The 121,896-nt window shown below is 41.5% G+C and overlaps 3 protein-coding genes and 1 long non-coding RNA gene across 7 annotated transcripts in view; 1 reads left to right on the top strand and 3 right to left on the bottom strand.

The window, feature by feature from the left end:
- Positions 1–495: 495 nt before the first annotated feature.
- Positions 496–41,473, bottom strand: DAPK2 (death associated protein kinase 2). Of its 4 annotated transcripts, XM_066328791.1 has the most exons (12): positions 41,189–41,453; positions 35,200–35,296; positions 23,415–23,636; positions 17,738–17,876; positions 14,173–14,302; positions 13,015–13,063; positions 12,309–12,335; positions 8,522–8,674; positions 7,096–7,141; positions 2,150–2,239; positions 1,893–1,973; positions 496–1,368 (listed from the first exon to the last, which is right to left on the bottom strand). In XM_066328791.1, exons 2-12 carry the CDS (start codon positions 35,259–35,261, stop codon positions 1,294–1,296), a joined length of 1,074 nt encoding a protein of 357 aa, XP_066184888.1. In that variant the 5' UTR covers positions 35,262–35,296; positions 41,189–41,453; the 3' UTR covers positions 496–1,293. The 4 variants fall into 4 exon arrangements, with proteins under 4 accessions (XP_066184888.1, XP_066184884.1, XP_066184885.1 ...); XM_066328787.1 differs by lacking the exons at positions 496–1,368; positions 1,893–1,973; positions 2,150–2,239 and adding an exon at positions 4,528–6,191 and having other exon boundaries at positions 41,189–41,467; XM_066328788.1 differs by lacking the exons at positions 496–1,368; positions 1,893–1,973; positions 2,150–2,239; positions 41,189–41,453 and adding exons at positions 4,528–6,191; positions 39,236–39,332.
- A 4,089-nt stretch (positions 41,474–45,562) lies between these two features.
- TBC1D2B (TBC1 domain family member 2B) lies at positions 45,563–77,418 on the bottom strand. Its single transcript, XM_066328786.1, is given in 21 exon segments — positions 45,563–49,501; positions 52,006–52,127; positions 52,470–52,655; positions 53,338–53,455; positions 54,552–54,876; positions 54,879–54,924; positions 54,926–54,963; positions 54,966–55,045; positions 56,031–56,224; positions 57,149–57,246; positions 58,372–58,377; positions 58,569–58,633; positions 58,635–58,713; positions 58,716–58,764; positions 58,766–58,969; positions 60,348–60,574; positions 61,511–61,668; positions 64,724–64,871; positions 64,874–64,888; positions 69,619–69,772; positions 77,020–77,418. Coding segments are annotated over 21 exon segments (2,832 nt in total). The 5' UTR covers positions 77,344–77,418; the 3' UTR covers positions 45,563–49,305.
- Positions 77,419–77,452: 34 nt separating this feature from the next.
- LOC136366808 (uncharacterized) lies at positions 77,453–79,610 on the top strand. The gene is made up of 2 exons (XR_010744590.1): positions 77,453–77,724; positions 78,404–79,610. It is a non-coding gene; the product is annotated as an uncharacterized lncRNA (long non-coding RNA).
- Positions 79,611–120,231: 40,621 nt separating this feature from the next.
- CIB2 (calcium and integrin binding family member 2) overlaps positions 120,232–121,896 on the bottom strand; it is an 18,700-nt gene continuing 17,035 nt past the window's right edge. Inside the window, exons 3-5 of the mRNA XM_066328079.1 lie at positions 121,117–121,264; positions 120,792–121,028; positions 120,232–120,242 (exon numbers count right to left, since the gene is read on the bottom strand). Of these exons, the coding sequence (XP_066184176.1) occupies positions 120,232–120,242; positions 120,792–121,028; positions 121,117–121,264 (396 nt within the window). The remainder of the gene's footprint in view (positions 120,243–120,791; positions 121,029–121,116; positions 121,265–121,896) is intronic.

Raw genomic sequence — 121,896 nt, 5'->3', positions numbered from 1 at the left:
TAAAACCTTAGCCTAGAGGTGATAAGCATAAAGCTAAACAAAATCAGTTTCCTCATCCATCTATACTTGTTTCTAATAGACTTACTTTCTGATTTTTAATCCATTAAATGGCAAAATAAATAGGAACTTCTAACAGCAAATACATTAAATGAAAAAAATACCCTAGTCAATGCACATTTTTAGGTACCAATTGAGCAGTACTGGCTTAGAAACTAATACAGTTAAAATTATGCAACTTCCCTGTGCAAAGATGTTACATCAATATCAAAGTGCTTATTTCTTCAATTTTGGATACAACTCCCTGAATAAAAAACAGATGCCTGCAGTCTGGGTTACACGTAAACAGCACCTATACAAATAGGCATTAACAAGTCTCCAATTTTCTGGTAACAAATAATATTGACAACGGTAACAAAGTCTAATAAAGACTATTTCTTCATACGCCTTAGGTTTCTAAATGCCTTTTTTTTTTTTTTTTTTTTTTGTGTGTGTGTGTGTGAGGTATCCTGTCATCATTCCGTGAAAATTTTATATCTGGATGCATGTAAATCACTACAGATTTTTTTTTCACTTTGTCATCCAAAAATTGCCTTGGCCTACCTCAGTGCCATAGTCAGTTGCACTCACACTGACAATGGAGTTCTGCTAATCCTCACCCAGAGGTGTGAGGACAGAGTGTCAGAGAGACAATGGCCAGAGCACAGTTCTTGTTGAATTTCAGAACTATTTACTGCCAGGATCACAAAATCAAGGTAATCTGTGTAATGGCATTGTGATTTTCTCTTCAGTGACAGCAATAACAGAGTACTGCACACAGTTAACAAAACCTGTCAGATATCTGCCATCAAATATTTATGCTATTAACAAATATAAAAATTGCATTTACAAAAATCTTTAAGACTCACTAGCAATTTCCCTGACTGAAATATTAATGCACACAGTCTTAACCATTGTGTGGAAAGTGAATTATTCTACAGTAAAAGACTATCAGTAGAAACCCTACACCCTGAGTGCAGTCAACATCAGAAACAGACTGAAGTATCACTGAAACACTCAACAAATAAAAGCACTCAAACTGGTGCTTGTGCTGTAGCATTTCCGTGGAAATCTTGATTCCCAGCTTTCTAAATGCTCAGTAGGTATTTAAGATCTTAATCCAGTTGTTGGTGTAGTTTGAGAAGCAAGAAGCATCATACCAAGGACTCAGACAAGAAGTCGAAGTCTGCTGCCAGGGCTGCTTGCTTCAACAAGGATGAAAGGTTCCTGTCTCCTGCCCATGGAATTCTCATCCCATTATGATATGCTGCTTCTCCTCTGAAGAGGGGCTTTTCTTTGTGAAAGATCTTCACTGTCACTTTCACAGTTTCTCTGAAATAGAAAGGCCACAGAATCTCTGTTGTGCAAATGAGATACCATCCTCTTAAACATGCTGTTCCATCATTATCAGTATCATCTATTGAGAAGAGCAGAGCTAATAGAGCCCTCACAGTTTCACTCCAGAAGGTCACAGCAATGCCAAGATCTCACACCCTCCATCACAGAGCTGAGCACAAGAGCATTGAGCTCCCCTGTGACTGCTTGGATCTCAGTCAAACCCAATGGTCACTGCCTGTGATCCAGACATCATCTGCAGGCTCCTTGCTTCTCCTTTACACAATAAATGTGCTTAGCCCCTAGGAAGTCTATCAAGTCACTGGGTCTCACTGCACAAGATTCCTGTCACAGTAACAGAACATACAGTAGTATTAAAGACAAAAATGATGCCATGGTCCCATCTGGTTTCCCTCTCCAAGCCACTGCTGTCCTGTTGGGCTGTGCATCCATGTAAGGAGAGCAAAAATGACTACAGAGTAAGACTGGTTCTTCTCTTCCCATGTGAGGAATGTACCTACTGAACTCTCATCTTGTGTCCAGACCTTCTTCACCAGTGAGCGGGAAAAGTGGTTGCACAGTGAAACAATACGGTATGAGAGCTGTGCAGAGAGGAAGGAAAACAAATTTGACCACACATACTCACTGCAGACATATCCAAACACATTTCGTTAATTTACTGTGTATTAAAAATTTACATTCAATCTCTATCTTGCCCTCTGATCCCACCAGGCTTGGGAAGCCACATGTGAGAAGGATTAAAGGCTCACTGTCATACCTTCCATCGCTTTCTAGCGTATTGTCTTTTGAAATTTTCCATGTTAACAACAGATGATTTCCGAACCAAGGCCTGTTGCTTGTCCATGGGCTGGAAGATAAAAGAGCAATTTTATTATTCAGGTCCCTTTGGTGCATAAAATGTGCAAGATACCTCATGTGGAGCTGGCTGGAAGAAAGCTGGGGAAGCTGTGGATTCATTGAGTTAAAAGCAGAAGAAAAATAATTAAATCTACCCCACTCTTGGCCTAGACAGGACCCTTGTGATTGCAAATAAAATCATAAAACTAGAGAGTGCTAAGGCTATGCTTTCACTTGGTAAAGCTACTAAGGTGCTTCTTGTGCACACCTGCCCCATTGCCCCTCTTCTCTGGATTACATCACTGTAAAAAAATGGAACAAATGTAGCTGTTATGTAGTATTAGTGACAAGGATACATGCTATCTGAAAAAACTCCAGCTTTGTCCTTTACCCAGAGCCAGAGTATGAGTGCACAACGTTGACACCCTGGCAATAAAATAATTGCAATATCCAACTATGGAAAAATGGGAACAAAAAAAATATAGATCAGAATTCAGACATGTGCCTAGCATTTTGGATGCCAACCTGGTGTTAAGGAACCGATGTTTCACAAATCCTGACACAGTCCTTCTGAAAATGAAGCACGTTTCAACTGCAAAAGCACATTAAAACTGCAAAAGCACATTAAAATTTGCATAAACCATAAACCAAATCCAACAGATTGAGAGAAAAAAATGATTCAAAACCAGATCAGGCAAGAGTGAAAAGAGAAAGGCCAGGAATCAGCCCTTCAAAGAGCATGGAGTGACAATCATTCCAGCCGTTCTGATCTGCATATGTAGGAGGTGGATAACACAGAAATACTTGTACTGAACTGGACTGGATTGCAACCAGGCCATGCACCTGAAACAGCAAGAGTACCAAAGGAGAATGGAAAACACATCAGTGAGGATTTAAACATCTCTTTCAGCAAAATAATTTAAAATGTTTGAGACAACAAATTCACTTTTCTCATCAAATGCTGTAGGCTTAGCATTTTTGCAGGTATCTCAGCAGCACTTCAAGGAGCCAAGCTACCAGGTGGACCTTCTTCTCATTTAGATGTACATACTATTTGCATTCAACAAAACTGGGAGAGTTAAGCATTCTATATAATTTCCTCATGCTGCAAATAGCCAGCATGGTGTAACAGGCATGCAGAAATCAATTTGAAGTGGAAAAAATGTCACTGGCTAAATATCAGCTGTACAATCATTGTGAAAAATTTCCCAGTGCCCTTTCAGCAGCACAGCCATCACCGACTGTATATAACCCACTTCACTGCAGACTGCTAATAACCACCTCTCCATTTTAAGTACCCTGCAACCCAGTGACCTTGTCATTCCCTCAATCATCAGGATCTCTTCTCAAAGGCAGTGTGTGATTAGCCTCAAGGACCGAGTCATGACATTGCCCTCACCCAAACATGCTCAGGAGCATGGTGGCCTCATTTAATGCTCCTTCTCACCGTGCAAGTGCATTTGTTCATATAGAAAATTTATATGAACAAAAAACATGAGATCATGGCCGAGGGGAGGCAGACTCTTCTTTGAGAGTGTTTTCTGCAAATTTTAACTCTTCACTAGGCTTTCAGTTACATTTTAGGAATTAAAGCTCTCTCCCCCTGAAAATAAAATCCTGTTTTCCAGTTCCCCTGGACAGGGTCTTCCCTTTTAATGGGTCTTCCAGCTCAAAGGAACCTGTAGAAGCATTCTGAAACAATGAAAAATGGACACGTGCAAAATTCTCAATACTATTTGTCACAGTAGAGCCCAGTTCTCCCCAGCCAACACCACCAGCTTGCCAGGGTCACATGCTGGCTATCTACACTACCTTGAAGCTTTTGAAAATTTCACATATTGTGCCAAGAACAATGTCACAGCGAGCACATCCAGTTTCCATCCTCCTTCAATTACAAGGATGGGAGCAACAATATCTCAAGTGAACAATAGTTTTCACAACTCTGAATTTGCATCAACCTCTGCACATCTTTGTGAGGACATGGCAGTAATGGGTCCACTGTACTCTGCACAAATTGAATGAGACCATGCTTTTATCTTTTTATCTCAAAGTAGGAAACATTATTCTTAATCATGTTAAGAACATCAATTTATTTAGGTCATTAACTTCTCTGCAAAAGGAAGAGGGAGGAGGGGCAGTGAAAGATACATGCTAGTATATATATATGTAAAGATTCACTCTAGCTGGACTTGAACTATTATCTCACTGATTCTTGTAGATGCAAAAAATCACCTTGCAGCAAATGCTCACAGAAACTTGGCATCTTTTTCAGTCACTAACCATCAGGGAACAGCTGCATCCAGCATAAATAATTATTTATTGTGTTCAAAAACGAGATTGGTACATCTGTGCATATTAATACAGTATAACCAAATGACTTCTTTGAAACACAAGACAGCAGGACATGATTCAGGGTTGGGTCAACTTTTCTTTTACTTTTTAAAACCTAAGGAAAAAATCTTTATAATAAGAATACTAGTCTCAAATGACACACCATAGATTAAGTTAGTTGTAGCTTTGTAATCTTCACTGTAGAAAACAAACCAGAAGACTATGTTATCACTTACTCCCAAATTGACATTTCCACTGCAAATTACAGTCCAAATGGTGTCTTTTCAATAGGATTGCTTTGGTATAGGACAGGAAACTCAGCTGTTGATTAATCCTTTTGTTTAAAATTCACCTTACCTTTGATGGTAAAAGAGTTCACCCTGCACAACTGGCCTAATATTAATCCTAACATTCCTCATTGGCAGCCATTTCCACAGAGAATTTCCACAGTACTAGCTAAATGTTAAATTACTACACCATTTGCTTTATTTTACAGGACTGATTTAACCTTTGCAAATATTTGTCTCATAAGGTGTATAGAACTGCCTGCAGCAGGGCTACCAAACTCTTTCCTTCAGCTAACCAAAGATGCTATCAGGGGATTTTTATTACTTTCCAGGCACCCAGATTCTAGTAGGTACAGACTGACTTATTCTTTATTCCACATCAATGACCTAGTAATCTCTAGGAACTGTAATACATGATGCAGAGTAAAATATAGGCAATGCAGAATGCTTTGGCATTATATGTGTCCATACCACTGTGATAATCTTGTTCCTGAAAGTTCAGACAGTGAACACAGAAGCAAAAAAAAAACCAAAGAACTTCAACACTACAAACCACTGGGAGATTATGGCTTTGGTCAGCAGTTGTGCAATACATCAGAACTTCTACTTTAATTCTAGGTTTTTCTCTAGAATCTATGCACTGGAATCTTTTTAAACTGAAGTACATTGAAACAAGCAAAAAACCCTGCACTTAAACTGATCTCCATGTTACTGATGGGATTCTGTCACATCAAGATTCAACCCTTCAAGGAATCCTTCACAGCAAGATCTATTTAACAGCTCCATTAGTGATTCATTAATATCTTTGTTGAAAACAGAGTCAAAGTTTCCATTCACACAAGCTTCATTTCCCAGCTGAAAACTGCTCATTAAATCGCGTATCCACTTGAGTTCCTCAGAAAGTTCTTGTCTGAGGGATTCATACTTGCTCCGCAGCTCAGTGTATTTCCCACACACGCCTGCGAGACTGGCGCCAACAGCCTCGATATCATTGTGCAAATGCCTTTTCAGGGATTCCATTTTACGGTATTCATACTTCAGCTGGGACAGCTTGTGCCTCACACTTTCACCCTCTTCTTTATACCAAGCTTCTTTCTCGTTATAAATGGAAAGCAGAGCATCCATGTCCTCCTGCAAGGAACTGTGGGATGCAGCTAAGGTGCTGAAACCCTTCTCCATGTGGGAAATGTCCTCTACAACACGAGCAAAGCGCTCAAAGTTGATGTAGGTGTTGTTGGGGGGCATGCTTGAATGGCACTTTATGGTGTACTCCCTCAAGCGTTTTGTCTTCAGCTGAGTGTTCTCCACCTTCTTGTTTTCCTGGACTTTGGTTTCATCTTTCAGCTGGTGAGTCGTCAAATAGAGGAACCAATATTACTGAATGTTTACAAGACTGCAGCAGTTCAAAAGCTCTACACAAAGCATGCAGCCTGGGCTTCCACAATGCTGGGAGATTCTTTGCTCACAAAGATTTTCCTTCATGCATTTGCTTAAAAGAAACAAACACCAAACACCCAAGCCCAGAACTGAACCTGACAATTGATGTGCATTCATTCCAATGTGATAAGTGCAAACAACACTGCTGCAACTTATTTTCATGCTAATTTTTAGCAATTAACAGTGTTAAAGCTATCAATATTTGTATGAGGAAACCAAACAACCAGAAAACCACTCCAATTAATGTTTTGTGCAATGCAAAGCAAAAACTGAATTTCAAAAATCCTCATTAGTCATGTTGAGACTAGCTAAATGTATTTTCAATAAGAGACTTATACACATAAGCAAGCAACGTTTATGATGAAAAAATATATACAGACATACAAATGTAAGCAAACCAGAACATGGGTTACAGCAGTTCTCCCTTCAGAGAAATTACATTTTCCATACTGATTGCAGTCAACTCTGAATTCAAGAAAGCACTAAAGCCAACACACAGTATATGCCCATGCAAACAGAGAAGAATGGAAAAATGCAACGCTCAGTCCAAGATGGGATACTGTAATGTGCAATAAACACAGAGCTTTGTTACTCGCTTTTTGAAAGTTATGATAATAAAGGGAATAATTTGCAGAAACCCAAGGACTTGGTGAGACCAAACCAATTTCCACTCAGTACATCTCTTTGAGTCACCCAGCATCACAAAGTACTTAGGGGGCAATTTTCCATTTAACACACCAATAAGAGTGAGAATACAATCTCTGCCTTGCTCATAAAAAAAACTAAGATCTTTTTCTTTATTTAGTCTTACCGTTATCCATGGATGAGACAGAGCTTCCTGAATGGTAAGACGCTTCCTAAAAAACAACACAAAAGACCCCCGAAGACTTAAATGAGAAATACTTAGTACACAAGTCCATTGACTCACACTCCTCCCAGGCTTCCTATAAAGCATTTATCAGGATAATTCCAGGACAAACTCAAATTTCAGGGTTATGTTTCTTGCTGAGGCACACCACTTGCATGCCATTTAGTTACTGTTCTAAACTTGAGTAGGTAACTGTCCTTACTCCACACAACTTTCATTCTTATTTCATCAAAATCTACCTGTACTTCTGTGATCCTTCCATAAAAAGTAACACATGATTACTTTGTTTTGTTCATCCGACATGCTTAGAAAATATATTCTTGCTATACACCTTTGATATGATTGTGTCTGAATCAACAGTAATTATAGCAGAGGTAATCAACAGTAATTATACCAAAGCTGTCCTTTGGAACACAGTATTACAGCATTGCAGAAGCTGTTGTTTCCTGAAAGCAACATTTCTGAGAGGAATACTGCAACCAAAGTGGATCAAACCTAACTTCCTTCTGCACTGTAGCAGTCTGGTGAACAGCACGTTAAGAGCACTGAGAATCAAAGAGAAACACAGCATTGCACAAGCACCATGTCTGTACATGGGACAAATACCAACAGCACTGACTTCTCCTTGGAGCTGCTAGACCTGTGCAAAACACTCATCAAACACCTACTCCACCTCACACTGAGGCCTGATGATTTGCAGAAATCTTCACTGAACAGCTCCTTCCTTCTATCTCATAGCTATTTTCTCTCCTAATGAAGCCATTAGAAAGAACCACAATGGTCTGACTTTTCTCCAGGGGAAAGAAGGTTACAGGGAAGGAGATGTTACTTCTGTGGATGCTTTATTAAAGGCAAGAAAAACTGGAAAAAGGAAGACTGTGGTTCCTGTAACCTGGGAACAAAGATCTGCATAGCTGTCACATAAACCCTAGGTGACTGCCACAGATACAGAAACTTAGAACAACTCCCTATCAGCACATATAGTGATTTTTCTGGCATTGCACCACTGGGGGCATATTCTGGGATGATATCACCTCCTTGGAAGTAGTTCATAAGAAACTGAAATAATGGAGTGGTTTTTACCCTGAACTCAAGATTGTGCACACCATTTTCACCCTTTCAGCTACACCCTACTGTGCCAGTTTGACTCAGGTGAGAATTCATTCCTGAACATGGCAATTAGCTGAGGAGATTTAGTTCCTCTCCTCAGGGTTTCTGGGTGCAGTGATTAACTATGGGCACAGCAGCATCATCCTGTCTTGTGCTTGACTGACAATACACACTGCAAGAAAAGCTTTTTCACTTTTAACTCCACATTTCACCAGGTTTCTTTTAGAGACAAATGGGTCTTTCTGAATATTTTCCTTACCGTGTATCTTTCACCAGTAGTTTCTGAATAAAGTCTTTTGCCAGGTCACTAGTATTGCTGAAAAATTCTTCATCAAAATCATAATTCACAGCTGTGATGTTGGCAAGTGTTTCTTGTTTAGTTTCTCCAAGGAAAGGGGATGCACCACTAAGCCTGTGTAAGCCAGAAAGAAGAATCAGTTGGAAAAACAAGCAGCAGAAGTCTCCTAATGAAATTACAGTGACTGTGGAGTATACTCTTAGAACATCTGTGGCTCTTGTGTTGAAGCAGTTCTGCCATGTAGGAAAAAACAGGGCCAGCTTTGGCTCACTACAGCTGTGGTTATGAGCTAGACTTGCACTGAAAGTCTCTAGTGCAGCACTAATGCATGCACACAGATTCTCCTCTCCCGAGTGTCTCATTTAAGTCTTTGCTAATTAAACTAGAAAAAATTTCAGCTGGGGAGAGTCTCTATTCCTGTGAGCCCACAAAGACCACCAGGCTGAAGCTTATATAACCATCAAGAAGATAACATAGTGTTTCTGTAGTTTTTCTTCAAGAAGGAAAAGTTCTGTCCCTACTTCTTTTCTCTCTGCAAAGACGCTGATGAGTTCCCAGCACAGTGGGTTCAACTATGAGACCTTTCTCAGCTGGAAGCAAAATGCAATGTATGATCAGAAGCCAGGCATGTGGCCTTGCTTAGGAGCCAGCTCCAATGGAGAGGCAGGGCCATGCTGCTCAGTAAAAGGAATCCACAAGCAAAAGGGCTTTGGCTGCAATAAAATCCAGCTGTTTCTGAAAAACACAAAATTTCGTTCTCTTTGCACCCTTCTCCAACTGCACGGATATAACGGAGACAGCATCATAATAAAATGCCATTTAGCAATCTTGACTTAAGAAAAGGCTTTCCTCCTGCTTTACCTATCTCTCAGCTGTGACTGTTGACCTTCATCTTTGATGACTCTGCACCTATGCTCCATAAAACTCATGTCAGAACAGAGTCATCCCAGACCCCTCCTGCCCTGCCTTTCCTCCAGGCTCTTCCTCCCACAACACAAAGGGATGCTGACTTGCAAAAGTCTGGTTTATGGGAAATGTTATTTATACCAAGGAGATTAACCTCACTCCTTTTTTATAATCTTCTGGGCTATTATTGTGCTTATCTATCATGTCCAGCTTTGATAACATAGTTTCAGGATGCAGCAGGCTCAAAACAGGACTGCAGCAAACTCCAAGGAACTAAACTGAGGTTTTGAATACTAAACCATTTGCTTGTTTACATGATCCCACTCTCAACAGACTTTTTACTTTGTCTGTATTGCCACCACCAGGTTGACTGGGAATATTAGGGGATAAGCAGAAAGATACATGAGACCACCTGAGCCTTTCAGCCCAATCCCCAGCTACCACATGTGGTTTTATCCACAGAATAAACACTCAAGTGCATGAACTGCTTCTTCACCCCTCTACAATCATACAATACCACCAAAGCATCTGACACAGCAAGAGAGCATGAGTGAGGTCCTCCAGTTGTCTTCAATGCAGTAAATTTAATCCCATAAACAACAGTCAGTCTCAATTCTTAAGAGGTTTTACATACTTCCTCTTAAGCCTTGGTTCCATTTCTGCTGGCTACAAGCAGGCATCTCTTCACAGACCATGGACTTTGCTCCAAAACTGAAGCTTGGAAACCTGCCCTAGAGCCTTGATTTCTTTTCCCTTTCCCCAGATTATGCCATGAAGCAGCTGTAATTCCACCTTCTGGACCTTTGTTGGAAGCCAAAATCAACAGTGCTCTATGCTCTGATTTCTTTTTTTCTCTTTGGAACTCAGTTTTGAAACCTGTGAAATGGGAGGATTCTCAAATCTTAATATCCAATGCAAATGACTTTTGTCATAACCTGACTCAGTGCCTCCAAACATGAACCAGCAGACCTCAGTAATAAAACCCTATCAACTCACTGAATCACTCCAGAGTTACTGACTTGAGGACTTGGATGCATTTTGATCTCTACACCTGATGATGGCATCAATTTGATTGCTGACAAATTTGCTAAAGTAGGTGGTTATCATAGACACATCCCACTTAGAACACTTCTGAGCAAATGGCTTTAAAATTAGGAGGATACGAGTTGAAGGCATGCAAATTTCTAGTCCAAAGCCTATCCTGCAAACTGATCCCTCCCACTATAAAAAGCATGCTCTTTTTTTCTGATCATTTGTAGGGAGACATGTTTTCTACCTTAATGACCACTGCAATCATTAGTAGCCAAGCAGATAAAACAGATCTCCTGTGCTGGAACTGCTGCTCCCTTACTCTGCCCCAGCACAGTATAACAGGAAGACCTGAGAAGGAGCTGGCTCTGTGCATCACAAATCACATGCTAAGTATTACCGCCCGCTTAACCTCAACTTCTAAGTTTTCTCTCATCAAACACGAACGCCCATTTTACAAATTCATAAAGTTTAATGTCCTGGCAAGTACACGTGTGTCAGTGCAGACCAGAGTGCTGATAAAAAACAAGGGTCTAGACAGTATTTTAAATCGCTTTTCCTGAGCTTGGGCTCAATACCCCAAACTTTTCTTTGCGCTGCAGAAAATAAGGGAATTTGCTGCACTGAATCTCATTCTTCAGACCCTACCTCTCTTCTACAGCTTTGGGGGTATAACCCTTGTGCACAAAAATTATTTTCCACACTGAAAAGACAATCCTTCCCCTTCAAGCCTCTGTACTTGTCCTGACCCCTGAGCTGTGTAAGGCAAATCCATCTAATACAAGAGTTCCACCTTCTTCAAGTCTGGCAGCAAGTTATTCCTCTGAGTATCACAAGGAACAGCCAAAGCCAAGGGTGCAACATTCCCAGCAAGCAGTGCCCAGTCCCTACTCCGCAGGAGTCACAGGATTTCAATGGAAGCAGTTAGGGTCAAGGATCACTGACCACTCCTGCAATTCTCATGTCAAGTGAGAGGAAAAGCAAGGAGTGCTGTTCCTCTGTTGCATGCATCCGCAAGCAGTCACACAAGCAGTTTCCCAAATTGTCAAGCTCCATCTTAAAACTCTCAACTGCTTGTCCCCAGATACCCACAGAAACTAATTTCTTTGAGAGCCTGAGTGTAATTCCCTCCTTTTATTTATTCATCACCAGTTGACACACTTCTCTTCTAAAGAGACTCTGCATCTACAAAGTATTCTGTGATCTATTTTCCCTTCATGCTTCCTGACTATAATGATATCCCCAACCAACCTTTGCCTTACTAGCTTTAACAAACCCTTTTTTTTGTCCTGTAAACTGAATTCTCAGTTCCCAGGCTCAACTTCTCTGCTCCTCTTTCAGCTTAAATTCACCTTTTTCAAATGGATTACCTTATTTATGCATAATAATCTAGACTGCTGCCTTGACAAGCAAATAAAAACTTCTCTGTTTCCACCTGAAATAACCTAACTTGTAAATGGAACTGTTACATTTTCTGTTGCTATGCTCTCACACTTGTAGCTCACACTCATTCGAGAAGCAATTAATCCTCTTGGCTTTTCCATCCTCTACCATTTGGAACTGATGAGATCCCATAAAATGCAGAAATGTTCAGTGATGCTGGGAGCATTTGTTTTTCTTCTGCTCAGAATCCCCTTCATTTTTCACTCCTTATTTTAAACTGAAAAGGCTGTGGGATAACCCCTGTTCTTTAGACAAACCCCTGCCCATCCCATGTGTGCAGGTTCCTAAATGACTGAAGGGAAAAACTGTCCTGTACTGGTGCAACAGAGCTTTAGGAACATTTCTAAAGGAGTGAATCTGTTGTACTCACAGTATGTAGGTGATGACTCCTATGCTCCTAAAAAACAAAATACATTAATTGCAGGGCTTCTACATGACCAGTATTCTTCCTAGTGTGCAGAATACACAAAAGTCAATAGTAGCTGCAATTATTAGCTGCAACTAAGAGGCAGGAGAGCCATCGTGGCTTTGGATAACTGCTAACATCTCTTACAGAATGGAGTTTTGGGTAATAATTTTACATATAACATCAAGTAACGTGGATATTTGAAGTCTCTGTGTATTCCTGCTCAGTGGGTGCACATGAAACACAGAGGAGCAGGAGCAGGATGTTTGATTTGGGGTGATCTCTTTTGCCTGCCTTCCCAGCAGGCAACATTAGTACGCAGGTCTACTCTGCATGAAGGGCTCGAATAAATAAAGCTGTCACAAGCTCTGCAGGAACATGTTTCCTTCTCAGAGTGCTCCTCAGTGGCAAACAGTTAACTCTGGAACTGGCATCACTCCAGTTTTTCAAGGTAATTCTGCAAAAATTAAGTATTTATCTTTTAATTTAAAGGAATTTTAATTTAAAAATGGAATGGCAGAACAAAGACTCATTAACTATATTTAAGGTTTGTTTTGTTTTGTTTTTTAATTTGTCATGGTGCAATAGATTCTATTAAGAACAAAATAGGAAAAAGCAACTGTAGACTAACCAGGGAAAATAAGGTACAAACACTTTATAAAAAACTTACCACATGTCTGCAGCTAGTCCAAGTGGTTCGTAGTTTACGATTTCTGGAGCTGTAAGAGATATTTAATCAAACAGCAGCAACTGAGGTAACAAATTTTTACCAGGCTGGAGTAGCAGGCCAAGAAAGGGGGAGAGGGAACAGTTAGTTACAGAATACATTGTTTATAATTTTACAGCCGAAATAGGAGTTCAAGTTCACAGCTGTTCAGAGGAGATTATGTAGAGTAACTTGGAACACAATGCAACTCAAGAATAAGGGTAAAACAGACATTATGTAGTAATTATACTGCAAATTACAACAAATAACAAATTATTTCCCCTCCCAAGAATGCTGCTGCCCCTAAGTATGAGCTTTTGCTTTGCTTTTCAACTGGTGCCATTATGTTAAGTTTGTAAAGGCCAGTCAGAAGGAGCCTTTGAGCAAGAGATTGAAATTACTTCCCAGACTACATTGCTATCCACGTCAAACTATTTATAACAAATTATCTTTATAAGAAACATTTCCTCATTGGAAAACATTCCCATATGAGACTGCATGCAAAAGAAAAGAGCAAGGGTGAAATAAGTTGAAAAAAAGATCTGTGATAGTTGTGTTTAACTGGAATATTAATTAAAGTTCTCTACCCAGTCCCCAAACAAACCCCAAAATAGAAACTAGTAGAAAGGAATAGGATTAACTTAAATACCAAGTGAGAGAGATCAGAATTATGACCAGTGAGGAACAAAAAGAGAGCCACAGGGAAAAATGTAAGAGGAAATGAGAGTACTCAGCAGGTGTACAGTGTGAGGTAGTTTTATTTACAAAGCCATATCAGAGATATCCATGTAATTGTGTACTCATATACCACAAAGCAGAGATCTACCTACCCCAGGCAACAGAAAAAGATTATAATTTGGATACGCAGAGTTTCACAATCTCAGTCCTGAATTTACCTCTCTAAATATTTATTTGGCAGCAGCCAACTCTCACAGGTGTGGCACACCTGGTTTACAGAAAGCACCTTTGCCTATTCCAGAAAAATAATCTAAACCTCTAGATTTAGGTGGCCTTGACAGAAGTAAGATTAAAACTATTTTTATCCCTCAATTTTTAACTTTGACAAGATGTCTCAATTTTCTCTGGAATTTGCAATGTAAGACAAAGGACCAAGTAACTCACCTACGAATTCTGGAGTTCCAAATATGTTTTTAAAATCAACCCCATCTTCTATTTTGTGAGCCAGGCCAAAGTCAATGAGCTTGATGTGCGGAATAGGGTTATTCTTGTCTAGAAGCATAATATTTTCAGGCTAAAAATAACAAAAGATAGACCTATGCTATTAAAATATTAATATCTTGGAAAGTAACAGTTTTCAAGTGCTTTTTTTTTCCTTTGCATATACATCACCATAGAACAAGCAAAACATATCTGTGGTTAACCATTTACAGTTATTTTGATAGAGGTAGCAGGCAGCTGAAGCAGTTCAGGTGTTTGCAGACAGAATGCTACTGCCGGGCCCTGAGTGACAGCTGCACAGCACAATAGTTTTGCTGACAGCATTTTTACTGAGCTCTTCTTGGAATTTACACTTCATAAAATTTGCCCGGTTAACTCTATACTGTATTGTAAACCAATGGAAGATGTTTTGTTAAATACTGAACCTATTCAGGGAAGGAAAAATTAACATCTCTATGAGACTAAATTAACAGCTGCGGCAAGGCCAGGAAAGATCCAGGATTCACCAGCTGAGCAGCCCAGAAAATGCGAAGAGTTGGGATCAGAGGTCGTAGATCATATATGATAGCAAGATATTAAAACAACATACGGCATTCCTCACAGCATTGTAAGAAAAAGCTGAAGTTTGAACTATGAAATCAAAACTAACATGTTTAACCACAGACTTTACTTTTTTACCAGATACAACAGATTCCATAAAGTTCTTTCCTCAACTAAATTTCTTAGCCTTAGCTACTCCCTACCATGGCCCAAATTCACAGATTTCAATTTATCTCCCATGATGAGCTTTAATGCAATAATATGTCATAACTTAATCACAAGTTCAAAGGCAGCCTTGAGAGAATCTGATTCCCTGCTGGCAGCTGCCTGCCCTTTCCACAGCAGAGTCTAACATGGGAGCTGCTCCTGCCAACACATACTCTCAGTCAGAGCTGCACTGGGAAGCAGAACATATGAATAATTTATTCTCATAGCCATTGGACCAAACATGTTTTAGCCTCAGGGTAACAAGTCTGGTTTTCTTCCATGGATCTAGGGCATATATGTTCACCACAGACACATAATGTAAGCTTCTTTACAACAGACTAAACAGACTGAAGTGGAAAAAGTCACTATCACTACCTCTTGGAGGACTGTTTTATTCCTTAAGTGGTATAAACCATTGTAGCTCCACTGCAGCCAATGGAGCCCTGTCAAGTGATAATGATGAACCATACTGTATCTAATCAGATCACTGCTTAAAAATACATGTCTAATTTACCACTTGCCAAACTCCACACCCAGTCCGTTAAAACCCAGGAGAATTATTAAGTGATATACTATTTGACAGTCACTATAGTGGAGGCTGTTAAGCCAGACACTGTTAATACAAACACACTCCCTGGGAGAGAAACCAGACAATAATATAAACATGCCTCCTTAGAAAGAGAGCAGTTAGGCCAGACAGAATATTAACACAACCTCCTAAAGGAGACCCATCCCAAACAGTTCTCTATGTTATGGTGAAGAAATGTGTTAATCAGTGTGGTGGTTTAGCATGGATTGTGCTTGACAGCTTGGCTGACGATTTGACGATTTTGACGTTTCTACGCCTCTGGAAACACAGTCTTAAATCACAGGTTTTCAGGTGACTTTGCCCTTTCCTTTTCCTGTCATCGAGAAGGTAACATCACCTTGTGGGTTGGGCTGGTCCCCCCGGGGCGAGGCCTGCCGTGCCTCAGCAGGGGGCTCTGCCCGTGGGACAGTGGGTGAGGCTGGCCGTGTCCCCTCTGTCCCCTCCCGGCTCCTCCGGTGGGGAGAGGAGGAGTGCAGACCAGCAGTCTGGCCCTGTGCCAGGACCACGGTGGCCGTGCTCTGGGCCTTGGCTGCCAGAGCTGCTGGTCTGAAGGAGGAGAGACTTCTAAGAACTTTTCTCCAGAGCTCCAGGGAGCTGATCCAAGTTGGAGTCGCTTGAGATCTGACCAGGGGTGGAAGAGATTTCATCCATCAGTGTTCCTGAACATGCTCTTTCTCTCCCTTCTTCCCCCCACCACCTGTGGCCTTGAGTCTGCTGAAGAAGAAAAACTCTGAGCAAAGACATTAACTCTTTTCCCTCCTTCGTGGAAGGCAGCGCAATTTAAAATGTAGAGAGACAGCATTGGAAGCAAAGTTAGTGAAAGAACTGAGAAAGACTATTTTGAAGATGGGATGGAGGAAGTGGACATTTCTGACCAGACTCCTCTAGATGTAAATTATGGAAAAATTGACTGTTTTTGTAATATCCTAATGCTGCCTGGGGGAATGCAAGTTCTAGCCAAAGGGTTGTGTGTATTGATATACATGGGCTTTAATTGAGAATTTTGATTAGAATATGTCCCCGGCTCCTAGGAAAGAATAAAGAAGTTTCTATTTCTTTTGAGATAGAAGTGAATTGAGAGATGGAAGAGAATCCCTGTTTTGTACTAGACATGCATTCTTAAATGATACCCCAAACATGTGGAAGCCCATGAACAGCATAGAAAACTGTTATATGGGCGAGACTGCACAGAATCTGCAAAAATTCCAAGTAATTTTTGACTCTGTGAATGCCACTAGATTTTTTTTTTTCTTGTAATGTGTTCTCCATAACCCTCGAGAGGCTCCTCTCCCAAGGTGATGTAAGATCTTGTTTAAATGGTGGCAACTGACTGAAAATCATAGTTTTCTCTCTGTGGTGTGTGGGAAAGTGAACAGTTGGGGGGAGGAAGGGGGAAGATGTTTGAATGTCTTAGCAGGTCTCATTTTTTTTCCCTCTCTTTTTCTTTAGTGTATATTAATAAAATATATCTGTTTTTACTTTTAAGTTGTGCCTGTTTTGCCTTTTTCTCCCAAAGTCCTATCTCCCAGCTGATAAACGAAATTTGACGAATGTCAAACCACAACAATCAGTTATACCCATTGGTTCTTTTTTACTACAGTTGATTTTACCCAAACCGTTTTGGATCCTTCCCCTGATTGGTCCCTTTCCCAGTTCCTCTCCCCACTGGCCAAACTGTGAAACCCCACCCCTAGCTACCCTATATAATCCCACTCTCCTGGAACCATGGGGTTCTTTCCCAGTGGACTTCATGGAATAAAGAAGCTTTCCTGGAGTTCAGAAAGACCCCGTCTCACTTTTACTCCTACATTACCTGGGGTGGCAAATGTGGCTCTGCTGCTCAGGCAGCCTCACAAAGAGCAAATCACTGCACTTGACAGTGCCCCTAAAGGCTGATTACTTTGTACCTAAGGGTGCACAAAGAGCTGAATTCACTCTCCACCTGAGAGTGCCAGTGTCTCAGTCGATCTAGGAATTGACCTGAGGAAGGCCGCAGCACCTCCACCACCGGACCAGACCATGACACACTATCAGTTAAACGATTCTTTACTTATGCTTTCTGATTTCTATCTTGCAATTCTTGCACCATTTTCATTGACCACCTGACATTACTGGTATTAAATATCAAAATAGCAGCTACAGATCAGTTAAAGCTTAAATCAATATCTTTACCTTTAGATCAAAGTGAGCAATTTTCTTAGAGTGAAGGTAATTCACACCATCCAAAATCTGCTTAATGAACCTGGTTGCTTCCTCTTCACTCAAAGACTCCTTCTGTGCCAGGAAGTCAAAAAGTTCTCCTCCAGAAACCCTGCAAAATACACCAAAACACATCCTGTTACTTCCTTCACCATAATCCATGAAGTAAGTATAGGCACAGAAAACTAAAGCAGCAAAGAACTTCAATAGAGTCAGAAAAAGTCTATTTCTGCAGACAATCATGAGTTTTGTGTTCTAGTCCCAAGTGTGCCCAAACTTTCTTTTGACTTCAGCTCTCTTCCCTGTAAATTAAGGACTGGCTTTTCCATTGATGCTGCAAGTATCACAAAGGACCAGAACCAGAGTTACATTGTTTACTGAATCCCCAGACATGCACCTATTTTGAAAGGTCAACTTAACCACTTCAACAGCTATTTTTCAACATTTTCGTTTTGTATGAACAAGTTTTAGGAGGCAACAACTGCTGAAGAATTACTTTTCTTAGCGGTTGCCATCAGAACCTGAGGTAGTAAAATGTGCCAACAGTATCTCTTTTCTTTCCAGAAGAGCCATTAGCCCGTTCTACTAGAGATCCTTGCCTGACATAACTAACAGGAATGGATTTTTTTGGTCCTGAATTTTTTAAGAAGCAAGCAGATTGTAGCAGGCTGGAAGGTACCAAAACCAGTTTTCCCAAATCAAGGAAGTGCTCTAAGTTACTATGAGTTTTCACATCAAAACTGAAATTCATTCCACCCTTATTAGTATATATATTAGTATAAACTTTATTTTCATTTCTGCACCTTCTGCTGAGAGTCCCAGTGCTATTTTTCTGTTTATCTGAAACAAGATGACCTAAATATTGAATTAGGCATTGTTTGCAGCTATTATTCATTATTATGTTTACTTTTATTGTTGCGAGTTCACAGTCATTCATATTGTTTTATTCTCATTCAGATTCACTTTTGGGGGCACCCACAAAACAGTTGTTACTCCTGGTGCACCACCACCTGCACTCAGAGTGCAAGCAAAGGACCTGAGAGACACTACAGTCATTTTGAAAAACAAGCTCTTGGCCCTGTTGCTCAGTGAACTGCCTGTCAAAGCATTGGCAGGTGTCCTGGTTTAGGTTCAAATTTGGGAGGAAACCTCTGAATGGGGTTCCTCTGGGGAGCAAACCCAAACGGCCCCACCCCCAGCAGGTCCAGGGAAAAAAAATTTCCTCAGAGAAAAGTGGAAAAAACTATTTATTTAACAAACAAAATGCCCACGGGCATGAGGGATGGGAAAATTAAACAACAAAACCTCTCACTGCTCCAAAGAGGGGTGGCAAACTGAGGAGGCTCTTGCCAGAAGTTAGTTTCAGTCTTTCTGGTGCTGGAAAATGCCGAAGTCCAGGCCCTTGGTGGGCCATGGATGCCAGATCCCAGAGACTTCTCTGAGTTTTCAGTCCAGAGCAGACTTAAACAGTACTGAGAAAAACAGTCCAGGAAGCTTCTTTGCCTCAGCTAGCTAACTAACTAAAAAGAAAAAAAAAAAAAAAACCTCTCTGAAGTATCTGATGAACACACCGTTCCCAGGAAGAAAAAAAAAGGGATGTGGAGGAGTGAACACTTTTCAAAAACAAACTGTGTGCGTCTTTTTCCCTGCTCACCCTCAGAATCACTCTTAAAGGTACAGAACACAACCTACAGCACACACAGAACAGACGATTGGGGATACAGAGGCATCATAGTCACCCCAGGACAGCAGGTCTAAATGCTTTGAGTTCCTCAGGTGCTGTGAGTCACAAACAAGTCAGATCACACTGGGTGCTCCAGAGGTCTTTGGGGAATCGCTCCTCTGACCCGGCTCCTACACAACACTGGTGGTGACAACATGGTGATTCCTTACTCTGCCTCTTTCACAGGAAGCTACTGTCAACAGCTACAAAACCTGCAAGGACAAGTGTGCTGCAAGCAAGGACAGCATGTCAAAAGCCACAAAGACATTTCTGTCTTAGCTTCCCCTCCTCTTCCTGTGGGTGACACTGCACGTTGTTGTTCCAGAGACTTACAGTGGGCATAGTGACTTGCCCAGTGATCACTGGGTATTTTTTTCACACCTCTCACATAGTCAGAAACTTTTCTAAGCCATGTCAGGCAAGACTCTTCACCTGGGCAGAAGTCATTTGATGCTTTAATTGTTACAACTAAATGGCCGGCAAACATAGGCTTATATGACCCAGAAATATGTTGCAACTGCTGCCATTTGCCATTTGGCTGCCATTTTCTCCTTCCTATTAATCTCAGATATTCAACCTGAGAGACTATTACTTAAACTCTTGATTTTCTTTTCTAGGTGATACCTACCAAGGGTCTCAGCATTGCCACCAAGCCTCCTAGACAGCTTTTGTTGTACCCTGTACAACAGAGAACACTGTCTACTTTCCATATTGTAGTAGGCTTAGAGGCCTCGGTTCAAGAGTGCAACAATTACTACAGACTACTGTGACAAACCAGTACAGAAACCTGTAAAAGAAACCTGGAGTCTCAGTGAAATCTGTGTATAATGATCAGGCAAGTCCCATTTATTTAATGATTTCTATTCAGAGTGCACTTAAGCAATCACCCCTGGCAGACACTCCATCCGGTCATCAGGAAGCCAGCTGGACCAGGGAATGTTCTTTTGTTTTTCTAGAATGTAGGCATACTGTTCTCTCTTCCTCTTTTACCCTGCGAAATCTCCTTGGTGATTGTTTCTTAAGCTGGACTCTTTAATCTCCCTGCAGCCAGATGACAGCCCAGCTCCAGTCCTGCAGAAGCAGGCTCCACTTCAGGAGAGCTCCCAGGCTGAGCCACTTTGGCAGAGCCCTTCTGCTCTGGGTGTTTGAGGATACCTTCCTGCTTGGAGGAGACTGTCAACTCCTTTCAGAGCAGCCTCCTTTGCTACACAAGTAAGGTCAGAAAATCGTTTATCTGCCCAGACTGGAGCTACTTAATTCCCATTCTCTCTTGCTGACTCAATAGTGGGCACTTAAACCATCTGGGTCAGCTGCTCAGGCCACACCAGAGAGTTTGCCCCAGTGGCAACCTCACCAACATTCTGGACAACCAGCTATGCCCAAGGCATGACTGGAGAAACTGCAGCCTGCAAGAATGAGGATCACAGGATATTTGCCTGAGAGCTCCTTGATGTATTTTTCCACTTCTCTTTAGTTCACACTAACCTTGAATGAGGCTAGGGAGGGGGCTTTCCAAGCTACAGAATACAACATAAAATACAACACAAAAGTAAAGGAAACAAAAACAAAAAAGATTCAGAGAGCTCAAAGTCTTTCTGCTACTTTATCAACAAAAGACTCCCTTCTACAATAACCACATAAGCATTTCATTTTCTGAAGATCAGAGATGAGCATACATGAAAAACACTTTATTAATCTCCAGTCTCTTGAGGTATAGCCTAAAACATTGGCCTGAGCTGCAGAGATCTTAAAAGAGTAATCTAAAGGAAAATTCAGTAGAAGAGATATGATGATTTCTCATTAACAAAGACTCAGGCTTTAAAACCAGGCTTCAGCAAACTGTACCTAGAGAGTGGTAAGCAGTTTATTGGAAGATCATTCTTATCCAAGTTATACACCTGAATTCAGAGAAACCCTCAAGCAGAAGAGATTTAGCAATCACAAAAGCCAGCCATTATGCAATCCCAGAAAAAAAAGACTTCAAGTACTAATTCCTTTGCAGTAAAACACTCATAACTGCATCAAGTTATATTTGAACATCCAGGGAGGTTTGTTTTCTACATCATCACCTGCAAATGCTCGTTTCTCAACTGTTACAGAACTCCTTCCTCTGGTTCCATCTCTTTCCCTTTTACCATGTCAACCTGGAAGCAAGCAAATGATACCTTTACTTTTCCTTTGACGTCAAAAGACAAACAACACCACTGCCTTACTTTTTGGACAGAGCTGTTTTGTGTACACAACCTTGACACTTTATCTGTAGAGGAGACACTGGTGTATCAATCCAACCTGCCTCCACGCTGCTTCTGCTTGGGAAAGCAAGCTCCAAGCAGGGCACAGGACACAGGAAACAACAACCCCACAGAAAGCTGTGGGGAGCAAGTCCCTGGACAATGCGCAGAAGGAAAGAGAAGCTAGGTACCTGCCAAACTGCACTTCGCAGCAATGGACCTGGCACTGCTCTTGAACAGGAGAACCAGTACCTGTGGAACTGACCCCTCTGAAAAGAGGAGATGGTTTTGCCAGCACTGTGAGTATGAGAGAGGGTCAACATTTCAGATTAATCCTCTTTTAAAACCCAGGGCACGTTCTTTATTTACCCAGCAATGCTAGGGCCATTCTCTTGAAACTGATGTTCACTGTAGATTACCATAGGATTGGCTGGCCAGCTGCTTTAACACTTACTTTGATAAACAGTAGGGAATGTGAGACTCTGAGAGCAGGGTGTCAGAGAGGAAGAGATGGTCTATTTACAGAGAGAATTTAATTATCTTTATTAGCAATTATCATCATCGTCAATTTTTGTACAGCATCTTAATGCAGAGGCCTTAAGTAGGTGAAAATTCTGCTGCATGCAGACTTTTACAAACTGCAATATATTACAGCCTGACAAAAGGACACACAAAATGTTTCAGGCCACATGAGGACAGGAAAAAGCAGAAGGTAATGAAACCTGAGGTTGCTTTAATCTCAAAGTAGTCACCAGTGAGAAAGAGCAAGCTCCTTCCCCATCTTGCAGAGTCTGGCTACAGGGACCAACATTTGGCTATGGACATATACTTCAAAGTTAACAGATGCTCATCATCACTCAATGTCATCTTCCAGCAGTCACACTAATCTCCAGGAATGCTCCCTGGCCTAAATGCTGGCTCCCCTGGCGAGTTCTCTCAGGGATAAAAGCCTCGTTGCCTGAATTCCATACACAAGGTCCAGGCTGGTATCCTAGGGAATATATGGTCTACTTAACTTCAACCACAGTGACTGTATTTCCTGCCCTTCACACACTGAAAAATTGCAACATTTTGCATGCAGGGGTGAGGAGGTACACTTGTCAGCAGGATCTAAATGGCAGTGGTTTGCCTCCTCATATGGTGGCACGAGAGTGAACAGCTTTCTTTCATTCCCATCCTGCTGCTATTTATCCTCAACAGTCAATGACTCAGGATTAAAAAAGTCTCTTCCCTTGCCCTCCTCCCCTTTTCTTCTCCAGCTGATCTAAATAAGGAAAATATGGGAGTAGTGAGAATGGCTGCAGATTTTGGAATAGGCTTGATGGTCTCACAGGTATTCAAAGAGATGAAAGAAGGAAGAAAAATGAAACATTTTTCTTGAACAATTAGCATTCAGCAGCCACTTGTACTTCGTCCAAGGTTCATGTCAGGGTAGCCTTAGGCAGATATGAGGTAATCACTCCCTTAGTAAACTGTTTTCAAGTTGACAAAACTTCCTGGCTCAGTATCAAATGACCTCAGCTGATGTTCAGGTGAACCTGTATCCCTGGGGCACATGGATGAGCTGGGAGGCCTGTTTACCACCAACCTCACTTAGTGCTCCATTTATCAGAGCCCCTGTCTTCTGGCAGCCTCTGTAGTGCTCTCTGGTTTCTGTTCACCTCAGCCATCCCTGCAGGGAAGAGCCCTTACTCACAGCTCCAGGATGAGGACCACATCTGTCTTGTTCTCGTAGATGTCGTGCAGCTTGACGATGTTGGCGTGCAGGATCTGCTGCAGAATGCTGACCTCGCGCTCGATCTCCTCCCGGCTCACCCCGCGCCGGCTGGCCCGGCTCTGGCGCTTCTTGATGAACTTGGCAGCATATTCCACCCCTGTGCTTTTCTCTCGACACTTCTTCACTATGGCAAACTGGCCACTGAGAGAACAAGGAGACAACAAAAATCCTCTTAAGGCTTTTATATGACAGCTTCCCAAATAAGCCAGTCCTACTATACAAAGCCTGATCCTGCAAGCCCTGAGCAGCACTGCTGAGCACTACTTAAGCTTGTTCTGGGTACAAGAGTGAGGACTATCAGGACTCTGCAGTCAAAGGTGAGCAATAACAAGGTAACCTCCTACTGTGTCTTAAATTTAGCAAAACCAAACAGTGACTGACAAAAGGAGTAAAAACCTCTAAAAACCAGTTCATGTTTAAATGAGTAAGATCTGCCTGAAAAGGTTCAAGTTACCACTGCTTCACTGCTTAAGACATTCAAGTCTGCAACACACCACTGGGTGTTCTGAAAGAACACACATACACACACTAAAATATTTGTCTTAAGAATAGTTCCTAGAGAAGATCTCAAAGGAATCTCTTTGGATATGCAAAACTGGCTTACAGTAACCAATTATCAATTTTTTTAAAAAAAGTTTATTCATATTTATGCATTCACTTGATAATCTGGCTGTTAATATAACTAGAGTAAGTGCAGGTTTCCCACTAGACCTCAAGGACAAAGAATTTCCCACTGTACCAAACAGTACAGTGGCTGCATTAAGGTTAAAAGGCATGTACTTGCAATTTGCTAATAAAATTTTCCTCACCATGGCTCCTAATGTAGTCCAATTGAAAAATTCCCATCTTATCTCCTATAAATTGGCAGATCTCCAGTCCCAGAATACATATTTAGTATGTATTCTTCCTTATTCAGGACGTTATATCCAGACTTTGAAGGAAAAGACTCATCTTACAGGTAACCATAACCTTCAGCTACTGTAATTTTATCAGACAAGATCTCTTTATAAGAATCACAAACAAATTCATTAAGTGCAGCCCCCCATGACTACACTGTATGAGCGCTGAGCTGTTGTTGTTTTCAATATTATTACACTGTTCACTGTCTTGGTAAATGAGAAATGCAAGTACAGTTGATATTTAAATTATGCAGCATACACAGCAATTATATTCAGCACCTCATTAGATGCTGTATTTAGTGCTTCATCAACACAGACATCTGACTGGAGTCTGTCTTAAACACACAGAGGGAAGGAAATTAAAAATTAAGGCAGTCACTTGGTGCTCAATTGTTCTCACAGGCTCCCACCCTATGGCAGACGCAGCCTCTCATTTCAGAGTTCACACAAATACCAGGCAGCCTGACATACTTCTTTTAGGCTTTCATTTTCATACATACCCTAAACCCTTCTCAGGAGAGAGGCAGAAGCAGATGGGACAAGTGTAATCATCCCTTTAGGAATAATCATTCACAAATGGAATCAAGACTGTGGCCATTTGTCACATGCTTTAATTGATTCATATTTCTCCTGCTTTTATCATTACCCACAAACCCTAGGGAAATTCCCACTACAAAATCCCCAAACTTGCCTTAAACATTCTACTAAAAGAATTTGTTTTGTAGTGCTGAGAGCTGCTTGTGTAAAACATCACAGGTTTCATGTTTTTCTTGTTTGCTTGATCATATTTTGCAATACATGCATCTTGCTTGGTTCAAACTTTCTGATGAAACACAGTATTAATGTTCCTGTGCTTGTTTCCTTAAATCCTCTCTAGAGACAAATTTTGTCAAAGTTCAGGAGAAAATGTTTTTATAAGCACTGATTATGGGAACAAACACAGTCACTTGTGCATTTAGAAATTCCAGCAATACTGTGGATTTTGTACATTTCTGTTTATGAAAAGCTTACAAATGTAATAATATCACAGCATAGGAATTCCTGTCTTCTCCTTTGACATAAATAATTGTCCCAGACTGTAACTATTACAGTACCAATTCCCTTGTAATCTACTATTGCTCCCCTGTGTGGCCACCAACACACACTGTTGCTGAGCCTGTCCCAGTCTTCATGCCATTTCTCATCTCCCTTAAAAACAGGCTTTTGCAGACAAGTCTTTAGGGGGACATTATGAGACTGAGGAGAAGAGGTTGCAAGCCACAGGGAAGGACACAAATGCTCAATTTTTTTAGCCTGTGACATTTAAGACAGTTACAATGCAATTACCAATTAATAGCTCCTGGAGGCCCATTCAGTTATAAACAAGAGGATGCCTCACAGGCATTTTACAATCACAGTCAGAAACTTTGGATTTCTTATCAGCTATGGAGATTGTAAGGTCAGGAGCAAGACAACAGTGATTTTCTGCCTTTTAATGCATCTGCATTCAGATCATGCAAATCAAACTGTGCCAGCTTCCAAAACTTTTGACCTAGACTAGGAAAACACCAGAAGAAAGAAAAGCATGTCTCCCTGACACCTAAGCTGACAGCATTAAGAAATTAAGCCATTTAGATAATTTCACGTGGGGCATTTTTACCTGATCTTAGACTTGAAACTAGATTTCCCAGCTCACCTATCCAAATTTCAGCAAAAAGACCTTGCCAGAATTCATGGGGTTTAGTACAGCACTGAAATGAAGACAACTTGGATCATGAACAGAAGTATTTACAAAACACACAGAATAACCTCAGAGGCAGACTTCTGGATGGAGCCTACCTGGACCTCAGTAAGGCCTTTGGAACTGTCCCCCACAGCGCACTCCTGGAGAAACTGGCTGTGCATGGCTTTGACATTGGTCTCTGAAGTCTTTTCCAAACTTAATGACATTACAATTCCTAATTTCTAAAATGTTTCTTTCCAAGAAGTTTCATTTGTTCCCTTCCAGTAATATTTTGGACAGCTGTGCAACAGCCTTGTCACACATTGAAGCATCCTCATTTGTGGACACAGCTCTTGAGTATGAACAATAGCAGCTGCATCTTGTCAGTTATAACATAATTAGGTACAACATCAAATCTGTCCATCAGTTATGATGGAATTTATCCCAGCAATGAAGACAACCTATAATTTGCATTGCTACTATCATGCAGGAAGTTTGTCACTGAATAAGAACACAGAGACAATACTAGTGGCTGGTTATGGAGTCTATTTCCAGAAGCATGCTTTAGAAAAGCACAAGTTCAGCTTACTCAATCATCCTGCCCTTCAGGAGAGGATGTGGGAAGAGAGAAGCTGGACAATCTGGAATAATAGGACAACTTCTTGCTCTTTGTCAAAGTTTCCTTTGAATGCTGGTTCTGGAGCATAATGCTCTGGGGTAGAATGTCACATGAGAGTAAGAGCAGTGCAGCTGCTAGTCTGGAATGCCCCAGTGCCCAGCAGTGCTGCTGCTCCACAGCTTTAGAATAAAGAGAGCCCTTAAGCAACTGCTTGCACAGGCATAGGTTTATTCCAGTCTTCCTCTGATGTTCCTGAAACACTGCATGGCTCAGGAGCTCTTCTCAAAACACTGAATATATGTGAGCAAAGTACTGAGATGACAGTACAGGTTACCTTGCTCCAATCAGGCTTTCTGAGACCTGAGTGAGGAGAAGTCAGGAACCTGCTTCTGTCTGTCATTTGAGAAGAGCACACCATTTCTTCCCCAAATACCAAACATATGTTCCCTTTCTGCATGTTCAGTCTATTTATTCATGTCCTGCTCATGTTCAACTTAATTTCATTCATTAAAGAATTCTAAAAATATATGATGATGATGATTTAGTTGTTAAAACTTGAAATTCCCATAAAAGACACGATATATGTGAAGACGTTGACAGATATACTTTGGACTGAAATATGTTTTTAACAAGTTCTTTGAAAAGTAAATGAATGCGGCAAAGGACATCACTCTGGCATTCAGCTCCCTACATGAGGCAGGACAATTTACTTAGGAGCAGATTTGCAAGGGATTTTAGGCAGCCTCCCATTGACTTTTACAGCAATAAGGTTCCTACACACATGATGAAAAGTAATTTCTAATTTCCCCAAGTCTGTAAAATACAGGTAATGCTACTGGAAAATGAAATAACATTATATGGGGTAAGGATACAAATTCATTTCATGCCTCTAAATATCACTAGAAGTGCAATTATCGTAATTAATATTTTATTCACTAGGTGTTCCTGCACACCTGAAAGGAGGCTAAACAGTTTTTAACTGCTTAAATTCACAGGCAGTAGTGTGAATGCATGTTAGTTTAAAAATACTAAAAAAATATCATGAAATCATTGTGTGTACATGCATGAGTTAACAGACATAAACAAAACCACAACAATAGTGTTTAGCCAACCTGAACACAGAGCTTCTCTACTTTTGAGGCTGGCATGTTTGGTACAGCAGAGAGGGCTGGGAAAGCATGTATAATAACAATATCCATTGTTATTACATGAAAAGTTTTGTTCATCGTGCCTTTTTGCCACTATTAAGTTAGGATTGGTTTTAACTGGTCATCTCAAGCTTAGCAAGTGTGCATCTTACTACTTTTCCATCTTTTACACTTCTATTTCTTTTTCTTGGAAAAAATTACTAATAATTTTATCCATTTATGATTGTATTTTTTTGCTAACTTTCAAAGCAAAGCCCTGGAGAATTCTTGCTGAATTTGAAGAAAACATATTTTTCTGCCTTATTTTTTTTCTAGTGATTAGAGCAATTGCTCAACCATAGTTTTATTAAGCTAAACACTCTCCTCCCGCTTTGCTTACACTTCAGAGATGACTACTGCTGTTTGTAACTGCACTGATGCTCCTCCCAGCAGAGAGGACAGCAGTCTGCTTGGAACAACACTGAGAATCCATTTTTATGCTTTCAATTCATTCATGAAACACAGATCAACCAAAGGCCATGCAAGGTTCACAAAACATACGCATAAAAGCACTTTGCTGGATTTTGCAGGATTTCTGTAGTCACATAAAAGTCCTCTGTAAATGAGAATGATTTACAGTTTTGGTTTTTTTTTTAATAGGCTTTCTGTTTTAGACTAAACCAGGATTTTGGTACAGCAGACATTTAACCTAAGCAGTAAATAAAGAGGAAGTCAAATAGCACAGCATTTATAAAGAAATTAGAGTAGGATAACTGAAACAGCAAATGAGCAATTCTATGACAAGGTCACCGAAGGGATAGCATCTCACTGCTTCTGTAAGGTCTTTTGGAATAAAACTAAAAAAAACCCCAAAATCTTCTTCTGTTAAATACTCTTGATGTCACCTCTTGTATCTTCATAACAATAAAACTGTGACAAATGTTACTGTACTTCTGTCTAAGTTTCAGATAAAACTGAGGTTTGGTTTACTTGTTTGCTTTTCTTTTCCTCCAAAACAAAATGCAAAGGAAGTGGTTAACCTTGCCTAAAGCAACTACACAGAACTTAAACTACCAGATGCCAGATTATAACAGAATGATCCAAAACTCTTTAAATAGGGCATTTAACAGGAATTTTGCTGGACTACTAAAGAGTAGTAGAAAGAAAAAAAAATCAGCTGCAACTCTTAAACACGCTGGCATTTTCACTCACAGCTCATGTTTTACTGATTGTGTAGTGCTCTAGAGCACAGTGACTTTGGGAGATAAGTTTCGATATTCCTGAAGGGAAGTGCTGAGCACCTTTGGTAACCAACACACCCTGACCCAACAGTGATCTCTGTGTCCAGTGCCAGAAAAGAGTGAGAAGAGTAGAAGAATATGATCTCTAACAGAAGGATCTGGTTTACTGGAATAAGTAGAGAGCAGTTCATCTGAAATTCGAAGAAAGTTTGATAAATCTAATGTTTCTGAACAGTGCTATGAACTATTACAAGCTATCAGTACAGTAACACAGTTAATACTTTAAACACGTTCTGGGGGCCTTAGCTGAGTCACAAGAAATTGTGCCACCTGCTGAATCATCAACAGCATCTCCTGAAACTGCTGAATGTTTTTGGAAACTTCCCAATCCCACAGTAGCAATCAATATGGCCCTTATCAGCTCCTCCTGAGACTGGAGGTGCAGAGTCAGCATGAGCCCAGCAATTCTGGCAAGTTCCCAATAGGCTGGCAAGTTTTTTTGTGTAATCTGAAGCTCAAAAATAAAATGTACATGATGAAAAATCTTCCCTGCTTCTCAGAACTAGCTTTTGGATTGAGTATCAGTGCTCAGAGTGGCAACGAGCGGAGTGCAGAGAGCCAGGGAAGGTCACAGCTGACTCATGCTCGCAGGAATAGCTGATCTGATAAGCTGTTCCTCTTGCCACGTGGAGCAACAGCAGGGCAGACATAATGTGCATGAGAAAGGTTAGCAGACTGCACCTGGGTGTGTAAAGGTCCAAATCCACCTAGATAAGGACAGAGTAATAGACCTGGGAGCACACATATTGTAAGAGGGGAGCAGTATTATGGTCAAATAGTTACATGATTTTTCTCCTTCCCCATGTATCAAACAGATAGAAACTATGCTAGCATTTCATTCAAGACTTTAGGAAATTATCTGTAAGGCCAAAACTGCAAAAGGTTACTGAAACTCCCATTTCACTGCTCAGCTATTACAACAGGTCCTCACACTGGTTCAAACTGCTGGTGTAGTGTGGTAACAAGGATTAATAGATGTCACCCGAGATAAATTAAGCTTGACCATCAGACAAGTATCTGCGAGCTCTGTTCTGCATCAGATGTTAACAATTTGTCCAGTGCTTTATCACTGTTAGAATTTGAGCTGTGCTATGTTTATTTCATGTGCATTTTTACTCATAAGTATTATTTTTCATTTTAAAATTATGGAATTAATACTATACAGAGTATATTTTCTCAGCTGTTGAAATTTCCGTCTGCTTTCTACTGCAATGTAAAATGGAAAAAATTATTTAATTTTACAGAAATGGCGAAACAAAGATTGGGATTCAATGTCTTTTTCTTGGGATTAATATCCTGTTTAATATTCAGTGGTTAGAATTTGAGCTTTGTGAGCACTACCACAGAGGTCGTTCATCTCTACTTATACTCTCAAAGCCAGACATGGACTGAGGAGAAACACTGAGATCATTTCTGTCATCAAGGCAGATGCTGATGATAAGGAATGCGTGACTTAGTTACAAAGTAAGGCCAAGGCCAGTTCTTCTCTGTTACTGTAGGTACAGCAACTTTGTTATTGGGGAAAAAACCAAACAACAACAAAACCTTCCATCTTCTCCCTGCCTTTTGTAACAAATATTTTATCTTTGACACAGTTAAGGTAGAATTGAAAACTAATAGGGAATCCTGCTAGAACGCCTAAAAAGAAAAAAATCGAGAACACTGAGTGTATCAGACAGCTGATAATCACAGTGATTGCGACCAAATACCACATGCTGAAACTGTTTCAGCAAAAGATTGACATACATGTAAGGTGACTTAGAAGATTTGTAACAAGAAACATTACCAGAAGTTCTGGGTAGTACTCAGGAATTAAATGAACATTTTGCATCAAACATAAAGATCTGCTTTGTGTATGTTGTAAAATAAAATAATCCAAAGTTATTCTTCAAAATTTAAAGAACTAATTCAAAGTGCAAACTAATCAAAGAACAGAGTTAAAGTTCATGTCTGAGAAAGCACAGTACTGAGAAATTTCTACAGTTAGAAAACCATTCCTGATACGAAGATACTGTGTGGTGTGAGTTAAGGGCAATTTTCCCTGCTGTAACCACAGCCCTCTGTTTAGTAGGAAGGGTCCAAGTAGGTGGGGGCTCATGACTTTTTAATTCTAGATTTCCAGGTTCCTGCTGTACAAAGAATACCTGTGTTATCTCTGCTTTTGGTTTTCACTACATAAATAAATACCTAGTTACACTGTCAGAACAGCAACTTGAGCCAGGTTCCAAGGTCCCATTATCACTGGTAAAATGCTGCATTTGCTGTCCTTTAAAGCTTCACCCAGAAAATGGGGTTTCTCCGCTCTCAGAGTTGATCCTCCACACACAAGCACAGAGGAAGGTGGAACTTGTAGTTGGAGATGAGGAACTACAGGGAAGTAGTACAAGCCACTGAGGAAAGACGGAGCTTGGTTTTAACCATGAAACCCCAGCCCAGGTCAGCAGGGGCTAAGAAACTGGAGGCTCGATTATGCCCAAACTAATAAACAGAAATGACAGTGATTATTTTCTGCATGAAGGCATTGACTGGCCCAGGAGATGAGGGATGAGCGCAGCTCTCAGTTATGGAGACAGGCAAGAAACTGTACTGGCAGGTGGCAAGGCTGGCCCACACTGGGAAGGAAGGCACAGCCCCTTTCCCCTACAGTGAAAGGACAACAGTGAAGGAAAAGGAGGAGACTTCCATGACCAGAAATATTACTCCAAGGTTTTTCTGTTTTTCACTGTCAACTATGAATCCTTGTATACTGCAAAGCTGAGCTGCAGGAGCAGGACACTAGTCCAGGACAGCAGTGCCAGGCCCACATCACCCTGCAGGAACACACTTTCTCAATGGGCACTGTCACAAAACACTTCGGGAAAAGCTCCATGACATTTCCTAGCCTCAGCCCCAACTTGATACACAACAATGACACTGCCCAGAAGTCACAAATGTCAACAGCTCTCACAGTCTGGCTGGCACCACATTTAGGTAATAGATTAATGACTCTATGGTACATCCTTTTATAAATCACACTGCACATCTCATGTTCTAGTACCTACCACCATCATCAGTGTTTGCTAGTAGAGCAGAAAAGGGCTCCTGCACGTTCACGTAACACTTTTTGTTCAGTGAGCCACAACTACCCATCCAAAACACAACAATTGAAACATTATATTAAAGGCTTTCCAGTGAGCTTTATTGCTGCCACTTTCCTGGAGACTATATCCCTAGCTCAGCAGGGCAGCTCTTCTTTCTGTGGGCCTACTCTGCCCTTGATTTAAGACTTTCCATTCTTAGTTGTCCCCAGCCATCACCTCCCTTGCCACAAGAATCAGCAGTTATTTCACCTGCTGCATATTGCCAAGACAACTAAGTCTTCACTTCTTCACATTTTTCAAGGAATATTTCCACTGATTTAGCATGTCATTAACATCCCTGCAGATGGCTTAGGCCAGGACCCTCCTTAAAACAACCCAAATTGTTAAAGCTGTATTACTTCTTTATAGTGTTGAAATTTGTTAAATTCACTTTAGAGTCTTCTTTTTAAACTTTTTTTTCAGCTATGGCTAGAGAACCACAGTCCCCATAGACTTGAAAGTGATTGATAGTATCTTGAGGGAAGCAACACAATTGTATATGTATATTTGAAGTATTGCACACATTCAGCATAGGCCACCCCTAAGCTTCCCAAACAGAGCTGCTATAACAAACAAGGCCATCAGCAAGTTGTCTCTAAGCCACATGCCTAACAGATTGCTCCCTGTCTGTACCCTTTGGAGAAGGTGAACAACAGAGGCTGGTATAAGAATAATATTTGAAAGACTGAGGCAATGTTGGAGCTAGGCAGCTGGTCAGAGCACATAGCTACAGCCATGGAAAAACCTGCTCTCTCCTCTGCAAAATGCTTCTCACACACCCCTGCCTTGGCACATAAGACAACTGCATTGACAACCCCCTGCAAGCTGCTTCCAGCTCTGCAGGGACTCCAAGGATGATCTGGCTGGGCAGGGCCCACCCACACTCTCCCTGTGCAGGGTTTTACACGGCTGCAGCTGGGGAGCTTTGCTGTGGTCACCCTCAATGCTGCAGAATGACAGTAAGTACCTCCTTTCATCACCAGACCAGAGAGCTCAGCCTTCGCAGCCTGTGGTGGGAGCATCCTTTTCCTGAGTGCTGTGCAAAGACTTCCAGATAAACAGGTGCTGGCTCTGTCAGCCTCTATTTTATCTCATGGCTGAATCCCAGCTAGAACAAGCACTAGGCCTATGTTAACAACTAGTTTTGTTCTTTAGAAGTAACAAACTCAGTGAGGAGGACAAGAACAGGACAGACTCTTCACAGATGTTATTTGAAAACATTTGTTTCATGATTTCTGCTCGCAAAATGACAATAATATGAATCCTTTAACCTACCTCTACCTGTCAGTAACTAACAGCTTGTTGCAAACTGAACTAATAAAAGGCATCTACAGGTTCTAAGGGCAGCAGTCAGCATTGGAAAAGATCAGTTACTGCAATCTGTCCAGCATGTTAACTTCCTTCTAGCAAAGCAAGATACCATTCGTCACTGGCTCTTATCAGTAGTTACTGCTCAGAGATAAAGAGTAATGACAACGCAGATGACACTGCACATTTAACACACAAAACCTGAAAGTGAAAATACAGACTAAGACAATGTGACATTATACATGCAGCCTGAAGAGGAGGACAGCTGCTGTGACCATACAAACCTTGACCAGCCTCTCAGGCTGATTCAAGCAGCAATGGCCAGCCTTTGCCTGATTGTTTCAGCTATACGTCCCCAGCCAAAATCTCCAATATCCATTAGCTTGGAGAATGATGTTCATCATCTCAAAAGATTCTCAAAACAAATTCAGAACTCAAAGTAAAAATAAACTACTTAGTCTTCAGTTTCTCATTTTAGTGTTTAACCTCAGGCCTCCTAGCTTAAAACCACACCTCTTATACCCTGCATACACACACACTGAATTTCTTTTACTGCTCACTGTTGCCAGATTTTCACTGTCAGACTGATATTCTCAGTACTAGGCAATACTTAGAAGGCAGCAGTTATAGGAAATTTAATAGTTATGGCATTCCTGAGAGGGAAGGGGATGGAAAACAAACAAACAAACCTCAACCCCTCTCCCCTTGAAAGAAGTATTTCTTCTTTTCTAAAGATGAAATAGCTGAGAGTGAAAAAAAAATCCTGTGGGACACAGCATCAACTGAAGTGTTTTAAGGGCACTCATTACTGGGCCTTAAAAAAGGGTGATGGCACATACACAGTCATTTATCAAGACCAGCTGCCAGTCCCTGGGAAAAAAGCCAACCTGTGTATAGCCCTAATTTAGCTATTTGCATATTAAGACAAAAAAACATTAGAGGGTTGGACACCAAATGGAAACCAGCCCTCGTCACCCAGAGCACTGTATGTTGCTCAGTGACTGGGGGAGTCCTGTGGTATCCAGTCCACAAACCCAGCAGCGTTTAAGCAGGTGCTCATGGTTAAGCATGGTAACAGTTGGTAATTACACCTATAATTAATACCTGCAGATAAACCTTTATACATTAAAAACATATACAAGCATTAACCAGTCCAGCTGAAGATTTGAGAGGCAAAGCTTTTCAGGAATACATGCACATTTTTTTGTAGGCACATATGAACATGTGATGGCAGTGCTTGGAGCCAGCTGAAAACAGTGCTGTGGAGTGCTGCTCAAACAAACAGCACCACAGGCTCCTGGTTCCCAGGTGGCTCCAAGAACAGGCACGTGAACCCAAGTCTAAAGCAGGGACACAAGTGTCACCTATCTACATAAAACAATGCAAACATACCTTTTGTTGCCCTAGTGCCAGGAAAAGAAACAGGAAAAATAATAAGAACATTTAATCTAAAGAAAAAACCCAAAAAAACTACAAAAAAGTCCCATCCAAAGTGCAGTCTATGTTAATGGGCGTGTTGTTATTGTAGTATATTGTAACTAATCTAGGCTATTACACAGAAGGAAGCAGCAAATATCCCCTATACGTGTAAGCTTTTAGAATCATGTGGTGTCACCAGTACGACCTTACCTTCCCAGCTCTTCACCAATTTCATAAACATCCTCCACCTTCTGTTGCTTGAAGAAAGCCATACTTGGTCATTCATTGATGCTCAAGGATGATGTAACTAGAATAATAATGAAGAATGACATTCATTGCATCTTGCAAGAGGCTAAGTCTCAGTAATAGACATTTGTGGTACAGGCACTTTGGATCCATTGCAGCTCACTCATGGCCAAAGTTACCACTGATAATCAAAATAACTAATTCATCAGTCTCAGTCAAATAGTGAGGGTTCAAATCTGGAAAGAGCTGAACACCTTTAAGTGAAGGAGATTCTTGGCCACCACTGGCGTACCCAAGAATACACCAACACAATTAGAAGTACAGAACACACCAAGAAACATAAACATGATGAAAGGAAAATTAATGAATAATTTGACAAAGTTCTGGACAATAAGGCCTCCACACTACACTAAAGAGAACCAGCACAGGAATTAACATTACAGACTCCCCCAGCAGATCCTGAGCTAGGGAGACCAGGAGGCAGAGCTTCCTTTTTCTCAGGTCAGGCAGTGCTCCTGAAGTACATAGCACACGGATATTTGAACTGCTGCTGGAAAAAAGTGCTGTGATTCCCTCTCCAGAGCTTTCCATCATGTACAGTAGATGTTTCAAATGAGAAGAACAGCAGAGCATCTGCCGCAGGTGTTACTTTGTGTAACTGTGGAGTTTGTTTCCTGAAAACAATCTTTTTATCTGATAATCTCTGTGAGCTCTGAAAATACAAGCCTCACACTGGTTCGGCTGGAGCATCTGTGCATTATGCTGGGCTGCTTTTGGATGAGGAGAGGATGAGAACTCACATTATTCCTTGGGATACACCTCCAAAACAATGTATGTTATGGTAACAGAAGAGATGTGAACAAACTAATTGGTCAGTCAGGTCATGACCTATTTGTTGTTCTCTGTGGAGATGAACACTGGCACTATGCCCAATGCCCCAAATATCACTGGTTAGGTCAGAACATGTAAAATAGCTGTAAGGCTTCTAGCACCACAATAAAATCTAACTACATTGAGAATTGTTATTCTCACACATCTCTACATTCAACAGCATATCTTGTCATTTTAATGTGCTTTGCTTTATGACCCCCAGATGCTGCTTCCTTCAGATGCACTGGGGACTTCCAAGTTCTGCATCTCTATACGACTCCTGCATATTTTTAAATTGCAGTCATTGGCATCTGACTGGTGCATATTGGGAAGCATATTTCACAAGCAGACAAAGCTCTATTTTGATCCTTTAGAAATAAGTTCAATTCAGTGTTGCAAGAAGATTCAGCAGAACTATAAAACAGGACTAAGTATCAAAGAGCAATTGCAGTATTCCTGTCAAACCGAAAGGCACACAAATTGAAGATTTTTCTCCAACAAAAGCAGGTGTGCTACACAGAAAATACATTGTAAAAATTTAACAATTCCTCAATACACACCCAAGCTATCATCATTCACTCACCTCATAAAAAAAAGATTGGTTGCTTTTTTGCCCCAGCCCTTTTTACAAACCACTGGCTCCTAATACATGGGTAGCACGTTGAGTATCAATTCCTTTCCAAATACACTCCTATTATTTCAAGGAACAGGAAGTCTCCTAGCACTTCTACATAAATACATATTTTTAGTTGATGGTAGCAAAACCTACATGTCAGGAGAAAAATTTTTTGATTGCTTTAAGTCAAGCAGAAGGGCTACTACATCAATGCTTACAGCCACAGCTTCACCACTGTCAGATGATGAGGAGTATTTCAGTTCTACAACAGAACAGAGACCTGTGCTCTCTGAAGGTGTGTGTCTGTGCCTTTCCAGGGTGACAGGCATGCTGTGGTGTGACATGACTGACATGCACCTGGCACATGACTCAAAGACACCTATTCCTGCCCACGTCAGAACTGACCATTTCATGACACACTTGCAGGTGCCACAGTGGAGGAGAGGGAGGTGAAAGGCATCCCTCACATGCTCTCAAGAACAGCACTGCTGGAGGTCTGCACTGCACATGAAATGGCTCAAGGGCTTTGAGACTTCTGCTTTTCTATTAACAAACCTGCTCAAACCCCAGTTTCAAAACTCTGTAATGGAGACAAACGTGCCTCCCTTGTTCTCCTGTGTAACAGGGCTTTAGCAATCTCTCGTCGGGCTACCCAAGGCAAATGAGAGAAACCACATGGGTTGTGACACTGAAGTCCAGGTGAACCACCACACTATTAAAATACACTGTAGAAACCAACACTTGCATTGGTGAGCATGATGCACTGCAATGTGTATTATTATTTTTCCACTTTCTATCCTGGCTTTGTCGATATTTTCATAGTTTTTCAAGGTGAAGCCAGGTGAACTGTCCTGTTAACTCTTGCTCAATAATTTCCTTCCAAAAATCACATTCATACCTGGGACAAAAATGTCTACTTTACTTCTCAGTGAAAATAAGCAACTGAAATTTCACATTGTAAGTAAATAACAAAGTGATTTATACAAAGTGAAGGATACTTGAAGTATTCCTCAAGTAATCTTTCATAATCTCACCGAAAGATCACTGACCACTATTGCTCAGAGCTTGAAACTACAGTCAATAAATGCTTGAGTCATATTCACAAGAATGAGGGCATCTCTGAGCTATTTGCTCCTTACTAAATTTATATAATATTGCTTGCTATTGTTCAAAGCAGAATTTTCTGAAGTCTTGGCTGTGTTCAGCCTTCATGGACTTTAAAAAAGCAAGCAAAGGAGAAAGCCAAGCCTTGCTGAAAACCCCAAACCTTTTGCTCACCCTGAACTGCAAAATTACACTCTGAGCACATACAAAAGTCAAGTACAGCTAAATGCCCAGGTAATAAGAGATGCTGATGAGACTTGCCCAAAGACTGTAAATCCCTCAAGCTGACTACTCCCTTCATCAGAATCCAAGGTACATGGTCATAAACAATATTAATGCAAACACACCTAAAAAGTCATTGTTTTAAGAAAGAGTTCATTGCCATTTAGAAGAGCAAGTTAAAAAGATTGCTTGGAGTGTGAGGAACCAACCCGAAATGCATCTGTGAACACAGTCACTTAATGTTTGATTGACAAGTTCACTCATTTCCCAGCATCCTGCAAAGAACACAGCTGATTCTGCAGGTGCATAGAATCCATGCAAAAATAACCGGGAAATTCTCATCCCTTCTGCTGATCTCTCAACTTACACCCACTTCTGCAGAGGTCAAAGAAGTAAGTTATATCACCTACAAAGGATCCATTCAAGCCCAGAGCCTTGCTTTTGAAGGCTGAAGACAAAACTGTTGCACAGTGTTCAGAGCCCCAGTGGTACTTCTGATGTGTTGGTGTTTCTCATATCTATCACTTCATATTATCCTATCCTGCCTTTCATAGACATCTCTCCCTGGGTTTCACCCAACAGTCACACTTAGCATATGCCAAAAATAGATCGCACACTTGATGACCCAAAGCAACTGTCATTGCCACAGCACAAGGGGGTAAGCCCACAAAAGATAGCCTTCACATGCTTAAAATTAATCTGAAATAGAAGTGCCATTCACAAGCATGATTGTTACCCTTCTTAGACAATACACCTTCACCTTAGAAAACTAAGGTCATTTGACTTTCAAAGATTTCTTATACTACAGGGTTTTTGTTGGACAGCATTTACAAGTAAAGAGCACATCAAAGCAGGAAAGAGAGCAGTAATTTTTTTTCTAGTCAGGCAGTGATTTTTCTTATGGTAGCCAGTGAAGGCAGGCAGAATTAGAGAGGGACAGACATTCATCCTGAACTCAGACAAAAAATTTGTTCAGGATCTGAGGAAGAAGCAACAACCAATTTCTTTTCCCTACGCACACACCTTATGCTAACACTTCGGGGGGGCATCTGCCCTCCTCCTCGTCACAGTAAGCATTTTCATATGAAGGCCAGCTTCTACTCAGCATTTATATTGCTGTGTTTCCATAGTGGTACTCCACAGCACAGTATTGTATATATAGTTTAGTATAAGAACATAATAATTCACCTTTTATTGCTGTACCAAACTCTCCTTAATGCAGGCCAAATACCACAAGGCAGCAAAGTATTGCTTATCCTGTGTGAATGATTTTACTACAGACAAGGAACAAAGCTGTAACAAACCCAGAAATAGGATACAAGCTCTGAGATGGCAGTTTCAGGCACTAGAAACATGTCCTGCCTCATCTCTTCACATTCTTCCTGAACTCTGCCCTACCATAAAAAAGGATCATATTTACTCTAAGAAATCACAGTTTTCCACTGTGATTCAAGGCATATATTTACACACACGTACTTTGCATCAGTACAATTCCTGGATAAAGACATTCTGATTGCAGTACAGAAGGGCCTTTTTAGTGCAGCCTGTGCTGTTTATGAAGAACAACAATCTAAAGAAACCCACTCTTCCGTAGAGAGTGACAGAATCCCTCTCAAGAGGAGCAGAACGAAGTTCTGTATCTCTCCTCTAATGAAGTTTTCTCTGCACAGTTAAGTTACTAGCCTGTCATTACCAAATTATGGGACAATCAGTGACTGGTTTTTACATGTCAAACCCATGATAAATGTCCACCCACCAATGAACAAGAGCAGAATACAGAAATCAGAGGTGAAAACAGGACTGTTGGACCACTTCCCTTGCCAACAGCCTTGCATTTTTTTCCTTAGGGTTTCTTCTGTCCTAAGGAAACCAGTTTCAAGTGACTGAAGTAACAGCTGAATAATCTGACTTTCTCAAGTACACCTGACATGAGCTGAATGATTAAATCTTCTGCCAAACTCAGAAGCATTCCCTGTGACATGCTTTTATATTACAAAGCATTAGTTACACTAAACCAAAATCCCCAACCCCCTAGAACAGATCAAAGTAAAAACTTCCCATACGAACTGTTTTATAATACCGAAAAATTACCAAAACAAATTTAGAATCAAAACCAGACTGTTTGAAATTAATTATCTGGGAAAAACCCCCCCAAAACCCCAAACCCATTAAACAAATTAAAGTTATGTTGTCTCCCTGTTTTATGCTGAAACTAAACATATTTTTATAAGCATAAAAGTGTTTTCTTCTTTCACTTTCATTCCTTTTTTCACCTTTCTTTCTCATTTTTTTTATCCCACAAAAGACTAAGCAATTTCAACAGGAAGAAAAAAAATCTGAAAAAACCCAAGTGGGTTTTACCCTCTGCTTTCAAATAAGCAGAGGACTGTTAAAAGTTCTATTAATTTTAGCAAACCCTTATTTTCACTGAAACATTTTCCTGTCAGAAAACAAAGGCAGCCTAAATTTTTTTCTGCCAGGAAACTGAGGCAACTATTACTACCTGTGCATCTATAAAAAAAAACCCCACAAAACACACCCAGCATCTATGCAATTCAGCCCCATTATAGAATCACTGCCCCTGCCAGTAACTCTCAAGGGCTCCTTTTCTGAGCTCCCAGATTTACCCTGCTGTAATTACATGTGTGGCAAATGACCCAAGACTGTATTTCCAAGCCTCTGCTTCAAGCACACAAACCAGCCACGTTGGCTCTGCAGCTAATTCCAGCTCCCAGCCAAGGCCAGGGATCCCGAAGCCCGGCGTGCCTGAGTGCTGAGCTGGGTGGGAACACAGCCTGGGCACTGAGGGCGCAGGGGAAGCCCTCCATGCCAGGCACGCTGGCATGGCCTGGGCAGAGCCCTGCTCCCCGTCCCTGCCGTGCCTTCAAAGATTACTGCTGCACACAACTCACATCACTGCCCCAAAGTCAAGGGAGACCTTCCCTCTGCGATCCGTGTTTCTTACACAAGCAATTGAAAGGCACAGGAAAGTCTTAAACCAGCTGTTTCAAAAGAGAGCCAGAACTGAGCTTTTCCCTCACGCATTAAGCAGGTGAGCACTGTGATTTTGGTCCTTTTGCAGCTGCTAACCGATCCGACAAAGCAGGAGAAGTTGCCACAGATTTTTGCCCTCTAACTCACGTCTTTCTTCCTGACTCTGCTCCACAAGGATGCGGGCCCGGCCAAACCAGTCCCCTACACCGTGCTGTGTTGCTCCAAGGTCCCCGGCTCACGGACGCTGGAACAGGTGCAAAGAAAGGCAAGGGAAGCTGTTTGAGTGAAAAGGCGGATAAACTTGCGGATAAACTTGCGACAAACTATGAAAGTTGCACAGCATTCGCTGAGCGCTATCAGCAAGCTGAGCCTGAACCCCGGACCAACCGTACCCGACGGCCTCGGACAGGAACAGCGCCAGACGAGCGCCGCGTAACACCAACAGGGGCGCTTGTGGAACCGCGGCATCGCCCGGCCCCTGGGGGACCTGCCCGGGGATAAAGGACAGCTGCTGGCGGCGGGGTGCTGCGGGGAGCTGCCTTTCCCCCGGCTGGCGGCTGCGGGCACACACAAAGCCAGCGCAGACAGCGTGCAGAGGCCGAGCGCCCGCAGCCCGCCAGCCCCGCGGGAGCCGCCCGGCTAGAGCAGCTGTACGGCCGCGACACCTCAGCCCCTGAACCGCGGCACAGGCGGGACACGCAGCGGGAGCGCCGTGAGGGCGACTCAGCGTAAGGCACGGACTCAGACGAACACGAAGAGGGGAACCTGCGGAGGCGCCGAGGGCGCAGCGCCCACTTACCGCGTCCCTCGGGTCCCCGCACGGCGCGGTGTGGCCGGGCAGGGCGGAGGCTGAGGGGCGGAGGGGCCCTGCCCGCGGGGAGGGCCGAGGGAGGGCCCGGCTCCGCGCTCCGCCCAGCGCAGCCCCGTGGGGACGGGCCGAGGGCCGGCCGCAGCTGCTCCGGAGAGATCGTCCCGGCCGCGGCAGTGCTGTCTGCTGGGACTGTGGGGCGATGGTAGCCTCCGGGACAGCCAGGACCACCTCCACTGTGCCAGCCCTGCGCTACCCCTGATGGGATGCAGATATCTCAAGCTGGGCCAGTCCTAAGCCTTCCAGACCAACACAGCTCACCTAGGCCCACTGGGAAACATCCCAGACGTAGAATCCCATTTCCTTGCTTTAGTAGATACAGGATATGTGAAAGCAATACCAGGAAAATAAGACTGAGGAGGCAAATCCAATGGAGAGGTACTTGAGTTGTGTAAGTGAAGTTATTTCCGTATTCTATACAAGCTGAAACACGAGCTTAGATTGTTTACTGCATGGTCTGAAACCCACCCTTACCCAGTGAAATTGCCCATTGTTTCAAGAAACCGCTGTGACAAAGAACAGCACAGGGTCCCAGACCTCACGTGGCAGCTCAAGCTTCACTCACATACACTACTGTAACAAACCTCTGCCATCCTGCTTCCCAAGCCGTCATAGCCCAAGTCTTGGCTTCCAACAATGACATCCTTCATCTGTTCACTCTCCTATCATAAAGACATCCCCAAAACCTGTAAAACTAGATTTTCTGCAGCTTTATTTGGCACACAGTAATTACAGCAAACACTCTTAGGTCTCTTTAAATTTCTTCCAGACAAGTTAATATCCATCATTTGCTAATAAGAAATGATGTGGGACTGTTCACACCTTCAAAATAAATTACAAGTGCCAGGTTGCCTTCACTTCCAATCCTCTATGTGATTACGGTAACTCAATGTTAATGGCAAATTATCATACATAAATAAGCAGGATGTTTTCCTTTGCAGTAAGGTGTGAAGATAGATAAATTTAAGAGTGATTTTATTCTAGGCAAGTACCTAAAAGGCCGTGGTTTTTATTTTCACAGTTAAGAAGAAACTTGGCTTGTCCCAAATCAAGAGGACTGAACTGTGCCCCTCATTGTCCACCCTGAGAGTGGTGTTCACAACCCATGAGCTCCACCCGGCTCTTCCAACTCCAAAAGGAAAGTAGCTGCATCTGATACTACACAGGGTGGAGAACAGGAAATGAGAGCAATAGTAAATGTTTCAAAGGGCAGTGGAAGCATTCAGAACTCCCTCAAAGGGAAATAAAGATATTTAATTTCTCACCTTTAGTGCTGCAATGGGATATGGAAGTTACAGCAATCATACTACAAAATTCTAGGGGAAAGGGCACAGGAGGAAGGCCACTGCTTCTGTTTGCTCCTAGCTGCAAGGAAGGGAACAAAACACTCAGAGAGGCTACAACTGCTTTTGAAATTGGGACAAGCTCTCCCTAGATCCAGAATAACCTCACTTTGGATAAAGGTTTTCAAGAGCAGCAAAGGTAGATTGAATCTCACCCCTGCTGCCATGTCCATGGGGCTTGTAAGTGCAAATACAGGTTCTGCCTAAGTAGGACGCTGCTCTTTCATGGTTCTTAAAACACTATCTCAAGACTTCTTTGTAACATCTTTGGAAGAAGGTTTAGGATTTGGATTAAAGCCTTTATGTGCATACAGGACAAGAACAGAAAAGAAAACTCAAACCTGAGCAGAGTTTCAAGCAGGTAGCACCAGCAAACACTGCAGCCACGCATTTGCCAACCTCCTTTAGAAGTGACAAAGTAGGAAACCCATACCTTATGTCCAAAGCAGTAGTTCCAGGATTGAAAACCAGAAAACCACCACCTGCATTTCTTAAAACAGGCAAATAGCTTATTCCACAGTTTAATCACCAATCACAGTGCCTGAAGAGATCGCTGATTCCATTCATCAGCTCAAACCTGATATTTTAGGGGCAACTCCCTGCACAACCTAGATGGTTTGTAAACACCAAAGGTACGTGGCACTTCAGAGACAAAGGCAGGATGCAGCAGCTCAAGACTAGGGGAATCTTTGCTGGCCAAAGTCATCTTAATTTGCCAGGCATATTCTGGTATTGAATGTTTTAATTACTAGAGATGTATATTTTTAATAATTGTGTTTTTTAAAATCACATTCAGTATATAGTCCTGAGTTTTGATTTCTAGTCTCATGCTCCGAGGCACTACCTGTGGGCATCCTTGACCTGTACACAAATGTGGCTTTTACAGCAGATCAAAGTGAAAATACCACTCTGCTAACTTCGAATTGAACCTTCTACCTCATTTTCCGGGGCAGAATTTCCAAGGCAGAGCACACCCTTCCTTTTCACTATCTGAGGGAACATACTTCATGTGTGGGAATTCTTAAAGCTTCAGCATTACATGGATTCTGCTTTCTGTTGAGGTCAAGGAGCTGTAGATAAGGAAGTTTGTTAAGCACTTCTGAAAATCCCAGAGAAGGAACACCTGATACCTTGTAATACCAGATTCAGTGTGTTCTCTGCATCTCTGGGGCACCCAGAGCACAGTGAGACTCTGCAGGGATTTGATCTCAGTTCGGAGTAGGCCAGCTGTGTTCATCCTAAGTTTTGCATTTCTTAGGAACCAGGCTTTTAACATACATCAGCCACACTCATCCTTATTGCAATCCCACTGAGAGCAGATGCTTCAAACTTAGAGCTAAGGAGCAAATGGGAGTCTCAGCTGTTCTTTATAGGCCCCAGCAGCTGCTTAGGGCAACATAACCTACTCAAGCAAAACATGCCAAGTATCCAAGTGGGGACATTGCTCCTCATGCACTCTTCCCAGAATTTTCTGTTTATTTCTCTGACTCAAAATTATCAGTATACAGGACACGGGGTCCTTAGGCCATAGTTGTGTTCTGCTTCAACTGCTGATCTCTATCCTGTTTTGTAACCCCTTTGAACAGATTTCCAGCTGTGCCAATATCCACTCCTATAACAGCTTGCCATTCTGTAGCAGAGCCAGAGAAAAAGAACTGTGCACTATTCACCTCTGCTATGAAAGATATGCTTGGATATGCAATTACAATCATGTCCTAACTCTTATTTTTCCCTCCCTTACATTTAGTTATTAAGTTACATATCTGAAGTAGCTGAGGTATTCAAACCTCTTTAAGGTAATCAAGCAATTCCAAAATGCAAAATTCATATCTGAAAAACAGATATTGAGACTTGATTTCCAAGTTAATTGAGTACTTGGTTACATTTTAAAAACAGCTGAAATTATTTATTTGACTACAAAAGACTGTGTGAGAACATCAGTACCAAGCCTCCTAAAGAAGCTTTTGGGTTCAGGAGATACACAAATATGTTTCCCAGAAGGTGTGTGAACTCAGAAAATTCCTATGAATGCTCATGCAAAATTTTGTCTCACTCCCCCTCCACCTTCTCCCAAGAAATGAAGGACACCAATGACAAGTTTACCCAGTCAGCATTACCTATATACAACATTTCTATGTTTCACATCTTCATGCTTCAAAGCCAAATTTACATGTATGTTCCTTTACAGAGATTCTTTCAGACCTCATTATCAGACAAAAATACAAGCTCTATCACCAACTTGTTCTGATGATACTTGCAGATATTTCCATCTGTTATGGGGGAAAAAAAAAGAAGAACCAGAGCAATCTATAAAGTAATAAACAATTTATTTTTTCTTTACATCAATCATTATGAAGATAGTATCATTTATATTTGTGATTCAAATGTCTTGTACCGCATATTGCTGATTTTTAACATGGCACTTCAGGGAGCAATCACTTAAACAGCTACACAATTTCATTAAATTAATCCATTTGCCATTTCTCAGTTATGTGTCTGAACATACAACTCTGTCAAATTTAAGACCATTCATTAATTTCTGATGTTTTATAAGGAAGAAAAAAAATCTTTCCCTTTCTGCTGAAATATCTTACTCTGTTTACAAACACTGAGGGGAAGGGGAGAATCCCTCACAGAAGACACCGAAAGGGCAACAGAAAAATCCTTTTTATTTATTACATAGCTGGTAAAAAGAGCAACACCAAATATTGTGATAACACTGATAACACTACCTGTACACATGTACAGGTCAAGCTGAAATACTGTGCAGTTCTAATAACTAGAGGTGTAGTGCACCAATTTTTTGCCTATTTAACAGAAGATAATAGACCCTTTTAAACAACTAATGAGAAGTTTCATTGGAAAGTCATGCATACATGAATAGAGCTCGAGGAATATTGTGCACAATGCAGTTGGCAGTCTGGGTTACATCTCACATATTCTGCGAACCATGTGTGAGGAACCCTTTGCACATTACGTGCATGGCCTTGATGTTAAAATATCACCTTGGCAGTTGTTATGCGCATGAACAGGTCAATTGCCCACTATCTGGCTGCCATGAATGGTAAACCTCATGCACCACTTCAGAAGTTCGCACACAAACAAAGTGTTGGGCTCCATGCAGTTCAGCTCTGGCAGGCCACTGAGGCACACTGTATTTTGGCCTGGTTTCATCAGGTTTAAACACTGCCTGTGTATCCTACACGTCCCTAATGAGTTACTACTCAACAAGGTAAGCATTTTTAAGCACCACTAGAAAACACGGCGACATTTGCAACAGCAAGCAAGGCAAGCTCCCTTGATGTTACTTCCTGCTATACACATCTTATTTTAGTTCCACAGAGACTTCTAGTGGCCAGAGGTGAGAAACCTCTGCAATTTTTTTACCATTTAGCTCATCGCTAAACCAGTAACAACACTTAACAAAATGAAGCCAACAGCTTATTGGGAAATTGAGCATAACAGCATCGACTCATTTCATATCTGCAAGCTGAAAAAATATCCAGAGACAACACAACTTGCACAGGGCTCCTAACATTCCTGGGTAACAGTCACACCCTGGCAGAAGAAACAGCTACTTAGTTTTACTGTATAACTGGAAACAACTTAATAGAATGAAACACAACAACATATGCACACACAAACTGAACCATCAATACCACTCTAACAAAAATGGTCCTGTATTACTGCAGGGTCATGTTTTGTCAGCTAAAGAACTTCCTGAACTGTTGCCTTGAAGTTAGTTTTATCTTCACAACCCAAACACTTCAATGCAGTCAGTCTGAAAACATCTCCTGAAGTCATTGGACTAGTTCATGTGAAGACTCAAAGCCAAAGAAAAATGGATTATAGGAATAGGGTTAAATAAAAGTATCTAAATTCTTCACCTTACTATTTCACTTGTGGTCACTGAAAGGAAGATCTTCACCTTAAAAAAAATGCATTTAACATTTGAAAACAACATTAAAACAAACATACAAACAAAAAGCCTACATTACATATTGATTTAGAGACCAGCTCTTTCAAAACCAAGACAGTATAACTAGAAAATTAGAAAACCTGGTCCCATTTTTGTATTCAAATACTGATTGTAAGTAGGAAAAGAATACAGTACATGCAATAATATCAAAACCCTGCCCTCCAGTACACCAGCAAAAGTAACTAGGAATTAGAAAAAATCCCCAGCTACTGCCTACCACAGACAATTCTGGAGGCATTTTAGAAGACTAGTAATGTATAAATCAAGATGATCATACCATCCGTCCCTCATTGGCAAGGATTTGCCGGCTAGGTAAAAATTATGTGTCATACAGGAAGCATAAATTTTATATCAAAAGTAGTCCTCTAAGTTACAACTTCACCTCTGATTAAATAGTTGCTTTCCATCTAAACTAACTTATAATATGCTTACTTGGAGAAGGCTACAACTACATTATCTAAAATAAAAGTTTTTAGCAAGTGCTGTGAAACAGAAGCAGGATTTCTCTCTGCACACACTTAAGTTGACTAAAACGATTACATGACTATACCCAATAAAGTACTATTACTTCTAGAAAACCAAAACAAAAAACATAAAATACAAGCTTGATGTACTTGATTCTTCCCAATGATTAGTTTTGTTTTTTGCCAATTAACCACTTCCTCAGAGCCCAGTGATTTGCTGCTTACTATTTGAATCCTAGTTTTATCCTGTCACATTTTAGTCAATCCGACACTCTGAAGATCCAACTGTTCAAGAAAAAACCACTGCAAAAGTCCAGACAACAGCCAGCAAGAAAGAAACCCTTCTTCTCCCCAGAACCATTTAGGAGCACTGCTAGTCACTAAATGAGAGAGAATGGTCCCCAGTTACACTTCCACAGCAAGAAGACTACAGCTCAACAGCCCAGATGTTGCTCCATACAGCTATCTTGCAGGAAGTGCATTCACAGTAAAGTGAATTCACACTTTACACACAGGAAGTGCATTCACAGTGCATTCACTCACTCACAGTAAAGCTGAGTACATTAAGAGAATATTGCATTTTTCTGTTGGAAAAGGATCTTCAGTTCCTGTGTGCACATTATGACCTTTAGGTTCCTCTGACTGATTGGTAAATATTTGTTTTATGAACCCAGTCCCTACCACTATTGTACAATAGTTCTACAACTATGCAGAAAGAATGCTGTGTCTCTTCTTAAAGAGCAAGATTTTACCTTAGGTCCTAAAGAGGAAGAAGCATTAAAAGAAAACAAACAAAACAAAAACAAAAACAACAACAAAAAAACCCATAACAAAACAAACCCTCAACAGATACACAAAAAATTAGCTCCTAAAGCATGGTACTCCTGTGACAAACTCTGTATTTCCATAAGATCTGGAGTTTGGTTGTGGCCTTTTTGAACAATTGCAATCAAAAAAGTGAATACAAATAAAATTGATAGAGAGTTTGATCTATAAACCCCTTTGCATTAATGAGAATCTTTATCAACACAGCTGCCCTGAAAAGTAGAAATTATGTTTGCTATCACTGTTTCGATAGTCAGTGACAAAAATAGGTACTTATTTTATCTTTACTTTAGAATACATATATTCAAGTGTTCTGTTTGGTGATCCATGGCATGACACTTCAGGAAAAGAAAAAGGCTAGAGTGAGCCAACCTGAATCCAAGAAATATGATGTCCTCTCATATCGAGCCTGCACTACAAAAAACATGATTACATCAAAAAACCCCTAAACTCAGAATGATCATGAATGTAACAGAGCATGGACTTTTCTTATTGTTTCATATCCAGGCATTAATGGTGCACTGTGGGAAAACAACTGTCAATTCATATGACTAAACTGAGACAGATATTAAGTGCTCTAGAAATGATTCCATGAATATAAATGTAAACAGAAGTGTTTGGCCTCCATACAAAGTAGTATTTCTGAAAGTGCTGGGATTTGGAAACCTGTCCTGCATATTTCCAAAAGCAACAAGTTTACATTCTGTTTGACAGGATTAATAAAGTGTTTTGGAGGTTAACTCACTTTGGTCATGATCCCAAAGAACAGTTTATATTAAGCAGTTTCAGCTATCCTCCTCATCATCACTAATAAGGTCTCTTTTCTCTACGCAGGTCTCTCGCTCGCGCAGGAAGTCCTCGCGAATGGCTTCCAGCTCTGTCAGCTCCAGGCGTACTTTCTCCATGTGATAGGCCCTGCGGTTCCTGATCTGGCGTAAGGGAAAAGGGTTCAGGTCTCCAAAAGCAATAGCAGTCAGTTTCCTGCAAGATTACACAATGGTAGAAGACAATCATTCATATTTGCTGGGCTTTTAAATCACTTTTAAACATCATCTATATTGATGTTTACTGTATGTTTACATATCTCTGGTTTCTTTCACACTTGATACATCTCAGATGTTACCAATATTTCAAGAAGTTTCTATAAAGCATTCAGGCTTAAGGTTATTTCAAATGATAAACTGTAATCAAATGCTCAAAAGTTCCCCAAGCCACCAGTAAACTTTGCTATAGAGATCACGACCTTGAAAATGCTGAGCAGAAGATATAAGCTTGGATCATCAGAGCTTCCTTGGCTACACAGAATACTTGGTACACCCAGTTACCTGTTACAGATTTGATAACTTCCTCCATAGAACCCACTGCAGGTCCTTCAATCCCAAACCATTCAGCCCTCCAGTTAACCAAGATAACCTAACAATTAAGAGACTAGATAAAGCCAGGAAGAACACATGTGGATAAGGATAATATAGGACATGGATAAGCCAAAGTTTCCAACACAGTGAGAATGCTTTGAGGTTCTGCTGGTTGGAGCACAGAGATCTCTGGGCCAGTGTCAAGCCAAACCTGTCAGGGCACAATGCAAAGCACCACAGAGGATCCAGCCCCCTTCCAGAGTAACATTGCATCATACCATCCTGCAGTCCCAGCAAACCTAGCAACTGGTCAGTCTAATCAGTCCAAAGAGACTGCATCCAACTACACCATTATTGCTGATCTACATCCAAAAACATCTCATCATTTACTAAGGAAAAAAGGGGAACTGGAATATTTAATTTACTCTATTTTAATTGTCAGAAATAAATATTAAGAAAACTACTTTGGACAGATTATTTAATGCTAAGTTTGTATTTTTGAGGGATCAAGTTTGTATTTGTATTTATTTGTATTTTTTAGGGATTTCCTGCTATTTCTACATAGAATACATTCCAGCAGCTTCTCTACCTGTGCACAATATGCCACGGCTCTAGAAAAACCCAGCTATGGCATCCTATACCTAGAATATAATTATGCATGTATCTGTAGAGACCTTCCTCTTAGTTCAGAGTTTGAATTAGAAACTCTGTGCAGAATGATTTTAACCCATTCAGAACATACATGAATTCTATACAAATAAATATTTCTGAATTTTTCCTCTACAATGGGATCATTTTTTGTCCGTAATAGAAATGCCCCATTCTAGGTGTTTTTGTCCTGTTCAAATGTTGACGATGTAAAACTTGTACAAACATGGCAGAATAAGAAACTAGGCAGTTTGAATCCTTTCTTGTCCTAGCAGGCAAAACCATATTCTCTAGGTGGCACTGCACTGCTTCCACTCTTAAAACCCCGAACGGCAGATTCTTACAGATCAGCACAGAGCGTATTTGTATTGCAAATATCTTTGAGGTACTGAATTCTGTCCTCACTTGAACTCCCCATCTCCCAATAATCCCTAATTAGTTCATTTTGTTCAAATTCAGCAATTTTAGAACTCTTTAAAACAGGTTATTTCAGCACCAGAAAGTTTAGACAGGAGAATCAAGACATCATTTCTGTAAGTGGAAAAGGAATGGAAAGCCGTATCTTCACCTCTGATTAAATATCAAAATTTTGTTTGAATTAGAGAAGAATAAAAAAAATATTTTTTTATCTCTGCATCAATACTAGCAATCCCTTTGAAGCACAAGATTATTCAGCTTTAACTTCTCTGCAGTCAAAATTGAAACACAAGAAGTAAAATAATAAGCTCTTGCAGCAGGAGTCAAGGTATAAGCCTAAATTTGTGTGAAGTTTGTTACATTGAAAAGAAACATTTCAATATATAATTTTGCTTTAAATTGAAAATTAGTGCGCTTCAAAAGATGTGCAGAACATTTTCAGACATTGAGATTCATAAATTAGTCCCAATATGACTTTTCTTTTTAAGATTAACCTGCTGCTCTACAGTCTTGAAACTAGGAATCTAAAAACACTAGACCCTAATTTACAAACTCTAAGTCCTGTGCAAGGACTGAAGACCAGAAAAGTATCTAATCTGTATTTATTCTCTGACTCCAAGTATATCTTTAAACCAGCTGGAACTGTGTGGCAGGAGCCTGTGCATTAACTATGCATAAGAGATCTAAGCCGCAGGGGACATGGCTCACATCTTTAGTGCTTGAGCCAGGATGTATTTTTATTTATCATAAAACATTTTACTAACAAGCTACATCTGCAATGCAGAGGGAACTTCACCTGTGGTTGAAATTCTGACATGTCACTACCATGATATAATGCCTAAACAAGGTAATCTCATTCACACACAAAAATTACTATTTAAGCCTACATCACTTCTGATTTGTCTCTGCTAGATAAAAGTGCTCATGACAAATCCTAGCAGTTGGTTGCATTTCTATTTGCTTTATATCTGAATAAGGATCTAGATGAAAAGAACACCAAAGCCACAAGATAGACATCTCCCATGGCCCACTACAAGTCTTTCAGTGCCATTGTGAGTTACCCACCTGGCATCAAGGATGGTGCGTGTGAAATAGCGAAGGTACTTGAAAATAGACATTGAATCTTGCAGCTTTAAGATTTCCTCTTCTTTGTATTTAAACAGTGCCAGGGCAAATCGGAATATTACCTGATAAAAATACATACAACATTTGGTACTTTGTAAGTACAGAATACACTGAGCCTCATTATCCTCTTTATAAACTCCCAACAAGAGTTCCTCATGCACAGACTGCACTTGAGCCCTCCAATCACATCTCCCTCTGTCTCCCCTTCCCTGCCTCAGTCCCTATTTCCAAAAGCTGGAAAATGTTTTGAATGGTTATTCATGCACAGTTCCTCCCTTGTTTGTTCCTACCAGTCATTTGAACTGGAGTTTTGCAAAACAACCTTCCTTGAATGCTGCACTCAGTAACACCACAGTACTTTGTTATCAGCTAACAAATGAACAAACTCAGCCCATTCAGTTCACCTTTGGTCCCTCATAGAGGAAGGAGTCCCAGATTTTGAAAAGGATGTCACTAACCACGCTGTCCACAAAAACCACAAGAAACCAGTTGAAAGTAATAAGAGTATAATCAACTTTATATTGTTCAAAATGAGAATGTAGTCGGGGAAGCTTCTCACTCAGTAAATCCTTAAACACTCGCTGATCAACCTAAAGAGATGACAAAGAGGGTGTTATTGTTCCAATTTTCCAGCACACCATTCAGAGCAAGGCTGTTACCAATCTGTAAGTGCAAGTTTTTCCAGAGATAACTAGGAAACCCAGGACTGTCTAGCTCACACTTCCAAGCTAGACCCACCCAAAGCACACACAACTATCCCACTGCACATTGCCCTTGTCTGCTTCTAAACCCAGTCCCAGTCTCACAGGACTCCTCACACACAGGTGGAGTGCTTCTAGTACTGGTCACCAGTGGTGTACTGGTGCAGGAGCACAGAAGCAGAGAACATGCTGTGCAAACACTTGGCTGGAGGAGGCAGCCTGGACCAGAGCATCACCAGAAAGCAGGAATGCTACAGTCGCTACTGCCCACAGCACTGCAAATGCATTCTGACCCCCGCCAGAGCCCAGCACCTCCATACGGCCAAATGTGAGGAATGATAACACAGCTCAGGGTTGTGAAGCTAACAATGAGAAGAGGGATGAAGGACTGCTCCAGGCAGGACACTGAACTGTTAGAGTCCTTGTCCAAACAAGGGCCCTAGTGCCTGGAACCCACCCCTGTCAACTTCACTCCATCCCCTTCCAAAGAGGCCTATCAGACAGTTGCAGAGGAAAGCTTTTGACTGGCTGCAGTGTACAGGACTAGGCTTTATCCCAGCAGAGCACATACCTGGGATCCCAGCAGCGTCTTAGTATAATAATCACGAGGCATGAAAACTTCCACTATTGTTACTAGACACCAAAAAGCATCTTCCTGTTCCAAGTACAGAAGTGCAATTGCTACCAACCTGAAAACAGGGTTTATTTGGAGGAGAAGATTATCATAGTAATACAAACTATGTTAAGAACCATTACAGTAAAGTATTTGTTTCTGTTCAGCAGAGATAAATGTATTAACAGCAGAGCACTGATCAGCAAAACTTAGTGAAGTTTAAGATGGGGCAAAGCCATGCCTTCTCAAACACACCAAGTATTTGTATTCAGCTAAATAAGAAAACAGAAAGAGAAAAACTTGCTCTAAGAATTTCTTGAAGTGTTGGTGTTGCCAATTTTAAGAGCTCTCTAAACACAGAGTCTAGTTTAGAAAGGAGATGTTTATTCTAAGGGTGTTAGGTCAGGGTTTCCACAATACTGCTACTGCTACCACTACCACCACCACCTCACCACCACTACATCACTCACTGCTTCTATTCTACTACTTCTTCAGTGCTATTTCAAATGACAGAGCTGCTCTAAGTTCAAAAGCCTATTCTAGTACATAAAATAGTGCACAAGTGGATATCTATACTATTACATCACGGGTATGAGACAGGGTGTGTTAGACCAGTACACCAGTGCTGCTTCAAGTAGCACCTTCTTTTACTACAGATCTCCAAGTAGCAAAGGTATTCTGGCAAAGGCCAACTGCAAATGAATCAGAATTTTTCTTAGCATTAACACAAGAATCCCCTTTAATTTCTGCAATTCTGATTGAAGACATCAGTGGAAAATGCTGAAATTTGTTGCCTTAAGGATACAGAAAAAGCTATCAAGCATTTTTTTTGCTTGTTTTAAAAGAAGAAAAAACCTAAAAAATTCTTGCACAAAAAAGCAACACAATCCCCTATAACTGACATGAAGTCAATATAAAACTACATTTAAGTAGCTCATTTGAGTTAATTTCAGATCCAGTTTTGATGCCAAGTTGACTATACAAATTTTATTTTCCAGGTCAACTGCTTTTTTCACTGGTTTAAAAAATGTGATAGTTTTTTGTTAATTATGAATTATGAGCATACAACCCACAAAAAACTACTGTTTAAAGGCTTGCTGCTATACATGTGATTTGAAAGGCTCACTAAGTGTTTACTGCGTAGTTATTACCCAAGATTAGCAAAATCTTACCTGTTGAGCCCTTGGCAATACCCTATATCAGGATTTCTCCAGGAAAATGCCAGCAGCACATTTCGCAGCTTCTGGATCCCTTCAGATGTTGGCGAGGAGTAATGTTTGTTGTTTGGCAAAGTCCTCAAGAGATCCAACTCAATCTGTTTAGATGCGGGATTTGGTTTCTCCAGAGCTTTTTGAAGCAAGGTTTGGAAGTAGCCAGGAACGGTGCTGTCCTTGAACTTTTTAACATGGAGACTGACACACCACTTCCACATCTTGGAACGGTGTTCATGCGGAATTCCAGAACGAATAAGGTTCTTCAGTTCCACACAGCGCATCTCTCTCTATTCATTGTGCTTGCAAGATAGTTTTCCCATTTCACTCCTGTAAGAGATCTCTCGATTTTCACTGAGTGAAAGTGATCTCAGTCCAAAGCTCGTGATTTTGCTACTAGCTTCTCCGCCTCATCATCCTCTGGGACGGTCTGAAAACCATATATATCATATTCACTGAAATGGAGAGGAAGAAAAAAGGTTTTAAAATGATGTTCAGTAGCCCCGAAGCTCTCAAGTTTCCACCATAAGTTACTTCAAGAGCCATTCTCCATAGTTCTCAAGTTCTTTCTTATTAAACATTTTTCTGAGTAATTCTTATTTAACATTACCTGTACAATTCCATATACAAAAGACTTGGTGCCCATGTTCCTGTATATATTACTACACAAATCAGGCAATTTATTTAATAACATGGTCGAGTACCCATCTCTTCATCAGCTCACCTGCAGCAACTGTAGGGCAGTACCTCCTAAGTCTCTAAGTTTGATCTTGTATCTCAATTAATGAATAAATGTGTCAGTGATACTTCCCAGTGTTACCATTCCAGAGTCTCCATCGCAGTCACACTCCAACAGAGACTGCCTGGGCCAAAGCCCCCTGATGGTCCCTGCTCGACTCCTGCACACCCCAAAATCACAGCCAGGCCAGGTTTCCTCACAGCTTCCACCCCAGGCTTCCCTTGGAAGAGTCTAAATCTCCATAAACACTTTATTCAAGGCACAGAAACACAGAAACAGCAGCTGCCACGAAATGGCCTCACCAAAGGATCCCGCTTTTCCCTCACAGTCCACGCCTTCCCAAAGTCTAGCTTCTCTCACTCCTCCTGAGTCCTCGCTGTGTCTCCCAGTGTCCCTCACCTGGCTGGTACCACCAGGCCTCGTGCCCTTTGTCATGTAAAGAATTGGCAGTTCATGGCCACTTATCTTCCAGATGAGACCACTCAGAGCTCAATCTGCATCTCAACTTGCACCAGATGTATTCCCCAACACAATGTATTTATACAGCTAAAAGGATTCCATGACTATTCCCTCATAAACGAAGGAAAATACAGTAAATAACCAAAACCTGCAAATATATTCTCACTGTCTGTTTTTCCAATGTTATAACAGAGCCCACTGGCCAAGACACACATACATTTAATTTAATAGGACCAAACTACCTGACCAGGTGGGGTTTGAAAAATGCTTGTTCTGGTTGTTCACTAGGTTCTGCTTTCAAGGCATCTTCCAGTAACTGTGTGATGACCTCACGAGCAGGACTTTGATCCTCAGAACAAACAGGAGTTTTCATTTCTTGAAGCAAGATCAAGTATTTGCTTTCAATCTGGCAGAGTTTGGCTTCTAAGCTGGTATACTGCAGAAAACAATATATTATATAAATCTTCAGACACTTACTTTGTACTACTTCTTTCAAAGTCTGGCTCAATGCTATTCTATTGGTTTGTAAATTCTAGTGATTTCTGTTAACAGCCAGCTTAACTTTCCCATTTTTGTAACACCAGGAAATATAAGGCAGCATAGTAGACCAGATGTTTTCCACACACGCGTATTTTTGCATATGGAAATGAGCAAACCTTAATTATCACTGCATTGTATGAAATACCTTAAAGAATAAAATTATTGCAGTGCAGCTGCTTTAGTCTGTGCATGTTGAACAAGAACAACTTAAGTGGCATATGAGCTAGGTAATAGCATGTAAGAATTGTAAACCAAATCTCTGTGCCATATATACATTATTTAAGCCTGGCCACTGAGTGCATGGCTTCCAAAAAACCAAAAGCAAAGCCTACCAAACCACACCAACAGGTATCTAACCTTAGTTACAGATGAGTGCATTTTCCCAAACCCAAGCACTGGAAATCTTTATTATTTACCTGCAACATCTCTACACTCAAATTCACTCAGACAGAAATTACATTCACCATACCATAATCATTCTTCATGTTTAGGAGAAGCTCTACTCAATGACCTATCAAATCCCAACACATCCTGTCACTAACCTTTAAAAATAACAATTACAGCCTTAATTCTGAGAAACAATGTTTTCAGACATGTACATGCCTTTATTCATAAATTATCAAAATGTTCCACCAGGTCACACAATTTAAAGCAATTACTTCTTTCAAGAATCATTCAGAAAGACTGGTGTGTAAGGACTACGAGGGTATTTTTTTAAGCTATCATATTTAATACATTTAATTGTTCCATTTTCAGGAGAAATTTACAGCTTAAGTATGGAAAACTGCTTTAGACATTCCCAAGTGAGAACATGCCTGACCTTTGCCTGCCATTCTCTCTCTCTTGCTTCTGCATTTCTTCGTAGAGCAGAAAGTTCCAAAATCTCCTTATTTAAAAATTTATTCTGGGTTTTATAACCTGAAGATTGTCCTGTTGATTAAAAACAAAAAAAAAACAAAAAAAAAACCAAAAAAAAAAAACAAACAAAAAAAAAAAACCAACAAAAAACACAGTGAAATTATGTGTGTCAGCCAAAGATCACCTTATAGCATAGAACAGCAGCTACTAATAGAACTTATAATTAAAAATATCAGGCTCAAATCAATATTATTTTTGGACTTTATGTAAATGAAACACACATGCCAAATATGAGCACAGGGTGGTGCTGTGCCTCACCTGCATCCCTTCCAGCACTCACTGCCTGCCGAAGGCAGCCTGCTGCTGTCAGAGGACAGTCAGGGAGAACAGGCCTGTGCAGGCTGAGCCCATCCCAGAGGCCACAGCAATACAAAAGAGGGGGGACAAATGCCCGGGGTTTCACTACCCTCACCAGCCCTCATTAAAAGCACAAGTTTCATATCTGCCTCCATAAAGAAAGATAAATCCTTAGCAATGAGCTTCCCTGCCTGACCCACTCTGATCCTGGTTACAAACACTGCCTCTGAAAGCTGAGCCTGTAGGATGAGGTTGGTACCCTCCCAGCAGCCACAGGACCCTCACACTTCCCAGCATCTACAAGCTCTGTCTGCTTTCTGCCAAGATCTTCTAGTTTCAGCTTTATTTTTCAACACTTACTAGGCTCACATATAAGAAAGAAAATTATGTATGTTTATGCATATTTTAAGTGACTTACATTCCAAATTCTTCGGGATGTTAATCAATTTGAAATACAACATTTACCCAGAGGCAAGAAAGTCTATTTAGAGTGAAGTGGATAACTTCAGTAACTCCATTAAGAACTTATGACACATTCAGAGACATATGTTAAACAATAAAAATAAGCATTAGTAGGAACTGTAGTAGCTTTAGTAAAACAGGTTCTGCACTCCTCTCTCTTTTGTCTCGTCAGAGCTTCCCTTTGCTTTTCCACATGCCCTTTGTTGCCTCACTTTTGATATTTAAAATCAAAAAAGCCAAAGCAAGCTTCTGGTTTATTTTCCTCCGTGCTTATATTTTCCTCTTACCCTTAATCATTCTGCTCCTTTAATTATTTCTCACATCCCATCTGCTCCACACAATTTTAATTTACTCAGAGTATAGGACCCTGCACTAGAGATGCCCAAAGCAAGTTAGTTCTGGTTAGATTGTCACCTAACAGCTCACAGTGGAGGTTTCAAGCTGAGAAAGCCTCTGTTGATGAGTGTAGTGGGGAACTGCTTGTAGTGATCCCAAACAGTATGGCAGACTAAAAAGTACTTTTACAGGGAGAAGAGATTCTACCTATGCATCAAGACAGAAACAGCGCTCTTACTTTAGTCTGTCCAGTTCCTGTAGCTCCTTATTAGTACAGGTGCCGTGGGGGAATTATTGCTCCACTTTGAGAAGATGTGCTGTCCTCACAGTCACTGAGCTGACGAGAGAGTTTCATGATGACTTCATCTTTAGCTGAATAGTTTCCATCAACATTCCCAGCCGTTCATTGAGTTCTCCAACTTTAACACTTCAGATTTTTGACTTCATGGTGGAGACTGTCTTTTTCCAGATTTAACTTTTCAAGCTGATTGTTGAGACCCAAAATCTGGTCATCTTTTTGGTGCAACAGCTCTAACATATCTTTGGGAACCCCCTCACAAAGGCGGCTTGCAAAGTATTTATCATATTGGGAAGATCGGACTGTTTGCTGCAGAAGTCGAACAAGTTCCTGAGAATTAAAAAAAAAAAAAAACCAGCAAAAAACTGCATGAAATGAAAAATGAAAATGAAATTTAAAGTCTCTAAATTTTATAGCTTAGAAATCTAACACCAAGCAAAATAAAGTTTTTGAAATGGGTTGAGATCTCATGCTGGTGTTTTAAAGAAAAAACGGAACACTTTCCAACATGATTACTAGCAGGCTAACACCTTACAATGACTGGCCTACACAGATGGCTTCAGTGTCCTTCACTGAGCTAAGGATCCTGCCCTAAATGACTACAGCAGGTTAAGGAAAAGGGGCGGACAGCTGAGGCCCAGCAGTTACTTGGAAGCTGAAAAAAGCCTCACTTACAAGCAGCCCTGCTGTAGGATGAACAGGAAGAGGCTTAAGCTCAAAAAGTTCACAGGAAAATGTTACAGAATGGAAAAAGCAAAGGTAACTTAAGAGCTCTCTTCTCTAACGGATGCAGAGAAAATAAAAGGAGGTAAAAAACAAATGCTGCTTTGCCAAAAAGGAAGTCGTTGAAAGGCTGTTTAGAAAATTTTGCCACAGAAATTACTACCTAAGACACTGTTTTTCTTTTGCTTCTTATTAAAACAGAAGCAGCTGTGGATGCAGTGGTGCACTAGACCAATGAGATTTCTCACAGCAGCAGGCTCAGAAGCTCAAATGTACTCCTAGGAGAGGTAACACCTAAAATGAGGACAAATATGGGGCTCAGCCTCCTTCTTTGGTTTCCCTTTGATCACCTCACAAAAAGAAAAATACAAATAGCAGAAGGAGCAGGTCCAATAAGATCTAAACCACTTTTCCTCTTAAAATGAGTAGAAGTTCTTTTAGATAAAAGCAAGGTATTGAATAAATTTGAGTTATGAGGGCACATAAGCACGCCCACCATGTGACTGTCTATGTGCAGTCTATATAGAGAGACTATGGTTAGGCCTATCTTACGAAACCCCTTCTGAGGGGAGAAAAAAGGCAGGTCTATTTCCCACTCACCGCACTAGCACTGAAAGAATCAAAAGACAAACAAAGAGAATCTGAAAGAATTTCCTCAGATATTTTATGTACATGTAGAAGAAGCTATGACTATCAGCCAGGATCCTAGCAGAAACCGACCAAGTTAACTTCAAAGAATAAGGAAGATAGATAAACCAATTCAATGAACAGTGTGCAAATGGAAGTTTTATTCAGAGATCTTATCTTCAACAGATGTAAAAGATGGTCCTTCTTGTTTCAAGAGTTTTTGTTCACAAAGGTTTGTTTAGAACCATCCTTTTATAACAACCAACCAGCTCTTAACACAGTGAGATGGCCAGAAAGGTTAAACCCACTATCACCTGCCAGACCCATTTGTTTTTGTGCATTTCGTCTGAAAGTTTACCTTTTGGCTCAAAAGATCTTTCTTTAGCTTCTCCAACTCTTCCTGCTGGCTTTGATACTTCAGCTGCAGTTCAGAGACCAGTCTGTTCCCATTGCCAGAACACCACTCTGTTGGGGAAGAGTCGCTGCTGTTGCGGTTTTTGCTTGATCCAATCATTTCTTTCAACGGGCGCCTTGCTTTGTGTGGAATGCGGCCAAAATCAAATGGAAAAGCTGAACTAGTCAGTCCTGCATAAAACAATTTCTTCTAGTTGAGTTCACTTAGCAAAAAAGCATTTCAAAGCATTCAGATTTCTTTTAAAAATATACTCACTAACACTAGACTTTGAGCAGCTTTCAAACCACTCAATGCAATAGTGTTAAACGTGCCTCATTTTCCAAGCTGCTTCCTTTGGGGGGAACAAAAAAAAAAACCTCAAAACTTTCTTGCCTCCCAGATAAAAGACTTGGCTCATAAATTAACACTTTTCATATAAGACATGAAGAGAATTTAACAATTCAATACAGAAAATAAAAAGTATCCTTAACTATGGCAAAGTAAAATTTGCTTCAAATAATCAGAGAAAACCATCTCGGATATTACAGACTACTGCTCCTGTAAGAGGATTCAATGTAAGTCCACGTACAGGATGATTTCTAACAGATTAAATCATTTGGATGTCACCTAAAGTGCTCTTAAAGAGACATAAAAATATCTTGACAAGGTTATTCCAGACACTGGTCATATTGGAGAACTAGTTACAATGTACAGATGAACTACTGCTTCATGTCCATCCCTAATTCTCCCCCATGTAACGGGTACATACACAGAGTCTAAAGGTAATTCTGCTTCAGTGAGTGACACTCAAGTGAGTAATTACAAACATCAGCACTTCCCTTCACCCTGTTACTTTCCAACTCCTGACAAAATGAACCAGTTAGCAAGCTCAGGAAACCAGAAACAGTGGATAACAAGGCTTTGTCTTTATTCTCTTCTGTTCGAGCAGCAGGGGACCCCAAACACATCGTAAGGAATTGATCTTTTAAAAAATAGTTTACAGAGCTGTGGATGTGGTTTGTGAAGAAAAAGGTAAGCTTCCACTCATTTCCAAGAGACAGACATAACACAGTAGTCTATGCTAAACAAGGTAAGGCATATGATCCCCTTCCTTCCTCCACTTCTACCTTTATTTCCTTCTGCCAGGTGTTTCCTCTTTTCTTCTAGAGCCATTGAGTCCTCCAAGTCTTTTGGGGTTGGATCCAGCAGTTCCCACTCCTCAGTGGTATAAAATACACTCTTGCGATTTTCGTTACTTCCTTTTCTTAAGGAGGACATGGAATTTCTGTGAAAAAGACAATGGGGAAAAGTGACAAATATTTCTCCATTTTGCATTCTTTTTATAAGGGGCTTTTCACAGTTCAAACAGTGCAAACTAAAAATAAGCTAAAAACACAGACAAAACCAATACCAAATAAAAGCTAAAAAAAAACAAAAACAAAAACAACAACAAAAAAAAAACCATAAGCTACCAAATAGCACTTGCAATCAACAGTGCTACATTCCAAGAACAGAAGAATTATTTTGCTTTAATGCCACAGTCTTTTGCATGTTTTAGTCTTGTTTTTGCAATGGGCAAGTACAAAACAAACTTAGGATTTACAAGCAATATCTCTTTATTGATCAGTTGTAATTTAGAATTTTAGGGTAACTGCCAAGCATTAAACTGAACAGCATGCAGTCAAAACACATGTATGTTATGATTCCATACTGGGGATTAATGGAAAACTTGAGATCATCCAAGAGACCTACTGCAGCTGAAATGCTGATGACAAGACTTCTTTGTAGCTTTTCTCTTCTACGGTGGAACATGGTCAACTATCTGCAAGAACACTTCAGGGGCATCCTCTGAATTCCAGCCAGATAATTCTATAGGAGAACAATATATTTCCCAGCAGGATGAGATTACCTCACCCAGCTCCCCCGCAACCATCACGGAATGTTTACTCTCACATCTCATTTATGCTACAAATTTAGTTTTCTTCCAGAAAGAATCACAATTCCTGTTGGGGGCAAGAAGCCTAATTTCAGAGGTTCCACACAAATTAAGTAGATCAAACTGAGTGATATACTTCCTGATCATGGATTGGGCACTCAGTATCTGTGAGTGTCTTGGGAAGTGTCCCCTGGCATCTCTACATCTCTTCTCCAAATGGTGGCTGATCTCTTACCAGGTAACTTCAAACTGCCTGTTCTGCACTCTCTCAGCCTCAACATTTAAAAGCCGGAACACCATCTTTTAAAGTTTGAAAAACCACAAAGAATAAATCAAGTGACTTTCAGAAAAGCTTTTTTAAAGAACTGCTGTTAGGCCCATGAAAAATCATAGCTGATGCTGAGTTTTGTAAATCTTTTGCACAGGTTTGTTCAGGTTACTCAAGCAGCACTCCTCCATTGCTTTCTATTACATTAAAATAAGATGAAAGATTAAATAGATAAATTTGAAAACAGTATTTATTTTCCTAAGTACAATCAGACAACCTATGCAAGAGCCAATCGTATGATCTAATGAGTCTACTTTTAAATGTTTGGGGTTTAAGTCTTATTTTATAGTTATATAACTGGAGGTTACTATAATTCAGTATGTTTCCAAATCTATAGTCTGCATAAATAAGTAGCTGAGAGTATGAAAAAAAAAAAAATCAAGCCTAAATGTGTGTATATACCAAAAATTTTTAAAGTATATTTTTAAAAGTAGACAAGCATATTTCAACTTTAATGACTGTAAATATATACACTGCTTAACTCCAAGACATATTTTTGCTTTTTCCTCCCCATTATTACAACTCAACTGCTACCTCGGATCCAAATACAGCTATTATAGCAATATACTCCCTGTCAGACACACGGTACATGTGTTCAGGAGGAAGGACAAGGCTTTGACTGAGACATCTACCCACCTTAAAACAAAGTAATAATATAAAATAAAAATGTGCTCGCAGCAAGAAAGGAAATTCTCTGCCGTTTTAGACACACATTGATCCATCCTGTAACAGTGGCACAGTACCTAATCACAAATCCAGTAAAACAGTGGATAGGGCACACATATTCCAAAGGCTGTCAGATCATCCCCATTTTCATTTTGATGTCAGAGACAGGAATACAACATAACCCACCATGGTTTATGCATAACAGCCTGTTACACTGAGTCCTCTCCTCCTTATACTGATCAGGTCCGTGCAGTCAATCCCTCTTGGCTGAACCAGCCCCCAGCCAACCAGACAATAGCTGCTCAAGCCCTCAAAAGCCTAGGCCTGCTCTCCAACAGCCCACACTGGTCAGGGTACCTACCCTACATAACTAGTTATGTTTCAGTTATAAAATTGGGATAAATTATAACTGTGAGGCCTTCAGGCCAGCTGTTGGCCAGCACAATATCCTGTCCCAAATGGCACAGAACTGCTGAGGAATGGAAAGAAAACAATCAACCACAACACTAGGGGAAAAAAAAAAAATCACAGTCAGAAAAAGAGTCAAACCAACATCATCTGGTATCCTCTCAGATCTCTGGGCTAAACCAGAAAGCTTTAAAAGGGATCTGTTTAACTTGGCACTGCCGCTGAAAATGAACATTTTCCTCCCAACTCAAGAAGGACATGGTCTGGTTAACCAAAGCTACAGCTCTGCTTTTTAACTGCTCTGTACTAGCACTCTAACATGCTTTAAGCAGAAGTGGAAAATCTAACTATGTGGGCAAAGCAAAGCATAAAATTCTTTAGAAAGAAACCAAACAGGAGAGCTGAAAACCAATGGGACTGCTTTCCTTAAAACAATTAATACTAAAGAGTAAATTCATTATGAGTGAGAGGTTTTGATGTTGTTCAGAAGGGGTCTGGCACATTTTCGCTCAGGAATTCAAACTACATCCACTTCAAATCTGTGCCCTGTGCTTTCACTTCTTTTAAGAAGAAAACAAAAAATAAGGATTTATATTGGTTTGATTTTCATCACAAAAAAATAGCTCCAATGCATTGAGTACTACGACTACTATAATGCCGGGAATTGGCAGCTCCATGAAAAAGCAGCAGTGACTAAGAATACAACTCAGCCTCAACAACTGCTGGGGTTCAGGGAGCAAAGCCATCACTGGAAGCGCTGTACAAGACTTAAGTCTCCCTTTCAGATATCAGTGATGCTACACAATAATGTTCCCTTAGATCTTCAAACAGTAAAGAGAGTAAAGAAACAGTTTAGTTGAAGAGATACAATACTACAAACAAATCCACTCTATCACCTCCCATCATTCTAAGAAGCTCCACTGACCACATATCAATGCAGGAAAGTCTTGGCCAGCAACTACCAATCTCATGATAACTCTTTCTCCCAGGTTCCCAACTTACTTGATCTCAGTACTCCATTGTTTAAGTGAGAAATTGATGGCACTTGCTTGGACTGGTGCAGGCTGGGAAGCTGCTTGTTCCCCCACCAGGTCTGTAGGAGAAGTCTCCACAGCTAGAATATTTCTAGCTCTCTCTGCTGAAGCATTTGACTTAGGATGCTCAAATCTATATTAAAAGAAAAAAAAAAAAAAAAAAAAAAAAAAGGGGGGGGGGGAAAGGGAGAGAAAAAAAAATCATAAACTTCAACAAGTAAAAGAATAGTGGCTATGTAAAGTCATATCCTACTAAGTCTGCTAGTGACATTGTTCAGGTTTTACTTTAAACTGCAACATAACTTTATAAAACGTTCAGTTCAAATGAACCTTAAAATAGCAAACTTCTAAGTGAGATCTCACTGTAGCCACATACTTTTGATAAGACAGGACCTGTGTGATGCTCACAAAGCATTATTTCACAAGTGATTTACAAATTAGCCAATCAGAAATAAGTCCAGAACAGTGTCACAACAACACTGACCCAGTTTTCTGGGTGTGCTTCATCCTGTAAGTTATTCATCCTAAAAGCATCCTAAAAGCATGACACTACTGCCACAGGTCAGTGAGCTTTACAGACCTGAGGTAGTCCTGTGCCAGTCCAGGCTGGGCACTGCCAGAACCAAGAACACTGGCACAGCTCTGCAGGACATTGGACACCTCCTGCACCAGTGAGGATTCCTGAATGCAGCTCCTCCTCAACCCATCCCAGCCAGCTCTGCTGTGCACTGGAGGAAGTGAGGGGCCCATGGCCAGGCCACAGAGAGCTGCAGCAATGTCCTGCACACCTCAACAAACCCTACAGGCTTCAAATGGCCTCCAAAGGAACCGGCCCAGCCCTGAGCCACAGCTCACAACAGCCAGAGGAGCCAGGCTGACCAGCCAGCCAGGGCTCCAAAACACCACCCTGGCAAACACAGACTGCACAACCTGCAGTGGCTGTGCTTGCCTCAGTGTTTCCATTAGTCCAGAGAGCTGCTTTCTTCCTTCAGCAGGCAGAGGGGAGTAAAAAATCCAAAACACAGAATATACCATGAATTGCAAAACCATTAGAGGGAAGCATAAAGCGGTTTACAGCCTTCTACAAACCCTCCTGAAAAGGTAAATTAAACAAACCCCAGTACAATTTTCAGATTCCTCTTGATATAATTCACAAAGTACAAAAGTGGATTAAAGATTTTTTGACAACACTCTCAGACTTGCCTCACTATTTATATTAGAAAGTAACATATTACTCTGACTTAAATAAAACCCTAGGAAATTACGATGCCCTCTTATCACTGGTGAGTCTTTCAGCCTTTGCTCTGATAATTACATGGTACCAGCAACAAACCATACCCTCCAATTACTCAGCAGAGGGTTGCTTTTATCAAGTACCAAAAATCAGAAGTAGAAAGAGCATTCTGTAATAAGAATATGAAGTATTAAAGATCACTTCCACTAGGAATCTCTCAAACCCTTGAAAACAGTATCTGACACAGAAATGTATCATGTCATGTTTCAAATAGAGGTACAAATTACACTGCCTTGATTTTTATGAACAGATGCTTCAGGGCCTTATCAGCCAAAGGGAATTCTAAGTTCTTTTGTACTGTGGCTGTTTGGACTGAGCACAGCTCAGCCAAAATAGCTTAGATAAAACTAAACATGGGATCATACTTACTGTCTAATGAAGAAGAAGATAGTAAGTGGTTTTAACTACAAAATAATAATTAAAAACAAAACCAAACCTAGCCACCACCACCCCTACGAAAACCCAAACATCCCAAAAGAAAAACAACAACAACAACAAAAAAAAACACACCACAACACACCACAGATCAAACACTTATGGATACTGAAAGCCTAGGGTGGAATACTAACATTCTGCTTTTACACTTCCAGTTATTTAATTCTATCTGTCTGATTCTGCAAAGTCCCTTTAGAGGATGGCCAGGCAAAAGAACTGTTCAAAAGCTGAATTCCCAACAAATGCATTTCCCCTCCCAGACATGCCATTGTCCAGATATGTGGCACACTGAGGTTGCTCACTGGAATTATCCCCTGCCCACACCAGCCAGGAGCTTAGTTAGAGGCATGGACTGCACACCACACACAGCACAACAATGAGTGTTGTTGCTCATGCAACCTCAAAGTAAAAAATAAAAATCTTGTTTTGGTACTTATTTCAAACACAACAATCTTCTAAATGCATGGCATTACATGTCTTATTAATGCAAATTAAGACTGAAATTATAGAAACTATATTACATTCAATCAATTTGAATGAAAAAAAGATAATCCCACATCCTACAAAGAATTAATAATTTACTTGACTTCCATGGTAGTAAGGCACATCCATGACAAATCCTATAGTGTAGTTTTTGTTAATACTAACTTTCCCACGTCTCACTCTGAAAAATAATTTGAAGTATTTTTCACTACATTGAATGTTCTTAAAAACCTTTCAAGGCTGATCCACAAAGCACTATCTAGCTCCATGTATGCCCCAATTAGTCCAGATTTCTGAACTGGGAAGGGAGAGGACAGGGGAGAACAGACAAGCAAGACTGCAGTAAGCAGTTCAGAGTTTAGACTGAAGACAGACTACTTCCCCATTTAAAACGTTAGTGATAGTATCTGTACTAAAGCACTAGCAAAATAAACCAATTCCTGTGCTCTGGTAGAAAGCACATCACTGCATGCACATTCACTTCTTCCAAAAAAAAAAAACAGAAAAAAAAAATCTGCAAAACACATGCCTTAGTCATCAGCATGAAACAAGAGCCTTACAGAATCCCATAACTCTAGAAAAAAACTCTTGGAGTACTTTATTAAAAGAAGGCTCAGCATCAATCATTCTGTTGATTTCCATTTTCCCCAGAAGGAATCCCTACTTAAATACTTGAGGTGATGCAAGAGTCATCACTGTGATTTGTCGTAGAAAATGAGATTACTCTAGATGCTCAGCTCCAACTTCTACACCAATGCAGTTTAACTGCAGGCTGCCCTGAAAGGATGGGCCTACTCAGGCCATGCATGTTACATTTGCATTCCTTGTGCGCTGGATGCAACAACCAACAGTAATTTAACAAAAAAAACCCAACCAACAAACCCTCCCCCCATCAAAAAAATAAAAAAAATCACACGAAGGAGGTTCAGCTGGCTCATCCAGAAGCAACCAATGACTTAAGAAAAATACCAGATCAGTGATGAAATGACTGGATGTGATGCAAAGCATCTGCACAATGCCTTGCAGTGACAGAGGTTCGTTTCACATTGTACCAAGCTCCAAGGGAAGTAGCACAAACAACAGATTCTGTGGCCAAGTTACATATTAGAGTTGATGTGATCCAACACTGCTGCCAAGACAGCAAGCCTGTCTGCTGCTTTACTCTGCCTTCCTGTATTTAGCCACTGTGCCTTGTTCCCTCCTGTCCAAAAGCTGTGCAATCACCTGATTGCACTCTGAACATATCCCACTCATCAGTCTAGGAGAAATGAAAAAAAGTCCTTTCTGGCTAACATTTAAAGTCAACCTCAGCACAGGATCAGTTAAACACAACAAAAAAAAAGGGAGCCTATACAGAAGAGAACAAGAGGCTGAAGGCCAAAGCCTGTTCCCTTTTGCAACACTTAAATTTTTTGCCACCAATACATGTGCTCTGGAGCACATGGCCTGACAAGCTGCTACCAAAAAGGGGTCTCAAACCATCCCGCTTGGCATTCCCAGCAATTCTCTTGGGCTAATCCTGCCACTCACCTGCCCCTACAGTAAACCACTTCTGGAAACTACACTGGCCAAAAAAACTGATCTGGAGAAGAGGCAGATTGCTGCTGCCTGCAGACCCTGCACTAGCACTTGGCAGGGTCAGCCCTGCACCAGCTCAAGGAAGGAGCAGGGCTCTGCTTTCAGCAGGAGCTGCCTGCAGCAGCTGAAAGTCCCAGCTGAGTCTCCAGGAAACATGTAAGGCCAGCTGTGTTGAGCTAGCAGCCACAAGCAGCACATGCTCTCAAAGAAGAGCAGCAAACTGGGTTAGAGGACAACACTGCAACACGACCTGAACCTCAGGAGAGGACAAGGTGTGACAACAACAGCTTGCCACAGCTGGGTTTACAGCAGGAGCAAAGCAACATCAACTAAATGTGACATTTGTTGATGACCTGTCTGACCTCAAGACGGCTTAAACCCAGGAGAGCCTTACTAATGCCTAACTTGGCACAGAACTGCACTTTACTCAGTCTTATTTATGGATACCAGAAATCAGCAAAAAATCCATTTCTGTAGGGACTGAGGAATAAAACAATTCACATGTGCCTGTGTAATGTAGTAAAAAACGCAGAATAACTGTATAATGCACAGACATTTTTATAACTCTAACACTAGTGTAGGATTACATTTTCCTTGCCTAAAGGTATTTCAGAGACTGAATTTCACGTATGTAATATCTGTGCAGACTGTCTCCAGTTTTGAAAGGCATTCTTATGAGTCAGATAGATCCACCACACCATATTTTTTCAGGAACAAAGTATGGTCATTCAGAATGCAAAATATACCTGTTCCCATTAAAAACTGGAATTTAAATCTCAGGATATTTACCACACTAACTTTAAGATATTGCAACCACTAAAAGACAATTTCTAAAAATCTGTTTTTCAAGAAATTAACAGATTTTGTAAAAGATACAAAATCACATACAAATATAAAATTATATTTATGTGAAATAATTGTAGCATATACATAGTCTACATAGAGTTACTTCATAAACAGATGCGAAAAAGCTCCCTTAAGATGGTTCTCTACCCCGGTGCAACACCTTGTATTGATGAACAGACACTGAAAGAGCCGTGCCTTTCTTGTTCTCACTCAAGTTTCCAACGTACCAGGGTTGTCTTTGGCAACAAGACCTTTGGAAAAGTCACTGGGTGTGGGGGATGTCCGGCTGTCCCGTTTCGCCGCGTCGAGGTTGTTGCAGTATTCCCACCTCTTCTGCTGCAGCTCCTGAAGCCAGTAGGTCATGTCCTGCCGAGTTGCAGCCTGCAGGACATGGAAGCAGAGCGCTGGTGAGATCTCTGCATGCCCTTGGTACATGAACACAGCAATTCCAAGTGCAATAGTAAACCCAACACAGATAATTAGCAGATGGCCAAGGTATCATCACTCAAAATCAGTATGATTTAAAAGTAATAACCACAATGCACCAGGCGCACCTTGCGCTCACATGCACGTCCATGATCCTCATGCCAGAATTTTTCACTGGAAGTAGTCTCATGCATTTCCTTTCTTCAGTTTTTACTCAAACTTTAGAAAAATGCATCAGCATCTTATATTCTACATAAAAAACACTGTTTGAACATATAACTACAAATCTACATTATGGGAAAAAATCCCATGCACATTCAGGAAGATTCCCATTTTCTTTTAACTTGCTTTCTTACCAGCAGAAACCAACAAATGAATAATGCATTGCAATGTCTCATACTTTAATGACTAAATCTACATACTGTTTCCTCATGATCCCTTGAGCTAACTAGCTTCTATAGAAAAATCGTATTTAAAACAAACAAAAAAAACCCTGAAATCCAACATTGATGCCTAACCTACAAGACTATAGTCAAAAATGTGAATGGCAGTAAGTCAGGAAGAATTCAAACACACCTTGAATAGAGCTCCAAGTTATTTCAAAGCAAGTCAAATGACAATATACAAATACCAAGAAGAGACAAGTGAAGGTATTTGACACTGCAAGTGCTCTCACAGAAGAGTTATTGTTATTTCAACACGCATCCTCAGGACAAGCACCTGACCTAGTAACTTGGACAGTTCAGTAACAAAAAGTTAACACTAATGAGAAAGACACTCCCTTAACTCCTTTGGGTTGTTAGCATATGGAGTGCTTATCTTTTAGCCAGCCTTTCTCCTACCTTCTCCCAAAGTGCATAATTGCATTATCAGTGGAAAAGATGAGCAAGTTTATTCTTTAAAGACAACCTAATTTCAAACAGTTTTCTGTTCTGTTCATCACAACTTAAGAGGGAACCTGTGCAAGCACAGCTGCAAAAGAATGGAAAACAACAACACACGTTTCCTTAAAAAAGCATACAGTAAGTGCAGCATAAAGCCCAGCAATAGCACAGAATTGTCTTCATTTTTCACAAGAGAACACTTCCAGTCTAGTAAAATTGAAGAGTCATTGGCCATTGTATTTTGGGCCCCAAAGCAGCTAATGACAAGACAAAGCACAAACAGCACAGCAACAAAAACTGATGCTTCCCCAGGATGCTCTCTCTGGCTCAGCAATCTATAATCTCAATTTAGCAATCAGAGAGACAGATTTTTATCTTACCTTTTGGCCCTTTGTACCCCCACAAGCTTTAACATCCATGACATCCTGGAGCAAATTGTTCCAAAGCACCATTTAAGGAGAGAGATCAAACAGAAAACCTCAGCTATTCCTAGAGCTGTTGTTCCAGCTCCTTTCAGTCCATTATGCACATGGTAGGATACAAGACATATAAATCAAATAAACATTCATAAATCAAGCAGTGAAACAAACAAGCGATACATGAGGACACTGCAGTGTCAGTTTGGTAAGAAAGATATGTAGTCAAGATACTTCTAATCTGAAATGGAAATCAGCTTCATATATTCTTTCTTGCTTACTCACAAGAAACCACAGAAAACCATTTCCCTCATAAAAAAGTACATAGGGTAAAGAATAGTTTAGAAGGTCAAAGAACTGGACTCTGGGAAATGCCAATCCCCACAGACACCTGCGGCAATTTGGGAACGACCACCACAGGAGGAGGTTTTTAAGTCTACAAACTACAGTCACTGCTTGCCAGGAGTAAATGTCTCCTCCTCTACCTGGCACTGAAGTATTTCCTTTGGAGCTTTAGCCAGTGGGAAGCCTTCACTTCTGGTAAATTTAAGAGCTTACACTTCCTTTAGAGACACTTGCACACAGGCCAGGTAAAGCAATATTTTACTGTGATCCAGCAGAAAACCACCAAGAATTCAAAGAGCTTCCACTAACACAGGATGCAGTACTTACGTGGTTCTCTTTGCTACCACAACACAGCTAATGAGACAATCCACTTGCAGTCAAAGTTACACTTACAATTAAGTTCTGTCCATGACTTCTTGAACTTAATGAACATCTCTCACAATTTGTCTCGCTACCATCTCACCAATCACTTTCAGAGAACAGTGAATCGATTTTATTGGAGTTGCTCCTTGCTGCTTCTCAGTTCCCAGCTGCACATGTGCTCTACTGAGCTGCACAGACGCCCTCAGCTCCCAGGCGAGGTTGTTGTTACACATAGGGCCAGGCAGCAGTGCCCATCCTTCAGCAGAAAGTTGCAAGGCAAAGCAGTAAAGGGCTCTCAAGCCCCTGCCTTAAGTAATTTCCCCAAGAATTACTCAGTGCCCTTCCTGCTGCCCCGACTGTTAGCTTGCCTTCCTCTCCTCCCATACACAGTCCTCCTCTTCGGGAGTCCTCCTCTCCCTTTGAACAGTTTTAGGTGAATTTATTACACATATCTAAGTTATTTACAACTAAAGGAGTAACCTAAAAATCTCTGTTAAAATTAGTTTTGTTTAAATAAAATTAATCCTTGAAGCTGTTGTTTGAAATAGACTGTTTTAAAAAACCAAAGCAGATTAAAACCAAGAACTACACATAGAATATTTAAGTCTTCCTCTTCCCCTAATCATAAAGAGCACAAATTTGGAAATATTTTTTTAAAGTCACTTAATCTATCAAAGAAAGGAACACTTCCATGCTTGCCCGATTTCTCATGAGTTCTCCAAGTATTTGGCTACTGCCCACCATGAGAGCCAAAACATTTCATTAGGGAGAGCAGCAATCAATCTCAAAAAATCCTTATAGCTACTAAAGTATTGCTAAGGTGCTTTCTTACTGCAGCACAGGCAGTCACATTTTAATGGATGCATTTCTGTGTGAAGAAAATCTACCATGAATGTCATCTGAACTGGTGAGAAATAAGGAATTACTGTAAGTGTACTGCTGCAAATTTACAGCCAATGTAGGAGCAAAAGATGCTCTGAAGAGTCACGCAGTACCATGTAGTTTGCAACTTAAACAATGGAAAATAATTGTAATTTAATTTTAAAAATTTCCTTATATTCTCTGTGAAAAACAAGGTTCACTTTCTTAGAAAAAAATTTAATTTTAATAAAAATAAAAAATAGGCAATTAGGAGACAGAAAAGCAAAAGTTTCCAGCTGGAGTGCCTCACCAGAAAGCACACCTTTACTCTTTCAAATTCCGTGTTTTAAGGATCACTGTGTTACATATTCCATTATGCATGATTCAAACATTCTCTTTGGGTTTGATCAGTTGCAATTCTCCCCCAATCATTTTATATGGTAGATCCATCTGTGGGTGACTCCACTCCATCTGGTAACATGGGTCTCAAATTCTTCTCCTGAGATGTTTGGTTATCTTCATTTGGATAAGAAACAGCAGTCCTTATGCAGGAATGCAGGGTGACCCTCCATATATCTGGTTTGGTCAGTTTAGATATTACTAAGAGAAAAAAAACTTAGTCTTTTTACTATTAACGCTATGTTACAATCAGAAAATATACATTTATCATCTTTCTAAACTCTATTAATAAAAAATACAGTACAATTATACATCAGTATTCATTTAATATTTGCAAGAAGCCAACTATATAATATGCATTTATCACATTCTTCCACTAAGAATGATGTAGAACTGTCACCTTCTCATGCAGACAGGACATGAACAGAGAATGACTTGGGAGAAACATCCACGCCCTGCCATCCTCTATCTGGACCCACTGTGGAACACATATGCCAACTTAAAGAACTTTAAAGAAGAGTCCAAAGAATTGAAACAAGCAGACCTCACATTTTGAGAAATCTCATGAAAAGTCTTGCTGCATTTCTGAACACAGACAAACTGTCCCTCAAGCTACTTTGTAAAAAGGGAACATCACCAGAAAGTTTGCATTTCTTAAGATTTACTGTTCCTGCTATGCTCAAACACCAAATCTGGAGCCAGATGGCTTCTCCTGGAGGGCAGCCCAACTTTTAATTAAAGCACTGCAACCACTAACCAGCAAGGTTTACAGCAAAAAGCATCAGCTCAGACAACAAACCACCCTCAGTGCTGAGCTCCCTCCTATGCTGTGTCAGGCCCTGCGGCAAAACTGTTCAAGCTCAGCATCACTGATCACTGCTGCGTCTTTGAGATCACTGACAAATTACTGCAATCACTCCTAAGCCACTCAGTTGGCAAGTTTGAATCTGCAGTGTCTGGAATGCTTACACTTGGCCAATAGGCCAGAAAGCTTTTTTACTTTCACAACTCTCTGCAATTTCTGTTCCCCTCCCAATTCACCACTGTTCACAGAGAAGTTACCCACACATAAGTGACCAGATACACAGTCCAGCATCACTGGCCAGAGCTCCTTTGTTTCTGAAGCAGGCAAAATGTATCACTACAAGACACTGCTTTAAAAATAAATGAGAAATGCCATCTTTGTTCATTTATATATTCATAATGTTAATTATTCTCCCCTTAATGTGAGGGCTTGCTGTGCAAACAGGGCCAAATGTTCATTTGATTGTATTAGCAGCATTCTGTGTTACAGCATGTATTTGCAGGATCAGTATTTGCATGCCTTTCTATGAAAATATTCTCAATCATAATTTATCCATAATTCATAAAGTACACAATTTTCTGTGCTCCTTTACCTAAAGGGATGGTATCTTTTATATATTTAAATGGAAAAGATTTTTACACACACTTAGCTGCTTCTGCTCTATTGTACCTGTTGGAAACAGAAAAACCACAATCACACAAGAGGCAGGTTGGTTACCTACAGCTCTAAAACATGAACATTTTGCTGTATTTGTGGTAAAGGCTGCAGTATATTTTTCCAAAATTCTTATCTGGCAAACAAAGCTAGAGTTCTCAGCTCTCACCACAGAACTCTCATCATAGAGTTCTCAGCTCCCATTACCTGACAAAAGGCTGAGCAACCCAGATGATGGAATCACTACACTAAAAAGAAATTGAGGCATTATAAGAAATAGGGCTTTCCTCAATACCATCATGATTTCAACCCGGAATTCCCGTAGCTATTTTTTTATTGCTCTTCTCAGTCTATAACACTGAATGGGAAAGGCCAGATCAGAAGGTATGGAAATCTTGAACTAGCAGCAAATTGAGGAAAACAAAGCATGTGAGTTACAGACTGAAGAATATATTTGACTTTATTTCTCATGCTCTGTGAGTAATGTTTTCTTGATAGACTAAATCACATTTGTTTTTAACAGGGGCTGGATTGAAGGGGGAGGGAGAGGGGTTGGGTTGTTTGGGTTTTCTTCATTTACCATCTTGAATTAATTTGCAATTCTACATATACCTAAGTCAGCTGAAGGACGCTTTCAAAAGCCTTAAAGAACTATCATGTTGGACAGAAGAAAATTAATTTCAGCTGCAAAAACCTTGTTCCTTGGTGAATGACACAGCCACAAAATGCCAGCTGGTCCTGCAGTATTCCTTAAGATTTTCATTAACTCCTTCCTTACTATATAAACACCTAACATAACAGCATTTTTATGGACAATCACTTGGCTGCTTTAGGGCATCACAACACTAAATGATCTTTTTTTGCTAATTGCACAAATTAATTTGACTTTCTTAACTGGCATCTTTTCTCTATCCCCATAAAAGGAAATATGAAGAAAGTTCCAATCTAGGCAGGTTCTTTCCTAGAGAGCACTGGAAAAAATTAACTTCTAAAATAAAGGCAGAGTAGTAACATCACAGAACAATAGATACCAGTAAGAATGTGAAAAAGAAATCTCCCATGTCTTACATTTGTGTATCAGTGTTGAATATGATTTGTGTCTTCACAGCTGCAGAAGACACTCAAGGCTGCTGCCAAAGTACTGTCTGACAGACTATTTATTACACAAGTGGCAGATAGCATTTCACACTACAATCTTAATCGCAAATTCCGTGTTTCTCAATAAAAGTCCTCCTATTTAAAAAGCACTCTCGACACAAAATTTTCTTAAGATTTCCATGTAAAATAACAAATCACTAGATGCTGATTAAAACCAACAAAACATCCTCAAACTATTGAAACCAAAGCTTAAACCAAGTCTGCAGTTTTAATGTCCATAACATTTGGACTACAAAGCCAGATTCATTGAAAGCAGTAAAATCTTTTACAGCTATACAAAGGTAGTTTTTATATGTGATTGCAAGCAATGGATTACACTGCTTTTACCTAAGCAAATATCGTAAAAATTATTATTGTATTAGTTTTCTAGGTAAATAAATTTCTCATTCTCTAGTATGCATTTTGACATTTATACATCAAAACAGAACGCTGAAGAGCTTGATACAAAACCTCCACACTCCCAGAAGGTATTATGACTGCTCAAATCTCCACTGTTAAGTGTGTAAGAGGTATTTTCCAGTATTCAACAGGAAGTCCTGCAGTTTAACACTTAATGGGTTATGTTCTCATACTAACAATGTTGCTCAGAAAGTACACAGTTCACGTGAAAAGTTACATTCTATGCAGAAGAACGTTGCCTGAAGGACACAAATCTGCCTTAACAGAACTCAAAAATAATAGATACTCCGAATAATTTATTTCTTCTTTACTGAGTCAAAATGGTTTCCCTGTTTGTTTGGGTTTTTCCCCATGCTAGATATAACAACAGAGGAAAGATACGTTAAATAATCCAAACATTTACCTCTCCTCCTACGAAAATCTGAATCCTTGAACAGACAGTGCGATAAGCAGCTTCTGCTACTGCGAGGAAACAATTCTCCTCCTCTTCCTTCCTCCCAAAGCAGCCTAGACTCCTGCCACGCATTATCTTCTCAAAATAAACACCCCAAAACTGAAACCCGACAACTCTCGACAAACTTTCAAAACCCCAAACCCACCACCAGATTTCTTCGGAAATCTTTTTCTGCCCAGGCGATTCCAAAGAACCCGCTCAACCCGTGCTCAGAAGCATTTTCTTCCCCTCAGAGGAGCACTGTAAACACGAACTCGTAAAGGAGAAAGACGCAACTAACAGACAGCTGGGACCAGCCCGGCACTGCCCATCTCCGCGGCGTTTGCGAAACAGCACCTTCCTTCCTGCCCGGGCCAGCAGCGATGAGGCGGAGGGGCCCGGCGGGTGCCACGGGCGGAGGGCACGGCCGGCCCCGGGGCTGGGGCCCGGAGAGCCGCGGGGACGGGGCCGCCGCCCGGGCCTACCTTGAGGACGGTGACGGCGCCGCCGGGGCTGTGCACCTCGAAGGCAGCGGGCTCGTCTCCCGTGGCGGCCGCACCGGCCTCGGGCTGGTGGTAGCTGAAGCAGGCGGAGGCGATGTCCAAGTGCCCGAGGGGCAGCGGCTCCTGCGGCCCCTTGAAGTAATAGAGGTAGCAGCGGCGGGGGTCGAACACGAACCAGCGGCTGCGGAAGCCGCGCAAGGGCCCCTTGCCCGACAGCTTCTGCAGGTACCCGCAGAGCTTGGGCGTGCCGGGGCCGGGCTGCTCCCCGGCCGGACCCTCCTCTCCCTCCGAGCCCGCCGCCGGCATCGCCTCGCCCGCCGCGGACGCAGCTCCGCGCAGGGAGCGAGGGCGGCCCGGCCCACGCCCGCCGCCTCTCGGGACTTGTAGTGCGGGCCGCCCTCCGCCCGGGCAGCGCCGCCCCGCGCCCGGAGCCCGGCCGCGGCTGACGTGGGGAGGCGCTGCCGCGCCCCGCACCGACCGTGCCGTGCTCTCGTACTGCCGGGCTCCGGCACTCGGCTGACCGAATCAAACACAGCTTTCCAAATCGTACCTTGGCTTATGGTCAGATTAAAACCCTTCTCTTGTAGTCTCACGTAGTCTCCCGTTCCGAACCTTATCCCTGCCCGGCATCGCAGCAGCAGCTGAAGGAGTGGGAAAATATATGGAAAATGCAAGACGCATCAGTGAGTAAGAAGCTGTATTTTACAGGGATTACGGTCGTGAATGACTACAGACCAAACTCTGTTTTTCTTTCACTGAAACGTCTAGCACGTTTGGGGGTCAAGGGAACTTCTGGTGTTAATAATAAGGAACTTCTAAAATAGGAAACGTGACTGTGAAGACACCAGGCTACTACGGGGAGGTACACCTAACTTCATTTCTCCGTGACTTTGGAGTACAGTATATGCGTGTTTCCTTTAAACACGCCTAATGCTCTGGTACTAATACAGAAAACAGTCTGATGTGGCATAATCGTCCAAAAATGGGAGGAGACTGTTCCATGTTTAATGACATACAGCCTTTCATTCTCACTCTCAAATACAGCAAGGGAGGTTTGCTGTCAAAATACTTGTTGAAGCTGATATGTGCTATGGTGTTTTTTGTTAGTATAATACTATTTATGAAATAGCATCTGACTGAATTTTGAGAGTTTGGAAGTTCCAATTACCCAGAAATCCTAAATTCTCCAGAGCTTCTCACTCTGTCCTCATTTCTAAATGCCTTGATGAATTTCTCATTAAAAGTAACTTTTAATGAGAAATACTTTAAAAGTAAGTATTTTCTCATCAACCAGAAAAATTTTCATTCTATGGTAAAGCATATAAAGGATATAAAGCACTCAAATATTTGGTATGGTTTTCCACAGGTTCTACTTGGATGTTGGCACAACGATCTGCAGCACTCCTCAAGTCCTCCCCTGTAACTATAACCTCTCGACAAGAAATGTGCCAAGTAAGGAGATAGCCAGTATTCTGCTAGCAGGAAAACATGAGTGATTCGTTACAGAAAATAAGGAGTGAAAATTACCTTCCCCGTCAACTCACGTCGTAAGAGGGATCCACTGAAAGATTACACATTGCAAATTAAGGCTAGATTTTTCTTTCAGGATTCTTTTGGTAAATGTGGACAGTAAGAAGGGTTGATCCTGCTTTAATAACAGGTCAATAATGTTTCTTCCATACATACTGCTCCGTCTTTCTTCCCTAAATACAAAGTATTTATCATGCTCTTTGTTGGCAAGTGTAATTTGCCAGAGCATGAGTTACACAAGGGAAACACTGATTCACTTTAGAAGCTGCCACTTTCTTATCTCAGTCATTTAGACAAGTTGAAGTGCCCCAGCATTTATCCCTGATCTGTTACATTATCTCATTAGTGAAGTGAAGTGTGTCCTTGTTCTCTGTGCGCTGAGCACCCATGACTCCTGCTGGCTATCAGTGATAACATCCTGCAGCAAATCAAAGAATCACAGGATCCCAAATCCTCAAAACTTTTGCTGTCTTCCCTTTTTAAATTTTCTGTTTAGCTTCCTTACTACACTCGTAGCAGAAGAATCCCCTAAATTCAGAGATGATTCATGTAAGCATACAGTTCCCCCTCTTGGAAAATTAGTTCCTTATTTCATATATGCCCTTTTTTACAAAGAGATCCAGATGTGGACTGGCAAATAACAGCATCTCTAAGTTGTTGTGGTGAATATAAAGGAAAAATATTTTTACCTGCTTTTTCCTTTCATGATTTCATGTCCAGGATGCTAGATGACATTCTGTTGCTAACAAATATCTAGAAAACAAATAAAAATAGCATATCGCAAGACAAGATTACCCTCCTGCACAGAGGCCAGGGTCAATGAAGCTTTAGTGTGCACATAACACCTAAGCAAAAGGCAAGCCAATGTTACACACAATGAGACAGTTGATAAACTCCCAAAAGGGCCACAAAGCATGTCAAACATGAAAATACTTGAAGTTCTCGTTTATTCTGGTGTGTTTGTCTCTCCTAAAAGTTAACTAGAATTTTAGTATACAACACTTTTGTCTGACAAGGCCAAGAACTCCACATAAAAAATAAAACTGTATTTATTTTCAGACAGTTGAGACTGGTCTAACTTGTTGCAATTGTAGTGACTTTATCTTACAATGAAGCATATGAGCATTAATATGAGCATTGATTCCCAAATAAGTCCACATTTATTTAAAAAAAAAATATATATATATATGCAAGAGAAAGAAAATCTATCAATATGGAGGCAGAGGGAATACAGCTTGTGTCTGTGCCAGGCTGTGCAGGAAACATCAATAAATAAAGCAGCACATCTGTACTGTGCTTTTGATTAAAGTTATTAAATAGCTCCAGAATTAGAGTGGCTGAGAGCATACACTGCTTGTTTTCACAAAACAGGATGCCTATATAACTTAGAGCAAAGATACAAGGTGCTTATATAGCTTGAGTTATATAGCTTGATATCAATATAACCTGATATGTTTGTATAACCTGATATCAATGTAACCTAAATAATGACTTTTTATATATCTATATAATCTGATATCAATATAACCTGAATTATAGCTTTTTATACCTATATAACCTGATATAGATAACTTTCTATACAATGTAGTGTATGGTTAACTAGTTGCTAAATGCTGAACAGACAAAAAAAATAAGAAAAAAACTTGCCAGGTGGATAGCTTTAGAGATAGATAAGTATAGTACTAATGAGAAATTGGCAAATGTAAAGCAAATGAGCCACAAAACAAAGAATTTAGGCCAGTTCAGACCAGACAGGCCACGGAACACTGTAACTGCACATGCTCTGGAGACAAAGTTGAAAAGTTCAGATGCGAAGAAGACTTTGGAAGCTTTTATCAAAGACCCCCAATGATCCCCAAAATGGGGAGGTGCAAGCACAGCACAAAAGAACTGTCTAATAACCAGGAGTTTATTCTATGTAAATTAGTTGCAGGGGGCATGTGATGATGTTGTAGCGACACAGTAACGCTAAGCAATACTCACTGTATAAATATACCGCTGCAGTTGACAAGGGTGGATGAGTTAGGTGGAGATATCCTCCCTACCACTAGCAGTGCAATAAACAAATACCTGCTCTATAGGCATTGGTCTATGGAGATTTATTTGCAGCCTATCTTTCAGGCAATACAGAAAGCAAAAATTACTTTGTCTCTTGTCTGATATCTTCTGACAAACAGAGATTCCATTAGAGATGAACCCCAGAGTTTTTCAGAGCTCGCACATGTCGCCCTAAGTTTTCTTGCATTTTGAGTGTTTGCATTTTTGTAGTGGAGATTCCCACGCAACTTCATGTAAACTGTATTGTTTACATATTTCTCCTCTGGGAGGAGTCTTGTGATTGATGGTGATGTTCACCTATGAGGTTGAAGAGGTGGCAACCCGTGTAGTCAATCTTTTGCCTTCTGATATAGTGTATATATGGAATCAGAGAAATTAAAATAGAGCTTTCCTGCCTGACGTTCTGCTGCCTGCCTCGTCCTTTGTGTGTCCAAAACAGCGACATCTGGTGACCTTGCGTGGAACTACAGCCTGCTGTGTGTCAGGTAAAGAAGTGGTAAGAAATTATGACCTCTAACTCTTCCTTGGATGATGCCCTTGTGATGGACCTTTCGTTTGAGGTCCTAGAGAAGGAGGGAGCCTCTGTTCTCGGAGCGGACTTCCAAGAATTTGTTATAAGGGAGGCTGAGAATTAATTCATGCCTGTAATAATATTTATATAAAGTGCTCAAAGTTATACGAAGCACCCCTTTTGTAAAATTCAGACTGCAAACTCAGGGAGAGACTTCATTTGCACTGGAAGGCACAGGGCGAAATAACATTTTCTTGGAACGAGACAAGAAGCGATCATCACTGTCTGACTACCACACCCACACCACCTGGACCCCCGTCGGGCCAGAGGGAAGAGACGAAAAGACTTCAGTAAATAACTATGCAATGCAAGAGATAACACCATATCGGGACGGCTGAGGAGATTTACATCCTGGGTCTAGCCTGAGGGCACAGAAACTGTATAAAATCTAAGCTCCAGCAGCAGACTGGCTGCTGGTCCGACCTCGTTCACCAGGTGCCAACTCCTGGGCTTGGTATCTTCAATCTATTTTGATGGTGGACTTTTTATTTCTTTGTAACCGAATTGACTTTAATAAATTTCTTCATATAAAACAATTTGGCTATTTCGCTTATAACAGAATTGGTGACTTTCCCGACGTGATTTCCAATCTTGGAACCGGAATTCTCTCGGCGTCTTGGGAGGCACCCCGCTGCTTTTCAGCGGCCCAAAACGATACGAGAGGCATCTCTGGGAACCAGTTGGAAATCGAGCAAATTCCGATAAAAAGCCACTACCAAAAAAAAAAGGGAAAAGCTAGCTAGCAAAAGGCTCTCAGGGAACTCACGAAGAACCCAGGATAGGGGTCTCTTCAGGTTGCCGCGGCAAGAATTTGCTCATAAAAATCTTAGTGCACAAAGAATCCACGAAGGAAAAAGGCACCGTAAGTACTTTGTGTGTATGTGTGAATGGACGTGATTTATCACAAAGCGAAAGGGACCTGAGGACTGCAGTTCCCTGATCCCGAGAGGGACTGGGTCGGGCCAAAGGGAAGCGATTGTAGAGAAACCTCAGAGCGCGCGGGGTTTTTGTTGTGGTCACAAGTGGGACGAAGGGAAGGAGACGTTCTTTTGAGTTCGGGAACTGGTAAACCTTCGGTGCCGGGACGGGGTTCCGTCAGGACGAGTATTCGTCAAAAGGGAATTCAGAGAGCCGTATACCAACAGAAAGCCCCCTCAGATGGTCCCTGGTGGTGGGTGAGTATTTTGGTAAAATTATTAGAATTAGAGGTACCTGTATTATTTCCAGCTCCACATACGCGTAAGTACTGGTAAAATGGGACAGAGAAAAGCAAAATGCAAAAGAAATCTAATAGAGAGTTGAACAAGGGAATCCCGGAGATTCCCCCACATAGTCCAATAGGGGCTAATGTTACAGCACTGGGAAGAGAACCCTAGGAGGAAGCTAAAAGGAAAGGAGACGTTCCTCTTGAGGTCAAGAGACTGGTAAGCCTTTTAGCTACGGGCTTGGTGAGAAGCCCAGGATGCAAACTCAAGTTTTTTCACTGGACGAACAAAGTCACAGCTCAGCTCACTGTAACGGGTACATAGTCCAAAAAGCGGAATCCGGTTTGTGACAGTTTGGAGAAGGATCTCAGCTTTTAGTGGAAGCTAAGAATTCAGTGCGAGACCCACCACAAAAAAAAAAAAAAAAAAAAAAAAAAAAAAAAAAAAAAAAAAAGGTAAGAAAGTTTTTAAAATAATGGGGCAAGGGAAAAGCAAACACCAAAGGGCTTTGTACCCCTGCTCCAAACCTGGCAGGCGAAACCCCCCTTCCCTCCGGCTTCAGTGTCTCTGCCCGGCTGCAGGTCCCCCGGCAGGAGTGCAGTGTGCCCATGCTCCTCCCAGCCCTGGGTAGTCCTGTCCCCACCCAGCCCCTGTAACCTAACTCTCTCTGGCAGGCCGCTGCCGCTGCCAACAAAGACAGTCCCCCCTGAGCAGGGGGGCGTCCCTTCCCGGCCCGTGTCAGTCCCGGGTGGGGAGGTTGAAAATTGAACCAATTTCAATTAAAAGTTTCCCCGTGGTAGCCAATCCCTATTCTAAACAGGATCCCTCCAGAGAATGTGATTCAAGTGGGACCAAAAAGGGAAAATTTGGTTTTTTTTAATTAATTCTGGGGCAGAAAGAAGTACTTTTGAAAAATTGCCAGCAGGATGCACTAAAAGTTACTAAGTGAATTTCTGCCAGAAGAAGGAGTGAAGTTAGTACAATATTGATAATTTGTTAATAGCTGGCCCAAGGGAGGAGCAAATGAGAATATGTACAATCTCATTGTGAATTTTCAGAAACTTAAAAGTTTCAAAATCAAAGCTACAATTTGCTGAATCAAAAGCAAAGTACCTAAGACATAGATATCAAAAGGTAAAAACAAATTAGACCCAGAAAGAATCATGGGGATCGTTTCCATGCCCTCCCCAAAGACAAAGAGGGAGATCAGGCAGCTTTTAGGACTGTTAGGCTATTGCAGACACTGGATTGAGGGATATAGTGAGAAGGTGAAGTTTCTGTAGGACGAGCAGAGACTCAAAGAGGTAAAAGACTTGTTAATTACAGCGCCGGTGCTAAGCCTACCAGACATTAGGAAGCCTTTTAATTGTTTGTAGAAGTCAGCAACCACACTGCATATGGGGTTATGACTCAGGAATGGGCAGGCAGCAAAAAACCTGTGAGTTCTGTTTCTAAGATTCTTGACCATGTGAGTAAAGGGTGGCCCAGCTGTTTGCAAGCAATTGTGGCAGTAGCTTTGTTGGTAGAAGAAGCTAAGAAAGTTACATTTGGTGCCCCCTTGGTAGTATTTACCACACATAATGTTAGAAATATACTACAGCAAAAAGCAGACAAATGGCTAACGGAGGCTCGTCTATTAAAATACGAGGCCATACTAATACATTCCCCCGAACTGGAGCTACGAACCACCTCAGTGGCGAATCCAGCTCAATTTCTATATGGAGAAACCTCAGAAATCCCCAACCATGATTGTGTTGAAATGGTGGAACTGCAGACAAAGATAAGGTCGGGTTTGGAGGAAGAAGAGTTAGAGGGTGGCAAAAAGGGGTCGTGGATGGGTCAGCAAGAGTGATAGATGGAAAGAGAAAGTCGGGATATGCTATAGCGGATGGGAACTCAAAGGAAGTAGTGGAGTCTGGCCCTTTAAGTGCTGGATGGTCTGCACAGGCATGTGAACTGTATGCGGTTTTAAGGGCTCTGAAAAGATTGAAGGGTAAGAAAGGAATGATTTTCACTGATTCTCGATATGCTTATGGTGTGGTGCACACTTTTGGGAAGATTTGGGAAGAGAGAGGCTTGATTAGTACGAAAGGACGAAACCTAGTCCATGAGGAATTAATCAAACAAATATTGGAAGCTGTGAGAGGACCAACAGAGATAGCTGTCATCTATGTGAAGGGACATCAAACAGGTATGCAGTTCAGATCAGGGGAAACAATCTAGCAGATACTGAGGCAAAAAGAGCAGCGCTGATAGTAATAAATATCCTCGAGGTTCAGGAAGGGAGACCCTGGAATATCCCCCTTACCATTCTCAAGAAGGAGATTGAAAAATATGAAGAAATAAGGGGGTAAGCTAGAGGAAGAAGCTGGAAATTACCTGATGGAAAGGAGAGTAGAATCAAAAGAATATACCAGGAAAATTCTGAAAAGATTGAATCAGCAAACACATGGGAGAGCACAGGCTCTAACAGAACATTTTTTGAGATAATTTAAAATGTGTTGGGTAAAATGCCTTCCTCTAGCTCTCTTAAACATAACAACTATATCTCATTCAGAAACAAGATTGTCACCATTTGAAATGCTTTATGGAATGCCTTACAGACACAGAGTACTGGTTGGGCATCCTCAAATAGAGGATACCCAGATTCAGCCATATCTAATTGCCATAAACAGAAATTTACAGGACCTACAGAGAAAGGGGCTCATTCCTCAAAGTGCCCCTTTGGGGTTTGTATTCAAAATAAATCCTGGTGATGAAGTTTTGACAGATACAGCAACCAGGACTGCAGAAAAGGGTGGATGCACGCTTCAAGAGTAAAGAAGTTGAGTCTCAAGGCACTGCCCCAAAGTGGAGAGTGTCTTCGTCTCCTGGAGACTTGAAAATCAGATTTCAATGCCACCACAAATGAACAGAGGGGATCAGATAAGTTGTATAAAACCAAACTGTGATTGTTTTCCCTTTGTTTACTTTAAGTGTGTATACTGTAAGCATATTTAAGTTACCCATTGTGAAGGGGTGTAAACCAAGTGAATTGTGTACTATTTGGGAGAAGAGCAAAAGAGACTAGCCGTTTTTAGTAATTGCCACTAGCTTGGGTCTACTGGAGTTAGATTCTCCAGAGTGGTATCAAATATATAAAAAGGGAATAAAAGAACAATTGGATGCAGAGGCCGAAGTGCTCGATGTTGAGTGCCAAAGGACAATCAAATTACCTTGCTGCTCAGATACAGTCAGGCTGTCCCAGTGGAGTGTCTTCAAAAAGAGGTTTGTGGCTCGGACCAACAGGACCCCAAAAACATACTCCTGCTGCCATGAAGATGGGTTACCCTGCCATGGAATGCTACCCCGGGATGAAGGGAAAGGCAGAGGAGTGTTGTACTGGGAGTCTTCGTAGTCCTGAGCCTAGTCCTGAGCGAAGTAGGGGGATCCCACCCTGAGAACCCTCAGAGACTGACCCTCATGAAAGAGGGTGAACCATGCCTAGAGGTTACACAAAAAAGGACAAACAAAAAACCTGGGTATCAACCACATTATGATTGTCCAGGGGATAGGAGAAAGGGATATTGTTTCTTTAATGGTACTCAATATAAATTTGTGAATCAGAAAAAGGGGTGGAGTGCCATGACCCAAGGGCAATTACTAAAAGAACAGGCAGTCAAAAGCACACAGCATTCACAAATGGTAAACAGGAAAGATACCAAGTATACCTATAAGTGATCAATGTAACCGCACTCTTTGGATAGGAGAAAAAAAAGAATCGATTTTCATAGCATATTTTACTGTGAACCACTTGTGTTACAAGAGTGAATAATTGGGAATGTGTAAAATAAGAGAAAAGACATATTGAGTGGTCAAGAATCTAAAATATGATGGGAAATGGTACAGAAGGATAATCAAATAATATTCAATAATGAACAAGATTGTTCACAATTAGATAAAACATTTTGCTTTTCACGAAACAGGGAAGGTATAGAGCCTGAAGTAAAAATTCATATGTCTCAAGAACTAAAAAGGCAGGAGGCAGAAACTAGAAAAAGGGAATAGAACAGGATAGACTTAAGTCATTAAGTGAACAATATGAGCAACTGGAAAGACAATATGGGGATTCAGGATCACTCATTTCTAACAGGAATTTATTTTTAGATCTTATGCAGGAGATTGCCTCCGAGTTAGGTCTAACTAATTGTTGGATTTGTGGGGGATTGAATTCTGCTGAAATGTGGCCCTGGAAAGGTGAAAAATTTATCTCCAGAACAATTGTTAAAGTAGAATAAATCAGAAATTTCAAAAAAATATTGCGGCCCGAAGGGTGGATAATTGGCCACTGGATAATTGGAACTTTTTGTATCAGCAGGGAGGGGAAAGAATTCAATGAGGTTGTAGGATATACCCCATGTATATCCACATTAGCTGTAAATTCAGAGAAACAGGAAAGAAAATGGCAACCCGAACCTCCAATGGGATACTGGGACAAAGAAAAAACTGATCGCTGCAATTGGTCTGGGAAAATTGGTTTATGTTGGCACAAATATTCTGGAGCTAACCTTTCTAGTCCATAGAAAACATAGCTCATTACTGGGAAACGCCAGAAATGACATATAAGACCTGGAGATCTCCCAGTGGGATATATTGGATCTGTGGGAAAAAAAGCATTCAGTGAACTACCTGGGATATGGAAAGGTTCATGCACTCTAGGTATGATCCGCCCTTCCTTCTTCACACTCCCCAGGGCCGAGGCTAATATGCTTGGAGCCCCATTATATGAGACTTTAAGTAGAGAAAAAAGAGAAGTAAAACGGGCCTCCCAATGGCAGGAGGAAATCATAAATGGGGAAAGGAGGAGTGGCCAGCAGAACGTATAATAGCATATTATGGCCTGGCAACCTGGGCACAAGATGAGAGTTGGGGCTATAGGACCCCAATTTACTTGCTAAATAGGCTAATCAGACTGCAAGCAGTGGTAGAGGTTGTGTCTAATCTCACCTCTGATGCATTGGAGCTGTTAGCCAAGCAACACTCCCAAATGAGAGCCTTTGTGTACCAAAACTGAATAGCATTGGATTACTTACTGGCAGAAGAGGGAGGGGTGTGTGGAAAGTTCAATGACTCTGAATGTTATGTGGAGGTAGATGATTACGGAGAAACGATCAAAAAGCCTGGCATCAGAAATAAAAAGGGTAGCTCATGTACCGGTACAGAGATGGAATTCAATCCTCCAGACTTCTTGGTGGGACGATTTGTTTAATGGGGTATGGTGGAAAAAACTGGTTTTCTTCATACTTTGTTCTCTAGCAGGTATCATGTTCTTGCCTTGTCTCATCCCATGTTTCATCGTCTAATACACTCTGTGGTCCAAGGCATGCAAATCGCAGCAATGCCTATGGACCCCGAATTGGCCACAGGCAAAAACAACAAAATGTCAAAAATCATGAAACTAAAAGAACAAACAGAAGAAAGTGAAGTCGCAAAAATGTTGGCAAGATTTGAAAACCAGGTGAAGAAAACTTCCTATGAGGGGAATTACATCCCTCCACAGGAAGCCTGGGATGACTACAAGGAGGAATTTAAAAAAAAAAAAAAGAGAGAGAGATTCTTAAGTAGAGCATGAATTAAATTTCTAAAAATACAAAGTGGGGGATTCTGTTATAAGGGAGGCTGAGAATTAATTCATGCCTGTAATAATATCTTATATAAAGTGCTGAAAGTTATACGAAGCACCCCTTTTGTAAAATTCAGACTGCAAACTCAGGGAGAGACTTCATTTGCACTGGAAGGCACAGGGCGAAATAACATTTTCTTGGAACGAGACAAGAAGCGATCATCACTGTCTGACTGCCACACCCACACCACCTGGACCCCCGTCGGGCCAGAGGGAAGAGACGAAAAGACTTCAGTAAATAACTATGCAATGCAAGAGATAACACCATATCGGGACGGCTGAGGAGATTTACATCCTGGATCTAGCCTGAGAGCACAAAAACTGTATAAAAAATTAGGATCCAGCAGCAGTTTCTCGTGAACAAGGGGAGGACTGGCTGCTGGTCCGACCTCATTCACCAGGTGCCAACTCCCGGGCTTGGTATCTTCAATCTATTTTGGTGGTGGACTTTTTATTTCTTTGTAACCGAATTGATTTTAATAAATTTCTTCATAAAACAATTCGGCTATTTCGCTTATAACCAATTGTTCTATTATGTTAGAACCCATGGTTTCTTCCGCAGTGTCCACAGCAGAATGGAGATTCCTGGGTGATCATCTGCTCCAGTTTTTTACTGCTGATTGCAGCGTGGATCTTTTGAGGTTGCTAACAACCTGGAAAAGGCTGGAAGGGGTGCTACGCAATTTGCAGCCTCCCAGCTCTGGGGTTTCAGAGGGTAGCCTGATACTGTCTCCCAGGCTAGGTGCCAGGGGAGATGGTGGAGCTGTCTCTCCCGTCCCCGCACTGCGGGCGCACCGCTGGAGCGGAGGGGATTTAGCCTCCTCCTGCGCACACACGCCGCCGGCGGAAACACCGATTCCCGGCCCACGCAGGCACAGAAATGAGAAAAGCCTGGCCTCCTTCGGCACAGCCGCTGAGGTGGGCGCGGGGCCGCGGGGTGGACCTCGCCCGTACCCGCACCCCACAGGCGTTGGAATGTGGGAGATCTCGGAGCTTGCAGAAGCCCTGCGGGACCGCTGGTGCTGGTGCCCCCGACCCCATGCTACGGCGGTGGCAGCGGGAGGTCTTTTCCACCCCCTGCGCTTTCCTGGCACTGGAAGCGCCAAAACCGCGTTTGGACCGCGGAGAAGTGGTGGTCACAGCGGCCTGCTCCCACTGTGGAATTTCCACGAGATATTCCCTGGAGAAGGACAGCGCGGATCCGCGGATTTGCGCCGTCTCGGGCTGCCGAGCGGAGCGGCCCCAGGCTCACGCGGCGAGAGACCCGCCCCGCAGCCGTGGCAGGGCCGCCCACCATCAGGGTCCGGGCGGCCGGGAGAACTTTGGTGGGAGCGATCCCCCAGCCCCTCCTGCAGCCGCGGCTCCACCGAGAGGTGCGAGGGGGGGTGGCGTTTGGGTGGCCTCCGAGCTGTATAGGCTGGCTCTTCTGCGAGTCCTTCACCCCCTGTGAGACCCCTCCTCCCTGCGTTGCTCGCGGCACCTCCTCCATGGCTTCATCTCCTCCTGAATGGCCCGTGCCTTTGAAAGCGCCGCAGGACATGTCCCTCCCAGCGCCGCGCTCTCCCTCCGCGCTCAGCCGGAGCGGCGCCGCGCACGCCGCTGATGCAGAGGCGGATGTCAGCTCCGCAGTGTTCGCTTTTAAAGGAGGGGACGGCACAGAGGACGACAGGCCGCGGTTCACCATGGCAAGGGTTCCCGGGATGCCGGGTCGCCTTCGGGTGGCCGTTGGTCGCCTTCGGCTGCCGCCGTGTCAGGTGACGGTCCGGCCGCGGGATCGTGCACGTTTTTGGGAGGATGTCCGATCCAAGGCAGATGCCGTGGATAGCCGTGGTTCGGCACGGCGCCCCCTGAAGGGCAGGGATGAATTCCCCAGCTCTGCAGGTGCTGCGAGACAGGCACCTGCCTCTGTCCCCTTGGAGTCTAGGGGACAGGATTCGGAGGATGATGCCTCGACGGGCGGTCTGCGAGCTTTCCCTGTGCTTCGGGAAGCTGGTCGCCGGAAACATGCCAATCTGTCTTGGCAGGCATTGATTCATCTCTGAGGTAGGATTGGTAACTACGGTCTGGGGTCTCTGGAGATGATGCAAGTGCTCCAATTGATAGACACAGACGTATTACCACCCTATGACATCCAGTGTTTGGCCAAGGTTCTCTTTCAGCCAGTCGAATTTGACCTATTTGAGTCCAAGTGGTCTCAATTGGCTGAAAAGACTGCAGCACAGAATCGGGTGGCTCGTCAAGATGACCCTAGGTATGGGTCGGGCCAGAAGTGCTGCTGGGTATAGGTGAGTTTGCTGATGTTAATAGGCAGATCACCTGTGAGCCCCTGGTACTGGAGCAGTGCCAGAAAGTTGGCATGGCAGCATTGGTGCAGACAATGGAGTTGTCTGCACTGAAACAGTCTTTTTCCACGATTCTTCAGGGGACTGACGAACCCTTCCTGCAGTTCGCAGAGAGGCTGACAGCTTCGGTTGAGCAACAAGTGGATGATTTTAATACCAGAATGATGTTGCTCAAACACCTGGCAAGGAGCAATTGCAATGCAGAGTGCAGGAGGATCATTGAGGCCCTTCCAGGCGATCCCACACTCTTGCAAATGGCTGAGGCCTGTGCAAGAATGGGCACCACAGGTTGCAAAGTGGCTGCCGTGGCTACCACCCTGCGGACAACCTGGAAGGGGCAGCAGGGTGGGAAGCAGAAACAGGCAAATGCTCAGGCTGGCAAGAAAAATGGGAAGAAAGTGCAAAAAGGGACCACTCCTTTGTTTCTCTGTGGACGGTGTGGAAGGCCAAATCACATGGCCAGTGATTGTAAGGCCACAGCTCATGTGGTGGCCAGCCTCTATCAGGCTCAGGAAATGGGCAGTGGAGCACGAAGGGGAAGCGTGCTTGGACAGAAGTATCTTCCCAGTCCCCAGAGCCGATGGAGATCCACTGGGCAAGGTCACAGCCAGCACCTGCGGTTCAGCAGTCATAGGTGTCTGCACTGCTGAAACAGTTATCCTAATGGATGGCATAGTGCATAAAATCCCCCTCGATGCCTTCAGTCCTCTGGGTGATGGTTTGAGTGCTCTTCTTATGGGCAGATCTAGTACCACCATTCAGGGTATCTTTGTTCATCTGGGTCTCATGGATGCGGATTACACAGGAAGGATTTATGCCATGGTTTCCACACCCACTCCCCCCATCACTATCCCAGAAAAAACACCAATTGCTCAACTTGTATCCTTTAAGTCCTCTGTCTGCAGGGCAGAAAATCGGGTGAGAGGAGATGGCAGCTTCAGATCCACTGGGCCGCCTCAGGTCTTCTGGACCGATGCCCTGACCAAGAGGCGTCCCAAGAAGATGTGCACCCTGTCCATTCCTGGTGCAACGCCATCAGAAATTCGCCTCTGTGGAATCCTTGACACAGGCACGAGGTCACAATTGTGTCTATTGCCACTTGGCCCCAGTGGGGACGCCTGTAGCAGGACTGGGAGGAACGAAACAATGTTACGTGAGCCAGAAGCCGGTGACGAACCATCTGGCCCCATGTCACCACCACCTCTAATAACCTTTGGGAGAGGGATGCTCTGGCCCGTCGGGGGTGCACATGGGGATGAATTTTTATTTGGGGCCACTGTGCTGAAGGGCACAGCACGTCCAATGCCTCTTATACAGTGGCTGACAGACAAATCCATTTGAGATCCCCAGTGGCCCTTTCACCAAGAAAAATTAGTTACCCTTTGTGATTTGGTGCAGAAACATCAGGAACCTTCTACCAGTCCCGGGAACACTCCTGTGTTCTGCATCAAAAAGAAGTCTGGGAAATGGAGGTTGTTACAAGACCTCCAAAAGGTGAACACAGTGATGGAAGGCATGGGGATGCTGCAGGCTGGTATGCCGTCGCCCACCATGCTTCCAGCAGAATGGCCGGTTCTCATCGTGGATCTGAAGGATTGGTTTTTTTAGGATTCCTTTGCATCCCAATGACAGACCGAAATTTGCCTTCTCACTGCCAGCAAGTAAGAATTCTGAGCCCACACAACGGTATCAATGAAGAGTTTTGCCTCAAGGCATGTGAAATTCCTCAAGCCTGTGCCAATGGTTTGTGGTCCAAGCCTTGTCCAGAGTTTGCAAGTAATTTCCTAGTGCCCAGTTTTATCATTACATGGATGATATCCTGGTGGCTGCGTCCACCCAGGATGAGTTGCAGAGGATTCGGCCTGAGCTGGACCATGCTTTGCATTCCCATGGGCTGCAGGTGGCTCTGGAAAAGGTTCAGCAGCAACCTCCATGGAAATATCTGAGTGTCAAGATCATGGAACGTACGATCCAGCATCAGGAGGTGCAATTTGTGCACTCGGTGCGCACATTGAATGATGCCCAGAAATTGGTGAGTATCATCACTTGGTTACACCTGTATTTGGAACTAATCACAGCACAGTTGTCTCCTCTGTTTGATTTGTTAAAGGGAAACACTGATTTAAAATCACCTTGGACATTGACCCCAGAGGCACGTCAGGTACTGGAGGAGATTCAGTGAGCTGTTTTGGCCTGACAGGTTCATCGCATTGATCCCTCCATTGATGTCACTGTGTCATCACCACTCCGGATTTACATTCCACAGCCATAATTCACCAGTGCAGTGACCCCTTGCATGTCCTGGAATAGGTTTTCTTGCCCCATCAGCTGCAGAAGTCAGCAACAGCATTGTTCGAGCTCATTGCTCGTTTGATAGTCAAATGCTGACAACAGTGTTTGCAATTGATGGGGGCGGATCCTGAGATTGTGCTCCCAGTACCACAGGAAGATTTTGACTAGAACCTTGCAAACAGTGTGTCGCTGCCAGGTGCTCTTGAGAATTTTACAGGGCAGATCACTTATCATCTGCCCAGCCACAAGCTACTGCAAGTGGCAAAATCCACACAAATCTCTTTGTGGCCCAAAACCAGCCAGGAACCAGTGTAAGGACCCACTGCCTTCACTGACGGGTCAGGAAAAACAGGGAAGGCCATTGTCACTTGGAAGGATGGATCTGAGTGGAAGGTCCTGGCAGGCCATGAGGATGGGTCAGCCCAATTGGTTGACCTGAGGGCTGCCGTCATGGCTTTTCAGATGTTTTCTCAGCAACCCTTCAACTTGATCACGGATTCTGCTTATATGGCCGATGTTGCTCGGCGGTTGGGTCATTCGGGGTTGAAGGAAGTCAGCAATGCTGCTTTGTTTCATCTACTGAAGGCCCTGTGGTGTGCTATTCAGGACAGGGTTCATCTTTATTATGTTCTGCATGTTCAAACCCACACTAACCTGCCTGGATTTGTAGCGGAAGGTAATGTGAGGGCTGACAAGCTGGCTAACCCAGCGTGGGTGGCCCCTCAGCCTGATACACTCGCGCAGGCCAAGGCATCACATGGGTTTTTCCACCAGAACACACATACACTGCAGAAGCAGTTTCAGTTGACGTCGACTGAGGCCCGTGACATTGTTGAGTCCTGTGATGACTGTCACACGGTCGCTGCACCTTTGCCGGCAGGGGTAAACCCCAGGGGTCTCAAGGCCTTGGAACTTTGGCAGACAGATGTTACTCAGGTTGCTGAGTTTGGCCGGCTCAAGTATGTGCATGTTACGGTGGACACGTTCTCCTCTGCTATGTGGGCTTCAGCTCACACGGGAGAAAAGACCCGCGATGTCATTGCTCACTGGAGGCAGGCCTTTGCCGTTTTGGGCATACCCTCTGCTATCAAGACCGACAATGGTCCTGCTTATGCCTCACAGAAGGTGTGGCAGTTCCTGCAGTTATGGGGTGTTTCTCATAAATTTGGGATCCCTCATTCTCCCACAGGCCAGGCAATTGTAGAACGCGCTCATGGTACACTCAAGTGTGTTCTCCAAAAACAAAAATGGGGAATGCAGGGTGATACCCCACACAGTCAGTTCCAAAAGGCTTTGTCTACAATTAATCACCTCACAGTGCTGCAGAACTCAAATAACCCTGTTATCTTGAACCACCACCTCTCATTACAGGCTTCGGACAAGATGCATCAGCCTCGACAAAGGTCCAGATGCAAAATCTAGTCACCAAGCAATGGGAAGGACCCTATGACCTTATTGCTTTGGGGCACGGGTGTGACCTCAGACACAGACGGCTGAATTCCTTTCCCACCGTCGAGGTCACACTTGTGACGGAGGGTCCACACTTGCGGCTGCTGTTAGGAGCATGGAAGGACGACGCAGGCCAGCAGGAGGTCAAGCAGGAAAGCCTCTACTTTATTTTTCTGACTCCATATATACAAATTTACAGACAGGCCAAGATTAGCTACACAGGTAGCCACTTCTTCAACCTCGTTGGTGACCATCACCATCAATCATCATTCTCCTCCTGAGAGGAAGAATGTAAACAACTCTAATAATATACATAGTTTACTTGAAGCTGCGTGAGAACAAAATGCAAAAAGTGAAAAACAGGCAAACTTGAGGCAGCACACAGGTATGCATGTGTCTCCACAGATACTGGAGTACACACTGGGTACCTGCAAAGTGTGTTCGTCCTGACCTGAGACTGCAGAGACAGAATCGGCCAACAGACAGCCAGGAGACCGTGACCAAAATGAAGGTCAACAAGTGGTGGAAACCACTGAGTGATGACTCTGATGTCAATAACATGAGTGATCACACCAGTGGCCCTTCCACAAGAACAAATTGAATGTTGTTCATTTCTTTTTTTTTTTTTAAACAGTAAAAGGGTGAGATGTCACCTTAAGTTTTCTTGCATTTTGAGTATTTGCATTTTTGTAGTGGAGATTCCCATGCAGCTTCATGTAAACTGTATTGTTTACATATTTCTCTTCTGGGAGGAGTCTTGTGATTGATGGTGATGTTCACCTACAAGGTTGAAGAGGTGGCAACCCATGTAGTCAATCTTTACCTTCTGATAAAGTGTATATATATGGAATCAGGAAAATTAAAATAGAGTTTTCCTGCCTTATGTTCTGCTGCCTGCCTCGTCCTTTGTGTGTCCGAAACAGCAGCACACAGAGAACATCCACTGGTCTTTTCTTTCCAGAACAATGGAACTACAGACAACGGTCCCTCCTCATTCCTCTCCCATATAGTGTCAGCCCAAACCTGCATGCTGAGATGTGGGCTGAACTGTTACTTTTACTCCATTTTTACAAACATTTTGCAGGTTCCTGCAAATGTTATCTAAGACTGTCACTGCCAAGGTAAGTACTGCCACCCTGCTACAGCCTACATACAGTATTTGCATATTGTATCAGTATTTCACATTTGTATCTTGTATCACTATCATTATTTCAAAGGCTGAATGGTTTTGGCCTACTATTACTTAATTATTTGGAGGTGGGAAATGAGGAAAAACTTTCGTAAGCTTTTTTTTTAGCCAACAAACAGGCAAAATATTTTTCCAAATGACTGTTTCTGATGCAGTCTGACATGTCATTCTATATCCCCCTACCTCTCAGTCACCACAAGGTCCATGAAGAACACCACAATATTACATTTCCAGAATATACTCTTTCCTTCTATGCAAACAAGTCAAAGAATTACATGGGTTGTTTTAACTGCTAGCAATGTCCCATTCTCCAGCATTATTCTTTAAGCACTAGATGGTGCTCCATTCCTCTTGCACATTCACCATTTGTGTTCCCCTCTCAAAATGGAAATTGATACAAGCTCTGTATAAGCAGGGAAACTTAGCTGCAGTTTCTGATTCAGTAGGAAAGATTTTATTTAACTTCAGTTAACTGTCTCATCTAACACCAGTTGAGTATATTACAACATTAATAAATGGGTTTATTTTTTGCTGTTATTGCACTGCATTTTAGCAAGAACTCTTCACTATGAAAAAGCAACAATTCTACAATTCAGTGAATGGCGGCATTGATTTCTAGCTGGACATCTGTAATCTGACTTGTGAAGATATCCAGGCAAGTTGGTAGTCGTGTAGAAGAGTCAAGCTAGATCCCTTGTTATGAATGATCAGAAGCCAATTCAAAATAACAGAATTTATTTAGCAATTTTCCAAAATCCAATTAAAAAGGCACAAAAAATTGGACAACATCGATCGAATGCTGGGTGGGCAGAGTGACAGTAACAACGGTACCATCCAACCTCAGCCACACACTGGGTCTTGGCGTACAGTTTTTATACAGTTTATTTATCCTGAGGCTAAATCCATTGTGAGTTCAAATATTCATGTATCTCTTTATTTCCAAGCAAGGTCTTGAAAGGGGTTCCTGTAAGTATGAAAAGACGTTGATAGTCTTCCCAGATGTCGTCTTTGGGGTGCTGATTGATCATCCTCCAGATCCCCTATCAAGATCGATATCAGATGTCGAGCAGCTGTGAAGTGGAGGCCCATCATTGATGAATGGGCCATCTCCAGTCCAGCTATGTCATTTCTGTTGCAAATGTTGTGGTTTCACAGCTTGCACAATAGACTCTTGGAGACGTCCTTGAGTAGCTTGTAATAGACCAAACTTTTTGATACAATATTGTATACACGAATTATCCATTACATTTACCACACCCTTATGAATAGAAAAGCAGGAATTACTTAACTGTGGCAAGGAGCAGAGTAATCCATATGCACACAATCCTTGGCCTGTCAGCATCCATGTGGATCCCTGCTGGCTGGAGAACTGCTACAGGACTTGACAGGTATGCTGAAAAGGAAAAGCAGGATTTCAAGTACTGTTGTAGAGAAACAATTAATGTGTAAGAGGTATAACCAAAGATAATGACACAATTATTTCAGCTGCATACAGTGTAATTTACTTCCATTTATATAGAATTTTTTCCTTTATATTGTTACATAGATATACTTACATGTCATACTGCATTCCTTTGGAGAACCAAATAAATACATAAAATGGAAACTTACAGAAGTGTCCAGTAAAAAGAAAGATTCTGTGATCACCTAAATTTACATCTGATTACAACTGCTAAATAGCAGTTACACAGTCCATTAGTGTCTTAAGTTATGCTTACTTTCAGCACATTTCAGAGGCCCAGCCAGTTTTCTCACCTGTCACTGTGGCCTTTTCCCTCAGTTTTTAACTCATTTCTTGGCACACTGCAGCCTGGCTTACACTTTTCCATTGTTTTAACAGCAATCATGAAACTGCATTTCTTCAGTAGCTCCCAAATTTCCTCCTTTCCACGTACAGTAGTTGTGGACCACTTCCCTCCCTCCATTTACACTGTAATAGAAACCTCTTCAAAGAGAGAACAGCTCATAGCTAACGCTTAATGCTGATGTCAGATAATCAGTCATGGGAACATTGAGAAACCTTCACTGTCCTGTTCCAGTTGTTTTTCCCAGGAATTGCAGGTAGGAACAAGCCCAGACAATGTGTGTGCCTCAGTGAATGATTCTGTACTTACAGCTACAGTTTACACAAAGAGTCACCAGCACCCACTGTTGTAATTCTTGTCCAGACATGCTCTTCTTATTTCTTAGCATTTTATCTTCACTTTGAATGTCCATTTCACTGAAAGCTGATTCCTCTTTCCTGTCTTTAGATATCTAACTGAAGCATAAAGCTGCAGTGGCAAGTTCAGTATAATCCACAGATGGAAGGTATGTTGTGAGTGAGAAATCCATTCCCTCCAGTATTCTTCTAGTGTCAATGGTAAAGCAGCAGATAATGATGGAGAGCAAATCATTGCATTGTTTGAACTTCAGCAGGATGAATTCCAGCCTAAATGCTTCGGACATGAACTTTCTTTTGGTGTAGACAATTAACTGCTTAACATAATTACAGGTATTAGCTAAAAGTTACATCACACAGTTGCACCAATTCTCTGTAAATAAACTTTCTTCAAATCCTTCTAATTTTTGAATTCTTAACTGTATAACAAGTCTATTCATCATTTTTCAAGAATTCTGGTATTCAATTGTATTTTCAATATTCAATATACAATTACTAGATTCTAGTAAAGGGTAATTGTATTTGTTGAAGATGAATTGAAATGAATAAAATGTAAGAGGTTCCCATTTTTGACACAGTCTGTCCTTTGTTAGGAAGGTTATGCTGTTTAAAATGTTATGCCAGTTGTACCCTGTTAAGAAAGCTATGCTGTTTTGTACCAAAATTTGTACCCTCAAAACCTTATTCCAAGTTGTATACCCCCTCTAAAACCCCGGGTTCCCTCCCCTTCCGTCGGGCTAGACTGTCGCCATTCCCCACCAGCTCCTCGAACTGCTGGCCCCGCCTAATAGGAAAATCCAAGGACTTCCATGGTGCACCGCTCCAAATGGAAGTGCAGTTGCCGGCAAATGGACCCAAAAGCCGGGACCCAGCACAAAATCCAGATAAAAGAGAGACACTACAACAACACTGAGAAGACCCTCAGCTACCTAGGGACTGTTTCTGCTTCTGCCGCCTCGCCATGACCACAAAAAGACTGAGCAAAGGTGACACCCCTAGACCACACGAGCCCAGTTGAGTTCCTGGGAATTCCTGCGAGGCTGGAACTCCCGACCCTGTGGCAAGAGCAGCAGATTCGTCTGACACCTCATCCTCAGCGGCGACAGGAGCGAGAACGGCAGTAGGGGCGAGAAGAGCGAGAAGGGCAACAGGAGCGGCAACGGCGCAGGCGACCCCTCGAGTTCCCCCTTGAAAGAGCTGACTAATAAAGGCCTTTCAAAGGAGCAGGTCTCCTGGCCCATTTTAAACAATTTGGGGGCTCACTGGGATCTAAGCCACACCCAGAAGAGGACCAGGACAGGAAGGCGCAGCCCAGCCTGGGCCTCTTGGACAGCTGGACATCCCAGACCAGAGGACGATGCTCGCCAGCCTTGTGGGATGCCACTGAGCAGTATCGATAAGAACAACCGGTGGCGGGAGTGGAGACGAGCGAGTGTGGAGTGAATGAGAGGGGGGGCCGGCAGCTCGGACCCCCAAGTGAGTTTGGACTGCTGAGTACCACGTTTCCGCACTCCCGCGAGGGGGGGCCGGGAAAATCAGGGAGCGAGTGGACTGGGAGTGACTGAGGCGTCTCCAGGGGCATAGGGGCCGCCTCTGGATGTGTGGAGGAATTTAGAGAGTGAGTGGCACGTCAAAGAAGTGTGTGGCAGATAAGGCTTGGGCCAATTTCAAGCGTGCGAAAGAGCTCGAGCAGGGTGAGGCACGCACCGCACTGGCTGAGGTTATAGCCCGGGGTGTCACAAGAGACTAGCGCTGGCTGGGGTAGCAGCTGGAACCCTAAGGGCAGGTTGCCCAGGCTACTTTCGGGGCCTGTGAGTGGACACTGACTGGGATAACCACCGGGGTGTGGGGAGAGAAAGAGAGCGCTGGCTGAAGCTACGGCCTGGGGTGTCTGAGTACCGGCTGGGGTAGCAAGGATAGGCTGCTTTCGGGGTGCTTTGGAGGCTGGCTGGGGTAGCTGTCAGGGTGCTGGGATAAAAGAGTCTGCATTGGTTGGGGGTATCTTGGGTACGCTTTCTGGGTTCGAGGGTGTCATATTGGTCGGGGGTACCCAGGGAAGAGATACACTGTCCGGGTACGGAGCGGTAGAACTGGTCGGGGGTGCCCAAGAGGACGCTGTCCGGGTGCAGAGGAGTGAAAGTTAGGGGAGCCCCAAAGCTCAAGGGACTTAAAGGTAGGGTGAGTGAGTACATCGCATGCTGTATGTCCAGATCCTGGCAGTAGGTGGTGGCTGGAACCCTGGGCCCTGGTTGACCGGCTGCTTATGGGGATTTGCCTGACGTACAGAAGAGAAAAGGAGTGCTGGCTAAGGGGTAGTGGCTGAGGCCCTAAGGGCGGGTCACGAGGCTACCTGTGGGGCATTCCGAGCACTGGCAGGGGTAGTGCCCAAACCCTGAGAGAGGTCCCTGGGGCTACTTATGAGTGTTCAAAGAGTGAGTGAGAGTTAAAATTTAAGTTGCCCGTCTTTAAATGTGTGTGTGTGTGTGTAGGGGCACCTTAAAAAAGTTTAGTTAAAATAAGGTCAGATAATTTTGCTTTGTGTTGCCTTGAAGTGAAGTTTCCATCAGGGTAAGAGCACCGTAGTTTTTATTTGAGACCCAGTGAAAATGGGGGCGTACATAAGTAGATTGGAGCCAGTTGAAGAGAAAAGAGAGAAAAAGGTAAGAAATATTCACACAGTCCACTAGGACAAATGTTAGAACTATGGGAGGTTGATGAAGCCACTAAAAGCTTGGACAGAATCAAGATGATCCATTATTGCATAGAAGCTTGGCCTAACCTAGATTTACCTGAAAAAACGGCCATGGTGTGGAACTAGAGACCCCTGGATGTGTTCACAATTAACTCAATACTTGAAATCTCGAGGGGATTCAAGTACTGAACAAATACTCTATGCTGCCTGTTGGCAGAAACAAGTAGTCAGAAATGAAATAGCAAAAATATGTAAGTTACAGCAAGGGAAACAAAGGAATGAAAAGCAGAAGGAGAACCAAGAGGAAGCTAGCCATAATTGGAACCCCTTAAAACATTTGCCTCCTCCTCCAGTTTATCCCAAAGTACTACAAACTATCCCTACTAATCTCCAACCTCACCTGAAAATCATATCCCACCTTCCCAAACTGTAATCCCTGTTCCTTCCCCAGCTTATAACCCCTCTTACCCTCTGCCATTTCCTAACACTGGTCTAGCCTCCTCTCCTTCACCATCCACAATCCCTGCACCCCCTCACAGCTGGGAGCTGGGTCTGGCACCTAACAGTGCATCCTGTCAGGCAATAGAAAACCCAGAAGCACCTTGCAGTAACACCAGGTCAAAAACCAAACTCTTTCCCCTAAGGGAGGTCCCGATGGGTGGGGCAATAGGAGGAATAGGGTTTGTCAATGCACCTTTAACAGCGTCAGAAGTCAAAAATTTTAAGAAAGAGCTGGGAATCTAGTTGAAAACCCAGTGGGAATTGCCAACCAGATTGACCAGTTTTTAGGCCCAAATATTTATACACGGGGCGAACTAAACTCCATCTTAAATATACTCTTCAATCCAGACGAGGTTCAGCTGGTTAGGACAGCGTGGATGCGCATCTGGAAAGAGAAAACCGAATGGGCCCCCTGGACCAGAAGTTGCCAATAGCTGACCCAGGGTGGGAGACAGGTGGAAGAGAAGGAAGGAGAAATATGAAAGATTATAGAAACCTGGTAATAAGAGGCATAAAGTTTCAGTTCCCCAGAGTAGTAACACCAAATTGGCCTTTGACAAAGCCCAAGAAAAGATGAAACCCCAGCAGCCTGGCTGAGCAGGCTCAGACAGAATTTCCAGCAATATTCTAATTTAGATCCAGACAGCCCAGAGAATCAGATATTATTAAAATTGCAATTTGTCACAAAATCCTGGCCAGATATCAAAAGAAAACTTAAAAAATAATAAAAAGAACCAGTATTGATCTCCTAAATTTCCTAGGGGAAAAGAGCCTCAAAGTGTCAAAGAACAAACTGCAGTTTGTAGAATCACAAGTCACCTACCTTGGAACTCATTGGGGAAGGGTGTAAGAAATTAAGCCCTGAAAGAATCTCAGGCATACTCGCAATCCCAGCTCCAACCACAAAAAGAGATATAAAAAAATTATTAGGACTATTTGGTTATTGCAAGCTGTGGATAGAGAAATATTCCCAAAGTGTTAAATTTCTATATGAAAAATTAGTCCAACCTGAACCTGTGAAATGGACCGATACAGATGAAGAACAATTGAAAGACCTAAAGACAAAATTGTCTTCAGCCCCTGTCCTGAGTCTCCCAGACCTTAAAAAAAGTTTGACCTATTCATTAACTCTGAAGGGGAATAGCTTATGGAGTATTAACCCAAGAATGGGGAGGACACAAAAAGCCTGTCGCATATCTTTCCAAACTTTGGATCCAGTTGCAAGAGGGTGGCCGGCTTGCCTCCAGGCTGTAGCAGCCACAGCTGTTCTTGTGGAGAAAGCACAAAAGCGACACTGCAAGAAAAATCATTGCACACACCCCATGATCTAAAACAGTGTTGAGCCAAAAGGCTCAACAATGGCTGACTGACTCTAAATTTTAAAATATGAAGTGATTTTAACCGGCACCAGTGATTTGGAGCTAACCACATCGAAAAGTCTAAATCCTGCCCAGTTCCTCTCAGGGAAACCCACACCAAACTTAAGCACAATTGCCTAGAAATCATAGATTTACAAACAAAGTAAGGGGAATCTTAAAGATACACCTCTACCATATGGGAGGGTGCTATTTATTGATAGATCATCTAGGGTGACAGAGGGGAAAAAGGATATCAGGCTATGCAGTAGTTGAAGGTACAAAAAAGGACAATTTAAAAGTTACAGAAAAAGAAAAACTACCCCCAAACTGGTCTGCCCATTGTTGTGAAGTCTATGCCCTCAAGGAGGATTAGATTTATTAGAACAAGACCAAAGTACAATCTACACAGACCGAGATATGCAGTTGGAATAGTACACACATTTGGAAAGATCTGGGAAGAAAGAAGCTACCTAAATTCAAAAGGGAAAGATCTGATACATAAAGAATTAATTAAATTGGTATTAGATCTTATGAAGCCCCAAGAAATAGCAATTGTACATGTCAAGGGACATCAAAAAGGGGACACATTTTAAAGAAGGGCAACCAAGTAGCTGATCAAGCAGCCAAACTAGCAGCTCAAAAGCTGGGGGAACCAATAAAAATTCCTACCTTAAATGATGTACCAGCTAACAAAGTTAGTGAACCATGTATAATGAAAATTAAAAGAAATAAAGAAGTTAGGTTTACACCAAGGGAAGCAAGGGAATGGCTGACCCCAGATGGAAGAAAATTCTATAAGCATAGCTCGAAAATGCTGGCAGAAATACAACCAACTTAACTCACTGGGGCACATTTCGCAAGTCTATAACCGGGCTAAAGCAGTTACTGAAGGATGCCTAATTGTCAGAAAATAAATCAAATGGTAATGAAAAAAGCCCACGCAGGGGGAAGCAAATACCAACATAAGACCCTTTCAGAGTACAAATAGACTTCACAGAAATGCCTCCAATAGAATATTAAAAATCTTTGGTATAATTGATCACTTAACGCATTGGTGAAAGTTTCCCTACAAAAAGAGAACAGCCAAGTGGTATAAGAACTACTAGAACACATCATCCCCCGGTATGGACTGGTAAATAACATCCATTCAGACAGGGCTCCCACTTGTAGCAACAAGTCCTGCATGGTGTTGTTAAAGCCTTGGGAATTAGGTGGCGGTTACATACACCCTGGCATCTCAAAGCTCAGGGAGAGTTGAGAGGATGAATAAAACCCTCAAAAATGTATTAACTAAATTAGTAACAGAAACTGGAATGAATTGGCTAAAATGTCTGCCCCTAGCACTCTTGAGAATCCGAGTTAGACCGAGGTCTGACATAGGGGCTTCACCATATGAATGATGTTTGAACTCCCTTTCTTACTAACTCCTTACAGCACTGCAGATTATTTAGAAGGGGAGGCAGCCACTCAAGAATATAAAAACAATTGGAAAAACATTGGCCAATCTTAAAAGAAGAGGGTATCTTCCTCAAACCTCCCCCTTAGACGCAGATGTACACCAAAAAAAGCCAGGAGACTGGGTCCTGATTAAATCTTAGAACACCACTCCACTAAGCCCCAAATTCGAAAGTCTGTTCCAGGTCCTGCTCACAACCCACACTGCAGTGAGGACCCAAGAAAAAGGCTAGACACATATATCCCGAATAAAAGGACCATTGCCACTTCCCAGTGACTCTGTTACCCCAGCAAAGACTCCCTCCGAATGGACTACCATTAGAAACCCAAACACGCTTAAAATAACCTTCAAGAAACAACCAAAGCCCAATTAGAAACAAAAAAAACCCCCTTTGTTCAAAGTCTTTCCAAGTTGTTATCAAAAGCTGTCATAAAAAAAAATGTTCTCTGTAAGTTGTTGTTCTAAGTTATCATGAAGTGTTAAGCTGTTTTAAAAAAGGTTGTGATAATAATATCATTACAGATCTCTCATAGGGCACACACAGAAGGGCTAATCAAAAAGCAAAAAAGAAGTGGGAACACACTGAAAGAACTCCATAAGACAAGCTAGATAACTTCCCCAACCCAAGAGGCAAGACCAGGTGAGATCGAGATAATGGTTCATACTGAACTCTTGAGAGAATGATGGGGAAAATCTGCAGTCCCTTATAAAAGTTCACACTCATGTGAATCCCACATTTTTGATATAAAGCAGTATTAAATTGTAAAAAATGCTGCAACATTTAAGCAGCGCCTAACTGGAGAGTGCCCTATAAGAGAATAGTTTTACTTTAATTAGAACCCCAAACTGAAGAACTAAATAAAAAAATATACTCTCATAAATCAAAACTGCCAATTGATGCGGGCAAAGGCCCGATCAAAGAAATAGAGGGGGAACTGAAATGAATAAAATGTAAGAAATTCCCATTTTTGACACAATCTGTCCTTTGTTAGGAAGGTTATGCTGTTTAAAATGTTATGCCAGTTGTACCCTGTCTGTTAAGAAAGCTATGCTGTTTTGTACCAAAATTTGTACCCTCAAAACCTTATTCCAAGTTGTATACCCCCTCTAAAACCCCGGGTTCCCTCCCCTTCCGTCGGGCTAGGCTGTCCCCATTCCCCGCCGGCTCCTCGAACTGCTGGCCCCGCCTAATAGGAAAATCCAAGGACTCCCATGGTGCACCGCTCCAAACCGAAGTGCAGTTGCCGGCAAATGGACCCAAAAGCCGGACCCAGCACAAAATCCAGATAAAAGGGAGACACTACAACACCGAGAAGACCCTCAGCTACCTAAGGACTGAATTCTGCTTCTGCCGCCTTGCCATGACCACAGGAGACTGAGAAACAGTGACACCCCTAGACCACACGAGCCCAGTTGAGTTCCTGGGGATTCCCGCGAGGCTGGAACTCCCGACTCGGCAGGAGAGCAGCAGATTCGTCTGACACCTCATCCTCAGCGGCAGCCCAAACAAGAACAGCGACAGGAGCAAGAACAACGACAGGAGCGGCGACGGCGCAGGCAACCCCTCGAGTTCCCCCTTGAAAGAGCTGACTAATAAAGGCCTTTCAAAGGAGCAGGTCTCCTGGTCCATTTTTAGCATGAATGGGATCAAAAAACTCTGCAGATGGTTAACTGAAAGACATGTTTTGTTTTTGTTTTAAAAAAGCTGTAACAGATATAATCCGAACTAAAAATAGAGAGATTTAGCCAGACTATTTGATCTAGATTTCAGGCTATATCTGTCACATGAAAATTATTTTGCAGGAAATCTCTATTGCTATTTGTTTCTGCTCAAGAGAAACATTACCAGAGCAGCTTTTCCCATGGTTTTCTGGTTTGGAACTCCTGGTTTTGGCTTTCTACAAAGACAGGAAGCACATAGACAACTGAGGAATACAGATTCAAGAGTAAGTCACAACATTTAAATCTGGAGCCAAACTAACCCCAAGTCCCATCCCACTGAGGCAGATTCTGAATAGTAGTGTTATCTAAGAAAAGGTGAGGAAAAAAACTATCCCTTGTATCTAGAGATTCTCTCCTGTATCCAATGTTACGAAATTATGAATGCCAAATTTGCAATTGTACTTGTCAGAAAATACTGTCCAGGTGTGCTCAGTCTGAGAAATGTCAGTTTACACCAGCACTGCATTCTATTGCCTTTTGGGGTACTGAGGAAGTCTTCACAAAGGTGAGGGAATAGATACCCTATTCAAAGCAATTAACAGCTCTAGTAATCACTTTTGTTTGGAATTTTCTGAGGGCTTCATCGAGTTAACTTCAAGCATTTACCAGAATAGCTTTCCAGTCACATGACTGCTGTGTACTGACATAACCCAGTTATTTCCTGCATAACATCTACACACAGTAGCAGGGCCTTTGGTGAGAAAAGGAGTATCACAAGTATTGTATACTGCAAAGGAAGCAGAAGGGAGAGAGGGCTGAAAGAACAGTGTTGGGAGAAGGCTAATGGAAAAACTGAAAGGAGTTATGAGAACAGCTAAGAGGGCTTATTTACGGTCAGTGCACTGTCAATTCAGACTCTTCAGTCCCAAATGAGATACAATTCCTGAAGGAGTGATAAATTCCTGCTGGAGGAAAATGGCTAGGATATGGGCAGCTCTTGTGGAGAGCTCTAGCACCAAGTTGATCAAGAGACAAGAAACATCTGTTAAAAAAAAATGAAGGGATCCACTGAACAATACAGCCTGACATGGAAGCAGAACCAGCTCTGGCCAGGTAGTTCTGGTACAATACTTTGGCGGGATAATTGTGTACCCAAGTACACGGTTGTGCTGCTGTGGCTGTACTGCTGGGACTTAGGATACCCTCAGCACCAAGGCTTTCTGGTAGTATTTACACCAAGGTATGGTTTGATGGCTGTTATTTCTCTGTTCAGACATCCTCAAGGTATTATTAGACACTTGCAGTTACAGCTGAATAAACAAGCTTAAGTAAAAGAAGAACAGAAATAACCTCCCAAAAAGACCATTTTCGGGGACAAACTTAATTACACTAATCTTAAAGCAGACAAAATGATCCTAATTAAAGTGGAAGTACTTTTTAACCAAGAAAAGACTCTTTCTCATAGTGTCTAGACTCTGGATACAAACTATACATCTTGTTCCTAGTTCAGTGATGGACAAAATACAACCCTTCAGAATAAAAACCTCTGCAACCACATACCCATGAAAAAAAATAGTTGGTGACACAGCAATTTGGGTTCATCTTCCATAATCTATCTAAAATTTTGACAAAAATATCTTGCATCTTGTGAACTTTGGAAAAGCTCTATATATATAAAAAATCTGCTAGTACTCTGCACTTTTGCATTTCAACTGGATTGATGACAGAAATACAATGAAGAGGAATTTCTATCCTCCAGATCCCAAAGTAGTGGGAACATTCCAGAAGCACATGTAGCTATTTCCATGCCGATTTGCTTTCACTGACTTCATGCATTTGAAGAAACATCAGGCCAAATTCCATTCTCAGTGGTACTAGCATTTGAATACAATTTCTTTTGGTTTAAACAAATTCTTTTTAGCAGCTCATTATGCTCAGAGATAGAGGATGCAAACCAGACAAATCAAAAATCCCTGCTATGTATCACAGACAATTATAAATCACAGCTGACAACAACCCCCCAAATTTCCATTGTGAGCTAACAAAAATCATTAAGGAAAGGATTAAATTGTTTCATGAGTTCAAAAAGGAAAAAAAAGTTAATACAGGCAGCCAGCAACACTACTCCAGTGTTACCATTAGGAGAAAACATATAAAAGAAGGATGGTCTTAAATAGAAAGGAAATCCCGTTCACAAAAATGAATTCACCTATGAATCTTGATTTTAAATTATTGCGGGGATTGTCTTTTCCTCCTGCCCCGATAATGGCCTTCTCAGATAAAAAAAGTTTAGAAAATGTCTGCCTCAGCAGTTGTGGAGGTGATTGAAGATCCTGCCTGGGGGCAGAATAAATCATTAGACGTCCAGGGAAATGCCCTTGACTCTCTTTGGCAAAGCCTTCATTTTCTCCCTTTTCAGTGAAATAAAAAAGAATAAAAGGCCACAAAGAATCACATTTGTAGATTATTGAATCAGACATCAATTAAATAATTCCACCTGCTTTATATCTTAGCTAACTAGGATAAGGAAAGGTAGAAGGCTTTGTAGGGCTTCAAATTCAGGTCACTGAATCAAGCTTCCTGTGTTTCATCAGCATTCATAGCCCCCTTAGCTTCATTTTCCTGAGTCAAGGTTTTGCTAGGTTCTTCTCAGATAACAGGCTCAATTTCCCCTGCATTGTTATTCTCCAGAATACAAGAGGAACTGCAGAAATACTGGATGTTCTACCCCATCTCTGCTGAAGATAAAAATAAGAGTGAATCTTCAAGGGACACACTGATATTTTCAAAAGGATATCTCAGGTTTCTTCCCAGAAGGAGTTTGGTCAAAATAAGAAGATACTGTTTAAAGTATTTCCTCTCACTTTACCAGAACTTGTTTTGTCAAATGCTTACTCATAATACCAAGGTCAGTGGCATTAGTGGGAAGTCTGCAGTCTCTTTGTGTACACAATGTCCTCATTTCAAGCAAGCAAATGAGAGGCAATGTTATCTGAGTTCTATACGGTTTTACAGGATATAAAAATAGAGTGACAGCTCTGATGCCTGTGTTCTTTATGAGAACTCCAATATGCTTTGTTTAGTGTAGTAAAGCCTAGACTTTCAAACAAAATGTGTCAGATACAGATGAAATGGCTAAGGAAGCATTTTTCAGTACTCTCAGATTAGCTATTCATGTTTTAATAAGCTCTTCAAAATGAAAGGGACATACTGGAGATAATTACAATTCATCTTCACTTATCTGTCATACAAAGTTTTAATGTTTTCTTCCATTTTACGTATTGTCTCATAAAGAATGAGACAATAAAAACACTTGCATTAAATCCGTTTTCCATCTCTGCCTGCGTATTAGTATTTCTTCAGAAACAGAATAACTTATAATCTGCAGATTTTGATTTTTTGTTTATGCATTCCATTCTTGAATCAAGGAAAATAATAATTAAGGACCTGATCTGAAGCCTGCCTACTGAAGTGAGTAGGAGTCCTGTGGAGATATCGCCCCTACAAAGATCCTAAAGGATCTTTGCCTACTACAGAATTATCACAGTGAGAAAAAGTCCTCCTCTAAGCCAGTCAGGCCATGCATATGGCATTAATAACCAACTGTTTAACTTGGTGAGTTTCTTGGAATGAAAATACCTCAAAACACATTAACATCTCTGTGTTGGGAAGGATGAATCAGGGAAGCCTTATAAATATGATTGCTTAACAAAAGATTCTGAAAATATGAAACCTATAATCGGGATAGAAATGAAAGCTGACTTTAAATTGTAAAATACTAAGTTTTAGTTACTATATAACCTGAAAACAATAGTCTAGCTAGCTGAAGGAGAATCCCTTCTGATTCAGCAGAACCCTTTCTGCTGGCTAAGGGATCCAAAGGTCAATGTAGCAAAACAGAAGTTTAAAGAGTAGTTTTTAGAGTTTAAAATAAACACAGTATGGTAATATAGTAGTTCTTATAGGCTGTATGTAAATTCTATAGGATTTTGTGTCTTGTGTTGGTTGGTCACTGAAAATTAGAATATTCATCACAAAAGGAGATATAATGTAATGTAACAAGGACCTCGCTCTCTTACCTCTTACCTCCTCTTACCTCTTCCTCCTCTCCTTCCCACTGCTCTTAGCTCGCTCTTCCCCTCCTCTTCCCCCTACTCTTGCTCTCTCCTGCTCTTCCCCCTGCCACTTTGCTCTCTCGCTCCCTTCTCCCTTCAGCCAACACCCTCCTGTTTTTCTCTCTCTCTCTTTGGGACTTCCCTTCAGCCGAGGCTGGTGGCTGAAGACAAGGCTTTTTACCCATGATCCTTGCAATAAAACCACATATTCTAGAAAATACAGGTTGGCAAAATTCCTTGTCCCAGCCGTCCGCAGACTCGCCTACATGTCTGGACATCAATTATTCCCTCTGCTTTTTCAGTTAGAGGAGATAAGGGGAAATGGAAAAAAATACTGAGAATTAGTCACGTGGGACTAAGTCATTCCACTAGGAATATTTGCAAACAAATTCTGCAGAAAGCCAAATTTTAAAGACATGTAGTAAGGATTTGTGAATGCAAATTCTAATACTACTGTCATTATGAGGATGTGTGAAATTACAATAGGAATTTTTTTCTAAACTTCCTTATCATATTTGGTTCTAACATTAGAAGAACAATAATCATTAAAATGGCCACAAAAGAGATGAAACACTTTAAACATATGAAAGGCCTTGCTGAATTTCCTGGAATTGAATTTATTTCTGTGAATATACATGTCAATTAACCTATTTGTTTAGGCAGAACAGGAACAGTCTTTCAGTTTCAAACTTTTTCTAGAAGGAATTCTCTCTGAATCTACAGCATTCTGAATGCAGAACTTTTTATCTATATAAGAAAAAAAAAAAAGCATCATCATTTTCATAAAGCAAAAAATACCATTTTGGTTAAAATACCAATATTCTTTTTCCTCTCAGAGTCTACTAGTCCACAATGACAGTGGTCACAGCACCAAAACAAAGTTGAAGAAGAGTGTGATCCACACTCTCAGGTACCTGGCGTGACTCTTGGGGTGTCCTGTGCAGGGCCAGGAGCTGGACTCAGCGATGCTGAGGGATCAACTCAGCATCTTCTGTGATTCTCTGATTCTATAAGCAGATGTATAAGTAGGAGATAATTTCCTTTCAGCTAGGATGGGGGAAATCTGGTGAATATCAAGTTATTTCTAAGTGCCACTGAAGTAACCCTGAATATTACACTGTTAATTGAAGGTTACTAAACGATCAGCATGATTTCACTATCTGTGAAATTGTGTCCAGGGTGATGTGAGGAACAGACCATTATCATAACACCCATAACCAACCAAGGGGAGGAGAGGCCTACGAAAAAAGCTGTATCTGGCTTCTGGACAGATGAATACTTTCCTAGACTAAACTATAAACCATTTCCATCAAGCAAACAGAGCCACCTTCTACCTGCTTGCTCAGAGCTCTACATGAGGGACCAGACCAATGTCTTCAGTTACCACTCCTTCAACCAGCAGCTACCAATTCCAAGAGCTTGTCAGTGTGCAGAGCACAGGGCAAGCTTGATCCCTACTGAATTGCCCAAGCTGTGATTAAGCCCACAGCAATGAGTTGCTTTGCTCCTGGCAAGCTGCCACATCCATTGATTTCAGTGAAGAAAAGTTACAGTTAGAAAAGGAGGAGGCTGGCCTGGTGCCCACAACCCTCTTCAGCAGAGTTAAACCACTCTGCCCTGTATTTGCAGGCACATCCGGCCCCAATCTGCCTGTGCAGGAACTGGAGAGCAGGGTACAGATGGTGCCTTGTGCTGCAGGGCTCATGAGCTGCACCCAGCAGCCACCGAGCCTGTACCTGCAGAATGTGTACAACTGGCAGTCACGGTTTTGTGCAGGAAAACATCTGGCTCTGAGCAGCTCCTGACTGGGAAAGAGCAGAGGGAAGGGCTCATCTACACTGCAACTGCGGAGTACTCAGGGCCGGCACAGCCGGGTCCTCACTGCTCCTGCCAACTTTGAGTGAGGCACTCAAAGGGAAAGGGCAGTAGGGGATTTCACTTGGAGTTCAGACTGTAAAATGTCTTACAGACAAAAATGGCAGAACTTACAGTTAAATAAAGGCACTATTATCTGAAATGTTGATGCTTTGGTCGGGAAAAAGAGGAGACTGTTCTTGGTAGAATTCAAAGAGAATGTGATAGTCACTCAGTGTCACTAACATCTCTACAAAACACCCCAAACTGCAATATGATACAGACAAAAGAGGAGAACATCTGTTCACGTGTTCTGTACTTCTGTCGCAGACACATCTTCCTAAGGACATGAACAATTATAATTTTATTATCTTTAATGTCTTCCTCATCAAATTTCACTCCACTGTCTGTCCCAGATGAGGTGTATTGGGCAATAACATTATAAAATCTTCTTAATCTTGGTGTTATTTCAGCACAAATTGATTTACTGGGGATTCTGAGCTGACAAGCATAATGTTTCCCATCCACAACAAAAATTCTACTCTACTTTATATTTTTTTTTAATCCATTCAAGTGTCTAGAATATAAATTTTTACAGTTCTAGCAAGAAAATCCCCTTTTAATTTTTAACACACATTTCAATTTTCAGGGACTTTATTAAAAATATTTTTATTTATATGTTGTTGAGAAACATAAAACTTTCTCTGTAATTATGTACAGTTTTAAAATCTGTAATTAACCACACTTTCATATTTTTGTTTGTGGCATCATAGATTCTGTAGAGTATCTTGTATTTCAGAGACATTTACACTGTTAAATGAAGTTATGAAACTATGACGTGCTATGGTGGTGTGGTGCCACCTTGTGAGGTTTCGTCGTAAGTGCCTCTAACATGCACAAGGACATAAAAATTAGCCCTGGGGAGAAAAGGAAAGGAGACTGCTCCTCTGTGACTACAAGAAATTGCAAGAGATTCCAACAGCAAGCCTGTTGACAAAGAGAAGCGTATGGTTATTGGTTAAGAAAAGAACATTCAGCATTTTAAGATTACATGAAAAGGGCATGAGAGGGCACAGAGAACTGCAGCAAAACCTCAAGTACTTTCCCCGACACAGATCCAATTACAGAAGAGAGTTAATTCCACTGAAGTCAGCAGTTACTGGAGATTATTGTGGAAGTAATGCAAATCAGATTTTGGCCTGCAGCCTATTGGAAATCTTGGCTTACAGTATTTCCTTAAAATAATGATCAAATAAAAAATCCCAAGTTATTTCTTACTTTTTTAATACTGTTTATTTTTTTCACAACCATTTTTTTCCCCCCAAGATGCTTTACCTGTATAAATGAGAGATCACACACACAGTTGTTTTGATAAAGGCATTAGGTAATGGTTTTTTATTTTTCTTTGTTCATTTTTGAAGGAATATAGTAATGTCTGTTTATATTTAACACTTTTCTGCAATTGAAAATGAATGTCCTCTTGCTTTGGCCCAAATCCAAAACTGCTTTAAAAACCTCTTTTACTGTTTCAGTTTCTTTCCACATGGCCTAGTAGTGCTTTTAGAGTAAGGCTGGTTGAAGAAATACTTGCTAGAAAATCTGTTAGATTGTGCCAGTAATACAATTGCCAAAGGCCAGCAGGTTTGATACCTCGTGGCAGGATTAAATTTGCATCACACTGAACTACTCACTCAACAGTCTTGCTGTAAGAAAACTGCCAGTCGCAAGACATCCAGCTGCAGACAACTGTGGAAGCACAAGTACAAAGCTCTTCAGAAATCTATCCCTCACCTCTATCAGGTGCTGTTAATACTCACCCATCACCAGGCAGCGCTGAAGGATTCAGTGCACGGATCTCTGTCAAACGCCAGGGACACACAGCAATGTTGCTCTGGTTTTTGTTACAGGACATGAATGCAAGTAAAAAAAAAAAAAAAAAAAAGAAAAAAGAAAAAAAAAAAAAAAGGCAGTTAGGACAGCTGCATACATTTGTATCTCCAGTATTTTGCAAGAACTCGTCTTTATGGACAGGAATATTTCTCCACAATGTGCTCCTAATTTCTTTTTCTCTTTGTTTCTCAGATCAGGTGGATGAATCCAAGGTCAAACATCTGGCTGCAAGCTCAAGTGTCTCCTAATGGCTTTGTGACATGTAGGTCAGGTAGGACCCAAGGAAATAACACACTGAGCACTTCCAAGGCCACCTGTCCTTTAAGAGGGGAGTGTGATATAACCCAAGAATGACACACAGAGTCAGGAAAACAGGAAATTTAGTTGAATTAAGATTTAACAATCTTAACACACAGAAGAATGTTGATGCTAAAAGAATGTTGATGACCTATGTCTTCAGCACCAGATCCTTTTTGTCTGGATAATCTGATCCTGAATCTTGCAACCTGGTATTTTACAAATACATCCTAATCATATCCTCCTACACACCTCATAAGGCTTCCAAGATTAAATGTCTCTTTTAAAATAAATTTTTAAAAGATTAGGCTGATACTTCAATTAATAGGAAGTAATTTTAACATAGTCTCCCTTAATGCCAATGTCTTGCAAATAGTTTGAATCAGTTGATACATCTAACTTAATCTGCTCAAAATAAAAAACGGGCTCAGATCTCTTTTTACTCAATCAGAACTGAATATGAGGATTGATTTCTGTTAATTTTAACTTAGGTAATGGAATTCAGATTTTATTCCTTTAGCTAAACAGAAATCAGTAGGAGGAAGCACTAAAATGCTATAAACATCACCAAACGTGAGAGCTCTAAGATATTTATTAAATGTTATAACTAACACAAGTGTAATTTTCACTGTGCAATCTTAGACATGTCTATCCTGTATACCTTGAATATCCAAAATTTCCATTGAAATTTTTAATGCACACTCATACTGCTAGAGAAATACTTCTTCTTTATTCACAGTGTGTAAATCTGAACAGCAAACTACCCTGCAAGCTCACCACACAGAAGAATTTCCAAGGTAGATAAGCATCACCATTCCTGCAGAAATGATAAACAGGTTAAGTTCTCTAACAGTTTTCTATATAACACATTTCATCCATTGGAAGATTTAAGTTTATAGTAACTGGAATAATGATCAGAAAGAATATTAATATGTGGTCAGCCTAAAAATTCTCAAAGCACAACAGAATGTTTCAAAAGTTTTAATTGTGATGACTTTGATACAGAAGCCATGTAAATGACAGAGCCCTTCTATTGACTGTCAGAACAGTAATTAATACACATATGATTGTCTTCAGGCCCCAGTACCTAAACAATACTGGAAGTAAAAAAACCCCAAAACCCAAAAGATCTAGCTGATTTCCAGCTGTGGGGAAAGAGAAACATAGAACTGCATTCATGCATTTTATGGGAGAGATTGCATAGCTTGTTTAGAAAGAAAATATCTTTTCATGTCCTTAATAGTAGTTTCTGTGCTTGTTCAACTCTTCATGAGTTACAGATGACCATGTTCCTCCATACAACATTATCAGCCCATAGAATGAGTAAAATGCCGAGCCCCTTTGAGAATAAGGACAGTTTTAACACTTATCTTGAGAAGAAATGAGTCATGTATGCAATTATAATATACAAAAGGCAAATATTTCAAGTTTTATAAGGACACAACAATCCATAAAATTTGGTTGAAGGTAAGCACCAAACCCAGCAGTTGCCATTTCAGTGGCTGAAAGGCAAACCTGGGCTGTGGTTGTCTTCAACGCTGGGAGCTTGATCTTGACTGCAGTTCTTCCACCTCAGGCATTTTCCATGCAAGATCCCAGCTGTACAACACAGTGATAGAGGCATCTCATTATTTAAGGCCCGTGCTTTCTTTCAAATACTCTTGGAAAACACACCAAAGCTATTCTTTCTTTTACTTTTTCTTTTTTTTCTCCCCACTTTTGTTAAGAGCAATTTATTAAATATTCATAATATAAAACCTCTTGTGCGAAATATCTTTAATAATAGTTACTGATTTCAGACTAGTTAAAAAAAAGCGGGCCGCTGGTGGCTCTTAGGGCGGCCCAAGAAAAACACACAAGCCAACAACCAACCATCTTTGCCAGAAGTGCCTTGGCAGCAGTAAAGATAAAAATGTGTCCTATTCCAAATATCCCTGTAGATTCACATGATGCTTCTGTCTGCTTTGTGGGACCAGAATTATTTCAGTAGCTTTCTGCCTGAGTTCTAGGAAAGAGCCCGTCATTAGAGGACAAAAGCCCCGAGTGCCTGAAGATTCAGAAAGGCTGGACTGGTGCAAACATCTTCAGATTCTTTGTGAAAGTAGTGCAAAGAAAAAGAAGATTAAGACCTAGAAACACGATTTCTCATTATGCCAAACAAAAAATTAAAAAATTCCTTAAAGTTCAAAAGGAAGTGCTGTGTAAAAATTTACTTTCTTCTTTCACACTTTGAGAAGATTTAAATCTCATGGGAGGAAATGCCATCTTCTGAAAATGTTAGGGGCAAGCTCAATACTGGATTAAATCAAACAAAAATTGCCCAATTTACTGGATGTAGAGCAGAGCTAAGTGTTTCCCATGGTACTTTTGTTATGGCACAGTATTTGGGTCCTAACCAAGAGAAATCAGGCAGGTAAAGTTGTTTCTCTTGTGGGCCAAAGAGATCCTGGTTTTATCCTCTATTTGCTCTTTAATACAGGCAAGACGCAAGCAGCATGGCTTACAACTACCACCAGGCTTCAGGAGAGCTCTGAAGCATCTCAGCAGGACATGGAGAGACAATTTAAAGAGGGTATGCTGAAAACCCCACTTGTCTATAGGCAGCAAATCTGGGCAAGGTCATGACAGTGTCAACTGTTTCTTGACTGATTAACTGAATGAGAAGAGATGATGATGTTATGATGTATTTTTGTATGTAAATTCCATAATTTTGTTGCCTACACTGAAGAAAACTTTTGCAACATTTGAGAGGCTACATCCTTTCTGGATGCACACTCTTTGGATTTAGTTTTATAACCAAAAGAATACTCTAACTATATTACAGCTACTAGATTTGAATCAGAAATACACTAAAGTAAGCTGGTGGTATGTATCTGGAGGAGATAAAATTTTCCTATTCACCACGGTCCCGAGGAACTTTGTCTCTAGGAGTTTATTCAATCTGTGTAACAGTAAAAGACATGCTGTATAGCAGCCTGGCACACCAGCCTAGCACTTTGAGAGAAAAGCAGATAGTGATGCAGATAGTTTACTCACACTAATGTTTCTAAATAAAAGAATTATAAATAGCTTGTTCACAATTCAGCAAATATCTAGAAACTAATAAATCCAAGTTCTTAAAATTTAACTCCCATGCGAGGCAATATCTAGGAGCTAAAAATCCATCACATTAATATGCAAAAACATTTGAGGCATGATTCCTCAAAAAAATCCACCCAAATCCACCTAACTGGAAATCTATTTATTAGAAAAAAAGGTTCTGTTTTATCAGTGTCATTTTGGCCTTTGAATATTCAGTCTTTTACTAAGAAGCAGCTAAAAGACTCTGAAAACACTGACAAAAATTATGCCTTCTACTGTTTCTTTGCTAAGCATCTCTTGCCAATTAGTCACTAGCTCTAATATTAGTCCTTAAGAACTAATTAATCTTTACATTGGGACAGTCTTATTGAGATGCACATTCCCTTTAAGGGAGCTTCCTTTACTTCAGCATTTGGTAGGATTGGGGTCACAACATCAACTGTTTCTGAAATACGGCATTTCCAATGTTTAATGTGTTGCTTCCCTCTTGTTTACCTGGCAGTTCCCAGGTATTATTAATGTCATATTCCTCTCAAAGACCATTACATATTGTTACAGCATGCTTCACTCTCAGGCATTCAAATGAGCTGAAACTTCCTGGATGATTTATTAAAACAATTTCCTGTGGAAAACGTAACCAGTCTTGTAGAACAGAACACTCTAGCTAGTGCCAGCTCAATCTGCCAATGCTTCCATTAAACTACAAGCAGCTTTTTAATGATAACAATTTTGAGTGAAATAAACTACTGGGATCACATTTTCTGAACTAGCAACTGTCATTATCATTTACAGTTTAGTTCAGCTACTGGGATAACAGCCAACTGCATAGATCTTCCCTGGTTAATGATTAACAGTGTTTTTCTTCTAGTCCGGAAAAAAATCCTCAATGACAGCACTGCAAATCAAGCAACAGACTTTACTGCATCTTCATTTGCCGGACAGCAGCACAAGCTGGCAAATGCTGTCTGTAGGAGATTAAGCTACACAGGGTCATTTTGGATTGAGAAAGGAGTGGTGAAATAAGGAAATCAGTCAATGTTGAGTGGATGAACTTCAGCTCATAGCAGGTCAAAGCCTGGATCATGGTGCCAAAGTTAATACCTGCTGTGTATGTTAAGTAGGCGTAACAATGTGACAGCTTAAAAAAACCCCCAACATGTGTAAAAAACGTGCTTCAAACCTGAGTGCATATTGCTGTAAGAATCTGGCCTTCAAAGGTTTTCCACAGAGGTAAAGAAGATATTCCTCCTCAGTAACTTCAAATCTCATGTTGATGATGATGATGGTACTTTACAGCTGGATGAAAGTTCTCAATGTTTGTCACAAGTCGAGTGAGCACAGGTCCCACATAAGACAGCAGAAAGAAAAAAAGTCTTCTATGGCTTTGTACAGATCACCTGCTCAAACAATGGCAGAGCCAGGGATAAAACTTAACTGCCTGGAATCTACATGTTTCTCCTTTTATGGTATGAAGAGGGGCTTTGGTGGGGAGAAAAGGAAAAGAACAGAGTAAGAAATCCTTTACTACAGATAAAAATCATTTGGGCCTTGCAAGTTATTCAGCATTTTCTGAAGGCTTCCATACCAGGTGCCAGGATGGTATTCTGGGATCAGAATACCAGGCTTCACAGCAAAATCCCTGCAAACTGCAGTTACCCGCATCTTCAATTGCTCACTGGCAATCATTTTCAATGTGGCTATTGCTTTGGTTCCTAAGTGTTCCATTTTCACAGCTGCTGAGCATCTGGAAGTGTAAATCATTACACCCTTGGGCTTCCTTGAATTTTAATTCTGGAATGCATTCAACTCAAAAGTTGGCACAAGAAGTGGAGGCATGCAAAAACAAATGAAATTGTCACATTAATGGGTTGGTATTTCTTCCACATGTCTGCTTAGATTTCAAATGGACAATTTATTTTAGGTGAAAGCATGTTTTTATATCTTCTTGCAATAGTCAGAAGATAGTTCAGTTTACCACTGCTGTATAGGGTTGGTTATCTGCTATTAAGACACTTCCTGTGCTTTCATGCTCTGTATTAGATTACCCAGTGAAGCTGCACAGCCCTGTCTGCCCTTTGGCTGCACATAGCCCAGTGCTATCATTTAAGACAACCATTACAGCTGAAGACTCAGAAGAAAATGAGAGGCGCAGAAAGAGCAGGAGATTAATTCACAAAGATGTAAGAAAGCATTGTTTCAGTAAATGAATAGGTAATGTGTCCAAGACTGCTATGGCACAACTGAACTTAATGAACAGGAATTGGTTTTTTTGTGGTGAGAGATCAGCAACAGGAATTGCATTCTTGTCCCATGTTACAAAGTCTGTCACACGCTGGCAGCCACTGGCTCCAGACGGAGAGTACTTGTTTAGTTTCAGTCCCAGTCAGACTTTGGTGAACCTATTGTGGCATTAAACTTCAATGAATCTCATTCCAAAAGTCAAATCTCTCTTTAGAATGCAATATTTACACAGTATTTTAAAAATTAGAATAAGTTCCTCAGAACAGGAAGTTCAGTATTAACAATATGTCAGTCTGTGATGCAGTGCATACAGGAAAAATAGAACTAACAATATCCTAAAAAACTCAAATACTTTTCCAGACAAAATGAAAAGTAAACCACAGGAAGGCTCAAATCTTCCATGTAAATAGGTTTGGATAAAAGTAGTCTCATGACCTTGTCACTTTCTTTTACTGCAGCTGTTAAGTGAGATTAAAACAGAAATCAAACTAGAGAATCTACAGATTCCCAACTCCGAGACTTCTTTCCATTACACTGTCATTTTGCAATATAGCTTCAGACACTTGTTACCGAACCATGGGAAACATCAGATTCTTCAGAGGATTATAATATTTCTTTATATATATTTCCAATTAAGAAATAGTTTTATTTGTACTGTTATCCCTACAGAAGCTGCTATTATACAGAAGCTGCCTGGTCAGAGGCTCTAAACCAGTGTTTTGGTGAGGAGGTGGAAGGAGACCCTTCTTTATATCATCAGGAGCTCTTAGGCCTGAGAACTTCAGAGATAAATCCCATGACCCAGCAAAACTCCTGAACCTGAAAGGGGGAGGAAGTTATGATTCCTCTTGATGCCAGAGACGCCAAACATCTACCTTAAATATGCACGTTGCCATCTTAAACTTGAAGGACACATCATGTCAAATACGTGCATTTAAACTGAGCAACTGGATGCTCAGTCTTCCACTTGGTAGCCTTGTATTTTGATTTTATTGGTACTCTTCACTTTCTCTTACTTAGTTTATATAATACACATCTCACTTTATCCCATTTTTTACTCAACATCTTGCCCTGCTGAATACCCAGCACTCAGTGATTTTCACTCATTTCCCCATCTTCCCACAATACACCAAACCAGAAAAGAAAAATAATTGTGACAGTCATTTCAACGGCTACACTGGCAAACATTCCTCTCTGCAACTGTCTCAGGAAATGACCAGACTGCACAGTGTCCTCAGCTCGGAATTCTCAGTCAGCAGTTTGCAAGCCTCTACCACACAGCAGTAAAGTCAGTCATGGCACAGGAAACTTCCGAAACTGCAGCTTCTGCTGAATCTTCAGATCTGCCCTTAATTCTTTCACATTTATCACTGTTCTCTACCAAATTCATAGGAGCAGCACAGTCTTTGATTGATTAAAGGAAACTCTACCTGACCCCAGCAGCTTCTACATGGATAGGAGCATAAAGGAAATGTCTTCTTAGCTGAAAATACCTGTAAACAAAATATCAGAATATCTACTGAGCTGACCCTCACCATAATGATCTATATCTTGTTTTAAAGGGGTTTCCATTGATACACTTGATTAGTCAAGGAATACCTGAAATGTATAAAAGACATTCACATTGAGTATCACCTCTCCAGAAGCTGATGTTTCCCAAGGTTCACAGGAATCATGTGCTCCTGCTTTACTGTTGAATCGCTTTAATGTCTTTCCTCAGAAGTTTCATTTGTGAAAGAATAGTATTCTGTGTTCTGCAGGACACTTTATAGTTCTTAAAAAAACCACTTTCACTTTCTCAGCAAAGAGATCAAGGTGTTTCTGTGTATATTTGTAACATGTACACAATATTTACACCAATTCTATGCAGACAGATGGGATCCTTGCTATAGGCTTAAGAAAAACACCAATTTGAGCTGATAATGGATCAAAATATTTTCCTGAATCACACCAAGAGGAGTGGAGGAGCAGGAAAGGTGATAATTAAAAGTCACTGAGCTCTTAGTCTTAAGTTAGGTGAAAGCTGGAATATGCCCCAAAAAGTAAACTGAGTTAGGTAAGAAGTCATCCCCTAGTCAGTTCTCCAGTAAAATACTTATGTCAGACACTTCCTGTATTAAGACTGCACAGTGATATCCTAAAAAATACCTGCAAGCATGCAAGAGACTCTCCTTTTCTTAAAATAATACCTGAGAAAGTCCGGTGCCTTGGAAATCATGTTTTCAAAATCTGCAAATCCTAATTTCCCATCACCATCCATGTCAGCTTCTTCTATCACTTTCTCACAAACCAGAGTGATTTCCTCTGCTGTCAGCTCTTCCCGGGTCAGCTTATTGAGGGTTTTTTCCAAGTCTGCCTTACAAATGAAGTTATCTGTGTTAAAATCTAAACAATAGAAGAACCAAAGATCACCAAATGTCCCACTCATTTACTCCAAACACAAAAAGCACATGAAAGCCCCTTCACACAGTACCATAGATCTTGAAGGCATAGATTGCTTTAAGCTCCCGGGGAGCCATTTCACTGAGCACAGAGAACATATCCACAAAGTCATTGAAGCTCAGGCTCCCCTCTCCATCTTCTGAGAAAGACTCCACAATCCTTTCTTTGAAGGGATTCTCCTGCGACAGACATATATAGATTGGTATTTGGAAGATGAAAAAACCTGCAGACTCCCTGATAATGAATATTTAATTGCATGGTTAGCTCTTTAAAGAAATTTTTTCAGGTTTTTTCCCAAAAAAATGCATAAAAAAACTTACATTTGTATGCTTAAGCAGGATGTTTCAGCAGTCCTTGCTGCTGCATAGTACCAATTCTGGCCTTATATTTTCACTAATACGTGTCACTGTCCAACCTGTGGTTGAACTGACTAAAAATTCCAGAGATTTAAACGAAATTTAATCTCCACAGGAGATGATCCTGAAATCATTTTTAGCACCTCAGAATAAAACAGAGTAAGACAATATTCTAAAGCCATAAACACACAAGCAAGAATAAGAAAACCTGCTTTATTACTCTGAAATCCTTACCAAATATTTTTACAGTAAAAACGCATCATCTGTCTCAGAGCTATACAAAACCCCAACACCAATCTGTAGCTCTATCAATAAAACTTGGAAAATCAATTCAATTCAGTTGAATATGAACAGAATACAAAGTCACTTGGGCTGTGAGCAGCATCTCATTAAAGCTGTGCTACAGATCTTATCTGAAGCCCAGACAGCGATTAACATACTGATCCATAAATACA

Source organism: Sylvia atricapilla, chromosome 13 (assembly GCF_009819655.1).
Source record: "Sylvia atricapilla isolate bSylAtr1 chromosome 13, bSylAtr1.pri, whole genome shotgun sequence".
Classification (NCBI taxonomy): domain Eukaryota; kingdom Metazoa; phylum Chordata; class Aves; order Passeriformes; family Sylviidae; genus Sylvia; species Sylvia atricapilla.
The sequence above is the reverse complement of the archived record's forward strand: the minus strand, read 5'-3'. Positions and strand labels throughout refer to the sequence as shown.

Excerpts from the sequence above, each read along its gene's own strand:
- DAPK2 (XM_066328787.1), bottom strand. The coding sequence starts at position 35,261 with ATGGCTTTCTTCAAGCAACAGAAGGTGGAGGATGTTTATGAAATTGGT. Across the intron at positions 13,064-14,172 it reads TGGAACTCCAGAATTCGTAG|CTCCAGAAATCGTAAACTAC; the intron begins GTGAGTTACTTG and ends TATCTCTTACAG. Across the intron at positions 8,675-12,308 it reads GGAGTCATCACCTACATACT|GCTTAGTGGTGCATCCCCTT; the intron begins GTGAGTACAACA and ends TGGCTTACACAG.